Source organism: Podarcis muralis, chromosome 3 (assembly GCF_964188315.1).
Source record: "Podarcis muralis chromosome 3, rPodMur119.hap1.1, whole genome shotgun sequence".
In the NCBI taxonomy this organism is placed as follows: Eukaryota; Metazoa; Chordata; class Lepidosauria; order Squamata; family Lacertidae; genus Podarcis; species Podarcis muralis.
Window position 1 is genome coordinate 11,366,528 of NC_135657.1, and position 118,316 is coordinate 11,484,843.

At 45.8% G+C, this 118,316-nt stretch overlaps 1 protein-coding gene and 1 long non-coding RNA gene across 3 annotated transcripts; one reads left to right on the top strand and one right to left on the bottom strand.

Moving 5' to 3' along the window:
- Positions 1-13,685: 13,685 nt before the first annotated feature.
- Positions 13,686-14,098, bottom strand: LOC144327200 (large ribosomal subunit protein eL33). The gene has a single exon (XM_077925427.1). It carries the CDS (start codon positions 14,036-14,038, stop codon positions 13,706-13,708), a length of 333 nt encoding a protein of 110 aa, XP_077781553.1. The 5' UTR covers positions 14,039-14,098; the 3' UTR covers positions 13,686-13,705.
- Positions 14,099-20,457: 6,359 nt separating this feature from the next.
- On the top strand, positions 20,458-97,904 carry LOC114594891 (uncharacterized). 2 transcript variants are annotated; one of them, XR_003706108.2, is made up of 3 exons: positions 20,458-20,721; positions 76,823-76,963; positions 96,295-97,904. It is a non-coding gene; the product is annotated as an uncharacterized LOC114594891 (long non-coding RNA). The 2 variants fall into 2 exon arrangements; XR_003706107.2 differs by lacking the exon at positions 20,458-20,721 and adding an exon at positions 68,571-69,153.
- Positions 97,905-118,316: the final 20,412 nt, after the last annotated feature.

Sequence of the window (118,316 nt, forward strand, 5' to 3'; positions counted from 1 at the left end):
AATATTCTAAATCCGACTTACTTACAATTGAATCTTATTATAATCCTAGGCCTGTTTGGTACTTTCACGTGACTTCTAATTATTTATATTGCAATATTTAGTTAACTGATCCTTAAATTTCTTCCAGTCTTCTTGATATTCCTCTTCTTTCTGGTTGTGGATTCTTCCAGTCAGGTGGGCTAGCTCCAAAAAGTCCAACATCTTCATCTGCCATTCTTCCACCGCTGGAATTTCGTGGGATTTCCAATTTTTGGCTAACAGCAGTCTTGCCACTGTGGTGGCATACAAAAATCGTCTAACATCATTTTTGGGCAATTCAGTTCCTATTATTCCAAGTAGAAAGGCCTCAGGTTTCTTAGTAAATGTATTTTTCAACATTTTTTTCAATTCATTATAAATCTTTTCCCAGAAGTCTTTCACCTTGGGATACGTCCACCACATATGAAAAAAGGTACCTTCCTTTTCTCTACATTTTCAACATATATTATCATTCATGTGGTAAATCTTTGCCAATTTTACTGGGGTTAAGTACCATCCATACATCATTTTCACTATGTTTTCTTTTAATACAGTACATGCAGTAAACTTAACCCCTTTCTTCCATAACCTTTCCCAATCTTCCAACATTATATTGTGTCCAACATCTTTTTTGCCTGTTTTCTTGCTGCATTTGGTAGATCCCCCATAAAGCACGCACTATTTTCATTTCCTTATTTAGTTCCCCTGCTTAATTTGTCACTGTAACCAGAGCGATATCTTTTCCCAAAGATCCTTAATGGTTTCATAAAGAGCCGAGCTTGGAGATCAATTGCACAATGCCTATTAAGTATGGAGGATAGGATTTGAATAGGGACATGGAAACGAAGCCTTCGTGTCAAAGGACTGAAGGCTGTTGCTTTCATCCAGGGTGACACCCAGAACAATAATTACTTCCACCAAGCTGTACAATGGAGGAGTTAAAATATCAAGAGTGGAAAAACCTGGGTTTGGTGTTTTTTTGCAAAGGACCATGTGGCCCACAGAAAGCGTATTCCGTGCAAAGATGAGCATAAAGAGTCACAAAGTTTTAATTACTAATGCCTGCAAACTTAATATGAAGGGAGGGGATTGGTTTCAAGTTTTCTCTTGGGTTGAGGTTGCTCTCTTTGTTATAAACAGGAGGCTGGGGAGGGGGTCACTGTGAACAATTCAAGGGAATTATTCCATGTTATTTTAGCGTTCAGACAGGATGGTGAATCTGTGGATGTCCAGATATCGTTCGACTCCGTTTCCCATCACTCCCATCCAGCGTGGCCAACAGTCAAGGATGATAGGATTTGTAGTGCGGCAGCATCTGGAATTTAGCCGTCCCCGGCATATGGTATACATCTCACAGCCCAAAGAAAGATACATTAGGTATGCTCAAGGAAGGGGGTGGCGCTGTGGTCTAAACCACTGAGCCTCTTGGGCTTGCTGATCAGAAGGTCAGCGGTTCAAATCCCCGCGACGGAGTGAGCTCCTGTTGCTCTGTCCCAGCTCCTGCCAACCTAGCAGTTTGAAAGTACACCAGTGCAAGTAGATAAATAGGTGCCACTGTGGCAGGAAGGTAAATGGCAACACCAAAATTTGCCCAGTAACCCAACCGCCCAATCACTGCCGATGGTCATCCATACTAACCCGCCCAGCAACAGAGGGGTGGCCTGTCAGACCCCACTGCAACACATGCTCTCTATGAAAGAGAACACACTTTGCAAAAAAAGACAAATCAGCAGCACCTATCCCACAATAAACATCCACCTGGAAGCATTTTGACATTATTGATTAGTGTATTCTCTACTTAAAGAATAAATAGAATGATATGCAATAAACATAGCCTGGCACCAAATGTCCATCTGTTTACAAACTGAAATGCATAATAAACACCTCCGTTTATTATTTTTCTCTCTGTTTCTTATTTTTCCAATCTTAAATTCATTTCTACATCTATTTTTTTAAGTCCTCAAGAGAATTCATTGGTATTTTATTGATCATTTTTCCTTATACATTTTTTGTGCGCAATTTTGCCTAATACATTACATTGCGCGGACAAGCGGAGTCCCCCAGACCCCGGGCGCCCCCCCCCCGTCATGTGGAATAACGACTCAAGACAATGCGCTAAGAGATTAAATTGGCCACAACTTTATTATATTTCAGATGTGGGTAGACCTTGGCTCAGGCATTGGGCGTTATCCCTCCCCAGTCCCCGGCCGGGGACCTAGGGAACATCAGGGTTATCCTGGGGGGGGGCTGGCTCTGGAGAACATATGTTCAAGCAGAGATAGCCACCCCCGTTACGCCACCGTCGCAGGGGAGAGCAATGACGACCTCTCGGCGTACGGTCAAAGCCTCCCCTCAGAAACCCCTTTAACGGGGAACCCTAGTATCGCCACTGCAAAGAGGAAGATAGACTAAAGGATTCCGCCCAAGGCCCATTACCGCCAAAGTTGTGACGTTTTGCTACGGTAAAGGCAAAACCTGCCAATGCAAGGGAATTCCTTTCCGGCCCTTCAACAGCGACCTTGAGGTAGCAGCGCCTGCATACCTGTAAGAAAAGTTAACCTGCAAAATAAGACTTAACTGAGGGTGGGTAGAGTGGGAGAAGCTCTGGAGCCAAGTGAGGATTCCCAGGTAAGATCCTCCCTCTGTTGTGTGGGCAGGTAGTCCCTCCCCCACCTGGCCTGGTCTCCTTGGCAACGCTTCCCCCAGGCGGGATTGGGCAACTGGCTGAGGTAGGCGGAGACCTCCAGGTATCCCACCTGGGGGAAGGCGGAGCCAAGCCTGTGCTGATGGAGCCGCTCTAGATCCAGGGGCTGCGCGCATCCACGCAAAGGGGATCCCCCGTTTTATGCGGGGCGCGGTCATTCTATTTCCCCATATATTTTCTAATGTTCTTTCAGCTAATATATACATTTCTATGTGCAGTCTCCTGTAATTTACACATTTGGGGGACACATGATTTGGCTGGAGAACTGCAGCCCAAAATTCAGTAGAAGTGTGGATTTGCGCATTATTTGGGGCAGCATGAATTAGCTAGATTTGCATTAAAAGATGAACGAAACTGAATTCCTCCCCATGTCCCTACGGTTGATACATAGGTTTGGAACTGAAATTAAGAATGCCTTGTTGATACCTACATCCATATACCGCTAAAATGCAAGAAAACTATTCCACAATAGCCATTTTTCCAGATATTCCCGGGCCACACAAAAATCACCTATTGATAAAATGCCTTTTAAAAAAACACCTTTCCACGTGACACTGAAACAGCTCTAAGAATACCACCAATAATAAAGGTTGGCTCCAGAGAGAATATAAGGTCATCTGGAGAGAATCTATATAGGGTGCTTCTGTGGTTATTACCTTGAGACTCAAATAAATGTCACTGCATGATGGCAGCTGAACACTTGAGAGCTTTTCAAACAAAACAAAAAAAGTCAACACCCATTTGCAGCAAAACGTGGTGTCAGAATACCAGCTGTCTGGCTGCCGAGGGCCTAATATTAGCAGCAGCGCAATTTTTTGCTTTCCGTCGAATTTTGCTTTCTTGCCCAAAGTATCGTTGATTGAATGCAAGGCAGTTCCACAGTTCTCATGGTGGAGAGCCTAAGAATATAAGACGTGCACAGGCACAGATGAAAATCTAAGGTGTTTCGAGACTTTCGATGCCCTGTTCACACCATCAAGCAATTTTATTCTACTCTTCTTCCTTGGAGGTTGGGCGGCCGGCCGTCTTGGATGCTTTAACTGAGATTCCTGCATTGCAGAGGGTTGGACTAGATGACCCCCTGGGTCCCTTCAAACTCTGCAGTTCTATGATTTGCTGATTCTACTTGGCAGGAGAGTCAACTTGGGCCCCATGACGGCACATTGCAGCGTCTCACAAGGCCTCGGACATGACTTCTGGTGCTTCTCGAGGCACTGGAAGTTGTGTCGGGGGTCCTGTGGTGTGGGTACTGAGCACCCACAACCATTTTTTTCTGGGTGCTCAGGCACCCAGAGCCCCCCCCCCCCAAAAAAAAAATTGATGCCACTGCATGATGAAGCACTTCCTATTTTCTGTCCTGAGTCTTCCAACATCCAGCCTTATGCAAGAGGGAGAGAGAGATAAAACTGTCCACTCTCTCTGCACATTGCACTACAGTGGTACCTTGGGTTAAGTACTTAATTCATTCCGGAGGTCCGTTCTTAACCTGAAACTGTTCTTAACCTGAAGCACCACTTTAGCTAATGGGGCCTGCCACTGCCGCCGCGCCGCCGGAGCCCGATTTCTGTTGTCATCTTGAAGCAAAGTTCTTAACCTGAAGCACTATTTCTGGCTTAGTGGAGTGTGTAACCTGACGCGTATGTAACCTGAAGCGTATGTAACCCAAGGTACAACTGTATTTCACAGACCTTTTCTCCAAACTAAAAATCCACAAATGCTGTTACCTTTCCTCATAGCAGAATCATTTTGGTGGCCCTTTCCTGAAACTTTCCCAGTTTGAAAATATGCTATTTTTCCCAGGGCTTTTCTTCAGCCGGGACTTGACGGAACCGAATTCCCACATCTCTCGGATGGGGGCCATTGCCATTCTAAGAGAACAAGGGAGGTGTTCAGGTTGAGTTCCAGCACCTCTTTTTCTAGAAAAACAGCACTGTTTTTTTCACAGCTGCTGTGCACTAGGTACATTTTTTAGCTGATTTCGAAGAAAGTTTATTAAATGTAAATAACAAAACTGAACAAAAACAAGTTGTTTTGTGTAAATGAGTCACAAGCATAGTTTTATGGCATGATATGGAATATGTAAGATCACTTTTGCCGTACAGTGGTACCTCAGGTTACATACGCTTCAGGTTACATACGCTTCAGGTTACACACTCCACTAACCCAGAAATAGTGCTTCAGGTTAAGAACTTTGCTTCAGGATGAGAACAGAAATTGGGCTCCGGCGGCGCAGCAGCAGCAGGAGGCCCCATTAGCTGAAGTGGTGCTTCAGGTTAAGAACAGTTTCAGGTTAAGTACGGATCTCCGGAATGAATTAATTACTTAACCTGAGGTACCACTGTAAAGGTAAAGGTAAAGGTACCCCTGCCCATACGGGCCAGTCTTGACAGACTCTAGGGTAGTGCGCTCATCTCACTTAAGAGGCCGGGGGCCAGCGCTGTCCGGAGACACTTCTGGGTCACGTGGCCAGCGTGACAAGCTGCATCTGGCGAGCCAGCGCAGCACACGGAACGCCGTTTACCTTCCCGCCAGTAAGCGGTCCCTATTTATCTACTTGCACCCGGGGGTGCTTTCGAACTGCTAGGTTGGCAGGCGCTGGGACCGAACGACGGGAGCGCACCCCGCCGCGGGGATTCGAACCGCCAACCATGCGATTAGCAAGTCCTAGGCGCTGAGGTTTTACCCACAGCGCCACCCACGTCACGAGGTACCACTGTACTTAGCTTTAAATATAATAAACTTGTTATAAGTTGTATAAAAAGTTCATGGTGGTTCCAGATATGCCTGTTTTCTGATTTAGAAGAAGGTCTACACTTGGTATTTGGGGGGGAAACTTGTATAAATGATTTGTTTCTAACAAAAGAAGATTAAAATCACACTGGCACTTACACAATTGTGTCCAGGCTCCAGAAATTCAGCTATCCTCTTACAGTACAATTTTTTAATGTCATTTTCACAAATGGACACAGCTGTGCACACTTCCCCCAGTAGATGCACGTTGTACACGTTGCTTGACTGGTGAACTACATTGCAAAATTCAGAGAAGTGCAACTTTTGAAGGATGGCTGTGTCTCGGCCCATTTTGGAAAGTGCAAATTATTATGAGCGACCTTTAATTGCAAACCATTATGGAAATTTTCCCCATCCTTTGTATCTATATAGATCCTCGGATGGGACTCATTCTTCCACCCCTCCATCTAGGCCAGCGGTTCTCAACCTGTGAATCCCCAGAAGTTGTTGTTGAACTACAACTCCCATCACCCCTAGGTAGCAAGGCCAGAGCTCAGGGATGATGGGAGTTGTAGTCCAACAACATCTGGGGACCCACAGGCTGAGAACCGCTGAGCTAGGCTGTGGTAAATTCTTGTGTCACAGCAGCAGTCAGCATTTCAGAAGACAAGACGGAGGAGGAGGAGAGGATAGAGGGTGAAGAAAGAGCTGTGAGTGGAGTGGGCTCCTTGACCCATCCTCTGGACACCCTGGAAAACTCCAGAAACCTGCTACTCCTGCAACTGAGTGTGGAGAGTGTCGCTGAATGGGACACAGCTATGGGCAGCCTGAGGGTGTACCATCTACCTTGGGCCTGCTGCATTTGGTAGATCCCCCATAAAGCACGCACTATTTTCATTTCCTTATTTAGTTCCCCTGCTTAATTTGTGGATCGAGGGCCCGACCCCCGCTATGTGAAATAAACACACAAGGACACATGATATAAGGTTAATGGGCAAGAAAAGGCCACAACTTTATTGATTACAGTAGTGAAAAGGTATTGGCTTAGGCATTGGATGACTATAGGAGGTGGGTTTATTCAACAGTAGGTGGAGCCTGTTGATGCCAATCCAACTATAGGCTCACCCCTGATGTCACCGAGGGTCGTGCCATGGCCTCCCGCCAAGCAGGCATCGGACGGAATACACGACCGCCAGATTCCTTTAACGGAATAACCCACGGTAGATAGCATAGGCGATGGCCACACCTAGCCCTTGACACACATGAATCCAATGCCTAACCTACCCACCAATACCACAAAAGTTGTGACAATTGCTACGAGGTAGGCGAAAAAACCAAAAAGCCTAATGCCAAATGGAAAAATTCCTACCAGGCCCCCCAGACAACCGGGGCGACCAACCTAAGGTCCATAGCAAGGCCAAAAAACCTAGACCCTGAGCTAAATGGGAGTGGAGGGTGGGTGACGACGACGACTGAGGAGGAGGCGGAGCTGGAGCCGCAGCATTAAGCTGCTAAACACGCCCCCCGGAGACACCTGGTTGGCTGCCTCCGGTGGGCGTGGGCGCCAGCCAGGTGAGGAGGGGCAGGGGCTAAGGCCCCCGGACAGGGGCGGAGCTCGGGCTCCCGCCCACAACCACTCCCCTCTCTTCCAGGGAGGAGAGTCTTTGTCACTATAACCAGAGCGATATCTTTTCCCACAGCCATCCTTCAAAATTTGCACTTCAAGAGTCTCCTCCAGCACCAATAATTCAAAAGCATCAATTCTTCGGCGATCAGCCTTCTTTATGGTCCAGCTCTCACTTCCATACATCACTACTGGGAAAACCACGGCTTTAACTATACGGACCTTTGTTGGCAAGGTGACGTCTCTACTTCTCAAGATGCTGTCTAGGCCTGTCATTGCCCTTCTCCCAAGAAGCAGGCGTCTTTTAATTTCATGACTGCTGTCACCATCTGCAGTGATCATGGAGCCCAAGAAAGTAAAATCTCTCACTGCCTTCATTTCTTCCCCTTCTATTTGCCAGGAGGTGATGGGACCAGTGGCCATGATCTTCGTTTTTTTGATGTTGAGCTTCAGACCATATTTTGCGCTCTCCTCTTTCACCCTCATTAAAAGGTTCTTTAATTCCTCCTCACTTTCTGCCATCAAGGTTGTGTCATCTGCATATCTAAGACAGGTACATAGATGTACACTATTATTATCCTCATCTTTTTTTCCCCTCTACTGAATTCCTCTGCTAATCTTAGGAGCCCTTTTTTTTTTTTTTTTTTTTTTTGCTAATTCTCTCATTTCCCCCTCTTTGCATAAGGTGCCTGCTCCTATTTTCACCTGCATCATCACAAAACACCAGCACACAATTGTTGTTTATTGCCTCCGCTCTTGCCTCGTGCCATTTTAAATGAATGCAGCTGTTGCGACTCTTCCATCGCCCTTGGGGAACTGGTCCACAGTGTAATATATCCCACTGTCCTTTCTCTCCACATCCTTCCACCCAAATTTCTCCTCCTTATTATACTCTTTTATCACCCCGGCTAATTTCTTTTCTTGTTTGTGCCACCTTTCCTGCTTCTCTTTCAACTGTTGTTGTTTTTCCTGAGACAGACAGTAAATGCAAAGAGATGAGGGTTTGCGAAACATTATAGGATTCAAAAGGGCAGATTTCACATATTCCTCTACATCCGTAATTGCTTTCTTACAAGTGATCTGCTCTTTTACAGATGGACACTTTGCACCCCTGTTTTAAAACGCAGCCATGAGCTAAGACGCTTTTTGATAGATTGTATTTAATCAGGCCATGCAAAAGCGGAGAGGAGGGCAGGAACTGGGGGGGGGGGGGGAGAGAATTCAAAGATGTTTTGGAACAACTCATGTGTGATTTATCACAACCTTCTCCGGCTGTGCGAAGAACCAGGCTTTTTCTTCTTCTTCTTGAAAGCAAAAACACTTGAGTTGAAACAGTTCAATCTGGCTGGTTGTATCATCCCTGCAGCTGTGGCATCCCTGAGCTCTTAAATAAAATATTAGGGTGTGTTTTCATTGTTCGTTGGCTGTCATCGGCCCATCCTTCAGCTGACCGGGGTTAAAGGCTATGTAGATTAGCAGGGCAGCTGTTTAGCAATTGTCACAGTTCCTTGGTAACCCATGGACCAGCTACATCCGTAGGTAGAGATCCTGGTTGCTAAGTGATCAATTCAAGTAAAATAACCTCCTCCTTTTCAGCACAAGTCTTGACTCCAATGGCCCTTTTAAGACTTTTAGGACAGAATGCAAAACAATTTCTTGGGATATTTTGCTGCTAATATCACAATGGGGAGAATTGTGCAGGCAGCAGCAAACACATGATTCCAACTTTTCTTATTTGTTGCAAGGTGGGATTGAGATTAGGTAAATTAATCCTTCCCTGGCTCATTACCCTGAGACCTGTTCTTTCCATACTTCTAAGAAGTTTCCCGGGGGAAGTTAGTGTCAGGAGCTCAGCCTACACTCGAGTAGGACCCTGGTAGAGACACATGCCCGACTGGCATGTTCTCTCCCTCCTGGTCGATCGTTTGGGAGCTTCAAAAGCTTTCTTCTGCCCGAACATCACAGCAACCGATGCCAACAGACATCGGCACACTTAGGGATCCCCAGAGTCTTCGCAGTTGCATAGCAGACCTCAGCAACTCAGCATTTTGGCTGATCTACTTTATTTACATATAAACACACACGGAGCACTGCAACATGGCTCCCTCTCTCTCTAGCATCAGACAGCAAAGAAAATGAACAAAGGACAATAGTCCCACTTCACGGAACACAGTAACACAAACATCCTGTCTCCGTCACTTCCCAGTCTGTGGAGTCAAAACATATACTGTCACGTGAGAGACAACAATCCCATGACTGCAGTCATAGAGCAGGAATTCTAACAGTTAGTGGTGGGATGAAAAGACTTGGGGTGGGGGGGATAGTGGATGTGGAAAAGTGCCTTCCCTTCCTGCCTCCACATCTCCATAACTCAGCAATGGAGAATCTGCTCTGCATGCAGAACGTCCCAGCTTCAGTCTCCAGGTAGGGTTGAAATTATGGAGAGCCTTTGCCAGTCAGGGTTTCCCAAACTTGGGTCTACAGCTGTTGCTGGACTACAACTCCCATCATCCCCAGCTAGCAGGACCAATGGTCAGGGTTGATGGGAACTGTAATCCAAAAGCAGCTGGAGATCCAAATTTGGGAAACCCTGTTGTAGACATTGCGGAGGAAGCGGGGCCAATGGTCTGGCTCAGACTAAGGCAGCTTCCAATATTCCCCTATAAATCTTTCCCCTCCTGCCATTACTGCCTCTTTGCATGATAAACCCAAGTTTAGATTCCTTTTGCGGCCAGGATAAATGTCAGAGTGCAGTGAGTTTGCCTTTACAGTGTTCCAATTTATTCCAATTTGCTTCCAATCAGCAGATTGCATCCTGGAACATGCCTTGCTGAGTGCATGCATGAAATCTCTAGCTTGGTTTCTTCATCCACTTGTGCAGTCTTCAGTCATTCTCCTTGCATATATGTTCATACCCTCTAACATTTTCATCTCCAAAATCGGGGCATTAGGAAGGACACGTGCCTTCCGGCCAGATGCTCTGGCAATTGTCAGCAGGGTGTCGCAGAGCACTGGATCAGAAGGCACGTGCCAGAGCGCTGGAACAAAAACCGGGACATTCTGGGATCCAAGCAGAAGCCGGAATAGACTTCTGTGATCCAGGAGGTCCTGCTTAAAACAGGGCACTTGGGGGATATGCTATGTATAGAGAAGCAGGCAGCAGGATAATGCCACTGGGCCCATTCTTGCTGTCCATGGAGGCGCAGGTCAATTCTGTGTCCAGGGCAGCTGTTTACCAGCTCCATCTGGTAGGCAGGCTGAGACCCTACCTGCCCACGGACTGTCTCTCCAGAGTGGTGCGTGCTCTGGTTATCTCCCGCTTGGACTACTGCAATGCGCTCTATGTGGGGTTACCTTTGAAGGTGACCTGGAAGCTACAACTAATCCAGAATGCGGCAGCTAGACTGGTGACTGGGAGCGGCCACGGAGACCACATAACACCGGTCTTGAAAGACCTACATTGGCTCCCAGCACATTTCCAAGCACAATTCAAAGTGTTGGTGCTGACCTTGAAAGCCGTAAACGGCCTCGGTCCAGTATATCTGAAGGAGCATCTCCACCCCAATCGTTCTACAAGGACACTGAGGTCCAGCGCCGAGGGCCTTCTGGCGGTTCCCTCACTGCGAGAAGCCAAGTTACAGGGAACCAGGCAGAGGGCCTTCTTGTTAGTGGCACCCGCCCTGTGGAACGCCCTCCCACCAGATGTCAAAGAGAACAACAACTGCCAGACTTTTAGAAGACATCTGAAGGCAGCCCTGTTTAGGGAAGCTTTTAACGTTTGATGTATTACGGTAGTTTAATATTTTGTTGGAAGCTGCCCAGAGTGGTTGGGGAAGCCCAGCCAGATGGGCGGGGTATAAATAATAAATTATTATTATTATTATTATTATTATTATTATTATTATTATTATTGCAATACCATGTGCTTTGCAGGCTCCACCTTCGACTTTTGCATGTGTAGGTTGTCTGCAAAAGGACTACTACTCTGTCTCTACACCCAAAGGGGAGTCTCAGTCACCGGCGGAGAGCATTACCTATGAGGCAGGGGCAACATTGTGGGCCTACTCTTCATTCCCATTATGTTCATTGTTGGCATCAAATATTATATACAGACAGGTCAGCCTTTTCTCTTACTGAGGACCGTTCCAGAAAATGGATGCTACGACAGAGAAGGCCCCGTCCGGCACCCTCTCTAATGCCGACTGCAGCTCAAAGGCAGAACATGCAAAACAGATTATCCAGATGATCTCAATGAAGGGAGAGTTTGCATCTTTGAGAAAGCACTTCGGAGGACAGGAGTTTGCAAAGGGAGTGAGCTGAAGCGAGAGCAATTGCTTCCCAAGACATCAACAGCGGCAAAGTCATTCCTCCCCCAAAGTCTAGGGGAAATTCTGTGCTTTGGTTAGAGACGTCCCAGATGTCTTTGTGACAACTGCTTACTAAGCTCATCACCGAAGCTCTCTCTAACCTTGACGGCCTTGCAGAGGTCACTCTGCCACAGCTATGAACTCCCCTTCAGCCATCTCCCTGCCCCCACCTCCTCCCACTATATTTAGATCTCTAGGATCCTGCTCTCAGCTCAGCAGAATTGGTGCAGGTTGCGGTTGTTTTATGCATGGTTCTGCTCAAGACGTTTGACAGATGCCAGCCAATATGGCAAAGCGCATGGATGACTAAGTTCTGCATTCAGGGAGGCCACTGGATTCTCCAGACAGTCCTAGACTGTGGGCTGGGTGTATACTTTGTGACACAAATTGCCTTCCTGCACATCGGGCAGAAGACAGCTCTGGAGCTCTCCTCCCTGACTTGCTAGATTTCCATGTGCAGCAAATTTTGGAGATGGAGGAGCATGACAACATGTGCTGTGACATGGTGCTTTTTTATTCTTACCCTTATTTTTCGCTCCATAGGACGCACCTAGTTTTCAGAGGAGGAAAACAAGAAAAAAAAATATTCTGAATGAAACTGTGGATGTATGATTTTTGTGGTTCATGCTGTGGCCACAGACATGATATGTGATTTGACAGTGAGTTTGGGGTAGCCCAATGCAAAAATCCTGAGAATCCATGTGGATCCGTGCTTTGTAACCATGTTTTTGCGCCATTGCGGCCCCACGAAACAGTGGATGTGTGATTTTGGTGTGTGCAGGCTATAGCCATGGACATGCTATGTGATCTGATGGTGAATTTGGGGTGACCCAATGCAAAAATCCTGAGGATCCATGTGCTTTTACCTCCCCCATCCCAGACAGCCTCCTTTATCGCTAGCATCCCTTATCTCCCTCCTGATCGCTTGCCGATCAGCTGCTCAGCGGCTTCGTTTCAACTCCCCCTTCCCTTTTGTTTGCCTTAGTGTCTTTTCCTTAGCTGGAGCAGTTTTTTGCTCCTCCTTTTCTTCTAATTTCTCTCCCCATTGCTTGTTTTAGTATTCCTGTCTCCTCTCCTTGCATGTTCGCTGTCTTTACCTCCCCCAGTCCCCTGGCAGCCTCCTTTACCAGCAGCCTTATCTCCCTCCCGATCGCTTGCCGATCAGCTGCTCAGCGGCTTCATTTCAACACCCCCTTCCCTCTTTCTAAAAAAAAAGAAAGCACAATCTGCTTTTCACCCCTGGGCAATTCGGCTCCAGGGACCATGCATTCACTCCATAAGCTGCACAGACATTTCCCCTTACTTTTTCGGAGGAAAAAGTTGCATCTTATGGAGCAAAAAATACGGTATTTCTTTCCTTCTTTGAATGGTTGAAATGGGTATCAGAGAGGAGCCAGCTATTCCAAACCTTCCAAGTGTCCCTATTTTCCAGGGACAGTCCTGGATTTACAGAAGCTGTCCTGGTTTCTGATTAGGACATCCCTATTTTCATCAGAGAAATGTTGGTGGATATGGAGTTATGCGACCCCCGAGACAAGGAAATAAGTGACTATGCCACCTTTAGAAGACATCTGCAGGCAGCCCTGTACAGTGGTACCTCTGGTTATGTACTTAATTCATTCTGGAGGTCCATTCTTAACCTGAAACTGTTCTTAACCTGAAGCACCACTTTAGGTAATGGGGCCTCCTGCTGCTGCCACACCGCCAGAACACGATTTCTGTTCTTATCCTGAAGCAAAGTTCTTAACCCGGGGTACTATTTCTGGGTTAGTGGAGTCTGTAACCTGAAGCGTATGTAACCAGAACCACTGTATAAGGAAGTTTTTTTAAAAAAATGTTTAATGTTTTATTATGCTTTTATACATGTTGGAAGCCACCCAGATTTGCTGGGACAAACCCAGTCAGATGGGTGGGGTATAAATTGCTGCTGCTGCTGCTGCTGCTGCTACTGTTGTTGTTGAATGGGATGTCCCTATTTTCATTGGAGAAATGTTGGAGGGTATGCTATTCCCTTTGACGTGAATGCAACATCTCAGAAGGTACATGAGAGCTGGATAGTTTGACAGTGACCCTCCCACCAAGGCTGCATCTACACAGCTATAAAAAAACACTCTGGAAATGCTCTGGAAAAAAACATTTTTAAAGCTCACAATGGAAAATTTCATAGGGTTCCGATTTCAGCTCTACAGAGCCATCTAGTGTCACAGTGTTTTTTTTTTTTTTTTTTTTTTTTACAGTCTTAATTTTATTTTCACTCTAAATTTAGACTCTAGATGGATACAGCATCACTCGGATCCTGTGTCCAATGGCTTTGGCAGGTAGGTTGGAGCGGAACTTTGCCCGCACCATGCCGCTGCTTCCATGGGCACGGGTCACCTTTCCCCAGATCACTCTGGTCCTGTTGGGTTTGCCGCCAGGAGTCACGGTGTTGTTTTTTGCTTTGTACACATAGGCGCATTTCTTGCCCAAATAGAATTCTGTCTCATTACGGGAATAAACTCCCTCAATTTTCAGAAGAGCTGTGTGCTCTCTCTGGTTTCGAAGACCTCGCTTGTAGCCAGCAAAAGTGGCCTTGGACCACAACCTGCCAGTCATGGTGTCGTCTTGAAGTCCTGTTCCCAGCAGGCCCAGGCCGGCCCGCCGGCCCTCGCGGCGCCCGCCCGCCTCTGGAGCCGCTTCTCCGCCGCCCTCCGCCGCCTCGCCCGCCCCCAGAGCCCCTTCCCCGCCTAGTGTCACAGTGTTATAACACATTTATAATGTTTTGTTTTGGTTTTTTAACTAATGTAGCTGGGTCCCTATTATGATGTTGTAGTTAAGAGCGCTATACTATGGTCAGGGAGACTGAACTCCAAAGCCTTGGTTTGCCATAAAATGCAGGTCACATCCACGCTGTGTATTTAAAACACTTCTTTGCCACTTCTATATGTAAAGCTACAGCACCTCCCAGAAATGTTTTCATACCATTGGTGAAAACTGGCCAGGTGATTGGCTACTTCTTGGCTACCCATTTTCACATGTGCAATTTTCCATAAGCTAAAAGCTACTTCCAGATTGTCGCTACTCTTCCAATGAGATTCATTTGCACACTGGCACATTCAGGTTGCACAATTAAAGTGGATTTCATGCTCTTGCCCAACAGGCCCACTTTAGGGGGGGGGCTGAATCAGATTGTGTTTGCAGTGAGGAAAGTGATGGGAAAGCACTCAAAAGTGTGAGATAAGGACTGCTTGATCCAACATCATATAACCTCCCAACAAACCAGTCAGAATGAAGGCTCAATAAGCAGGACATTGTATCACTTCCCTCCCTGCAAATTTGTTCCAAACATGTACAGATGAATGCTGAAAAAAGAGGTCCTCTAGAAGCACTTTAGGAAGCAAATTCTGGAGACTCTCCTATAGTAGTTTGTTGTTGTTTAGTCATTTAGTCATGTCCTACTCTTCGTGACCCCATGGACCAGAGCACACCAAGCACTCCTGTCTTCCACTGCCTACCGCAGTTTGGTCAAACTCATGCTGGTAGCTTCAAGAACACTGTCCAACCATCTCGTCCTCTGTCGTCCCCTTCTCCTTGTGCCCTCCATCTTTCCCAGCATCAGGGTCTTTTCCATGGAGTCTTCTCTTCTCATGAGGTGGCCAAAGTATTGGAGCCTCAGCTTCACGATCTGTCCTTCCAGGGAGCACTCAGGGCTGATTTCCTTCAGAATGGATAGGTTTGATCTTCTTGCAGTCCATGGGACTCTCAAGAGTTTCCTCCAGCACCAGAATTCAAAAGCATCAATTGTTCGGCGATCAGCCTTCTTTATGTTCCAGCTCTCACTTCAATACATCACTACTGGAAAAACCATAGTTTTTACTATATGGACCTTTGTTGGCAAGGTGGTGTCTCTACGTTTTAAGATGCTGTAGTATAGTGCTTTATAGTATATAAAGTAGTAGTATATATAGCAGTATATATAGTATAGTATAGTATAGTATAGTATAGTATAGTATAGTATAGTATAGTATAGTATAGTATAGTATATATAGTAGTAGTGCTTTATATTTGAAATGCAGGACCTCATTAGTACCTGGAACTCCATGCACCCAAGAAGAGGCTTTTGCAATGACCCCATGGAGAGTCCAAAAGTGCAGGCACACCCCCAAAGAGCAATTATACTCAGTTTATTAAGATGAGCCTGAGTGCAATCCTATGCATCTACTCTCCACTGAACTTTGTGGTGCTTCTGACTGCATAGCTTCAACTTTCAAATCACATGGAGCTTTAACGGAAGATCTACATCCGGTTGACTTTTAGCTTTCAATTAGAAATCCACACCACCTTGCAAAGAAGTGTTACAATTTTAACTGCAGGCATGAAGCTGCAACCCCATCAAAGGAAAGAAAAAGACGTACCCAACCTCTAGCAAATTATTTTCCTTCTTCTCTGGCTTCCGCTATAACAAGCAAACCTGTAAACCTCATTGTTTACAGCAAACCTGTAAACCTCATTGTTTACAGCAAACCTGTAAACCTCATTGTGTGGACAGGCGGAGTCCCCCAAACCCTGGGCGGCCCCCGTGTGGAATAATGACTCAAGACAATGTGCTATGGGATTAAAATTGGCCACATCTTTATTATGTTTCAGATGTGGGTAGACCTTGGCTCAGGCATTGGGCGTTTATCCCTCCCTCTGGAGAACACATGTTCAAGAAGAGAGAGCCCACCACTGTTACGACGCCGTCACAGGGGAGAGCAATGACAACCTCTAGGCGTACGGCCAAAGCCTCCCCTCAAAACCCCTTTGATGGGGAACCCTGGTATCGGTGCCGCAAAGAGGAGGGGGGCGTGGGTCACCGCTACACGCCCACCCTATTTAGGGAAGATAGACTAAAGGATTCCGCCTGACAATTCCCAGGTAAGATCCTCCCCCTATTGTGTGGGCAGGTGGTCCCTCCCCCTACCTGGCCTGATCCCCTTGGCAACGCCTCCCCAGGCGGGATTGGGCAACTGGCTGAGGTAGGCGGAGACCTCCAGGTATCCCACCTGGGGAATGCGAAGCCCAGCCTTTGCTAATGGTGCCGCCTTGGGTCCAGGGGGCTGCGCGTGACCATGCAAAGGGCGCCCCCCCATTTAATGTGGGGAGCGGTCATTGTCACCTCATTTGTTTGCCAGAGCAAGGAGGACTCACGAATTATCCCATTGCTCTGATAGATGACATCATTGATCCTGCTTGGGGGGGGGGGGGATACCGAAGCTGTGCTCCCCTGCATTCCTCCTGTACTACACAATTTGTGACACACACACACAAAATAGCAAATAGTTATAAACTGCTGGCACAAGGAGAAAATCATGTCCTTGATTTGAGTTACTGTGCAGTTTTATGACAATTGAATGGGGTCTGACCTTCATGATAGTTCTGAAAGGGGGGATAGCGTACCTGCCACCCCAAAGCATGGAGCGTTACCGAAGGAAGTACAAACTCGTCTCCAACATGTCTATGATGTATGCCAGGGAAGGGCTGTGCAGCTCAGTGAGTAGAGCACCAGCTTTGCATGCAAAAGGGGAGGTTCACCAGGAGCCTTCATTATATATCCCTCCCCATCCCCTTTATATGAAGATTACCCGCTCTGGGATCCCACAGCTAATTCTCCCCTGGTCTCCTCGCTGGCTCAAATAGGACTAATTTAGCCAGCTAGCCCTGGTGATCATCTAATGTTTATTGGATGGATTTTCCCCCTAAATTGATTTTTGAATTCTGAATTTATTGTTATTCACGTTTTATACTGTATTTTATGCTGTTTTTTGTTGCATCAATTAAGTGTTTTGAATTTGTTGTTAGCCGCCCTGAGCCCAGTTTTCTGAACCGGGAAGGGCAGGGTATAAATAAAAAATTATTTATTATTTATTTATATATTTTAGGTGCCAGGTGAGAACATTCCTCTTCAGCCAGACCTTTGGCAGATTAATATTCTACAGCCTTTTAAATGTGTCTGTGAGAAGGGGAGAGGTTATTGTTTTGTTGTTTTCTTTTAGTTGTTTACTTGTGTTTTTACTTTGCATTTTATTCCGCGAACCGCCCTGAGGTCTTACAATGAAGGGCGGTATATAAATTTAATTCTAAAAAATAAATAAAATAAAAGGCCCTGGTTCAATTTTCAGTATCTCTGGGTAGGGCAAGGAATGTTCCCTGCCTGAAATCCTGGGCAGCCACTGTCATTGAGTGACACTGAGCAGAGAAATGAATGTGATTCTTTGTACAGGAGGCTAGTTTATTCACACACACACACACACACACACAGAGAGAGAGAGAGAGAGAGAGAGAGAGAGAGAGAGAGAGAGAGAGAGATGTCCCTCTCCAAGAGGCATTAACAGACTCCAAGGACACATTCCAGCCAGGCAAAAACACTCAGGGAGGGTGCAGAGCAGGACTGTGTCAGGGGTGTGACTTGGGGGGGAATCCCACAAGTCAGGTAGAGGGTGTTGGAAAATGCCCTGGGGGTGCCTGCAAGCCCCCTGAAATCTGAGCGTCCTCTGGTACGCGCAGCTCTGGAAAAGGCATCTCCCTTCTCTTCCAGTGCGCTTCTAGCGACATATAACAGATGGTATATGCACACTAAGCTTCTGGCATAACACAGCAAGAAGCGTGAGACATCGCAGAGCTAATCTACTATTTACAGTGGTACCTCTGGATGCGAACGGGATCTGTTCCGGAGCCCCGTTCGCATCCTGAAGCGAATGCAACCCGCATCCCCGAGTCTGCATGTGCGCGAGTTGCGATTCGCCGCTTCAGCGCATGTGCATGACATCATTTTGAGCATCTGCGTATGCGCAAATGGTGAAACCCGGAAGTAACAGCTCCGTTACTTCCGGGTCACTGCGGAGCATAACCTGAAAACGCTCAACCTGAAGCACAATTAACCCGAGGTATGACTGTATTTACACACTATGTACAGACAAAAGAATAATGGCGTCTATTCTCTCCAGCTCCGAGAGAACAACAGGCACAAGTAAAAGTGACAGTACATTACAAAGTACAGTGGTAGCTCGGGTTAAGAACTTAATTCGTTCTGGAGGTCTGTTCTTAACCTGAAACTGTTCTTAACCTGAGGTACCACTTTAGCTAATGGGGCCTCCCACTGCCGTACAATTTCTGTTCTCATCCTGAGGCAACGTTCTTAACCCGAGGTCCTATTTCTGGGTTAGCGGAGTCTGTAACCTGAAGTGTCTGTAACCTGAAGCATCTGTAACCTGAGGTACCACTGTACATACAGCGGAAGAGATAAGACTGTCTTCTGTTTCCCACACTGTTCTCAGGCATGGGATTTACACCAACCACAACTGCATCATCGGAGGCATGAAATACTAACAGGGGGACCTCGTAGGTTCCCCCATCCCTGTACTAACTAAAGATGCTAGGATTGAACCTGGGACCTTCTGCACTCCAAGCATGTGTCCTACCATCAAGCTACGGCCCCTCACACAGCAAGACAGGTCATAGATAACACAGCCTAAGCAGAATTCTGTGCGGTGTTCTGGTGAAGGGAGGAAAGCAGAAGATCAAGGAATTTCACCTGAGTCAGCGAGCCTAGTTAGGCTCGAGTGGCGGTATAGGCATTGCGTATGCCTTGGCGGGGAGCTTGTGGCCTTTGCCTGCCCCTCCAAAGGTAGGGTATCCCTTTAGAGGGATCCGGGAGGAGCTGCTTTCATGCAGATCCCCAGGCGTTGACACTTGGCGTCACTTCCGGCAGGCAGACCGGAAGTTAATGGTTGCCCAACGCCTATACCAAAAACCTTACATCTGACATCAATAAAGTTGTGGCCTCATTTGGTCCAATCTAAGTTGCTGTGTCCATCATTCGTAACCACTCGGGGAAGGTCAGGGGTGCAGTGTCTGCGCATGCAAATGGAAGAAAACAGAAGATCAAGGCCAGGGGGTCAGCAAACTTTTTCAGCAGGGGGCCGGTCCACTGTCCCTCAGACCTTGTGGGGGGCTGGACTATATTGGGGGGGATGAACAAATCCTATGCCCCACAAATAACCCAGAGATGCATTTTAAAGAAAAGGACACATTCTACTCATGTAAAAACACGCTGATTCCCAGACCGTCCGCAGGCCGGATTGAGAAGGCGATTGGGCCACATCTGGAGGTTCCTGAATCTGCACATAATAATATGTAGAAACAGCCCTTTGTCGAGTTAAATGGGTGCTCCATTTTGACCACAGCTATCCCATGAGCCAAGATTTGCTGCCTGGGATCATTTGACAAAAGAGGCCAGGAGCTGAGCCTTTCATGGGTCTGCCACTTCCCTCTTTTCCACTCAGAACGACCAGTGAGACTGAGTTCAGAACGTGGCATTGTCAGGCAGCAAGTTCCCCCACCTTCCAAATGTTGCTGCCGGCCGAGCAACTCGCAGCAAGGCAACATGCTGCCACGTGATGAATTTCAGAAACGCTGTAGATGAGAAGACTGACTCCGACCTGCTGCTTTCACGGCCACTGCAAACATCTAATTACCACCCAAAGTTTAAACTCTCCCCATTGAGTTCTTGCTTCCCAGCTGAAACATTTCAGGCTACTGACTTCCCGGCTTGCAATCACACCCAAATTGTGTTCTTTAACCTTTTGCATTTTGGAAGTGGGAGGGGGGACGACTGATTGATCCCGCCGTGCTCATACCTGAAGCTGATCGTTTCCTTTCATTCTCAAAAACGTGTGTGGTGCAAATTGTACATTTTTTTCAGAGTTGGGAGTTTGTTTGCCCAGGGTGGTGATGGTGTGGAATTAACAGAAAGGCATCTTGCGTTATGTACGTACGCTGGCGTGCATCTGTGTGCGCGAGCCCAAACGTATAGTGTATGTGTGTATCTTTGTGTATACCAGCTCAGAAAAACCATAGGTCCTGCAGTGATGAGGGAACGGGAAAAATCAATACTTGCCATGTAGCATGTAACCAATAGAATAAGGGGAATGATTTATGGATGGAAGGATGCAGTCAGAATCATCTGGGGCCTTGTACCGAGAGGGAGAGGGAGAGAGGAAGGTGGGGGTGAGCCGGACTGCAGTGATTATTCCTACTGTATGGCCAGCGCTCTCTCTCTCTTTCTTGCTTTTGCTCTCTCTTTTCTGCAGCAATAACCCCTTTTCTCAAAGCACTGCGGGACATAAGCAAAAGACCAGCAACGTGTGGCATCTACCAGCTTTTATTGCCGGGGCTCAAGGATGACGCTATGTCTCAGGTACACTTCGAAAGAAAAAGAGAACGATGGACTCTCCAGAGCACGCTCAGTCTTCTCCCAGGTACGTCCGCTCTTAACGTTTGGCATATCGGATGGGCTTTGCGTGGCTAAGATTAAAGAGACCCGGTTTATTGTTGTTGTAGTAGTTGTTGTTGTTATCATTCTTATTATTGGGTCATTTCAATATTACAAGACGCCCAAAAAATTAACCACCAAAAAAACCGTGGAGACATATCAATGGAAACTCCTGCATGCTAAGATGAGTTTCTGCTGGGCTGTTTAAAAAATAAATAAATTAGATCACCAGGAGAGGCAGCAATGTATTATTTAATGACTGCTATGGTAACTTTGAGCAAGGCAGCGCTATTGTCAGTTCCTGAAAACAAACAAACCAGGGAAGAAGGGTCTCTGGAAGATACGGCTAGGATGAAGGCTTGGCAAAGTGAAGCTCTCTTTCAACTGTGTCTCTCTGGTGCCACCTGAGTGCATGCATTTACTCAGGAGTAAGTCTCGTTGGTGGCAGCAGAACTTGCTTGCGAGTAAGTCTGTTGGCTAGGATCGGCGCCGTAGGTTTGGATCTGGGACTTGCTTCGTAAAAGATTGTTATAACTGTGGTGCGTGTGGCAAAAGAGCCTGAACGGTTATCATTTGGTCAATGCCAAACTGTTTTGTTTTGTTTTCAGTGCGTTCTGTCTATAATACACATATATATTACACACACACATACACACACACACATATTGCTGAGAATGGAATACTCGGGTCATGTTTACAGCCATAGAGTTTGTCGCAAAGTAAGGTCAGAAGTGTGATTTAGACATTTACAAACAACTTACTACAGTACTGGCCTCTTCCCCCTTTCTCCTCTCAAACCTCTGTACAATATTCAAAACCAAGTCTTGCCAGTCATTTACCGGCCACGATATTACTGTGAGGTTGCTGTGAAAATTCCCACAGAACAATGGGAGCGACCCTGTCTCAATAGTCCTGTCCAAGTCATTTGTGAATGTGTCAAAATAGGTCGAAACAGTGAATTTCAGCTATACAATTCTATAATAATATGTAACTTTTATTGACAGCAGGGCACTGTTTAGCCACTTACGTATGAAAGCTCACAAGTAAACTTTCTGATTAATTTGCCCACGTGTGATTTAAAGATGAGGTCACATTTATTATTATTATTATTATTATTATTATTATTATTATTATTATTATTATTTGGTTTTCTGCTGAACAGGCCAAACAGCAGCACGGTAACATTATGCTGTGTTGTTATTCTGCTTTTTTCCCTCTACTTCCTCATTATTAAAAATATAATCTATACAGTTTGCGTTCCACTATGGAAGAACAGATGGACATATGGATTTATATCAAGCAATCACAAATATATATTGTGTATCTGACAGTCTGTCTGTCTAGATCCACACCTATCTCAGCCAATTGCGTTCAACAGTAGTCCTACCTGGAGTAGACCCATTGAAGTTAATGGGCGCGACTAATTTAGATTAATTCATTTCAATGAATGGAAGATGGAAGGGGAGTCCTCCACGCTGCAACATCTTGTTGCAGGTCTCCAGCAGCAAAAATCAGGTGGCTGAGCGGCTAGTCAAAAGTAAGGTAGTGACTTCTGCATACTTTGGGGGGGGGGAATCCCTAGGAATGCAAAATATGTGCTAGTAAATTAAAAAGAAATGTATTTTAAACCCCACCACTGTCCCAAAATGATCTGACAAGGACCTGTCAGCTTTTCCAGGCATGTGGACTGCTGAGGTGTCACTCAAAAAGGTGGGAGAAAGTAAAGTGAGAGAGAAAGGAACCACCAACCCGCTCTATCGGAATAAAATGCTTAGGTCCGGGGCTGGCAGGAGAGTGAGGAGAGGAGAAAAACTTTTCTCTGTTTCCCGTCTTGAAACTCCACCCGCCCCAAAGCACAAAGGCTCCTGCTCCAACCTGTTAGATACACCATCACATTTCACTGCTGGTCTTCACTAGTACAGTGGTACCTCTGGTTACAAACTTAATTTGTTCCGGAGGTCCGTTCTTAACCTGAAACTGTTCTTAACCTGAGGTACCACTTTAGCTAATGGGGCCGCCGCGTGATTTCTGTTCTCATCCTGAAGCAAAGTTCTTAACCCAAGGTACTATTTCGGGGTTAGCGGAGTCTTTAACCTGAAGCGTCTATAACCTGAAGCGTCTGTAACCCGAGGTACCACTGTACAGCACTGAAACTTTATATAGCTCATTCCATATGTTTCCACATATGCGTTTCATGCATTGGTAAGACTGTTATTTTCTGTATTATTATTTTTTAATGGATAATTTAGGCTCATAATAATAATAATAATAATAATAATAATAGTATGTATGTATGTATGTATTTATACCCCACCCAGCTTCCAGCAAAATATTAAAATACAATAATTCATCAAAAAATTTAAAAGTTTTCCTAAACAAGGCTACCTTCAGATGTCTTCTAAAAGTCAGATAGTTGTTTATTTCCTTGACATCTGACGGGACAGCGTTCCACAGGGTGGGTGCCACTACTGAGAAGGCCCGCTGCCCGGTTCCCTGTAACCTCATTTCTCGCAAAAGGCCCTTGGCACTGGACCTCAGTGTCCGGGCTGGATGATGGGGGTGGAGATGCTCCTTCAGGTATACTGGACCAAAACCGTTTAGGGCTTTAAAGGTCAGCACCAACACTTTGCTCTGCCACTGAGCTACAGGGGGTTTAGCTGTGAGTTGACATGTTAAGGATTGTGTTGTCAGATTCTTGTTTCAGTGTCCCCGTTTTGTGGAGTTTGCTGTTTTCCTATTAAGGCTATCGTAATATCATGAATGGGGACGCGGGTTGCGCTGTGGGTTAAATCACAGAGCCTAGGACTTGCCAATCAGGAGGTTGGCGGTTCGAACCCCCGTGACGGGGTGAGCTCCCGTTGTTTGGACCCAGCTCCTGCCAACCTAGCAGTTCAAAACCACGTCAAAGTGCAAGTAGATAAATAGGTACCCCTCCGGCGGGAAGGTAAATGGCATTTCTGTGCGCTGCTCTGGTTCGCCAGAAGCGGCTTAGTCATGCTGGCCACATGACCCGGAAGCTGTACGCCGGCTCCCTCGGCCAATAAAGCGAGATGAGCGCTGCGACCCCAGAGTCTAATGGTCAGGGGTCCCTTTACCTTTAACAACACGAATCATATTATTCATATTTCAAAGAAAACGCATCATTTTCTTATCTTATTGTTGTTGTTATCATTCACTTCATTCTTCTACCGCTTTATATTTTTAAAAAATCTCATAGTGGTTTACAACCTACATTGAAGCATCAGATAAAACATTCCAAGAGGGGGGTCAGTTCAAAAAGCTGTATAGATATCACGCTGACCACAAAAAAATGAGCTAGCTTGTTCAGGTGGTAATAAAAATAAAAATAAATTTATTATTTATTCCCCAGCCACTCTAGGCGGCTTCCAACAAAATATTAAAATACAGTAATGAATCAAACATTAAAAGCTTCCCTAAACAGGGCTGCCTTCAGATGTCTTCTAAAAGTCTGGTAGTTGTTTTTCTCTTTGACATCTGGTGGGAGGGCGTTCCACAGGGCGGGTGCCACTACCGAGAAGGCCCTCTGCCTGGTTCCCTGTAACTTGGTTTCTCGCAGCGAGGGAACCGCCAGAAGGCCCTCGGCGCTGGACCTCAGTTTCTGGGCAGAACGATGGGCGTGGAGACGCTCCTTCAGGTATACTGGGCCGAGGCCATTTAGGGCTTTAAAGGTCAGCACCAACACTTTGGGTTCTCCCCGCAGTTCAGAGATCTTCCCCTTTCCTTCTTCTGCAGACACCCCATGATCTGCTACTAGGTGGAAGTGTTCGAGGAGGGCCAGCCAAAAGCACCAACCTCTGGGTCAAGGCAGCTCAAGTCATTTTGCCGCCTGACGCAAAGATAGCGCCTTCATTCCATTCCATGTACAGAACCTGAATGTACTGGCTGTTGAATCTTACTTCAACACTGGTGATGGGATGGCATCCTCCACAGCACCTGAGGAGCATTAGGCTACCCCACGAGGTGAGGGGCAAGCTGTGTGGCCACTGCCTCACCCTGCCCAATGGCAGGGATGGCTCTGTCTTTTTCTTTTTTCTTTTTTTAGAAGATATTTATTAAGGTTTTTTTTAAAAAAAGGTTTATATAAAATAGAAAAAACAGAAAACATAAAAAAACAAAAATGCAAACATATAAAACACATACAACATGTATAATTTCAAACCCTTATATTTGTAAAAACCTACTTTCCCGACCTCCTCGTACCTCCCCTTTCTGTATTCCAATCTCAAATTAATTCAATTCAGCAAATCCCTCCCCTAATTTCTATTTAATTTTTGACCCTTCTTTTCTTAATTTCATAATCATTACAGCTGAAAACCACTTAATTTCTAAATCAACATCGTTCTAACATTCAATAATTTTACAATGTTTCTTAAGATAGTCCTGGGACGGCTCTGTCTTCAAGTAATGTCAAACCCTGACTGTTTTCATCACATTTCTTAGAATGTTTCTTCTCTGTTTCTGGAACGAATGAATTTTACACAGAGAGGATCCAATACGCTTACCTTGGGAGTAAAAAGAAAGGCATGTTGAGAATGAGAAAGAAGGGGGGGAGAGAGACCCATAGCATTTTTTTGATATCATAATTGTTAAGAGTATTTCTCAGTGCCAGCAAATATAATCAAAGCCTGTTGTTGGTATTAGTATTTTCGTGGTGGCTTACGGCCAGCTTTAGTGATCTCACTCTTGTTTTCCTCTTTCCCTGTGAAACGGAGTTTCATTTAAGTTTCATCTAATGGATGGGAAACCAAGCAAGCCTTGCTGGTCCCAATTAAGACTTTAAAAAATCATGGCGTGCAAAGTGCATGTGCTTTAACTGGAGACTCAGCTACATTAGTAAAGAAAAAGCATTTTATAAAAGCGACACCAGATGGCGCTTTGGAGTCCCGTCTCTTGCCAACATGATTTCCCATACTAAAGTTTGCAACGCGTTTTCCTGAAATGCATTTTTTTGGTGTCTCAATTCAGCCTGTGTCAGAGAGGAGACTATTTTGACGTGTGTGTGTGTGTGTGTTTATTTAGTACAGTGGTACAGTGGATTTTGGTCATACATTGGTACCTCGGTTCTCAAACTTAATCCATTCCGGAAGTCCGTTCCAAAACCAAAGCGTTCCAAAACCAAGGCGCGCTTTCCCATAGAAAGTAGTGCAAAATGGATTAACTGATTCCAGACTTTTAAAAACAACCCCTAAAACAGCAATTTAACATGAATTTTACTATCAGACGAGACCATTGATCCATAAAATGAAAGCAATAATCAATGTACCGCTCTAGAAAATAAATAAGACAGTATTGTAGATGATTAAAACTAAAATTAAGAAAATTCTTTTCTTACCTGCACTGATGATAGTCATTGTTTGGATGCGGGGGGGGGGGGGGCTTTTATCCATTTCAATCAGGATCTGAACTGGGTTCCACACAGTCACAAAAAACAAATTAACGGAAAAAGCCTCAAAAACAAAAATGCAAAATAAATAGCAAAGACAAAAACGCCAAACTTAATCCGTTCCGGAAGTCTGTTTGACTTCTGAAATGTTTGAAAACCAAGGCGCAGCTTCTGATTGCGGCAGGCGCCCCAGAAACAATAGCTGACAGCCGCTTCAGACGTTCAGCTTCCGAAAAATATTCAAACATTGGAACACTCTCTTCTGGGTTTTCGGCGTTTGGGTACCAAGGCGTTTGTGATCCAAGGTACCACTCTACACTGATATCTTGCCATTCCTTTTAGGAGCTGAAGTGGCATGCATTATTCTCCCCTCCTGCTTTTATCTTCACAACAACCCTGTGATGTAGCTTAGTCAGTGAGAATAAGAGAGAGATACTGGTCCACAGCCATTCAGTGAGCGTCATCACTGAGGGAGGATTTGAATTCGGGTCTCCCAGCCGCTAGGCCAACACTCTCACCATTCTTGTGTTGTTTTTCTTAGCAGGCAATTTGTCGTGAAGCAAGGGTGGTGCTCTCCCCTCACCCTTTATTTTCTTTTTAAACTGCAACATCTCAGGTGTAGGTTTACCTAGGTAAAGGTAAAGGTACCCTTGACCGTTAGGTCCAGTCCGTGGCCGACTCTGGGGTTGCAGCGCTCATCTCGCTTTATTGGCCGAGGGAGCCGGCGTACAGCTTCCGGGTCATGTGGCCAGCATGACTAAGCCGCTTCTGGTGAACCAGAGCAGCGCACGGAAACGCCGTTTACCTTCCTGCCAGAGCGGTACCTATTTATCTACTTGCACTTTGACGTGCTTTCGAACTGGTAGGTTGGCAGGAGCAGGGACCGAGCAATGGGAGCTCACCCCGTTGCGGGGATTCGAACTGCTGACCTTCTGATCGGCAAGTCCTAGGCTCTGTGGTTTAACCCACAGCGCCACCCGCGTCCCTATAATAGAAAAGTAGAGAAACCCAAACTGAAAAATGCATTGTTGTTTTACAATCAAGAGGTGTAAGATTTTTTTTGAGATAAAATAATAAATCCATGCCTACTTGAGTTTAATGAAACCAGGATCACATTGTCGGAATTTTTAGCCTTGAAGTTTGGAGTTCTTTTGTCTTAGAAAAAATAATAATCCAGATTGAGACCTTATCCGGACTTTTACGGCATGTTTCTAGGCACAGATCTGTGCTTTAAAGCACTCCGTCTGAGCACTTTTTCTCTCCAGCGCTTTCTCCGTGAAAAACCCACTTTTTAGTGCTGAATCACTTACCTGGTTTGCTTGGTTGGTTTTAACACAGGCAAGCATTCGCTAATGGCATCTCTCTCCCTGTGCCTTGTAGTAGTGCAGACTGCCAAACCTGTTGCACTAAAATGGGTGAAGCAAAGTTGCTACGCTTGTTCTTTAAAGAAAAGGAATGTTGTTGTTTTTTAGTTGAGAAGTAGCAAAGGATGCTTAACCCCTTTCCTACTGAATGCTTCACTGCTCTGATCCCCACACACAACACAACTGCTTCTCCTCTCCATGAGGTTCAAGGTGTGTGTTTGTGATCTGTAATCTTGCAGAAGCAAAAAGAGATGGACATAATTTGGAGTGGAAAACAGCAAGGCAAGGGTTAAGCACCCCTCCCTAGGCTGCTTTTCTCCCGAGAAAGGTTAGATTCAGAAGAATATTTTTTCCCCTATTATGTTTTACAGTGGTACCTCGGGTTAAGTACTTAATTCGTTCCGTTCTTAACCTGAAACTGTTCTTAACCTGAAGCACCACTTTAGCTAATGGGACTTCCCACTGCTGCTGCACCACCGGAGCATGATTTCCGTTCTCATCCTGAAGCAAAGTTCTTAACCCGAGGTAATATTTCTGGGTTAGCGGAGTCTGTAACCTGAAGCATATGTAACCTGAAGCGTATGTAACCCGAGGTACCACTGTATTTTAATATTATTGGTGTTGGCCACCCTGAGCCTGGCTCTGGCCAGGGAGGGCGGGGTATATATATAAAAAAAAATTATTATTATTATTATTATTATTATTATTATTATTATTATTATTTCAAAGTCTAACATGCACTTTACCCCTCAAGGAATAAATGTTAAGTACCATTGACATTACAACTACTTATTAGTAATTATTAGTATCAAACCAGCATCAGCGCATAACACATTATCCTATGTTATAAAAGAGAAAAATGTAGATCTTAACACTTTGCAGTCAAAAGCGGAATTGCACATGCTGGGGCGGGGACAAAAAAGTAAAGATGAAACCATTCATCCAGTTTTCATTGTCATGAGTGCAGCAGATTTTCAGATCTCAAAACCTCTGGTGCAGAGGGCCTCAAGGTGAGCTTGGCATACCGTATTTTTCTGTCCATAGGGCGCCCCCTTATATAAGACGCACACCCCTATTTTGAGGGACTCAATTTTAGGAAAATGAGGGGAGATGGCCCAAAGTTGTTGAGCTTCTCCCTAGATCGTTTCCCACACGCGGCGGCATCGGGGGAATTTGCACTGAGAGACAGTGTGGTGTAGTGGTTAAGAGCGCTAGACTCGTAATCTGGTGAACCGGGTTCGCGTCTCCGCTCCTCCACATGCAGCTGCTGGGTGACCTTGGGCCAGTCACACTTCTCTGAAGTCTCTCAGCCTCACTCACCTCACAGAGTGTTTGTTGTGGGGGAGGAAGGGAAAGGAGAATGTTAGCCGCTTTGAGACTCCTGAAGGGGAGTGAAAGGCGGGATATCAAATCCAAACTCTTCTTCTTCTTCCTGCCAACGAGCTGGCTGGCGGCACACCGCTTCTCCCCCCGTGTATTGAAAGAACCCAGTTTTTTTATGTGGTTTTTGACATCTGGTGGGAGGGCGTTCCACAGGGCAGGTGCCACTACCAAGAAGGCCCTCTGCCTGGTTCCCTGTAAACTCACTTCTTGCAGTGAGGTAACCGCCAGAAGGTTCTCAGCGCTGGACCTCAGTGTCCGGGCAGAACAATGGGGTGGAGACGCTCCTTCAGGTATACAGGACTGAGGCCATTTAGGGCTTTAAAGGTCAGCACCAACACTTTGAATTGTGCTCGGAAACATACTGTAGGGTGTCCAAAGTTGTGGGGAGGACGGGGGGGGGGGGTTCATTCAAATTGGCACACATTCAGCTCCCCAATTTTCCCAGCTCCTTGAGTGGGGAATTCTTCTTTGCTCTCTTCTTAAAAGCAAGCCATTATCAATCCATTTGTATTATGCAAAGGTAAAGGTACCCCTGACCATTAGGTCCAGTTGCAGACGATTCTGGGGTTGCGCTCATCTTTCTTTATAGGCCGAGGGAGCCGGCGTTTGTCCGCAGACAGCTTTCCGGATCATGTGGCCAGCATGACTAAGCCGCTTCTGGTGAAACCAGAGCAGCGCACGGAAACGCCGTTTACCTTCCCACTGGAGTGGTACCTATTTATCTACTTGCACTTTGACGTGTTTTCGAACTGCTAGGTGAGCAGGAGCTGGGACCAAACAACGGGAGCTCACCCTGTCACGGGGATTCAAACCGCCGACCTTCCGATCGGCAAGCCCTAGGCTCCGTGGTTTAGACCACAGCGCCACCCACAAACTTGGGTGCAAAGTAATTGCTAGTGGGCTGTTAACGGCTCATTTTGCTGGTTGGCCGGAAATGTTCAGCCCAGTCATTTTATCCCAAGCAAGCCACCCCAGAAATCTTAAAGCCCTCCCCTCCTTTTGCTCCCTCGATTATCCTTCAGCCATTTCCTGGCACCCCCCATTTTTCACCTCTCCTCTTCCCTTCTATTCTCCCGATATGAAAGATAAAGCAATGTATGGATTCAAACAGTTGTGCAGGCACCACCCAATAAACCACTACTAATTGTAATGGATTTTTGTTGTTTGTTTCTTCTTCCGACGAGATTTCCATGGTAACATTTCCACATCCTATTGTCATGTTGGGTGGGGGGGCAGAGCACAGGCGGTGTTCGCTCTCTGAGAGGGTTAACTGTGGGGCAGCAAAGGGCAGGCGATTGGTCAGCCTTTTATTTTCTCTGGTCCTTCAGCAAAGGTTAGTTGAGGTCACCAAAAGCCAAAGGGTAATTACTTTTTCTCTACAGGGTTAAAGTCGCGCAGATTGCAATTGGGACAACTGTATGGATGACCTTCGGTTCTCTCTCTCTCTCTCTCTCTCGCTATCTTTAATTTTCATTATTTATTTCCTTCTTTCTTTTTTTAACCAAGAGCAAATAGCAATAAGTGTGGCAGGCAGGATAAAGAAGCTGGAGAGAGAGAGAGAGAGAGAGAGAGAGAGAGAGAGAGAGAGAGAGAGAGAGAGAGATGATAGATAGAGATAGATAGATAGATGATAGATAGATAGATAGATAGATAGATAGATAGATAGATAGATAGATAGATAGAGATAGATAGATGATAGATAGATAGATAGATAGATAGATAGATAGATAGATAGATAGATAGATTAGATAGATGATAGATAGATAGATAGATAGATAGATAGATAGATAGATAGATAGATAGATAGATAGATGATAGATAGATAGATAGATATTTGCAAGTTAGGCCATAGCATGCTTTTTCAGTACGCTATAATCTACTAACAGCCCTGTTTGGTGGAAATTTTTAATGTTTGAAGTGTTATCATGTTTTTAATAGTCTATTGCTCTATGCGGGGCTGCCCTTGAAGCTGTCCCAGAAACTCCAGCGGGTGCAGAATGCTGCAGCGAGGCTCCTCACGGGGTCTTTGCCATGGGAGCATATTCACCCAGTGCTTTTCCAGCTACACTGGCTCCCGGTGGAGTACAGGGTCAGATTTAAGGTGCTGCTTTTGACCTTTAAAGCCCTATACGGCCTAGGACCCTCGTACCTACGGGACCGCCTCTCCCATATGCCCCACGGAGAGCCTCAAGGTCCATAAATAGCAACACCCTAGTGGTCCCGGGCCCTAAGGAAGTTAGATTAGCTTCAACCAGAGCCAGGGCCTTTTCAACACTGGCTCCGGCCTGGTGGAACGCTCTGTCTCATGAGACCAGGGCCCTGCGGGATAGGATTTCTTTCCTCAGGGCCTGTAAGACAGAGTTGTTCCGCCTGGCCTTTGGCTTGGAGCCAATTTGATTCCCTCCCTCCCTCTCTTTCTTTTTTCTTTTCCTTCTCCTCCTGCAATGAGGCTAAATTTTAACATTTTAATGTTCCATTATTTTAATGTTGTATTTTATTTTTGTTTTTAAGTTGTAATCATTCTTCTTGTTTTTATTATTGCTTGTGAGCCGCTCTGAGCCCGGTCTTGGCTGGGGAGGGCAGGGTATAAATAAAAAATTATTATTATTATTATTATTATTGGGAGCCGCCCAGAGTGGGAAACCCAGCCAGATGGGTGGGGTATAAATAATTTGTTGTTGTTGTTGCTACTGTTGTTGTTGTTGTTGTTGTGATGTCTACAAAGAAGAAGGGGTCAGTTCAGCAAACCTAGCTGGAAAAGGTTGAAGTGCAATTTAATACCAAAAACCAAACAAAAAGCACAAACAATTTGCTTCATTTATATTGTTATTTTAAAAGGAGCTGTTTTATTGCTCTATTGCATCACCTAATTGAATCACCATAAGCTGTATTCACTTGGTGACATCCGCACCAATCATGTAAAGCCATGATACCGCTTTAAACAGTCATGGCTTCCCCCAATGAATCTTGGGAAGGGTAGTTTGCTAAGGGGGCTGAGAGTTGTGAGGAGGCCCCTATTCCCCACACAGTGCTGTATTTTCCCAGGGGAAGAAGGATCAACCCTTGAACCAGGCGGTCAGGCTGGTGAGCGATATTTGGCAATCTCCCCCCCCAAAGCTAAACTATGGGCAACCCCCCAAAAAAAGCTCAGTAACTTTAGGCAATCCTCCCCCCAAAAAGCTCAACAACTCTGGGCAATCTCCCCCCATTTTCTTAATTTGAAGTCTCCCAAAATAGGACTCATTTTATACACAGAAAAATACGGTATGGCTTTTCTCGTGTTCCCTGATGTAAATCACAGATATAGGTATTCCAAAGCTTTGAAGGAGACAAATGCCTCCTCTGAGAAAGAGGCTCAGATTCTTTCGATATATATATATATATATATATATATATATACACACACACACACACACACACATTTTTATTAGTTTTTAATATATTAATTAACATTCATACAACAAAACTTCTCATCTTATACAATATTTTTTGGACTTCCGTCAACACCTTTGATGATTTCCCGTTCTTTATCACTTATTATGCATTTCTTAATTTCATATTACCTTTAATTATCAACAACTAATAATTCTCCTCATTGTCTTTTTTGCAATATTTCAAATAATTCACCTTACAAAACTTCTTGCACACCTACTAGCGTGATCTGTGCATCACAATTACTTTTCAAATTTCCTCCAGTCTTCTGCGAATCTCTGGTCCCGCAGGTTTCGATTTCTTCCTGTTAGTTTATCTAATTCTGCATAGTGCATTAGTTTCATCCTCCATTCTTTTTTCGTCGGTAATGGGGGCTCAGCCTCAGGGTATTGCAGCTCACTTGTCTAGGCAAACTCCCCCAGCCTCAGTACATGAAATCTGGGGTTCATGGAATCATAGAACTGTATTGATGCTTTTGAATTATGGTGCTGGAGGAGACCCTTGAGAGTCCCATGGACTGCAAGAAGATCAAATCTATGCATTCTGAAGGAAATCAGCCCTGAGTGCTCACTGGAAGGACAGATCCTGAAGCTGAGGCTCCAATACTTTGGCCACCTCATGAGAAGAGAAGACTCCCCTCCATGGCAAAGCTCATAGCTTCTCTGAGTTATTCAAGCCCCTTCGCCACGGCAAGGCAGTGATCCACGAAGGGGACAAAGGTCCTTGCCAACCTTGCCAACAAAGGTCCGTATAGTTAAAGCTATGGTTTTCCCAGTATTGATGTATGGAAGTGAGAGCTGGACCATAAAGAAGGCTGATCGCCGAAGAATGGATGCTTTTGAATTATAGTGCTGGAGGAGACTCTTGAGAGTCCCATGGACTGCAAGAAGATCAAACCTCTCCATTCTTAAGGAAATCAGCCCTGGGTGCTCACTGGAAGGACAGATCCTGAAGCTGAGGCTCCAATACTTTGGCCACCTCATGAGAAGAGAAGACCCCCTGGAAAAGACCCTGATGTTGGGAAAGATGGAGGGCACAAGGAGAAGGGGACGACAGAGGACGAGATGGTTGGATAATGTTCTCGAAGCTACCAGCATGAGTTTGACCAAACTGTGGGAGGCAGTGGAAGACAGAAGTGCCTGGTGTGCTCTGGTCCATGGGGTCATGAAGAGTCGGACGCAACTAAACAACAACAACAACAGAGTTGTAAGGGACCCCAGGAGTCATCCAGTCTAACCCCCCACAATGCAGGAATCTCAGCTAAGGCATCCATGACAGTTCAAGACCCTGCATCCTTAACCGAGGCAGCACTATGCAGGCACAATAATTAAACACCTGCTGGACCTCCCACCCTGAACATCCAAAACGGAGGGCCGCCCAAAGGCAAAATGGATCACACATGACTGTCTTGTAGTTGCTGCTCCTAATTCATATTTACAGCCTTGGTGTTGGCCAATGACTGCAGCCGATGTAAAGGTCAAATGGTGGTTGCTGGAAGTAGCCTCTGTGCGTCTGTGCGCACACACACGCAAGCTTGAAAATCGCAATTCAGCACCCCGATGGATGGGCTGCTAGCTTCAACAGATCCTCGGACTCAGCAAAAGTTATAAATACTGATAAAGGCAGCAAATGGAAGATATAGCATGCAATCAATTTCGCTTGCTCTAGATGGGAGAATAATGCATCACTTATAGACTTGGACGTATAGAGCGTTGCATGTAAATTATTGAGTAACTTCCCTGCCATTTTCCCTACAAGAACAGGCAGTGCGGCAGGAAGAAATTATCAGCACATTGGCCTTGGCTCACGAGAAAGCCATCTGCTATATCCACATCCCTCTGGGGTGCTGCCAGTGGCCTAGAGACTTCAAAGAAGCGTTGTCCTGTAGGGTTCCTGTGTCCCAGGTAGAGCATTAAATGGTGCCCCATTGCACCCCAAAAGCACTGTAACTTCTAGCTACCCCTATTTAGCAAGAACAACCACCGGAATATCGGGTGCTGACTTACACTGAGGCAGACCATTGGTCAGTCTAGTCAATTGGTCAGTCTCCAGGGTCTTAGAAGGGTGTTTATTCTCAGTTCTAACTTCTGCATGCAAAGCAGATGTTCTACCACTGAGCTATAGCCCTTCCTCAGAGCCTCAGTCCCTGCTTAATCTCTGCATTACACAGTTTTTTTGTGATTGGCTTTTGTTCGTGTGGGTCACTGAGACCTCCCGTGGTGCAATGGGTCAGAGCGTCTGGCTGTTAATTGAAATGTTGGTGGCTGGAGCCAAGCCGGGGATGGCTGTGGGCAAGATTCCTGCACTGCAAGGGGGTCCATAAAAAACAGCTAACATTCAAAATTTGCACTTCTCCAAATTTTGCAATGCTGTTCTCCCACCAGGTAATGTGTACAAAATACATATGCTACATTAAAATGCATATATGTGTGAAAAGAAGATACCAAAATTCATTATATGAAGGGAAATGGTTTTGCAACAATGTACACGTTGAACAAAATTGCATTAAAAAAATGGTAAATTAACACTCAAGTGCTGATGGATTTTCACGAGGACCTTCTTTTTTTTAAAAATGACCAACTGATGTAGGAATCTGGAGAACTGAAAACTGGAAGGATGAGAAACTAAGAGGAGCTGAAATGAACAAATTTGCCCATCTCACAAGAACTCACTAGATCTCATGTAGACCCTGCTGCTCAAGTGTAACCAATGTCCAGCCTAGGTGGAATCAGTTTGGAAACTTTTTCTCTGTGAAACTGCAATTACATCGCTCACCACATGGGGCAGTGGTGGCACCTCATCAAGAAGTTGCAGAGATGCACCTGGCCACAAGGGGCAGTGGTCAGTAGTTCCTGGCACTTTGGCATGAAACAAGAAGGACTTGACTCTTCCTTCCATCCTATCAGAAATGTAGTAAACATCTAAAAACTTGACTATCTTGTCCTTTGCTTTGGTCCAGCCCAGGGCCGGATTCAGGTTTGATGAGGCCCTAAGCTCCTGAAGGTAATGGGGCCCTTTATTTGTCAACAACAAATTGCCACTGTTGTTTGTGTTGAATATATGCGATATGGTAATTTATGGACCTAATAGGGATCTAAAGCCATTTGCACATCACAAAAAATGTATTTTATCAAAGTAATTTTGAACTGAAATACAATTAAGAAGTATATCAACAGTGAAATAATTATTAAGCTCTAACTTAAAATGATTTTTTATTCATAACAAACTTAATAATGCAAACACATTGGCATTTGGCAATAACAAAAGGACCTTGAGCAAACCAGTGATATACCTGAAGGAGCATCTCCACCCCCATCGTTCTGCCTGGACACTGAGATCCAGCGCCAAGGGCCTTCTGGCAGTTCCCTCCCTACAAGAAGCCAAGTTACAGGAAACCAGGCAGAGGGCCTTCTCGGTAGTGGCACCCACCCTGTGGAACGCCCTCCCATCAGATGTCAAAGAGATAAACAACTACCTCACATTTAGAAGATATCTGAAGGCAGCCCTGTTCAGGGAAGTTTGTAATGTGTGACATTTTAATGTATTTTTAATCTTCGTTGGAAGGTACAAATAATAAATTATTATTATATTATATTATATTATATTATATTATATTATATTATTATATTATTATTATTCTTGCCAAGAAGAGGTGGCAAGAATACACAGAGGAATTATACCAGAACGATATGGATGGCTCGTACACCCCAGGTAGTGTGGTTGCTGACCTTGAGCCAGACATCCTGGAAAGTGAAGTCAAATGGGCCTTAGAAAGCACTGCAAATAACAAGGCCAGTGGAAGTGATGGTATTCCAGCTAAACTATTTAAAATTTTAAAAGATGGTGCTGTTAAGGTGCTACACTCAATATGCCAGCAAATTTGGAAAACTCAGCAGTGGCCAGAAGATTGGAGAAGATCAGTCTACATCCCAATCCCAAAGAAGGGCAGTGCCAAAGAATGCTCCAACTACCGCACAATTGCACTCATTTCACACGCTAGCAAGGTTATGCTTAAAATTCTACAAGGAAGGTTCAAGCACTATGTGGATCGAGAACTCCCAGAAGTGCAAGCTGGATTTAGAAGAGGCAGAGGAACCAGAGACCAAATTGCAAACATGCGCTGGATTATGGAGAAAGCTAGAGAGTTCCAGAAAGACATCTACTTCTGCTTCATTGACTATGCAAAGGCCTTTGACTGTGTCGACCACAGCAAACTATGGCAAGTTCTTAAAGAAATGGGAGTGCCTGATCACCTCATCTGTCTCCTGAGAAATCTCTATGTGGGACAAGAAGCTACAGTTAGAACTGGATATGGATCAACTGATTGGTTCAAAATTGGGAAAGGAGTACGACAAGGCTGTATATTGTCTCCCTGCTTATTTAATTTATATGCAGAATACATCGTGCGAAAGGCTGGGCTGGATGAATCTCAAACTGGAATTAAGATTGCCGGAAGAAATATCAACAACCTCAGATATGCAGATGACACAACCTTGATGGCAGAAAGTGAGGAGGAATTAAAGAACCTTTTAATGAGGGTGAAAGAGGAGAGCGCAAAATATGGTCTGAAGCTCAACATCAAAAAAACGAAGATCATGGCCACTGGTCCCATCACCTCCTGGCAAATAGAAGGGGAAGAAATGGAGGCAGTGAGAGATTTTACTTTCTTGGGCTCCATGATCACTGCAGATGGTGACAGAAGCCACGAAATTAAAAGACGCCTGCTTCTTGGGAGAAGGGCAATGACAGGCCTAGACAGCATCTTGAGAAGTAGAGACGTCACCTTGCCAACAAAGGTCCGTATAGTTAAAGCCATGGTTTTCCCAGTAGTGATGTATGGAAGTGAGAGCTGGACCATAAAGAAGGCTGATCGCCGAAGAATTGATGCTTTTGAATTATGGTGCTGGAGAAGACTCTTGAGAGTCCCATGGACTGCAAGAAGATCAAACGCATCCATTCTCAAGGAAATCAGCCCTGAGTGCTCACTGGAAGGACAGATCGTGAAGCTGAGGCTCCAGTACTTTGGCCACCTCATGAGAAGAGAAGACTCCCTGGAGAAGACACTGATGCTGGGAAAGATGGAGGGCACAAGGAGAAGGGGGCAACAGAGGACGAGATGGTTGGATAGTGTTTTCGAGGTTACCAGCATGAGTTTGACCAAACTGCGGGAGGTAGTGGAGGACAGAGGTGCCTGGCGTGCTCTGGTCCATGGGGTCACGAAGAGTCGGAGACGACTAAACGACTAAACAACAACAACAGGGAGCTGGCCAGCAGGCAGGGCCCATTACTTACATCATAGGAGCCTACACAACACAAAACACTGTTGCTGTATGTAGGTTTTATATTTGTTTTTTATCTTATGTTTTGGAAATGTACATTAGGTTTTTTTTCCTTTAATTTTTTTGGGGGGCCGCTCCCCCAAGAGAGTGGGGCCCTAAGCTATAGCTTGTTTAGCTTATACAGTGGCACCTCGGGTTACATACGCTTCAGGTTACGTACGCTTCATGCTAACCCAGAAATATTACCTCGGGTTAAGAACCTTGCCTCAGGATGAGAACAGAAATCGTGCTCTGTTGGAGCGGCGGCAGCAGGAGGCCCCATTAGCTTAAGTGGTGCTTCAGGTTAAGAACAGTTTCGGGTTAAGAACGGACCTCCGGAACAAATTTAGTACTTAAACCGAGGTACCACTGTATGTAAATCCGGCACTGGTCCAGCCCTGGTCAAGATTCAGATCTGAAGAGATTGCTTTAAACCCCATGCTCAACCATCATATTTTGACTGGCACCCGCTTATAAATCACTCTCCATCCGATCATCAACATTATGATTCCTTTCTGTCCTTACTAAGGAGAAGATGGGCTGTTCTTGATTACACCTAACTTTCATGCAGTTTCCAACGAGCAATGTTGCAACACCCCATTACCTAAATGGACACAGGTGCTAATATGAGGCTTCAGGCAATAAATAACTTCTGGATTTTTTTCTGTAAATACCTAACCAGTAAGATGCCCTTCATAAGCTGTAAGGCTGAGCCACAAATTCTCACTTGAGAACATTCAGCTCAACAGTTGAATGCTCAACAGCTCAACACTTGTGGACATTCAGGGAGGTGAAAAACTGGATTGGGAGAGAGAGATTTTGGAGGGTTGTTTGAAAGGTTTTTGGGGTGGGCTTACTGGTTAGGAGTTCAGGAATTAACAGTTCCATTCTGCTTTCTTTTTTACATTTTTGGAAGCTTTAGCAGTGATAGAGCTACTCTCAGAAGTAGTTTGTTTGTTTGTTTATCCATAATCCCATAATATTATGCCATGATGTAGCACCTTTCCAGTGGCATTGTGATGATGCTCATGGTGTCAGCTGCCAACTTAACCCACAATGCCCCTGTAATGAATACCCTAAGAACGCTCCACAGACCACACCCAGCAAAAAAGTATTGTTGTCGAGGAAAAAATATGTATAAAAGGAGAATTCCCTGGTTGTCAGGATCCAGGTTTGGGGCAAGTACTCTTTAATGAGAAAACTCCAGCAGAGATTTGAAATCATAAAATATGCAGCAATGTGGAAATAAAGCCTGTTAGACCTTTAAAATATACCCTTCTAAGTTCCTTCCAAAGTTCCCCTCTTCCCCTATAATAGAAAAAGACTTTACGTGTGGTACGTTACGAATTGGTTTACTTACAAACTGTTCAAAGGTCAGGTTCGTGTGTATTTCTATACATCATTCAGAAAGCACAGGCAGTAAAACTTGGCAGTTATAGTGATGAAAGTTCCTAAATTATGGGCATAGGAATTATTGTTTTGGGGTTTGTAAGACCCATGCAGCTCACATGCGGAGCTGCTCTGATCGACTGGATGGGGAAGAAAGACTTGATTGAGCAAAGCCTGACAGGACAGCTTACTCTATGGTCTTAACCCCTTCATGCATTAATAACATGTTGCTTATTCAAGGTTGGTTATCCCACAACAAGCACCAGTCTGGAGGGGCCCAAGTGTGCCTGCCGATTCAAGTGTAGCGTTCACATACCTTAGCCTTAGACACAAATGGGCTGGTTTTCTTGGGAAGTGCATGTAGACTCGCTAAGGCACATGTAGGACACAGGAAAGCAGCATTCTCATGGACCATCTCACATCTATTTTGGCTCTCAGGCAATTCCACGTGCCGCTTTTCATGAAGCAAAAGGAAATGCCCTCATGTAGTGTTGTGAGTCTCCACCATTCATGACCAGCAGGAACTTCAACTGGTTGTGGTTTTCTACTTGAACTGAAAGACTCACACAGGTGCCCAGTCTGGAATGGTGCCTTCCTGTTATCAGTGTGGAACATTCATCACTCTGGGAATACAGGCACCTGTGCTCCACACCTGCAATGATTCTACTCTCAAAAAAATGACCCCGTTGCAAATGTCAACACCGAACACACACCAAATACTCACCGAATATTTGTTATCAGCCCAGGCACCTTCAGAGCAGCTGTTGAACATCTGGCTGACAAGCAGCTGTTAAATTTAGCCTTGACACACATCAGTCCCAGGGGATTTGGTCAGAAGGCACATCAATCAAGCACATTTCTGAAGCTAAGCAGACCTGGGTCTGGAAAGGACCTGGATAGGTGACCACCTAGGAACCACGCGTAGGCTGCAGTGGGTTCCATGATGGAAGAAAGACATGGTATTTTGTGGAAGAAAATAAATTAATAAATACACTTGTGGAAGAGCTTCCAAGATTTTGTTGTTGTTTAGCCGTTTAGTCGTGTCCGACTCTTCGTGACCCCATGGACCAGAGCACGCCAGGCACTCCTGTCTTCCACTGCCTCCCACAGTTTGGTCAAACTCATGTTAGTAGCTTTCTTGAACACTGTCCACCCATCTTGTCCTCTGTCATCCCCTTTTCCTTGTGCCCTCAATCTTTCCCAACATCAGGGTCTTTTCCAGGGAGTCTTCTCTTCTCATGAGGTGGCCAAAGTATTGGAGCCTCAGCTTCAGGATCTGTCCTTCCAGTGAGCACTCAGGGTTGATTTCCTTCAGAATGGAGAGCACCATAATTCAAAAGCATCAATTATTCGGTGATCAGCCTTCTTTATGGTCCAGCTCTCACTTCCATACACTACTACTGGGAAAACCATAGCTTTAACAATACAAGGTTGTTGGCAAGGTGACGTCTCTACTTCTCAAGATGCTGTCTAGGTTTGTCATTGCTTTTCTCCCAAGAAGCAGGCGTCTTTTAATTTTGTGGCTGCTGTCACCATCTGCAGTGATCATGGAACCCAAGAAATGGAAGTGCCTTGTGGGACAAGAAGCTTCCAAGATAGAGGGTGCAAATTCCTGGCATGGTTGGAACCAAGTTATGACCAAATGATGCTTAAGAAACTCTGGGTTGTTTCTAGTGAAGTGGTCCCATTCACGCAGAGACTTCCACTTTCCCTTTCGGCACCCTGTGCACCTCTCAAAACTGTCCTGGGTTTCCACCCAACCCTGAGGCAGGGAGAAGAGAAAAGGCAAGTAAGAGGAACGACAGACGTTTATAAAACTAAGGGTGTCATGGAGAAAGTGGAAACAGAGAAGAACACTAGAACTTGTGGACATCTGATGCAGAAGATTCAGAAAGGACAAAAGAAAGTACTTTTTCATGTAGCAGCACAGTTAAACTGTGGAACTTGCTTCCACTGGAGGCAGTGATGCTGCCGATTTGGATGGTTTAAAAAGAGGATTGTACAAATTCATGTTGTTGCTGCTGGCGTCCATCTGTCTTCAAGAGTAAAGTCAAACCATTGGGAAGTTACAGCACCTGCTGTGGCAGTAGAGACGAGTACAGGAGAGACATGTTTCATTGCAGGTGGGGCCGATGAAGGCTTCCAGTTTTGCTGCTGCAGATGTACCATGGCATTTCTTCCCTCATGCAGCCATGAGAGAAATTCATGTAGGAGAAGGCTATGAGTGGCTACCAGCCATGATGGCTATGCCTCCACGGTTAGATGCAAAAATGCTTCTGCAAATCACTTGCTGGAAATCACAGAAGGAAAGAATCATAGAGTTTGAAGGGACCGTGGGAGACATCTAGTACAATGCCCTGAATTGCAGGAATCTTTTGCCCAACATGGGCCTCGAACCCACATCCATGAGATTAGGAGTCGCATGCTCTACCAACTGAGGTATCCCAAGACTTCCCTCGTAACATCATCATCATCATCATAAATTTTTATTTATACCCCGCCCTTCCCGGTTCAAAAACCGGGCTCAGGGCGTCTTACAACAAATTTAAAATACGGTACTTTAAAACACTTAATTATTTTTTATTTTTTTAAAAAAAGATTTTTATTAAAGTTTTCAAAATGTTACAAAAAGAAAAAAAGAAAAAATACAAAGTAAAAACAGTTAAAAACAATTCAATCTTTCCGTATCTTATCTTTCATTTGCTTGTTCCCCAGACCTCCTCACACCTCCCTTTTTTGTATCCAGTTCAATTAGTTGGTTCAGCAAATCCTTTCCCTCTTTGTTTTTATCCTAATCTTTAATCTTAATATATTATAACTTTAGATTATCACCTGTTAACAATCCATTTTTGCACATTTTTATAACATTACTGCTAAAAACCACTTAACTTCAATCCAACATCATTCTAACATTCATTAATTTTACAATATTTCTGTAGATAGTCTTTAAATTTCTTCCAATCTTCTTCCACCGACTCTTCTCCCTGGTCTCGGATTCTGCCTGTCATTTCTGCCAGTTCCATATAGTCCATCACCTTCATCTGCCATTCTTCCAGGGTGGGTAGATCTTGTGTCTTCCAATACTTTGCGATAAGTATTCTTGCTGCTGTTGTGGCATACATAAAGAAAGTTCTATCCTTCTTTGGCACCAATTGGCCGACCATGCCCAGGAGAAAGGCCTCTGGTTTCTTCAGGAAGGTATATTTAAATACCTTTTTCATTTCATTGTATATCATCTCCCAGAAAGCCTAAAACACTTAATTATAAAAGCAGCATAAAATACAGTATAAAAACATGAATAACAATAAAAAATCAATTAGATAATCCCCAGGGGTAGCTGGCTGAATTGGTCCTACTTGGGCCAGCGAGGAGGCCAGGGGAGAATTAGCTGTGGGGTCTCAGAGTGGGTGATCTTCATAAAAGGGGAGGGGGAGGGAAGAGAAGGGAAATAAAAGATCAGGCTGGGTTCAAATTAAAAGGCCAGGCGGAATAGCTCTGTCTTACAGGCCCGGCGGAAGGAAGTTAAATCCTGAAGGGCCCTAGTCTCGTGGGACAGAGCATTCCACCAGGTCGGAGCCATCACTGAAAAGGCCCTGGCGGAGGATAGTCTGACTTGCTTAGGGCCCGGGACCTCTAAACTATGGTTATTCATGGACCTTAAGGTCCTCTGTGGGGCATACCAGGAGAGGCGGTCCCTTAACATGAGTACTCATATGCTCGGGACCTGCTTACAGGTTGCGCACAGACATTTGGGTTGCGTGGCGAGTTCCTGTCCCCCCCAGTGGAAATAAAGACACATGACACAATTATTAAGGTTAATGAGCTAAATAAGGCCACAACTTTATTGGTTACAGGAATGAGCAGTAGTGGCTTAGGCATTGGTCCTAATCGACTATATCCAGCTTCAGCCCATCCGCTTGAAGTCTGGGAAGGGTTAACCACCAGTAGGGGGAGTCCTGCTGATGACATCAACTAGGAACTCCCCCAGGGTCACCGCTCGGGGGCATGCCTTAGGCCCTCACCTCCATAGGCTTCGGACAGGGCCACGCCCCCCGGAATCCTTTACCGAACTACCCTTCAATATGTGGGGCAGATGATGGCGCTTCCTCCCCTCTTCCATCTACATAACAATATCAATACCAATGCCTAACCGCCAGTACTAAGAAAGTTGTGACAATTTGCTACGAGGTAGGCGAAAACCAAGTGGCTGGTGCCAATTTGCCAAGTGGAAAAATTCCTACCAGGCCCCTCAACGGCAACCAACTGAGGTCCATAGCAAGGTCAAAGACGGAAAAACCTTAAAGGGCGGGAGGGTGGGAAACAGGAACAGCTGATAGGCGGGGAAAGAGGGAGATCCCTAGCCACGCCTGCGTTAAATAGGACAGGCCACACCCCCAGAGCTAGCCGATTGGCTGGCCAGGGTGTGACACGGCCAGGGATTCCCCCGATCGTGCGGGAGCTGGACTCCAGCAACTGTGCGCATGGTGGGGCTGTGACGCCCGCAATCCCACCTCCTCTGCAGGGCGGAAGTGGCTTTGTGAGAACAGGATGCTAGACTAAATGAGCCATTGGCGTGATCCAGCAAGCTCTTCTCGTGTTCTTAAGAGAAGGAGAAGTTTCATTGCGCATGCCGAAGTCCTTGCGCAGACACAACCACTTTCCAATAAATTCATTGCTGAATTCTGATATGCTTCAGACAGAATCAAGGAGAGTAATCTCCTCATCTCATCCTGCGTGTGCTCAGTGCTATCCCTTCTCCCTTTCTCGTTGCAGTCTAAGCCCCATTTGTCACACGAACGTGGCCCGAACATCTTTCCATTGGGGCATAGCAACCCTAGGAATTGATCTCTCTCTCTCCCTCCCTCTCTCTCTTCCCCACCCCCACCCCTCCTCTTCCCCAGCAGCCGCCCTGTCCCCAAACCGCCACGCAAACCACAGGATGTGGATCGATATACCTTCAATTGGAATAATTGTTTTCCTTTGTAAGGCCTCCCTTCCTCCTAGCCCTGAATGGAGAACTGTGTGATTGACCTCCAGAAAAACAGCAGATGTGACTAAAGCCGAGCGCCTCTGGCCTAATCACTCAAAAGCTTGGACCTTGGAAAATAACCGGGGAGAATACTCTGAGCAAGGGCTGGCGAGCTGTGGGAAAGAAACAGCAGGACAAGCTTTCAAAGAGCAACTCTTTCCGATAAGATGCGCGCACACACACAAAAAGCCTCCAGACTTCCCAAAATTGGCTGTTCTTTTTTATATTATTGCATGCGCATGTAATATATAATAATAATAATTTATTATTTATACCCCGCCCATCTGGCTGAGTTTCCCCAGCCACTCTGGGCAGCTCCCAATCAAGTATTAAAAACAATACAGCGTTAAATGTTAAAAACGTCCCTGAACAGGGCTGCCTTCAAATGTCTTTTAAAGATAGGATAGCTACTTATTTCCTTCACATCTGGTGGGAGGGCGTTCCACAGGGTGGGCGCCACTACCGAGAAGGCTCTCTGTCTGGTTCCCTGTAACCTTACTTCTCGCAATGAGGGAACCGCCAGAAGGCCCTCGGCGCTGGATCTCAGTGTCAGGGCTGAACGATGGGGGTGGAGACGCTCCTTCAGGTATACAGGACCAAGGCTGTTTAGGGCTTTAAAGGTCAGCACCAACACTTTGAATTGTGCTCGGAAACATACTGGGAGACAATGCAGATCTCTCAGGACCGGTGTTATGTGTTCCCGGCGGCCACTCCCAGTCACCAGTCTAGCTGCCGCATTCTGGATTAATTGCAGTTTCTGGGACACCTTCAAAGGTAGCCCCACATAGAGCGCGTTGCAGTAGTCCAAGTGGGAGATAACTAGAGCATGCACCACTCTGGTGAGACAGTCTGCGGGCAGGTAGGGTATATAATAAAAAAAACGAAAAGGCCTACCTGGAGATGCCGGCATAGAACCTGGGACCTTGCGCATGTCAAACAGATGCACTACCACTGAGCTACAGCCCTTCACCCACCAAAACATTGCAATATATGTAGCTGACTTATACTGAATCAGACAATTGATCCATTTAGCTCAGTATGGCTTGCAATGCCTGGTGGCAGCTCTACAAGTTTTTCAGAGTAATTGTTGCCTCGTTCCATTTAGATTTTGGGGTTCTTCCTTAAGATTCTTCACGGGTTTGGGGTGAGATGGACTTTTCTGTCTGCTAGTGTGCAAGGGACATGGACCAAGTCCAGACAATTTTGCCCATCCCTAGTTGTAATAATAATAATAATAATAATAATAATAATAATAATAATAATTTATTATTTATACCCCGCCCATCTGGCTGGGCCTCCCCAGCCACTCTGGGCGGCTTCCATAAAAACCACAAATACAGTAAAATGTAAAACAATATGTGTATGTGGAGTATGTAAATGAAAATCAATAAAGAATATTATAAAAGAAAAGAAAGTTGTACACCTCCTGCCAACCTAGCAGTTTGAAAGCACATCAAAGTGCAAGTAGATAAATAGGTACCGCTCCAGTGGGAAGGTAAATGGCGTTTCCATGCACTGCTCTGGTTCGCCAGAAGCGGCTTAGTCATGCTGGCCACATGACCTGGAAGCTGTATGCCGGCTCCCTCGGCCTGTAAAGCGAGATGAGCACTGCAACCCCAGAGACGGCCACGACTGGACCTAATGGTCAGGGGTCCCTTTACCCTTTACCTTTAGTTGTACACCAGGCTTCTAGAGCCATGGAAAAGATGACCGATCTATCTTCTGCGTGACAACCCTTCAGATATTTGAAGACTACTGTCACATTACGTTCTTCACCTTCTCTTCCCCAGGTGAAAGATACCAGTACCTAGCTCTTTTCTTTTCTTTTCTTTTCTAATATTCTTTATTGATTTTCATTTACATACTCCACATACACATATTGTTTTACATTTTACATTTATATTTGCTCCTAAGAGCCGACTTCCTTCCTTCCTTCTTCTGGCTTTTTATATCACATCTAAATTTTTCACATTGTCTTCATCCGTTTTGTATATTATTGTTCTTCTTTCGTATTTGTCCATAGAGTGTCTATAGCCAAATACAGTGGTGCCCCGCAAGACGAATGCCTCGCAAGACGGAAAACCCGCTAGATGAAAGGGTTTTCCGGTTTGGAGGTGCTTCGCAAAACGAATTTCCCTATGGGCTTGCTTCGCAAGACGAAAATGTCTTGCGAGTCTTGCCATTCCCCCCCCCCGCTTTTTTCCCTTTTTTTCTAAGCCGCTAAGCCGCTAATAGCCTTTTAGCAGCTCAGCCGCTAAGCCTTTAATAGCTGCTAAGCCGCTAAGCCGCTAATAGCGCTAATCCGCTAAGCCGCTAATGGGGTTGCTTCGCAAGACGAAAAAACCGCTAGACGAAGAGAATCGCGGAACGGATTCTTTTCGTCTTGCGAGGCACCACTGTAAATCCTCCTGTATATACAATTCTTATTGTCTGTCTGTATTGATTCACAACTACCATTGGTTAGATTAATCACATTATACATTTTACTTTTTGTTATTTTCTTTATCCAGAATTTTTCTTTGTGTTTCACATTATGAGGTTTATTTCGGTTCTACTGGTTTCACTATTTCACCTTATCCTTCCTATATATGACATAAATTTTTCCCATTCTTTTTGAAATGTTTTAATAATAATAAATTATAATAAATTTTATTTATATCCTGCCCTCCCCAGCCGAAGCCGGGCTCAGGGCGGCTAACAACACTAAAACAGTGCAACATTATAAAAACATTATAAAAATTAATTAAAATACAAATTGATGGCAACCATAAACTAAAGTTTTGTAAAGATTGCCAAAGGAGGGAGTCAGGCTGCGCCCTGACCAGAGGCCTGGTGGAACAGCTCTGTCTTGCAGGCCCTGCGGAAAGATGTCAAGTCCTGCAGGGCCCTTGTCTCTTGCGACAGAGCGTTCCACCAGTTGCCCTGTTGTTGAATTTTCCCTGTTAATCTAGCTATTTCTGCATATTCCATTGCCTTCTGTCACCATTCTCCTACCGTTGGTAATTGCTGTTGTTTCAAAACCTGGGCAGGTTTAGCCCATACCTAGCTCTTTCAATCGTTCCTCTTGCCATCTTAGCATCCTAGTTACCTCCCTGTAAACCCAGTAGGTCAATATCCTTAAAATGTGGAGCCCAGAATGGGGGACAGTAAGCCAACTGTGGTCTCACCACCTCAGAACAGAAATAATTGTTACTTCCTGTGAGCTGGACTCTGCCAGTATACTGTAGAATTAAGCTTCCAGATCAAATATAAATGAAACAGGTTCATTTTCCCACACACACAATAGCAGAACACAAACGCAATAAATCGATTTTTTAAAAATATAATAAATATTGCACCAAATTCTCCTTCTCTCCGTGTTTATCAATACATCTACTGACTGGAAATAGATTCCTCTTCCAGCTTATTTGCAAAAAAGAGAGAGAGACAGAAATACTTCAGTTTGCTTTTATCAAAAGAATATGTGTTCAGCACGCGACGGACATTAGACCTAACCCTTGGGTTTTCAGTCTTTTATGTCTAGCAATTAACAGCCAAACACCTTGTCATAAACATTTTAAAAGGTCAAAGAGATTGCAACAGTTTGGCTAAAGAGATAAATGGTCAAATAAAACATCAAATTGTTAATTCCCAGGTGACAAAAAGCGACGTAGACCTGATCAATAAGGAGGCCCAAAGCATTCTGGGGAAGAGGGAAGGGTCAGCCTTGAAGTGTTAATAACTTGTTCACATTATTTTCCTCCAGTTTATCATGTGACATAGCAGGTCGCCAAGCCGTTTTAGCAGCAAGTCAGTATTAGCAGTCAAGCAAGCAAGGGAGGATTTAGAGAAATTGCTAACGTTTAAAAGGAGGGGGAAAGGACAGGTAAGTCACTATCCTTGCTAAATCTGCGTTGTTAGCCAAGCCGGGCAAATGTTTCTCAGGGTATCCTTTACATCTTGAGTCGGGTGCTTTATGCTTTCATCAAAGATTGGAAAATCTCTCCCTTTTTTCCCTCAAACCGTAATTTTAATTGCAAGACAGATTTTCGTTGTCGGTTTCTTTGTGCACATACTGAAAAAACAAGAGGCACCCTGTGCCTTTTTTAGCAAAGGTTCTCCAGTCATCGGACTCATTAGTTCATAAAGGTAAAACTTGTGCCATAAAAATTAGAAGGTTATTGGACAGCGTCACACAGTTATTTGTGTGTGCAATATATGTTTGTGGGGGAATGTATCTATAGTCAGAGAGAGAGAGAGAGAGAGAGAGAGAGAGAGAGAGAGAGAGAGAGATGTTTTTATATATCTTACTGACATCAACTTTACAGTGGTACCTCGGGTTAAGAACTTAATTCGTTCCGGAGGTCCATTCTTAACCTGAAACTGTTCTTAACCTAAAGCACCACTTTAGCTAATGGGGCCTCCCACTGCCGCACGATTTCTGTTCCCATCCTGAAGGAAAGTTCTTAACCCGAGGTACTATTTCTGGGTTAGCGGAGTCTGTAACCTGAAGCGTCTGTAACCTGAAGCGTTTGTAACCCGAGGTACCACTGTATTGCTGATTAGCTCCGCATAAATTCTAAATGCCAAATTCCTTCCAAATAATACTGACAGCATTGTTTTGAACTCTGCTGGAAATAACCATCTAGGCCAAAGCTCATACTATAAATGCCATATTTTAAATATCCCTAGTTATAGTTTTGGATGTTTGTATGTGATGCCAATAAAAGGTTTGATGATGGTGATGATAGTTATCATTGATGGCCCACAATTTCTGGCAGCTGTCCCTGGAAAATCTCAATCCATGTTCCGTCTCTGATTTGGCTTTTTCTGTAAGGACCAAAGCCGGGTGGTAGAGTTGATGCCTTGCATGCAAGAATGGTCCGATCCCATTCGAACTCCTGTTAAAGAAAAGGATGTGGGGCATAGCTGTCAACCGTCCCTTATTTGGCGGGAAACTCCCTTATCCCAGCGCCGTGTCCCACTGCTGTCCCTTATTGATTATGTCCCTTAAATTTCCCGGGTTTCATGCAGAAGGGAAGCAGCGGCTTGGGGTCCTCCGACGCGAGAGAGAGTGTGCGCACGAGCTGCCGTGTCTCCGTCTCTCCCCTTTCCCCCTTGGTAACATTGTGAGGAGACGTGTGGCGGTGGGCAGGCAGGCAGGCAGCCCCTCTCTTGCGAGACTTCCGCCATGCTGCCAGGGGAAGCCAGAGGCGTAGGGTCATCTAGTCCAACCCCCTGCAAAGCACAGTCAATCACAGCAAAAGCAGCATGGCTCCATCAGTGCTGGATTTATGTATAAGCTAAGCAAAATCCCTTATTTTGGCTGCTGATCCCTTATTTTCGAGGCTGCTGGTCCCTTATTTTCAAATCTGTAAGTTGACAGCTATGATGTGGGGAGACCCTGTGGCTTTCCAAATGTTGCTCAACTACAATGCCCATCATCGCTGACCATTGGCCAGGCTGCCTAGGGCTGATAGGAGCTGGAGTTCAGTAACATCTGGAAGGCCACAGATCCTTGAGTAAAAAAAGGATGTTGCATCTGGTGGCGATGGGAACTACTTCCCTGCGTAAGACCCTGGAAAGATGTTGCCAGTCAGAGTTCGCCGTGATGATCTGAATGGACAAATAGCCTGGTTCAGTGTAAGGCAGATTCCTATCGTGGGAAATATTATTACCAGTGTGTGCTAGCATGTGCAGTTAGAGTTAAAATCTGAGTAGGTAGCCAGTAGAGATGCTCAAGATTTGGCGCACATGTTTAATAATAATAATAATTTTTATTATTTATATCCCGCCCAACTGGTTGGGTTTCCCCAGCCACTCTGGGCTGCTGCCAGCAGAATATTAAAATACAATAATTCATAAAATATTAAAAGCTTCCCTAAGTGAACCAACCTAATTTGTGTTTCCAGGGTTGGTAATACATCTTTCCGTTTCCCCACATCTAGAGTTTTGTAGTACAATTCTTTACTTAAAATATATTTTTTTAAAGTAGCAAAATGCGTATTTCAGCCTCAAATGTTAACAGAAATGTGTGTTTCTCGGGAAAGCGAGAGGGGGTAAAATGTGTGTTTGCAGAAAAATGCATTTAAAAACTGGGCGGCATTTTGTGAACTTTTAAAACCAAAGCCACAGATCGATGTAGAAATAGGATAGAAAGGATTTCGGAATGAACACTTGTGAAACTGGCACTAAGTGAAACTTAGCGGGCAGTTGTATTTTGGCATGCAGGCATTTATCTCCCACTCTTATCTAAAAATACAGAAGCACGCTTATGGAGTAGCGGCTCTCGGATTCCCTTCCATCTCCAATAAGTAGATGGCCCACTCTATTATTATCCTCACATATTTATTTATTTTATAAAATTATTTATATACCACTCGCGTAAAATATCAGGGCAGTGACATCGTTTAGAAAACCATTAAAAGCAATATAAATCATTTAATTGACCGACTAGCTGAGGACATTAATTTTAAACATCGCCATGGACCGTTGCCAGCATAAAGAAGTCTTCAAGAGACCCCTGAAAGTGAAAAGAAGAAAAAAAAACAAGTACGCTTGCCAAATAATAATAGTATTACTTTTTATTAAATGCAATGCACGACCTACAGAAAAATCCTGGAGCAGCTCACAGCAATAACAAAAGGCTATATCTAAAATACACTGAAACTTCACCAAGAAAAAAAATCAATTGCAAAAACTCCCATCGAGCAAAGTGCATCGACTGCATGAATTCTACACAAATTCCCTGGAAGAGTAAAAATGTTGTCATCTGGTGCTGGAAAAAATGTCAGTGTTGGCGTCCAGCGAGGTCCCTTGGGTGCAAGTAAGGAGCTACCACTGAAAAGGCCCGTCTTCTCACTGCCACCCTCCGGACATCTCTTGGAGGTGACACCCAAAGAAGGGCCTTGCATGATGACTGTAAGGGTCTGGATAGCCTTCATAGCTGTCAACCGTCCCTTATTTGGTGGGAAAGTTCCTTATCCCAGTGCTGTGTCCCGCTGCTGTCCCTTATTGATGATGTCCCTTAAATTTCCTGGGTTTCAAAGGAAGCAGCTCCTCTCCCTCCCTCCCTCCCTGCTGGCCAGGGAGGAGGGAGGCTCCAACTGTGTTGCTTGACTGCGTTGCTCACCCAATAAGGAGTCTAAGAACGACTAGGTGTTGGAGCTTGCATGCCTTGTGCCGATCAAATCAGCCGAGTTGCCTGGAAATTCGCCTTTGCTCAGCGCTTCCCAGCGGAGAGGTGACAGTGGTTTTCCTTGCTGCATCCCCTTTGCTGGGTTGCTGCGCTGTGGGAACCACCGCTTGAGGCTTCATTTGGCTGCTGGCTGGGCTTTCTGCCTTTGGCTCGGGGGGGGTGGGGGCTCAGAAGTCGAACATACCTGTGCTCTGAAAATCCCTTATTTTGGCTGCTGATCCTTTATTTCCGAGGCTGCTGGTCCCTTATTTTCAAATCTGTAAGTTGACAGCTATGATAGCCTTGTATGAGGAAAAGGTGTCCACAAGGTTTTCAGAGTCTTGAGCTTTATAGGTCAAAAACAGGTCTTTGGCTTGGGCTGCACACAGGCAGCAAAATGAAGATGTGTGGTGTTGAAATAGTAGATTTGACTAGATCAGAATGGAAGTGAAGTGGTTTTTTCAGGCTCCCCCGTGTTATTTTTTTAAAAAATCCTGCTATTAGGTAAATAAAATCCAAGCGCAACAGGCAAAACATTGACTAGAATACTCTTCCCTGATGTGCTACCTTTCTATTTGCAGGGAATTTTTACATAGGGCAGCATTCAAAAGTGATATCCCCACGCCCTGCAGCTTGAAGTGGTACAGTCCATTATACGAACATCACGTGGCAAGTGGCTGTTGTGCCGTAACAAGTGTAGCCCGATCCAGTCACGATTTTTGGCATCTTTTAATATATTTTATCAGTGAACTCAGTTCGCTGAGGACTGGTCCTTGTGTAGCCCAAACAGTGCTCTCCGGTGTCCGTACAGGAGGAGGCGGTCTTAGCAGGCTTGGAGGAACCCAAAGTTTTGCAGAAATGCATGTTAAAACTTTTTTTAAATAGCCCTGAAGAGAAATAGAGTTTGTTTGTTTATTTAGTGGAATAATGAAGTACAGTGGTACCTCGGGTTAAGTACTTAATTCGTTCTGGAGGTCTGTTCTTAACCTGAAACTGTTCTTAACCTGAAGCACCACTTTAGCTAATGGGGCCTCCCGCTGCTGCTGCCGCGCCGCCGGAACACAATTTCTGTTCTTATCCTGAAGCAAAGTTCTTAACCTGAAGCACTATTTGTGGGTTAGCAGAGTCTGTAACCTGAAGCATATGTAACCTGAAGCGTATGTAACCCAAGGTTCCACTGTACAAGTTCTCGTAAATCCATATATAAAAAGGACTGCTTTATCAAGCAGGATTTGCCCCTCTCCCCCCCCCCTCTTGAAATTGGCTTGGGGGGGTCGGGAGGAACCCAGATCAGTTTTTAATGTCCGATGCTGTATTGTTTTTAATATTCAGTTGGAAGCTACCCAGAGTGGCTGGGGAAACCCAGCCAGATGGGCAGGGTATAAATAATAAATTATTATTATTAATTATTATTATTATTATTAGGGGGAGAAGGAAGGAATTGTTCTCCTTGGCAAACCAAAATGCTCACCCTAATGGATGGATCGATCACCTTAGCATGATGTTGAATTCCTCCCGTGATATTTTCCTATCTGGATTACAAACTTGTTGTTGTTGTTGTTGTTGTTAATTAAATTTATATACTGTCCTTCATCTGAAGATCTCAGGGTGGTTCACAAGACAGGATAACCTCACATAAACACTAATAATTGATGGTTGGCTTATATTAACGATATTTTTACACGTGATTTGTTTTTAACTACCGTATTTTTTGCTCTGTAAGACTCACTTTTTCCCTCCTAAAAAGTAAGGGGAAATGTGTGTGCGTCTTATGGAGCGAATGCAGGATGCGCAGCTATCCCAGAAGCCAGAACAGCAAGAGGGATTGATTGCTGCTTTCGCTGCGCAGCGATCCCTCTTGCTGTTCTGGCTTCTGGGATTCAGAATATATTTTTTCTTGTTTTCCTCCTCCAAAAACTAGCTGCGTCTTATGGTCTGGTGCATCTTATAGAGCGAAAAATACGGTACTTTATGCAAGCTATACAAAGAAGTAATGTAAAAAGAAGTTGCTGCCTAAAGTACTATGGGTGGGATTGCAGCAACTGGTCTTTAGACGCATTACTGCCTCCAACTGTGGAAGCAGAACAGAGTCATCCTGTTTAGGAGCTTTCTCCTCCATGAATTTGCCTTATTATTATTATTATTATTACTATTATTATTATTATTTAGTATTTATACCCCACCCATCTGGCTGGGTTTCCCCAGCCACTCTGGGCGGCTTCCAACCGAACATTAAAAACAATACAGCGTCAGACATTAAAAACTTCCCTAAACAGCTGTCTTTTAAAAGAAAAAATAGTTTTTCTATTGCCTTAAGTCTTTCCTTTTATTCATCCTGCACCTTTCAACATCCCTCTTTATAAAATGGCCGTGAGCTCTAGCATTAGCGGAGAGGGAGCGAAAAACAAGGGTGCCTCTAATTTCATCTGTGAAAAGTTGGAAAGGGCTGGAATTGTCCCCCCCCCCCCTTTCATTAAGAAAAACCGTGCCCTCGTATTATCCGCTCCACGCCCTCCGAATCGATAAAGTGCAAATGAAAGTTAAACTGGAGAGTTTTCACTCCGTTTGTCGACAGACGCGACGGATGGAAACAAAAGCGAGAGAGGAATGATTCAGCCAGACCGTGCTTCGCTGCTCTCTCCTTCATAAGGGGAGGGAAGTTATGGATTGGGGGGGGGACCTGCCCTCCCCTCCCTACAGTTGTTGAACTACAACCCCCATCATAAAGTGGACCCAAATTGGGTCAAAAAAGCAAGATTTTTAATAATACTGAAATAAAATAAATAACCCAGGTTCCAGGGATATGATAAGGAAGGCTAGATAATGAATAGAATAGAATAGAATAGAATAGAATAGAATAGAATAGAATTGAATTGAATTTATTATTTATACCCCACCCATCTGGCTGGGTTTCCCCAGCCACTCTGGGCAGCTTCCAACAAAGTATTAAAATACAGTGGTCTGTTAAACATTAAAAGCTTCCCTAAAGAGGGCTGCCTTCAGATGTCTTCTAAAAGTCTGGTAGTTGTTTTTCTCTTTGACATCTGGTGGGAGGGCGTTCTCCAGGGCGGGTGCCACTACCAAGAAGGCCCTCTGCCTGGTTCCCTGTAACTTGGCTTCTCGCAGCGAGGGAACCGCCAGAAGGCCCTCAGCGCTGGACCTCAGTGTCCGGGCAGAACGATGGGGGTGGAGACGCTTCTTCAGGTATACTGGACCGAGGCCGTTTAGGGCTTTAAAGGTCAGCACCAACACTTTGAATTGTGCTCGGAAACGTACTAGGAGCCAATGTAGGTCTTTCAAGACTGGTGTTATGTGGTCTTCCAGTCACCAGTCTAGCTGCTGCATTCTGGATTAGTTGTAGTTTCCAGGTCACCTTCAAATGTAGCCCCACGTAGAGCGCATTGCAATAGTCCTAGTCCAAGCAGGAGATAACTGTCCAAAATGACTCCCAGGCTGCGCACCTGGTCTTTCAGGGGCACAGTCACCCCATTCAGGACCAGGGAGTCCCCCACACCTGCCTGCCTTCTGTCCCCCCAAAACAGTATTTCTGTCTTGTCAGGATTCAACCTCAATCTGTTGGCCGCCATCCATCCTCCAACCGCCTCCAGACACTCACACAGGCCCTTCACCGCCTTCACTGGTTCACTAGATTCCCTGGTTGTGCAAAGAGACCCCAGAGAGACAAAGGAGTCTGCAGTCCGGCCAGTTATTACAGACTCTCCAAATGTCCCTATTTTCCAACGACAGTCCTGGATTTACAGAAGCTGTCCTGGATTCTGATCTGATCCCAGAATGTCCCGCCTTTCCTTAGGACGCCCCTAATTTCATCAGAGAAATGTGGGAAGATATGGAGTTATGCGATCCCCGAGTGAAATATACTCAGAGTCCTGTAGTGATTTCATGCTCTTTATCGCAGCTTGTAAAACAGTGATTGAATTGTCCCCCAAACCTCCGGCTTTTATATACATTATTTACACAATGGGTCCCGTCTGATTGGCTGATTCTGCTTCCCTCCTGGAGACTGATTGGTCTTTTCATGCAGGCCAATCAGTTGTTGCATTCTACCATCCTACCAGCCTAATAGGCTGATTAACTTCTTCCTGGAGCCTGATTGGTCTTCTCCTGCAAGCCAATCAGTTGTTGCATTCTAGGATCCTACTTGCCTATTGTTCTAGGATCCAAGATTAGTACATAACACCGAGCCAATGAGATAAGCAACTATACAGCCTTTAGAAGATATCTCAAGGCAGCCCTGCATAGTTTTGCTACGTTTTTTGTTGGCGGCCACCCAGAGTGGCTGGGGCAATGCAGTCAGGTGGGAGGGATATAAATAAAGTTATTATTAATACAGTCATACCTCGGGATAAATGTGCTTCAAGTTAAGCATTTTCGGGTTGCTCTCCGCGGCGACCCGGAAATAACGGAGCGCGTTACTTCCGGGTTTCGCCGTGCGCGAATGCGCAGACGGTCAGAATTACATCACACGCATGCGCAGAAGCCGTGAAACGTGATCCGCGCATGCGCAGACGCGGGTTACATTCGCTTCAGGATGCAAACGGGGCTCTGGAATGGATCCCGTTTGCATCCCGAGGTACCACTGTAATAATAATATTGTTGAATAGGGTGTCCCTATTTTCATCAGCGAAATGTTGGAGGGTATGTTATTATGCATTTGGCGACATGCGATGTGAGCACCCTGTTTTCAGCTCCTGCAAGCCAAGGCATCCTCCAACTCTAAAATACTGATTCTAGCACATCCTTGCACACCCAGGCAGGCAGCATAAGCAGGACGTTATTTATCAAGAGCCTAATGAGCTGCCACACAGGACTAGCGGGCCTGATTCTGCTTGGCAGGTTCCATGTTGTGGAAGCCCTGTCTGCTCTAGCCCTTCCGATGGACTGGGAGCCAAGCCCTGTTGTTGCCTTCTGCATAATAATAATAATAATAATAATAGTAATAATTATTTATACCCCGCCCTCCCCAGCCAGAGCCGGGCTCAGGGCAGCTAACACCAGTAAAATTACAGTAAAAACATAATAGGAAAAGAAGAAGAAAAAACAATTTAAAATACAGGTTCAAAAGCAATTTAAAATGCTGCCTCATTTTAAAAGTAGCCCATAGATCAAAACCATAAGGGAGGGGGGAACATAAGGGTCAGACTGAATCCAAACCAACAGCTTTGTCTTGCAGGCCCTGCGGAAAGTTGTCAAGTCCCGCAGGGCCCTAGTCTCTTGTGACAGAGCGTTCCACCAAGTTGGGGCCAGTACTGAAAAGGCCCTGGCCCTAGTTGAGATTAAATATTGGATCAGGTTTTTACTATGCAGGTACATTGGCTTGGCTGTGCTCTGGATCAAGCCAGTAACTGGGGAGTGGGAGAGGTGCAAAGGTACACATCCTTCCTCTGTCTGAAACCTTAAACCATTAAAAAATAATAATCAGGGCCCCTTTCCTGCCTGAACCTCCAAGAGAAGGAGCCCCCTTCTTCCATTCTTTTCTCTCTTTTTTAATAACAATACGTGACCATTTAGCCTTCCTGAACAGCAAAGAACAAGCCGGCCGCTGTTCACAAGCCAGGGCCTTTTATGATACAGAGATCAAAAGCAGTAACATGATGAGTTAATTGCGATGGAACTTATCTCATCATCATAATTTAACTGCAGAGGCCCAAGAGAAAGAAACGAGAGTTTGGGGCTCCAAACCAAATAGCAGAACGCACCTGGTGGCCTTTCAGCGACAAGGAAATGGAAGGGTACTTTGAGCCCCTCTTCAGGCGTTATTAAAGGGAAAGGATTTCGAGCTGAGAACGATGCGCCCTGATGTGTGTGTCCCCCCCGCACACCCAGGTTTTCCACATTCAGCAACAAGGTCTATAGGAGACTTGCAAGCATGATTCTTAAGGGCTCTTGGTCATGGAGCTTGCAGGTGCTTTTATCCCAGAATTGTAGAAGTGGAAGGGACCCCGGGGTCATCTAGTCCAACCCCCTGCAGTCCAGAAATCACAGCTGACATCTGTTTAAAAACCTTCAGGTAGGGTAAACGTAAAGGGACCCCTGACCATTAGGTCCAGTCGTGACCGACTCTGGGGTTGCGGCGCTCATCTCGCTTTATTGGCCGAGGGAGCCAGTGTACAGCTTCCGGGTCATATGGCCAGCATGACTAAGCCGCTTCTGGCAAACCAGAGTAGCGCACGGAAACACTGTTTACCTTCCCACCGGAGAGGTACCTATTTATCTACTTGCACTTTCATGTGCTTTCGAACTGCTAGGTTGGCAGGAGCAGGGACCGAGCAACGGGAGCTCACCCTGTCGCGGGGATTCGAACCGCCGACCTTCTGATCAGCAAGTCCTAGGCTCTGTGGTTTAACCCACAGCGCCACCCACGTCCCCCCAAGGTAGGGTAGCAGCTGGCAAACCAGCCAATGCCGGTAAAGTTGACCAACCCAACTCTGAGACCAATCTGGATTCTACTCAAGTACAGTACATGTTCACCCATAAGCCAAAACTCGTGTATCAAATATGGACAGTTTGTGTGTGTGTGTGTGTGTGTGTGTGTGTGTGTGTGTGTGTGTGTGTATTGATCAGCCCCGAATGAACTCTCGAAAGGTCAGCCATTTTATCCACCCCAAATTGAATGTCTGCCATTTGCATACAGCTGGAGGTCAGAGCTCGGTGCAAATTGCAGTTCTAATCATGTGTAAATCTAATTGCGCCATTCTTCTGTCATCGGCCTCATGTCATCTGGAAAAGAATTACAGTTTCCCATAAAGCATGCTGGGAAAAGGGCTACATATATAGTTCGAAAGGCTGGCCGGGATCCATTTTGTCAGCGGCGATAAATATCACAAAGCCAGTGGTTCTCCCTGACGGCGTCTGTCATAAAAATTCTGCTGACCAGTCCTTCATATCCTCTCCATCAGAACCTGTTAGCACCAACCTTGTGCAGATGTTCTAAATAATGACTCCGAAAAGGACAGTTGCAGACTTGGATCAGGTTCAAAAAAAGCCAAGCATGATCAAGGAGCTAGAACAACTCTCTTATGAGGAAAGGTTACACCTGGAGCTTTTTCTTTCAGGGGGGAAAAATGCAAATAAGTGTGTAAAATTATGTGTGGAGAAAGTGGATAGGATCATAGAATCGTGGAGTTGGAAGAGACTACGAGGGTCTTATAGTGCAGTCTTTCCCAACCGGTGTAAGCGGGTGGTGCTGTGGTCTAAACCACTGAGCCTCTTGGGCTTGCTGATCAGAAGGTCAGTGCAGTAGTACCTCTGGATGCGAACAGGATCTGTTCCGGAGCCCCGTTCGCATCCTGAAGCGAACGTAACACGCATCTGTGTGTACACGGGTCGTGTTTCGCCGCTTCCGCGCATGCGTGTGACGTCATTTTGAGCATCTGCGCATGAGCAAGCGGCAAAACCTGGAATTAACGCTTTCCGTTACTTCCGGGTCGCCGCGAGGTATGACTGTAGTTCGAATCTGAGCGATGGAGTGAGCTGTTGCGCCAGAAGCGGTTTAGTCCTGCTGGCCACATGACCCGGAAAGCTGTATGTGGACAAACGCCGTCTCCCTCAGCCTGAAAGCGAGATGAGCGCCGCAACCCCATAGTCGCCTTTGACTGGACTTAACCATCCAGGGGTCCTTTACCTTTTACCTTACAGGTGAAAATCATGTAAATGGGTGGCCACAGCACGAGGCTTGGGGGCCACCGTGGGATGTGAAAAGTGAAGAAAAAAGATATTTAAAAAAACAAAATCCTGATAGGGTGGCTATCCGCTTGGCCAATCGCAAGAAGGTAAGGGAGCAGCCCATCAGGGCCTAGAGCTCAATAATAATAATAATAATAATAATAATAATAAATTTTATTTATACCCTACCCTCCCCAGCCAAGACCAGGCTCAGGGTGGCTAACACCAGGTATAAAAACAATTGATTAAAATGCAACTTAAAAACAAGATTGAAATACAACATTAAAATGCAGCCTCATTTCCGTAGAAACTCAAATCAAAAACTTTTGGGGAATGAAAACGTCAAATCTTCACCAAGGCCATATTTGCCCCACGTGTTTTCTTGGAGCAGTCCTGGTTGGTTTCTGGCGGGAGAGAGCGATCGCTGAGGTTCCCGATTTGAGCACTAGAGCCCACGATCCAGAACCCCCAGGTCAAGTAAGTGCGGTGGCAAAGGGTAGGGCTGGGCAAACTGGAGCTGCTTGTTGCTGCCGCCAGGGCTGCACCCAGCGGCAGCCTGGGCCTGACTCTCCAAGGTGCAGGGTGCAATCCACCCCAGTGCCTAGCGGATCAGGGCCTTTGAATGTTGCCAAGGGGCGCAGGGCCCGTCGGCAGTGTCGGCCCAGTTCTGCAAGGTGCAGGGTGAAATCTACTCCAGAACCTAGCGGATTGGGTATGTCTGGTGCTGCTGACTTGCATCTAGTAAGTGTCTACTCAGAAGACAACCGCAATGAGTTCAGTGGGTCTTACTCCCAGGTAAGGGTGTGGGGAGCTATAGTTTTAATGTTTAATAGGTTATTGTATTTTAGTGTTTTGTTGGAAGCCTCACAGAGTGGATTGGGAAACCCAGCCAGATGGGCAGGGTATAAATAAAAAAATATTATTATAATTATTATAGTGTTTTACCTAGGCGGCCAGGGCTCCTCTGGATGACAAGATCTTTTTGCGCCAGGTCAGCTCTTTAAAATTCTCCCATATATACAGAACTCCCAGTGCGCCTCTTGGACTGTGTCTATAGGTTCCCCCCTCTGTGTCAAATAACTGGGGTCAAATAAGTGTTGTTTACTTCTTATAATACCTCCCTCAGGAGGTTGTGGACTCTCCTTTCTTGGAGGTTTTTAAGCAGAGGTTGGATGGCCATCTGTCATGGATGCTTTAGCTGAGTTTCCTACATTGCAGGGGGTTGGACTAGATGACCCTTGGGTCCCTTCCAGCTCTGTGATTCTATGTTTTTCTGCTTCAACAATATTTCATAATGTCCCTATCATTTTATGTAATTGTATTTCCTATAAATTATAAAAATTATAAATACATTGGTATCTCTGGTTGCGAACGGGATCCGTTCCGGAGGCCCCTTTTGCAACCTAAAAAGAGTGCAACCTGAAGCACTGTATTCTGCTCTGGTCAGACCTCACCTGGAGTACTGTGTCCAGTTCTGGGCACCACAGTTCAAGAAGGACACTGACAAACTGGAACGTGTCCAGAGGAGGGCAACCAAAATGGTCAAAGGCCTGGAAACGATGCCTTATGAGGAACGGCTAAGGGAGCTGGGCATGTTTAGCCTGGAGAAGAGGAGGTTAAGGGGTGATATGATAGCCATGTTCAAATATATAAAAGGATGTCACATAGAGGAGGGAGAAAGGTTGTTTTCTGCTGCTCCAGAGAAGTGGACACGGAGCAATGGATCCAAACTACAAGAAAGAAGATTCCACCTAAACATTAGGAAGAACTTCCTGACAGTAAGAGCTGTTCGACAGTGGAATTTGCTGCCAAGGAGTGTGGTGGAGTCTCCTTCTTTGGAGGTCTTTAAGCAGAGGCTTGACAACCATATGTCAGGAGTGCTCTGATGGTGTTTCCTGCTTGGCAGGGGGTTGGACTCAATGGCCCTTGTGGTCTATTCCAACTCTATGATTCTATGATTCTATGATCTGCGCAGGTGCACGGTGCGATTTGGCACTTCTGCGCATGTGCAAGCGGCAAAACCCGGAAGCAAACCTTTCTGGTACTTCCGGGTCGCCACGGGACGCAACCTCAAAAGACGGAACATGAAGCAAACATAACATGAGGTATGACTGTAAAACATGTTCTATTTACACACACACACACACACAAAAAAAATACAGTGGTACCTCGGGTTAAGAACTTAATGCATTCTGGAAGTCCGTTCTTAAGCTGAAACTGTTCTTAACCTGAGGTACCACTTTAGCTAATAGGGCCTCCTGCTGCCGCCATGCCACTGTTGTGTGATTTCTGTTCTCATTCTGAAGCAAAGTTCTTAACCCGAGGCACTATTTCTGGGTTAGCAGAGTCTTTAACCTGAAGCGTCTGTAACCCGAGGTACCACTGTAGCTACCTTTCTACCAGTAGAACGGGGGTGGGGCATGGGTGTAGCCAGGATTTTTGTTCGGGGGGCAGGCTTTTGTTGGGGGGGCAGAACTTCAGATTTGTATTGATTTTAATTTATTGGGGGGGGGGGAATTCCCCTCCTGCCCCGCCTTGGCTACATCCACAGGAAGGAATCAAGGTCAGAAGGGGCCACGGTCGGGGAAAAGGCTGGGAAACACTGATCTAGTCCCTGCAATGCTGGAATCTCTTTGCCCAACACAGGACTTGAACCCACAACCCTGGGATTAAGAGCCTCATGCTCTGCTAACTGAGCTATGCGTTTCCTATTGGAGCAAAGAGGCGGCGTCTGTATGATACATGGTTTCTTTACATATAATGCAGCCTGGACCTAGATGGAGAGAGCATTCACATCCCAAGAAGATCCTGTTCCTTCCATTGCTGCAGCTTCGGTGTCCAAGAGACCCCAAACATCATGTCTGAGCCTCTTATCTGTAGCATAAGACAAGCTGCCTGCCTCGTGCGCTGGCCCCCTCCTCCAAAAAGAGATTTTTTTCCTGGTCGCTTTTCTTCATTGCCCACTGCAGTTCTGCCCCTCCCTCCTGGAAATCTGAGCTTTTGTCTCTGCTAACTATCTCTCACCTCAGGGAGGAGCTTTGCCCATTTTCTGTCCAGCCCAGAGACTCTGCTAATGGCCTTTGTCATTCTGGTGTTTCCCATGCAAAGGTTCTTCAGCCAGGCTTTTTCCTGGACACTGGTTTAAACTCCAGTCCCCACTCAGGAATTTAAGGGTTTGCTTGATGAATTCAAATATTTTAGGGGAGTCGTGCCCCCCCCCATAAAACTTATACCCTTGTGCAAATTAATTGAAACAAAGCATGTTTTCTATCTTACTCGTAATCCTGTACTCAAAACAAACACGAAAAGTCAGTTGATCATTATGGTGTCGGAAGCCTGCAGCCAATAGAAGGAATGATGCGCTCGCCACAATATACTGAGGTTCCACGAAAGAGAGTTATTCCAGGGCTGGGAAAGAGGTATCCTGACAGTACTGGGATATTGCAGCAGAACCTAGCCCCCTGTCACACATCGAAAGTGGTGAAGAAATTTGAAATATACTCAGAGTCGCAAAGTGATTTCATGCTCTTTATTCAGCTCATAGTGGTGAGGAGGAATGAATGAATGTCCCCCTCAGAGTATCTGCTTTATATACATTATTTACACAATGGGCTGCACATGATTGGCTAATTCCGGAATTCTACTGTAAGCCAATCAGGTTGTGGATTCACTTCTATCTGGAGCATGATTGGGTGGTTCCTGCCAACCAATCATACTGCTGCATTGTTCTAGGACCAATCAGACTGCTGCCTTTTGGATCCTATTGTTCTAGGACCAATCAGACTGCTGCAGTTTGGATCCTATTCAACTCAGTACATAACAAAATTCATGACAGAGAGCAAATGCAGGTACTTGATTGGTCAGGGAATTCCCTGGACGTAAATCCCATTCCCGTCCATTTTAGTTCACTGATGCCCAGGATGTCAATATTTATTCTTGCCATCTCATTTTTGACCACCTCCAACTTACCCAGGTTCATGGTTCTTACATTCCAGGTTCCTATGCAATATTTTTCTTTACAGCATTGGACTTTCCTTTCGCTTCAGACCAAAATATGGTCTGAAGCTCAACATCAAAAAAACAAAGATCATAGCCACTGGTCCCATCACCTCCTGGCAAACAGAAGGGGAAGAAATGGAGGCAGTGAGAGATTTTACTTTCTTGGCCTCCATGATCACTGCAGATGGTGACAACAGTCACAAAATTAAAAGACGCCTGCTTCTTGGGAGAAGGGCAATGACAGGCCTAGACAGCATCTTGAGACGTCACCTTGCCAACAAAGGTCTGTATAGTTAAAGCTATGGTTTTCCCAGGAGTGATGTATGGAAGTGAGAGCTGGACCATAAAGAAGGCTGATCGCCGAAGAATTGATGCTTTTGAATTATGGTGCTGGAGAAGACTCTTGAGAGTCCCATGGACTGCAAGAAGATCAAACACATCCATTCTTAAGGAAATCAGCCCTGAGTGCTCACTGGAAGGACAGATCCTGAAGCTAAGGCTCCAGTACTTTGGCCACCTCATGAGAAGAGAAGACTCCCTGGAGAAGACACTGATGCTGGGAAAGATGGAGGGCACAAGGAGAAGGGGGCGACAGAGGACGAGATGGTTGGATAGTGTTTTCGAGGTTACCAGCATGAGTTTGACCAAACTGCGGGAGGTAGTGGAGGACAGAGGTACCTGGCGTGCTCTGGTCCATGGGGTCACGAAGAGTCGGACATGACTAAACGACTAAACAACAACAACAACATAATCCCATTGAGAATTTGTGGGCTATATGCAAAAGTCGCCTCCGTGCTGTAGACTATACGACTATGGAGAAGCTCATTCAAGCGCTGATTCAGATGTGGTACAGGGATCCGAAAATCAACAGTGACTGTTCGAAACTATAGTGGTACCTCAGGTTACAGACAATTCAGGTTACATACGCTTCAGGTTGCAGACTCCGCTAACCCAGAAATAGTACCTCAGGTTAAGAACTTTGCTTCAGGATGACAACAGAAATCGTGCTCCGGCGGCACAGCAGCACCAGGAAGCCCCATTAGCTAAATTGGTGCTTCAGGTTAAGAACAGTTTCAGGTTAAGAACGGACCCCCAGAACAAATTAAGTACTTAACCCGAGGTACCACTGTAGTAGACTCCACACCAAACCGTGTTCAAATGCTGCTTAAAAATAGCGGAGGTCATATCCGTTAATAATGTACGTACAGTCATACCTCATGTTACGTCCGCTTCATGTTATGTTCTTTCAGGATACGTCCCACGGTGACCCGGTAGCACCGGAAAGGGTTACTTCCGGGTTTTGCCGCTCGCGCATGCGCAGACACGTAAAATGACATCCTGCGCATGCGCAGAAATGGCAAATTGCAACCTGCACGTGCACAGACGCGGGTTGCGTTCTTTTCATGTTGCGAACGGGCCTCCGGAACGGATCCCATCTGCAACCAGAGGTACCACTGTATATGTGAGTTTTGTACAATAAACTACATTGTTTGTTTCAATTAATTTGCACTGTAGTGTATAACAACATATTCCATTAAAAGCTTTGCAAGCTGGAGAGAAGCATCATTCAGTTCTATCAAGTCTCTCTGAATGAGGTATCTGCCTCGCTCAAGTCTATGTGAAAGATATATACAAAGAGTCTAACCTTCTTCCGAGTTCTGATTCTGGAAAGAGCCAGAGAACAACTGGTGCGAAAGTGAACAGCTACCCATTAGTTAAGCAACGGCCACACTCAGCGCCTGCCTTGATCCATTATGAGCCTCCCAGGGCCCCCTTGGCAGTCCGTCGCTAACAGCCCCGAAGCAGCAGGAATGTGGAAGGAACAGGTGCTGGGGCTTGCCACAGCTGGGACCCACGCTGCGCAAAGAGAATAAGTGGTGCTACTGCTGTTTCTCCAGCAGCCTTGAATGAAGCCACCTACCTGAAGACGCTTAATTGTTTGACTCGCCTATAGATTTTCTTTTAAATGCCGGGTGCTGGCAACGTTTAACTCCTTCGGCTGCTGTCGACGGGTCCCTGGTGTCGTCGCCTTTCCCTAGCATTGTTTAAGGTCTCTGGTCTCTGTAATATGGAGACCTGTGTACGAATGCAGACTGTCAGGTGTGCGTGCAGGAGCCAGGCCCTGTGACCAATAAGGCTCTGCAGGACTGGGGCCTTCCTAAGTTTGTTCGGAAGAGGCAAGGCGCGGCCGCACAGGTGAGGCTGATTGGTAACTCACAAGAGACGGGAAGGGATATAAGGTCAGCATTTTCCCTTCAGCTCTTTGCCACAGCAACACTTTCCCTGCCTTGCATCTGACTCCTTGCTCCTCGAACCCCTGACTTCGTGACTTCTTGCTCCTTGATCCTCGGACCCCTGACTTCGTGACTCCTTGCTCCTTGATCCTCGGACCCCTGACTTCGTGACTTCTTGCTCCTTGATCCTCGGACCCCTGACTTTGTGACTCCTTGCTTCTTGATCCTCGGACCCCTGACTTTGTGACTCCTTGCTTCCTGACCCTTGGACCCTTGGCTTCCTGGCTTCTGGACTCCCGTTCCTGCTCCCACCCTGCCATCTTGCCCCCAGTCCCAACATCCTCAGCTGGGACTTCGATCGCCCGTGAACCGGACCATGACACAGACCCTCCAAGTGTCCCTATGTTCCAAGGACAGCCCTGGATTTACAGAAGCCATTCTGGTTTCTGATTTGATCCCAGAATATCCCGCTTTTCCTTAGGATATCCCTATTTTCATTGGAGAGATGTTGGAGGGTATGGAGTTTCTGCCACCTGAGCCATCGGAAGGCAGCATTGCATAGACTGTATATCGTCTCTTGGGCTGCAACCACCAATTCCTGTTCAGCCTCTCTCTCTCTTTCTCTTTGGCTGGTTGAAGTCTTCCCATCTCCCCAATGAGGCACTGCTCTACAGGAGGGGTGGCAGATATAGCCAAAAGATCTGCTTCTTGGACTTTGATATCTAGAGCCGCAAGGGGAGGCCCTCCCTCCTCCATCCCTCGGTTGCCAACTTTCCTCTCCCATCCCCCCCAGTCTGTTCCTTCTCCTTCTTTCTCCTCTTCCATCTGGGGCCACCAAACCATGCCAGATCCTAATGGAGGCCAGGGGCCCATGACAGCAGTTGCACATCATCTGGGAGCTCTGCTGTTAATGTAGCAAACATACTGTGCATGGAATCTGTGGTTCTGTGAAGATTCACAACCTTAAAATGAAAAAAAAGGAAATTCCACCCACAGTACATTCACAGCTTATCAGCAGAGTTGCCAGAATATCAACAAGTGGTACAAAAGGTAAAAGAATGAACAGGTGAGAGGTGCAGGTATGCTACTTTTCAAAAACATATTGCAAACGCCAAAACCTGAAAAAGCTGTGTATTAATAAGAAGGGTATTAATTCTTATTTTATTGAATTATGTAAAAAAACACAAAAAGGCATGCAATTGCAATGTGAAAGCATAATTGTTTTAACTGTTGAACAAGATAAACAGAACAATTTTTGCTATTCACTATTACGAAGTGAATTTCTCACACTGGTATCAGCAAAGAACTTTGCATTTGCAGTGATAGTCTCCGCGAGCGGCCTAGGAACGTTCTGGGTCTTCAGTTCCTTTTAAGACTTTTAAACAGTGTGCTGTTTTCTCAAATATCGCCAGATTCCAGACATTGTTACACCACGAAGAAGACAACTGCAAATTGTCAAATGCCTTCCGTTTTTCAGAAATGGGCATTTGAGCAGCTACCAGTAGCCTCCTTAAGCGTTCCTGGGAATGAATATAAAAATAAAAAGAAGGGGATTGTTGCTTTGTTTTTCTGACCCTTCAATTTAGATATAAAAAACTTATACTGTAATGACGACCCATGAAGATACTATGGCCATGCTAAATTCACTGTTGTCCTACCAGGCACACTAACTCTAGGGGACGGAGGTGTCATCAGTCCCCTCAAAATTCCTTAGCGGGTGACTCAGCCCCCCAATGTTGAGGGAACAGAGGAGGCCGAGTGTGTTGAAGCCACAGCCATTGAAGCTGCACAGCGGTGGACAAGGCCTTCTCCTGAGGATGCGCCTCATCCCAACAATGTGTCATGCGTCACATGTGTGTTGTCACAGGCACACGTTGTGCCACGGCCCCTCAGTTTTCAGCCCAAGGCATCATCTCTGTGTCCTACTTTTCTGGGCCAACTGAGGTGGCAAATGGATGGACTTGTCTTTAAGTTTACAGGCTCAGTATGAGCAAAATAGAGCCCTTCAGACTCAAGTCTTCCATTTCTGAATGAGCTGAACCCCATCTAAAAGTAGGGATAAACTTTTGGGGAAGTTCCAAAAATTTCACTGTGCGTTTCGGAAGGAACTAAAGCAGATGAGGGCCTGTGGCCTTCCAGAAGCTGTTGGACTTCCAACTCCCATCTGCACCAGCCAGCATGGCCAATGGTCAGCGCCAATGGGATTTGTAGTCCGGCAACACTTGGAGGGCCAGAAGTTCGTGTAACAATGACAAAGCCACTTCTGACCTCAGGAGGAGGTGGTGTTGCAGGCTTATGCCCCCAACACCCATGCGGAGGCTGGCTTTCAGCCCCATGTGATCAGGGAAATCCTCGGGCCGCGTCATCCCCTGGCCAGCCAATCGGCTGGCTCAGGGGGTGTGGCCTGTCTCATTTAAGGCAAGCGTGGCCCGGGATCTCCCTCTTTGGCCGCTCAACTGTTTAGGTTTCCCACCCGCCCGCCCTTCAAGGTTTCCTTTCTGACCTTGCTATGGACCTCGTTTGGTCGCCGTTAAGGGGCCTGGTAGGAATTTTTTCCACTTGGCAAATTGGCACTGGCCATTTGGTTTTTCGCCTACCTCGTAGCAAATCGTCACAACTTCCTTGGTTTTGGCAGTTAGGCATTGGTAGGGGTATTGTTATGTAGATGTGTTGGCGGGGAGCGCCATCACCTCCCCCAAATATTGAAGTGTAGTCCGGTAAAAGATTCGGGGGGGCGTGGCCCCATCCGAAGCCTATGGAGGTCAGGGCCTAAAGTGCGCCCCCGAGCGGTGACCCCGGGGGAGTCCCTAGTTGATGTGCGTCAGCAGGGCTCCCCCTGTTGGTGTTAACCCTTCCCGGTCTTCAAGCAAACAGGCTGAAGCCGGATAGTTGGTTAGGACCAATGCCTAAGCCAATACCACTCTTTACCTGTAACCAATAAAGTTGTGGCCAATTTTAGCCCATTAACCTAAATACTTGTGTCACGTTTTGTTATTTCCTACTGGTGGGAGGCGGGAACTCGCCACGCAACAAGAAAAAGTATACCTGTTATGGTTAGTTGAAATAAAACATTCAAACAGTACCTTTCCCCCCATCAAAGCTTCTTCTGAATGAATGGTTCCAACCTTTCCTTGAATAAGATAGCAGGGGACTCTCTTTCCGCTTCACACAGACCCTCCGAGTTAAAAGACTGGTTCTCTTCAGAGAATACTCTCTCCTGTTTTCTTTGTAGTGTTTTGGGAATTTGCACACTCACTGCTGCTCGGAGTCAGTCTGCAAACTTCCGCTAACAATGCAATCGAGTAACTTCCATTCCCTGCCTTCTTTTTAGCAGATTGTAGAATAATTTAATAATAATAACAGTAATAATAATAATAAACGGGGCGAGGAGAGGAGGGGGAAGACCCTACAGCTTTGACAGATGGTACTCAGCGCTTGACTCCTGCTGAGCTCAGCAGGGCCGATGGTTTAGCACTGTCAAAAAGACTCTTGCCTATGAAGTAGATAACAAAGTGTGGGCTGCCAGCCTCCTTTCCTATAGAAAAGCTCGCTTGTTGTAACATGTTGCTCCTGGCTGGAGCTTAAAAAAAGAGAGAGACAGAAAACCTTCTGAAAGCTTTCGGCTGCCCTATGCGGTGGGCAGATGCTTTTGTGCTGGAGAAATTGGGAAGGGAAATCAAAGAAGCAGGAAGCGATGCGGCAGGGAGGGAACTTCGGAGGCCCAGGCGAGCTCCGGTGGCGAATTTGGAAGACTTCAAAGAGGATTCCAGCTCAAAGGGAAGACCTAGATATTGAATAGATGCTGTATAATGTCGGGGGGTTCTTTCCCTCCCCACCGTGGCCTTTGCCAAATGAGCTAATGCCAAAAAGCAAAGTGGACTTGGGCTATAAAATGCTGCTTTAGCAGAATTTTCGCTAGCGACCTCTTGGCTGCAAACCTGTTGCCATCCCGCCGTGTTCTCTGTCTCTTCAGACATGCCCCCCACCCGCCTGGCCAGATTGGGAGCATTGCAAACCATCCTTTCTGGTAAGCCTGAAATTATTATTTTTTATGGGGTGAGGTAGAAAGTTATGTTAACTGTGCAAGATGTAACCTTACCGCTCTGTTACAAACACCTGGATTTTCCTGTTGTGGAAGGAAGAGTGTTGGCCACACCCCCAAAAATGTATGTGTTACAGTGAATGTCCAAAATTAGGTGGGAGGCTGCACTGATAGGTGAATGTTGACAATCCCAGATTAATTTTGAGCCGACATGAAAATGGATAGAGATAGATGGAGACATGGTTGTATTTCAACTCTTGGAGAGTACACAAGTCAGCACTTGTCAGCTGTCACCAGTGTATCTGACTTTTTGGAGATTCACCTGGTTCACCCAGGATGGTCAACATTTGCAAACTGAATGCCGACCACCAAATTTTGGATACTCTCTTGGTGTAGTTATAAGGCAACCTGCTAAAGAACTGCCACCCGCTGGTGACATTCAAAATCCAGAGTTAATTCTATAATGTCACGCTGCTAAAAAGTTTCAACTTGGCTTCCTTTTTTGGCACGTAAGACGCAAGGGCATGTTGAAATCAACAGCGCGTACTCTTATGTAGGGTTGTTCAGGGTTGAAACGCCAAAAATATAGCACACTGCTCAATATGTCGATTCTCTTTATACTTCTCCATGGACATAATTTGCTTCAGAAAAATTAATGTGGCATTAATAACTGAAATATAATTTGTGGCGTAAGTTGAAAAGGTCCGGTCCCTGAGAATCTCTAGGTAAGAGATCTTAGCCGGCAGGTATATAAAGGAGGGGGTGAATAAGGTGGGAGTTGAATGGCAATGAAATGCAAAAATTAATCCTACACAGGTTTATTTTGCTATTACTTTAATATTTGCCTATTGTGTCTATAGAATTGTAAAGGGATGAGCGCACTCAGTGAAGAGCATTTGAGTACATGTAGTTTGCTTTTTGATTCTAAGGAGAGAAAAACATAGTATTTTGGCAGAAGCATATTCCATTTTCTGAGGGCCACTCCAGATATCCTTTTTTATTGTGTATTCATGATGACTTGTACTCATGGTGCTATCGGGGTGGTTATACAGAATCCCGCCTCCTATACTGCTTGCACCATCAAAACTTCCAAGACATGCTTCCTTTCCCATCTTTATATACCCCATAGCTTCTTGCTGAAATTCTTGAACATTTCATCCCACAAATGCACGGCGGAGGGGGGTAGTCCTGCTTTTGTTGCACTATAGTTCAAGAGCTGGGGTATGTGGGGGGTTAGGGGAGGGGTAATATCGCTGGTGAATGGACGCGGGTGGTGCTGTGGGTTAAACCACAGAGCCTAGGACTTGCCGATCAGAATCCCCGTGACGGGGTGAGCTCCCGTTGCTCAGTCGCTGCTCCTGCCCACCTAGCAGTTCAAAAGCACGTCAAAGTGCAAGTAGATAAATAGGTACCACTCTGGCAGGAAGGTAAACGGCGTTTCTGTGCGCTGCTTTGGCTCGCCAGAAGTGGCTTAGTCATGCTGGCCACATGATCCGGAAGCTGTACACTGGCTCCCTCGGCCAATAAAGGGAGATGAGTGCCACAACCCCAGAGTCAACCACGACTGGACCTAATGGTCAGGGGTCCCTTTACCTTTAATATTGCTGGTGGGGGACACGTCATGCTCATTCTGGAGTAGTTCGGTCCCCACCCGGCACTCAGCTCTCACCTGTGGCTCCTAGAAGTTGTCAGCATGTGACAACGGCTTCGACTGGCCGGCTAAAACAGGTGAAGATAACTCATGGATCTCAAACGTTCTGTGAGGTTGGGACTTCCTCTGCATGTGAAGACAGGCTCTGATGGATGGACTAGATGAGACCAATAGTGGGTCCAACGGTCGAGAAGGTGGTTTCTTCATGTGCTATAGAGGGAAAAGAGGGGCAGATGGGGCTCATCAAGCTGGGAAGGCAGCCCATCTAGGAGAAGGAAAACTCTGATCTCAAACCTCCACTGCCTTGCAGGATACCTTCAGGAGTAAAAAAAAGACCAATCTGGAGAGGCACTGAAGTAACATAAATGCAAGGGGTGGGAGGGACGTTTTTAGGGGACAGCAATGCTTCACCTGTGCTGTGTCTTTCCATTCTAACCCCCCAAATCTCCCTCTTTTTTGGGGGGGGGTAACTTTCTGCCATTTTGGCTTACTGCCTGGGGTGAAGACACTATTTACACCAGAGAGAAAACTGTCTGTGGGCTTTCCCTCAGTGGAAAACACAACCACTCTACCAAATTCACACATTTGTTTTCTGTTCTCCAGCCAGGTAATATTAATAATAATAATAACAACAACAACAACAACAACAACAACAACAACAACAACAACAACAACAACAACAATTTATTTATACCCCACCCATCTGGCTGGGCCTCCTCAGCCACTCTGGGCGGCTTCCACCAAAACACAGCCAGCCCAGCCACTCGGGGGGGGGGGGGGGCTTCCAACAAAATATTAAAATACAGTAATGCATCAAACATTAAAAGCTTCCCTAAACAGGGCTGCCTTCAGATGTCTTCTAAAAGTTTGGTAGTTATTTTTCTATTTGACATCTGGTGGGAGGGTGTTCCACAGGGCGGGTGCCACTACCGAGAAGGCCCTCTGCCTGATTCCCTGTAACTTGGCTTCTTGCGGTGAGGGAACTGCCAGAAGGCCCTCGGCGCTGGACAGAAATGAATGCGTGCTTTACTGGAAAATATCATGCACAAATGCATTGTGTTTGGGGAAGCTGGTTTGCAAAAGTGCTTCTTTTAGGAGAGATTGCATATGAAAATGTGTTTATTGGGAGAAATTCAGACAAAAACACTGATGATTTTCAGGAGGCCTTTTTTAAATCGTCACCGCAACCACCATTGCAAACTAATGTGGAAACGCTGACAGGCCTTTGCAGCTATTTGATTCTTATTTGGATCAGCCAGCCACCTTAAGGATCATCAGTAGTGTTTATATTTAATATTTATTAAATTGCGTTTTATGTTTTAACATTTTACGCCACCCTGATGTTTCATCCTACATTGGTACAGAAATGCTTTTTTAAAAAAAAAAATGCATAGAACTGAACTTAAGATTGCAAAAATGAGAAACCAAATACCGTATTTTTCGCTCTATAAGACGCAGCAGACCACAAGACGCACCCAGTTTTTGGAGGAGTAAAACAAGAAAAAAATAATTCTGAATCTCAGAAGCCAGAACAGCAAGAGGGATCACTGCACAGTGAAAGCAGCAATCCCTCTTGCAGTTCTGGCTTCTGAGATAGCTGTGCAGCCTGCATTCACTCCATAAGATGCACACGCATTTCCCCTTACTTTTTAGGAGAGAAAAAGTGAGTCTTATAGAGCAAAAAATACGGTAGATCTGCCCATCTCTAGGCACCTTTCGCTTCTGCTTGGGAGCTCATGAAATTGTTAACTCCATTATATTTTCTTTTTTAAAAAAAATCTGTGTGAGCCACTTTGATGACCCAGTGTGGAACTATTTCCACGAATAAAATAAATATGGCAATTGGTTGAGAGGGGAGCTATTCCCTCCTTAGGTGCAAACTGCCCTCTGCAGAGTTGGGAAGAGGCCCAACGCCAGAGTCTCTGTCTGCAGAAGCCCCAAATCTCCACCTCACCCCTTCTCTAGAGAAATCCCCCTCCTCTCCGCTCCAAGCTCCATCTCCTAGTGAAAGCACAACATGCTGGCAGGTGGCGTTTGGACCCAGGAAGCGAAATCTCTGGACCCTGAATCTCTTGCACCTGCCGTTCTGCGGCTGGGGTCTCTGGCTTTGTTGACTAGAAAAAGAAACAGGGCATCATGCCAGGAGCCTTCGTGTGCCTTCTGAGCCAGATCCCAGTTGCCAAGGGGCTTGGGGAAGACATCAAGAGAGAAGGGGGGGAAATAAAAAAATAAAAGTAAATCTTGTTTTTCCTTTTTCACAGAGAGTGGTGTGGGCAGATTGTATGTTAACAAGGAGAGGGAGGGTGTTCCCAATCCCATTTGGAGAAGGGCGGTAGCTCAGTGGCAAAGCATCTGCCTTGCGAAGCAGAAGGTGTCAAGTTTGATTCCTGTCATCTCCAGGTAGAGTTGGGAGAGAATCGCTGCCTGGAAACCCTGTTTGCCAGTCTGTCTTGGCAATACTGAGCTAGACCATCAGAAAGTGTTTATTTATCTGGCGGTGGCGGGGGACCGGACCCAGAATTAAATATAAATTACTAACAGATTCAAAAGAAGGAGGGGGATTTTCTCTGCCGGATTGGAAGATATATTTTGATGCCGCAGCCCTTTGTTGGGTTAAGGAATGGATAATGCTGATGTTCTTGATTTGGAGGGGTTCGACAATGTACAGTGGGACCTCTGGTTAAGTACTTGATTCGTTCCGGAGGTCCGTACTTAACCTAAAACTGTTCTTAACCTGAAGCACCACTTTAGCTAATGGGGCCTCCTGCTGCTGCTGCGCCGCCAGAGCACGATTTCTGTTCTCATCCTGAAGCAAAGTTCTTAACCCGAGGTACTATTTCTGGGTTAGCGGAGTCTGTAACCTGAAGCGTATGTAACCCGAGGTACCACTGTATTCGGTTGGCATGCTTATTTATGGTATGATAAGATAAAGGCTCATAAAGGCTTTAAAAACCAAATAATTAGAAAATATACAATGTTTGGATAAAATATAAAGATCTCTTAGAAAGGAAAACACCTAGGTGGCTTTCACCAATGGAAGCAAAGGCCCAGAAGAAGTTAAATATGGAGAGGACCTGGTTGAGATATTCTGATTTACTGTTGGAAGATAAGGAAGGATACAAATTAAGACCATTTGAGCAAATCAAAGATAAATTGGATTGGCTACATTATTATCGGATTAATGAATTGTTTAAACTTGACAAGAAAAATGGTTTTGTGTCAGAAAAAAACAAATTGGAAACGGAGTTGTTAGATACTAATGTTAAAAATTTATCAAAAATGTATAATTTGTTGTTGGAGTGGCACACAAAGGGGGCTGGATGTAGCCCAATCGCCTTCTCAATCCGACCCGTGGACAGTCCGGGAATCAGCATGTTTTCACATGAGTAGAATGGGTGCTTTTATTTAAAATGCATCTCTGGGTTATTTGTGGGGCATAGGAATTCATCCCCCCTCCCCCCCCCGAAAATATAGTCCGGCCCCCCACAAGATCTGAGGGACAGTGGACCGGCCCCCTGCTGAAAAAGTTTGGTGACCCCTGAGCTAGATGGATCAATGGTCTGACTTTGTATCAGGCAGCTTCCTATGCTCCCTTGTTCGGTAAATAGTCCGGGAGGGTTGGGTCTCATTAGAAAAAGGTCTCTTGATAGCTGGAAATCTCTCTGATTTTGAATGGGATACCCATCAATGTTTGGTGACACAGAGAGATGCCCAAATTGCTGTCTAAGTGGCCTGATCCATAGGGAAACTGACTACCAAAGATAGGCGATGGCCTGTACATTGTATTAATCGTGCGAAGAATTTGTTTTCTGCCTTATCTTTTTCTGCTATTGCATTTTTGGTATGATTGTTGTTGTTGTTTAGTCGTTTAGTCTTTCCTGACTCTTCGTGACCCCATGAACCAGAGCACGCCAGGCACTCCTGTCTTCCACTGCCTCCCCCAGTTTGGTCAAACTCATGCTGGTAGCTTCGAGAACACTGTCCAACCATCTTGTCCTCTGTCGTCCCCTTCTCCTTGTGCCCTCCATCTTTCCCAACATCAGGGTCTTTTCCAGGGAGTCTTCTCTTCTCATGAGGTGGCCAAAATATTGGAGCCTCAGCTTCAGGATCTGTCCTTCCAGTGAGCACTCAGGGCTGATTTCCTTCAGAATGGAGAGGTTTGATCTTCTTTCAGTCCATGGGACTCTCAAGAGTCTCCTCCAGCACCATAATTCAAAAGCATCCATTCTTCGGCGATCAGCCTTCTTTATGGTCCAGCTCTCACTTCCATACATCACTACTGGGAAAACCATAGCTTTAACAATACAGACCTTTGTTGGCAAGGTATGATTGTAGTGACTGCAATGCTTGGTCATTTTTAAGGTTATTGTTATTGAGCAGCTTTGAGCTCAACATTGCTGTTGGAAAAGCAGAATGGAAATATCAAAAGAGGGAAGTCGGTAGTCCCAGGGTTCCAGAGAGGCAGGAAGACAAAGTGAGACAAAATCAGCACCTTAGAGAGGAACTAATGCGTGGGTTTCAGGACCACAGATAGCAACTCGGCAGCAGAGGCAGAACATACAAGTTGTCTCAGCAATGCCCTTGAGCAGCTGGCAGATCTTAACAGCAGAGGTGGGGAACCACAGACCCCGGAGCCCAATGTGGCCCTCTAGCCTCTCTGGTACACTCCCTCTCACCAGGCTACACCAATCACTGGCCCTGCTTCTGACCCTGGGGCTTCCCTCCCACCCAGATGGAACGTGTCCTTGAGTTCAGATCATGTCTCTGCGAAAGGACAGAGGGGGTTGTGTGAGTGTATGAGTGTATGATGGAATTTCCGTTCATCGCTCCACCTACGGGTGCCTCCAGCCCCGCCTTGAAGAAGATAAGGATACAAGAATGAGATACATTATATATAAATATACAGATACAGATGAGATGGAGATATGGATATATAGTCATACCTCGGGTTACAGATGCTTCAGGTTGCGCGTTTTCGGGTAACGGACGTGCCAAAACCCGGAAGTACCGAAACATGTTACTTTTGGGTTTTGCCACTCGTGCATGTGCAGAAACACTAAATTGCGCTTTGCGCAGAAGTGCTGAATCGCAACCCACATGTGCGCAGATGCGGCGCTGCAGGTTGCAAATCTAAATAATACTAATACTAGATAACAAACAATGTCGTGAAGTGGTTAAATAGCCACTGAGTTGGGAGGTGTGGGGTCAAATCCACCCTTAGCAATAGATCCGCACGGATCACGTTCGCAACCCAAGCGTCCACTGTATAGATATATAGCTATATAGATACAGGTATACAACACATTTCAAATTAAAAAGTGGCTGTGCAGCACAGGAAGCTGCCTTAAACTGAGTCCGACCATTGATCCTCCTAGCTCAGTACTGTCTACACATGAGGTCCCCAATGTGGTGCCCTTAGACACCCCCTTGGTGCCTTTCAGTGCCCTCTGCCTTCCCATTAAAATTTTGGGAAGGTTTTTGTTTTCTTAATATATATGTATAGTTTGGCTAAGTGGCGCTGTGGGTTAAACCACAGAGCCTAGGACTTGTTGATCAGAAGCTCGCAGTTCAAATCCCCGTGACGGGGTGAGCTCCCGTTGCTTGGTCCCTGCTCCTGCCAAGCTAGCAGTTCAAAAGCACGTCAATGTGCGGGAAGGTAAACGGCGTTTCCGTGAGCTGCTCTGGTTTGCCAGAAGTGGCTTAGTCATGCTGGCCACATGACCTGGAAGCTGTACGCCGGCTCCCTTGGCCAATAAAGTGAGATGAGCACCACAACCCCAGAGTCAGCCACGACTGGACCTAATGGTCCTTTACCTTACTATAGTTTGGCTGAAGAGGTTGCCTCCTTGGGGGAGGCAAGGTGCCATGTTTTGTTTGCTTGGGGGAAATGAAGAAGCTTGCATATTGAGGACTGGGAATGAGGGCTCTTGCACTGATTGCAACTTGGGCACTGTTGTAAAACTGCTGCATTTTTATTTTATTTTTTTACTTGCTTGTTTCCAGGACTAATTCAAGAAGATGCAGCTTTTGACAGTCAAAGCCTGGAGCAGCCTGGATCTCAAGGAGAACTTTCTCTCCTATAATCTCCTGGGGCTTTTAGGATCTACAAGTGAGACCCTAATCTAAGTTCCTTCCTTTAGCAAGGTAATGTTATCATCTACCTGGGGCAAGACCTTACCTGTTGTGGCCCCAGAGTTGTGGAACGCTCTCCTCCGTGAGGTCTGTATTAATTCTTCCTTGGTAGACAGGGGGGAAATGTGGCTATTAATTTGGATGTTTGGGGATTAGTGGAGATACTTGTGTAATTAGAAATGTTCGTTTTGATTCCTTTAGCTGAGGTTGTGTTTTTTCTATTTCAAATGGATTGCTTTTATTTGCATTTTCAAACAGTAAAAAAAATTGTGAGCAGGTGCTCTTTTATTGAAAGATAGTGTAAATAAATAAATTCCTCAAGGCAGGAAACATGTTTTGTTGCTGTTTATATCACTCTTTATTTACAGAAATTGTACTGTATAATGTCTGGACGTTCTGTTTATTGAGCATTCATCCTTGATTTGCTTGCATAAAGCTTATGCCAGAGTCTAGATTATATCTGGTCTTTTTGAACATTTGTTTAGGGGGCAGTTATATGGCAAATAGGGACGCGGTTGGCACTGTGGGTTAAACCACAGAGCCTAGGACTTGCTGATCAGAAGGTTGGCGGTTCAAATCCCCGCAACGGGGTGAGCTCCCATTGCTCGGTCCCTGCTCCTGCCAACCTAGCAGTTCGAAAGCACATCAAAGTGCAAGTAGATAAATAGGTACCACTCCGGCGGGAAGGTAAACGGCGTTTCCGTGCGCAGCTCTGGTTTGCCAGAAGCGGCTTAGTCATGCTGGCCACATGACCCAGAAGCTGTACGCCGGCTCCCTCAGCCAATAAAGCGAGATGAGCGCTGCAACCCCAGAGTCGGCCATGACTGGACCTAATGGTCAGGGGTCCCTTTACCCTTATGGCAAATGAGCATTCATTCTCCATTCATCCTGATTTGCTTGCAAGAAGTTCATTCATCTTCTATATTATATTCATTCAGCCCATACATTTCTGTGCATCTTCCCCATCGCAAAACTCCCGGTTCTCCGTTAAAGTAGATCTATTGCAGCAGGGGAGTCCTTGAATCTAATTATACAAACTTATTGTTCCAGTATGTCCAGTCTGGAGACACTCTAGGTTTTTAAAAAATAATACGCAAGAACTTCCTGCTTCCATCTGCACCCCTATCTATATCCCTCCCATCAGAAATCCCTCATGTTGTGAAATTGTACCTGCTATCAAATAAGCAAGCAACCAAGCAGTTGTGCTCTTTCATTGCAATTTATAAGAGCAGGGGTCAACAAGCTTTTTCAGCAGGGGGCCGGTCCCTCAGACCTTGTGGGGGGCTGGACTATATTTTGGGGGGAAATATGAAGAAATTCCTATGCCCCACAAATAACCCAGAGATGCATTTTAAATAAAAGCACACATTCTACTCATGTAAAAACACCAGGTAGGCCCCACAAATAACCCAGATGCATTTTAAATAAAAGGACACATTCTACTCATGTAAAAACATACTGATTTAGAAGGCCATTGGGCCGGATCTGGCCCCCGGGCCTTAGTTTGCCTACCCATGTAAAAGAGGTTTGGATCCTGCCCCAATATACACATTATTTCTTGTAAGGCAGGCATGTCCAAAGTCCATTTCGGGGGCTTAATCGGTTTAATCCAGCCCCTGTGGCAGTTTATATCCTAAAAAAAAAACCCTCAACAACTTCAATCCTAAAAAAAAGCTCAACAATTATGGTTGGCCCTTTGGTCGGCCCTCATGGCCCTTCACTTCATCAAATCTGGCCCTCTTTGAAAAAAGTTTGGACACCGCTGTTGTAAGGTAAGGGAGAGAAGAGGCTAGGCGTGGCTCCAAGTGTAACTCCCCTTTTATACCGGGACAGAAAAAATTGTTGTGGCAGAAATGGCCCCTCAATATTCCACAGCCCACATGGTGGGAAGAGGCCAATGGGATCTATTACGCCCTCCAAAAAGCTCCACACACAAACACCGGGCACCCACAATGTTGGGTGCCCCCTCAGTGTACCTGCACCCCTCACTTTTAATAATAATATAGTCTGTATAGCCCACTCTTCACTGAATATTTCAGAGTGGAGAATATAGCAATGTGCAAAAAATACAGAATCAAAAAATAATAATTAAAAATTAAGTAAGGTAAAGGGACCCCTGACCATTAGGTCCAGTCGTGACCGACTCTGGGGTTGCGGCGCTCATCTCACTACCTAGCCGAGGGAGCCGGCGTGCAGCTTCCAGGTCATGTGGCCAGCATGACTAAGCCGCTTCTGGCAAACCAGAGCAGCGCACGGAAATGCCGTTTACCTTCCCGCCAGAGCAGTACCTATTTATCTACTTGCACTTTGATGTGCTTTCGAACTGCTAGCTTGGCAGGAGCAGGGACCGAGCAACGGGAGCTCACCTTGTCGTGGGGATTCGAACCGCCGACCTTCTGATCGGCAAGCCCTAGGCTCTGTGGTTTAACCCACAGCGCCACCCGCATCCCTTAAAATTAAGTACTCCAGCATAAATCAGAAGAAAAAAAATTAAACAGCTCCGAGAACAATCATTAGAATGTCCCTATAACCCAAAGGTCTGGGTAAGGAAAAGAGGGACACCCAACCAACTAAAACAACAAAAGGGCCTTATGAAAATGTCCAGTCCATCATAAGATCCCAGGATAGGTTGCAATCTTGTAAAATAGTAGAATTAAAACCAATTCAATGCGCGTGTCGGTGAATCACCACTTACAGACAGCAGGGGGAGTGCTACGCTCATTCCATTACTCTCTGAATTTTTCTCCTGCTGCTGCGCTGCCTTTCTTCGATTCTTCTATAATACGAGTGCAACTTTCCCAGAAAGAACTATGACAGCAACAAACAGCCCTCGCTGCTTGATTTTGAGGCCACAAAGTTTCCAGACAGGCTGTCCCCCTTCCCATTTCTGTTTTCCAAACGATATCCGACATTCCTGAGCTACTGGGCACGCTCAGTCCCCATCATTGGGCCATTCTGGGGGGTAGATTTTTAGTTTGCTTTGTACTTTGCAAGGCTTAGGATGCCTGCCACCTGCAGCATGCCAATACCTCCCTCCTGTTTCTTGGTAGGCTTCTTTGGTGCCATTCCTGTGGGCACTCACCCCCTGAATTTGCTATTGGGAGGAGAAATTATTGGCTGCTTCCATCAAGCATAGAATAGAATCATAGAGTTGGAATAGACCACAAGGGCCATCGAGTCCAACCCCCTGCCAAGCAGGAAACACCATCAGAGCACTCCTGACATATGGTTGTCAAGCCTCTGCTTAAAGACCTCCAAAGAAGGAGACTCCACCACACTCCTTGGCAGCAAATTCCATTGTCGAACAGCTCTTACTGTCAGGAAGTTCTTCCTAATGTTTAGGCGGAATCTTCTTTCTTGTAGTTTGGATCCATTGCTCCGTGTCCACTTCTCTGGAGCAGCAGAAAACAACCTTTCTCCCTCCTCTATATGACATCCTTTTATATATTTGAACATGGCTATCATATCACCCCTTAACCTCCTCTTCTCCAGGCTAAACATGCCAGCTCCCTTAGCCGTTCCTCATAAGGCATTGTTTTCAGGCCTTTGACCATTTTGGTTGCCCTCCTCTGGACACGTTCCAGTTTGTCAGTGTCCTTCTTGAACTGTGGTGCCCAGAACTGGACACAGTACTCCAGGTGAAGTCTGACCAGAGCAGAATACAGTGGCACTATTACTTCCCTTGCAATGGCAACGTTTTAGATTTTTCTATTGGGCTTAAAAAGGAAGAAGCAAAATACACCCAGCTTTTGCTATATTTATCAACTGGGGGTGGAGAGCCATAGCTTTGTAGCCTGCTTTGCATATAAATACCAGATTCAATCTCCTAAGAAATGCTTTGTTTGACGAAAGGAACAACCCTGGGGTGCTAGTGTCAGCCACAGTGGGTCCTCTGGGGCCTGTGGGCCCCAGCATTTGCACAACTTTGCTTAGTACTGATGCCCCCGCCCCCCCCCCTTCAGAGGTACAATGGTTGGCAATCAAAGACGGGGCCTTTTCGGTGGTGGCACCCTTGAGTTGTGCACTATTTGTTCCAAGGACATTTGGCTTGTTTTCCTTTTGGCATCAGGTAAAGACTCCTCCTCCCCCTCTCCTGGGCCTTTAAAGGTTCGTTTCAATTTTGCCTTTTCTGGTTTCAACCTTTATTGCTGCTTTTTAAATTTACGGGTTTGCTTTGGCTACTGTTTTTTGTGTGACTGAAAGGCTTGCTTTTTAATGTGAATTGTGTTGTGAAGCTTCCCCCCCCCCCCTTCTGTACAGCCCAGAGAGATGCCGTGAAAGTTTCAGCTGAAAGGCAGTTAGGAATCTTTCAAATACAATGGTACCTCGAGTTACAGACACTTCAGGTTACGGATGCTTCAGGTTACAGACTCCGCTAACCCATAAATAGTACCTCGGGTTAAGAACTTTGCTTTAGGATGAGAACAGAAATCGTGTGGCGGCGTGAGGCCCCATTAGCTAAAGTGGTGCTTCAGGTTAAGAACAGTTTCAGGTTAAGACCGGACCTCCAGAACAAATTAAGTTCTTAACCCGAGGTACCACTGTATATACATCCATACATAACTGGAAAACGATAGAAAAGAAAGTGGTATTCTATCAAAGGGAGGGATGCATTTGAATCAGAAAACTTGTGTGATCTCAACAGAAATGTTCACAGCCTACAGCTGCAATCCTACCTGTGAGTGATTCTCCTAAGTAGACATGCATGAGATTGCAATGTTCATATATCAAATTCTGGATATCAGTTTGCCCAGAAGTTCAGTTCTGTTGAAAAAGCCACAAACTATCCTAGTCTTATGCGTTGCAGAGGGTTGAACTAGATGACCCTTGGTGTCCCTTCCATTTGTACAATCCTATGATTCTACCCACCCACCCCCCAAATTTGATGATAGCGTCCTGGCAAATTGCACTGAATACTTTTTTTAATAATAATTTTTTAAAAAGCAAGCGAAAGAGCTCACGCTGTGCCTTGCATCTGCTGCCTAAATGAACTCTAATAAGATTTACTTAATCCACTTGAAAAGGGGGGAAATGCTGTTTTTGTCCCCCAATTTGTTGAAACATCTGAAAGTTCGCAAGGTTGCGACCCCTCTTTCGGAAAAGGGAATCCCCTGCCACCTGTAAATATCCTGGGGAAAACAGTTGGGAACAATGAAACACGTGCTGGTTAACTGTTGCCCAGGCAACGGTTACGGTTCATCCGTAGGGGGTCTCCGGCCCCACCAAGGCTTTGTCCGCAGGAGACGTGGGCCAGCTGTTGCCGAATAGCCATTGTGGAAGATCATTGTGAACTAATAGTCAGCCGCACAAATAGGCCCCTGTTCGTTCTCAATGGGTTTTGTCTTTTTCAAAGGGGGTGTTCTCTGCACCTCCCGCAGCAGATAACTCTCCAAGTTAGCATCGTGAAAACAGCCCTTTCCTTTAGATGCATAAATATCCCATTTATAATACAGTGGTTCTCGAACATTTTTTTTCTTCAGGCCACACTTTCAGAACAAAAAAATGGCTCTCGGATTTTTTTATTGACAAGAAATACGTTGGAAAACACGAGCAGGGTTGTCCTCGGAATCATTTGCTGACATTTTGAAAATATATCTATTCGTATTCCGCAAATGAAAAAAGAAAACAATTGTTTTGAGATTATATAATGCTACACTGAAATGATTAAATGTTCTTTGATTGTCCTTGCGTTTTCCTGCCATGCTGGTCATTCTCTCCTCCCCCACCAGTGTGGCACACCACAGCCTTTGAGAAGCACTGATTTAGTAGAATGGACAGCAGCTTAACATTGGTTACTTAGGGCCTTCTCATATAAAGGTTATGTCAGATGGCAATTGTGGTTGCTCATGAATAACCAGTCAGGACTCTGACGTGTCTTTTACAGGTTTTATTTAGGTGCAAAACTATTTACAGTGCAGAACCACAAGTTCATGTCTGCCTCAATCGCTAGCAGGATCTGGGAGTGGTCGTTTCCGGGTCCTCCCCCAACATAAGAGCTTAGTCACCCCCAGCCTTTTCCTTCCTTCTTTGCGTTTTACACCTCTGCACAAGGTGGGCAAGAAAAGAGGCATGCTTCCCTCCTGGCCAGCTTGACCAGGAGTGGTGCTGAGGCTCCCAGCAGCATCCTCTGGCCCTTTCCCCTCCCTTACCCCGGAGGTGTGGCTTTCCCCACCATCAGACTGACGAGGTGCGGCACTGGGGCTCCCAGCAGCATCTTCTGGTCCCTTCCCCTCTTCCCCGCTGGAGGTGTTGCTTTCCCCACCACAGGAATAGGAATTGCTTCGCAAGATTTTCAGAGGTTCCCTGTAACCCAACTGCCCCTCTGCCTCCCTTCCCTGTTCCGATGGCAGTCCCCTGACAGGTCAGATATAGCAGAAATATCCAACAGGATGGTGCAGAATGATCCTGGGTGAAAGAGTCAGAATAGTTGGAAATGCTGAGTCCCTGAAGCAAAAAACATTTTGCCATGGATATTGCAGCTCTCTGGTCTTCCCCACCTGCGTTCTTGGGGGTTGCATCTCTGCGGGTGGCCCAAACAGGCCATCTCAAGATCTCACGGGAGCCATTGAAGCAACAAGGCAGGACTCCCTGGTCCTGAGTAGGGTAACTGTGCCCCTGAAGGACCAGGTGCGCAGCCAGGTGAGTCATTTTGGACTCACAGCTGCCTGTGGAGGCGCAGGTCAATTCCGTGTCCACGGCAGCTGCTTATAAGCTCCATCTGGTGCACAGGCTGAGACCCTACCTGCCCGCAGACTGTCTCGCCAGAGTGGTGCATGCTCTGGTTATCTCCCGCTTGGACTACTGCAACACCCTGTACGTGGGGCTACCTTTGAAGGTGATCCAGAAACTACAACTGATCCACAATGCTGCAGCTAGACTGGTGGCTGGGAGTGGCCGCTGAGACCATATCACACCGGTCCTGAAAGACCTACATTGGCTCCCAGTCCGTTTCCGAGCACAATTGAAAGTCTTGGTGCTGACCTTTAAAGCCCTAAACAGTCTCAGCCTGGTATACCTGAAGGAGCATCTCCATCACTGTCGTCCAGGCCGGACAGCTCTGAGGGCCTTCTGGCAGTTCCCTCCCTGTGAAAAATAAGGTTGCAGGGAGCCAGGCAGAGGGCCTTCTCGGTAGTGGCGCCCTCCCTGTGGAACACCCTCCCATCAGATGTCAAGGAAATAAACAACGATCTGACTTTTAGAAGACATCTGAAGGCAGACCTGTTGAGGGAAGTTGTTAATGTTTGATGTTTTATTGAGTTTTTAATATTCTGTTGGGAGCCGCCCAGAGTGGCTGGAGAAACCCAGCCAGAGGGGCGGGCTATAAATAAATAGATGATGATGTATGAATAGAAGGACTGGCCTCGTGACCTCGCAAGCTTGGATCCAAGTCACAGACTGAGAAATCTCTGCAGGCAAATGTGATGGCATGACAGCGATCTCACAGCTACCTGTAGAGGTTCCGCGATCTGGAGGCCTTACAATCCCAGGGTGCACCTTGAGCATGTATTGCCAAAAGGGCTGATAAATTCACAGTTGCGCAGCAAACAATTCACTTACGTTGCTCTATTTTTGCTCTGTTAAACTGGGTTACTCTGGAAGAGGACCCCACTATGATAGCACCCACAGCCATAAAAGGCAGCCGGTATTAAGTAATTTTGGCAAGATTTATTATACAGGAGCAAGAACCTGACTTCTGGGATGTTTGCAGGTAGGATTTCCACCTTTTGGTATGGGCTGAAACTGTGTAATCTTAGCAGGACACACCAACTCTTAAGTGATGCATCTTCCATCATTTTGGTGGTAGAACATCTGCTTTGCATGGAAAAGGTCCTAAGTTCCATCCCCGGCATCTGAAGTCCTAGAGGATCACTGCAAGTCAACGTAGACAATACTGAGCTACATGGATCAGTGATCTGTCTCGGTTGTTGGCATCCATCTGTCTCGGGAGACAATGGAAGAGTATGCCCTCAAGAGTGAAGTCAAACTTTTTGAGAGTTGCATGGCGAGTTCCTGACCCGCCCCCAGGTCGAAATAATGACACAATTATTAAGATTAATGGGCTAAAAAAGGCCACAACTTTATCAGTTACAGGTGATGAGCGGTATTGGCTTAGGCATTGGTCCTAACCGACTATATCTGACTCCAGCCCGTCTGCTTGAAGTCCAGGAAGGGTTAATCACCAGCAGGGGGAGTCCTGCTGATGCACATCAACTAGGAACTCCCCCGGGGTCACCGATAGGGGGCGTGCCTTAGGCCCTCACCTCCCTAGGCTTCGGACAGGGCCACGCCCCCCAGAATCCATTAACGGACTACCCTTCAATATGCGGGGGAGGTGATGGCGCTACCTCCCCTCTTCCATCTACAGAACTATACCAATGCCTAACCGCCATTACCCAGAAAGTTGTGATGATTTGCTATGAGGTAGGCGAAAAACCAATTGGCCAATTTGCCAAGTGGAAAAATTCCTACCAGGCCCCTCAACGGCGATCAACCGAGGTGCATAGCAAGGTCAAAGAAAGAAAACCTTATAGGGCAGGAGGGTGGGAAAACAGGAACAGCTGGCGAGCGGACAGAGAGGGAGATCCCAGGCTGCGTCCTGCCTTTATAGGGCAGGCCACACTCCCGGACCAACCCGATTGGCCGGCTAGGGGGCGATGCAGCCAGGCACCCCCCAATCGCACGTGGAGGGACCGTGAAGCCTGCAACCCCACCTCCTCTGGAGGCAGAGAGGCAGAGATGAGTCCAGCTGGTGATGAAGCCAGGATATCTCCCCCTCCTGATGCAACAAGCTCTCCTCCTCCCTGGTCTCCCAGAACCAGAAGAGGGCCGAAAAGGGCAGAGCCACGGCAGACTGCATGCAGGCGCAGTCTCTGATCGCTAGGGGGAAAGCCATGAAGAGGAAGGGACTTTGATGGCTGCAGGGAGGCAAGGACTTTCAGTCTTGGCAACTGATTCATGGGGCCAGACCTACTCAGCCAAGTCTGTGAAGACTGTGTTTTTGCAAATAGCTTCTTGGGCTTGTTGATCAGAAGGTTGGCAGTTCGAATCCCCACGACGGGGCGAGCTCCCGTTGCTCTGTCCCAGCTCCTGCCAACCTAGCAGTTCAAAAGCACGCCAGAGCAAGTAGATAAATAGGTACCGCTGTGGCAGGAAGGTAAACAGCGTTTCCGTGCGCTCTGGTTTCTGCCACGGTGTCCCGTTGCGCCAGAAGCGGTTTAGTCATGCTGGCCACATGACCCGGAAGGCTGTCTGCAGACAAACGCCGGCTCCCTTGGCCTGAAAGCGAGAGGAGTGCCACAACCCCATAGTCGCCTTTGACTGGACTTAACCGTCCAGGGTCCTTTACCTTTACCTAGGCTGACACTCAGCCAAGTGTGTGAAGATTGTGTTTTTGCAAATAAAGAGTTAATTCCAACTTTGAAGATAGGACTTTCTGCTGGCTCACTCTTTGGCACCTAGCCTCCTTTATCTAGTGCTCTGACTAGAGTTGGGCAGCCTTCCCAAATGTGGCAGATTTTAGTGGCTACACCTTCTTGCTGTCAATCAGAATTCAGTAAGTCCAGTGGTGCCTGACAACAGAGACCTGGTCCCTCCAGAAGGGTCTTTGCTGAGGGCTTTCTCAAACATGGAGAGATGGACAAGTTATAAGAAGCTAAGGGCCTCTTCACATGGTTCTGGGATCTGACAGTGGGTTTCAAAATGCCTCCTTGAACCCTGCTGTTATTAAACTCCGACCGCAAAGTACGTCCTCCTTGAAGGCTACAAATGTTTAGCAGAAGGAGTTTATATGCTGTACAAGACACAGCTGTGCTCTGAAGTTGGCACGTAAGAATCTCTCCAGCTGTTAACCCTGAACTTCAACCTGGGGGGCAAAGAACATAAAAATAGGATTATTATTTTTTGTTTCCACGTCCTTCGTTTTACTACATCAACATGCCGCTTGTGGCCAAAGATCTTTTTTATGCCTTTTTAGCAACCTTGAGTAATATAAGGGAAACAGAATAGCTCAATGTCATAAGGAAGACTTGGCTTGGGAAATGTTTATCGCTTGTGGGATGTTTCTGTCTCCCGGAGCCAAAATCAGGGCATTCTTCTGTCGGATTTGCGATGCCAAACAAGGGACAGACAAATCTGTCAGTTTGTGCTTCTCTCTGTTTCTCATTTGTTTTTACTATCTCAAGTTCAATTTGCCCCCTTTTCTTTATTTTTAATGGGGGGTTTTTAGAAGTTTCCATAGAAACCACACACTTTTTATGCAGCTTTTTCAATTACACACATTTCAGCAAGGATTTTCCCCTTGATATAATATATATGTGTGTGTTCCTGTGCACACTTCCTTTGAACACCTACCATATTTATTTGGTGTAGGCAATTTTTGGCTGGAGAAGCGCATTGCAAAATTCAGGAGTGCGATTTCTGAAGGCTAACTGGGCTTTGGTTTGCATATCGGTGCAGGGAGTGCCAATTTGACAATGTGAACTGGACAAATTTTGCAGTCCTTGTAAAAAAGAAAAGAAAGAAAGTCAGCTTTGATGAACACTTTTACAGTCCAGAGCGATGCTCCTGTTCAGCATGCGCGAGCAGCAAACCCAGAAGTAACCCGTTCCGGTACGTCTGGGTTTGGCGCGGACGTCCGCCGAAGTGGACGCTGGACGGGACGAACTTATACGGAGGTACCACTGTAAATGGACAAAAGTACAAAGATTCATAAAATGCTTAGGGGTATGTGTACCCCCAGAAAAAAGCACTGATCATTATTATTCTAATCTGAATTTCAGCTACACATTCAAAACAGGGTGTGTGTGTGTGTGTGTGCGTGTGTGCATGTGTGTGTGAAGCAAACTTGAAAATTCATGATCATTTTTGAAACACGTCTCCTAAAATACATTGCCATAGGTTTGTAGGTGCTGGGATTTAAATTTATTTATTTTTATTTATTAAATTTGTATACCCTTCATCCGTAGATCTCAGGGCGGTTCACAACAAAGAATTTAAAAGTGTGTCCCTTGTGTGTTTGAGCTGAGCGCTAGCTGCTTCTCATCCTTTAATTAACATGTGTGAAAGACTTATTAACTTCTACACTGTGTACTAGACACCTTGCTAATCTCTTGAAATCAGCATGTGTTAGAAAGCAATGGAGTCAACTAATTGCCCTTTAAGGTGTTAGCCTGGAGTGATGGGTCATCCACACAGCAAGAGGATCTAAGGGAGAGGGACCTTTGCCTGTGTTAAAAGAGGCCAGCGCTTAGCTTAGCGAGGGGAGAGCAAACTGGGATGGGATTTGGAAAGCAAGGCAAGCCTAGGAGAAAAGCAGGACCCCCTTAAAATGCTGGTGCAGATTATCACGGCTGGCTCAGGTTGTATATATGCGTAAAGAAACCAATATCATAAAGACATCAGGGTCTTCACTGTGCTTCATTGTCCAAACAGAAACACAGACCCAGAGTTAAGCATACCTGGAACTCCCTGAAATCTCACATTGCTGTCAAGATTGGGACTGGTGTGTAAGGTAAAGGTAAAGGGACCCCTGACCGTTAGGTCCAGTCGTGACCGAGTCTGGGGTTGCGGCACTCATCTCTATTGGCCGAGGGAGCCGGCATACAGCTTCTGGATCATGTGGCCAGCATGACTAAGCCGCTTCTGGCGAACCAGAGCAGCGCACGGAAATGCCGTTTACCTTCCCACCGGAGCGGTACCTATTCATCTACTTGCACTTTGGCGTGCTTTCGAACTGCTAGGTTGGCAGGAGCAGGGACCGAGCAACGGGAGCTCACCCCGTCACGGGGATTCGAACCGCCAACCTTCTGATCGGCAAGTCCTAGGCTCTGTGGTTTAACCCACAGCACCACCCTGGGGCTGGTGTTTAGCAATATTTTTATATGCAATTTTCTCTAACATGAAACATTTTTGCGAATGTAATTTTTTAAATTAAATTTCCGAATTTTTTCAAATTGAATAATTACAGAACAATTTTGTTCCGGAGATTGATTTCCCACCCTCACCTCCGCAGCGTTTTTACTCAAACTCTTTTCGACTACGTTACAGAACTAACGTAGAACAATTTCGAAGGCCTGTATGTGCCAGTATAACACCCGTGCACCCAATATATGCATGAGGTTATTGCCCCAAATATTTGCATTTTAATGCAGATTAAATTTTGCATTGAAATGCTGAGGGGCCCCGAAGCTCAAGCTTCATCAGTTTTATGGTAGGTCCGCCCCTGGGTGCCAGTAAAACTGCCACAGAATTAATTTATTGCTGTGAGCATGTTGCAACGGGGAGGGGATTTGGTTTTCTGCCTCAATTAGCTTCGTCTCTAGGTCATTCCCCTCCTCTGTTGTGCTCCATTTCCTCCCCTGGCCCTCAAATCCAGATTCTCGGCCCTCTTCTGCATCGCAGGGTAATAGTAATTTGGGGTCAGCGGTAATAAAACATTGCAGCAACTACAGCTGTTGTTCTTTCCCTGTTTGTGTGTAAACCTCTTCCAAGACCACCAGCTCAACGTCTCCCTCACATTTCGCTGCATTCCTTATTACCCGAGATGAACTAAATAAGGCACTCAAGGGAACGAGCTCCTCTTTTCGCGGTTTTGCTGTTTCGCACGTGCCAAATACCACTGGACCAGAATGTAGCGCTGTGAAGGGAGATGCTTGACACTTGCAACACCCTCCAAACGCTTTGGCGCATCAGGCGACTCTTATTCAGATCAAATGACTATTCTTACTGATCCAGTCTCAGGGACAACAATGCTTTCAAATGTAAAGTCATACCTCTTGTTACGTTTGCTTCATGGTACTTTTTTCAGGTTGCGTCCCACGGTGACCCGGAAGTACCGGAAAGGGTTACTTCCGGGTTTCGCCACTCGCGCATGCGCAGAAGCGCAAAATGATGTCATGTGCATACGCAGAAGCGGCGAATCATGACCCGTGTGTGCACAGATGCACAGACACGGGTTGCATTCCTTCCAGGTTTGAACAGGGCTCCGGAACGGATCCCGTTCACAACCAGAGGTACCACTGTACTCCGATAAGAGATCAAGGAAACACCAAGGCAAAAATGTGTCCTACAACGGAAGAGCTCGGAACAACAACCACCCTGTAAATAAGTTTAGACCGAGAGATCATGACTGCATTTGCACATACCTCTGAGCCATGGTTGAACGTTATAAGGAGGCACCACAACAAAGGTAAAGGACCCCTGGACGGTTAAGTCTAGTCAAAGGCGAGTATGAGGTTGTGGTGCTCATCTCGCTATCAGGCCAAGGGAGCCGGCACATTATGTTATGTTCTTAAATACATGCAGTAAAATAAAACAAATTTTACCTTGATATTCTCTTTTTTTAAAAAAAAAATAATTATGCATCTCTTCGGGTGGTGGGGAAGGAGGGAACTGCGTCATAGTGCCCAACCACCTTAATCCAGCTCTTCCCTAATGCCATGTTAGCTGCCAGAGCTTTCGAACCTGGAACAAGGCGTTGTCGAAGTTGTGAGCAGAATTGTGGCCAGATTCCACAGATGGCTGTGAGCTGGTGTAATCTCAGCTGGCAACTGTGAGCAGTTAACGAACCCACTCACAGTGGTATCTGGGATTATGCTAAACACGGCAATTGCGTTGCTCTGGCGGATCGATCATGCGCCCACGGAAGATCACGGAGCCGGAGAAGATCCCTTTGCACGGAAAACAGCCGCTCTCAAACGCACAAGATCGGCGTTTGACTTCATTGACTTCTGCACATCATGAAGTGCCCTGTCTAAATTTGGGAACTCAATCCACTCTAGCAATATCTTGGAAATATATTCATCAGCTCAGTTCATGCATATGTAGTTGCAATTCATTTTCCCTCAACCCACAGAAAGCATGCTTCAAACTGATGCTTGGCTCTTTGTGGAAATGGATACAAAATGTATTTTTATTTTATGTTTGTGAATGATTGTCCAGTCTACAAACGTTTCGATAAGCCTATGGCTTTGTCTTCCGTTCTGTAAAGGGAGATCTCTTTGCCTCACCACACCACACACCCCAACAGCAAAATATTACTAGCAGTTCTACCACATTCTAAACAACTTTGTACAACCGTAGATATTATGGTTTTGTGTGCAGATAGCATCTCAAGATACCACAGGAGCCAGCGCTAAATCCTAAGCGGAAACAAATGCTCCCCAGATCTGAAAACCTTTCTCTCTTTCTGGGCTGTCAAATTTCAAGCATTCCATGAATTGGGAAGCAGCCCCTATGGACACTGTATATCATTTCCTGCCTTACGGGAAGCATCTCTTGAAATAATCTGAACATTTGCTGACTAACTTGTCCTAGATCAGGTCTTCCACCCACAGGCACTGAACTGAACTGATTCACCCCTCCGCATAGCTTGTAGAGGCAGAAATACTGTTCCAAAGGAAAAAATTAAGGAAGTGTTTTGAATCATAGAAGAGTTGGAAGCATCCACACAAGGATCATCTAGTCCAGGCATGTCCAACAGGTAGATCGTGATCTGCCGGTAGATCACCGGACGTCTGTGGTAGATCGTGGTAGATCGTGAGACGCTTAGTGATTCCAGCCCCCAAAGAAAGCTGTGCTGGTCCCGTGGGATAACCGTGAGGCGTGGTCCGAGTCCAGTCCGAGTTTGAGGGTGCAGTATTGAGGCCGTCCGTCAAAGCTGAAGCTGGGTTCAAGGCAGGGAGTCGGGCGAGGTCAGGTGCTCCGGCAGGACAGGGTGCAGGCAGGAACTGGCTACCAACAATGTTACTCTCGCAATTTGGGACTGGGGCTGGCTGGTTTTTATCTGCCCCGTGGCATAGGGCGGCCCTGATCCTCTGGTGACTCGCCTCTCCTGGCCTGGAGGCGAGCACTCCTCCTGCAGGAACTTAGTTCCCTTCGCCTCTCTGCCCTGAGCCTCTGCAGCTCAGGAGAGGCTGGAGGGTTACTGGACCCAGAGGCAACCTCCGCTTCCTCTGACGGGGCTGAGAGTGGAGCACCTGCAGGCAATAGGTCTTCCATCATCTCAGGAGCCAGAGCAGACTCAGCTGGTGCCTGCACCTGAGGATCCAGCACAGGTGAGGACCCTTCAGGCTCAGGCCCCAGCCCCGACTCAGCTGGTTCTGGAGGCGGGGAATCCTGTGCAGGCTGGGATTCCTCAGGTTCAGCCTCCGAGTCCAAATCCCAAGCCATCACAAAAGCTTTGGCTCCCCTAAAAAAAAGCTTAACAACTTCACCGGTCAATAACAATGGGTAAATCACAGCCAGTATTTTTATAATGTGAGTAGATTACAGTCTCTTTGGAGTTGGACGTGGCTGAATTCTAGTCCATCCCATGCAAAGCAGGAATCTTTCCCCCAACATGGTGTTCGAACCCACAGCCCTGAGATTAAGAGTCTCATGCTCTACCAACTGAGCTAGTAGGCGGTACTACCCCCTGGAAAGCAGTGGGATTACCTAGGGGGGGACTAAGAGGCAAGGTGCTGCTGGACTTTGAAAAGCTGATATCACTAGATCGAGGACATCAGTTCTGTTGAATTAATTAAACTAAATATTTTCCACTGCAATTTGAGTCAACATGCAATTGATTGTCACTGTTTCGAATTTTATCGTGCAGTTACCTTCCTTAGTGGGTCATGCAAACCGCTATTCTGAATAATGATTTTTTATAGGTTGGGGTAGCGGGCACTGGGGGTGAGTTTGTGGAACCAAGGGGGCCATGGCACAAAAATGCTTGGGACCCGCTGGTCTAATGCAATAATAATCAGTGTGTGAAGTAGGCTGTGAGAGTAAGGAGGAATCATGCATCCTTATGTTCCCCTACCCTCCAAAACAGGGGCTTGCAGAACAGGCTGGCTGCTGCCTGCTGGAACCCGTGGGGTGAAAAGCAGGGAGGTCAACAGTAGGTGGCGCCAGAGGCAATGACAGGTGTCACCTGCTTGGTCTAAATTCACCCTCATCTGTTCTGAGTTCTACCATGGCAACACATGAGGCTAAAGATTCTGCACAGTGGCAGAATCGTAGTCAACAAGGTTAATCCGAGGTGCCATTCAGCACTGGGTTTAGGGCGCCACAGGTGGTTTCCCCCGCACAGGGTGCCATGCCGAAGGTGCACACAATTGAGAAGGTCCATAATTGAGAAGATCCATTTGCAGGTGCCAGGTTTTGGCCTTGTTCAGGGCACCAAAGTCCGTCCCTGCACAATTATTGCTAATTGAAAAGTGACAGCGCCAACCCCTGGACTGGTTCGGGACTGACTGGTGTTGGTGGGGTGGCACCCTGTTCGTCCTCATGGACCACCCTTCACTTGCTGTGAGGGTGCACACCTGAGGGATGGGTGCTTCTCCAAAGAACTGCCCACCAAAAAACTGCCACCTCTTTCATCAATTTCACCTCCCTCTGCCACCTTTAGGCAGGCGCCCTTGCTGGATTGTTTTTAGACGTCTGCCAAAGGCCTTTTTATTTCAGCAAGCCCCTCCAGAGATAAAATTGGACAGTTTATTTATTTGTTTGCAAATCCGTGTAGCTTTATTGGCAAATGAGCATGCCGTATAGTGACGCTTAACAAGCAATCTCTTTCCTCAGATTCTAATCTGTGTCTCATCCTTGGTTATCTTGTGTGTGCGCATTCCTTGCTTTCTAATGGCTTTGTGGATTTGGGCTGCTTCTGTGTCAATAATTGTACTGTGTACATCGCCTGGAGGGTTTTATGATTGAGATATTATTAATTAAAGTCCCCTCCCCCCCAAAAAAGCCTTACATGGGACATGAGAATGGGGAGGCAGTGGTAGGAGGGCTATCACTTCCCTGCCAGAGAGAACAAGGGAGGAAAGACTGCATTTCCCAGGATGCCTTGGTGCGAACGTGACTCTTAATTCCATCCATTCCCCCCAAGGGCATGATGGGACATGTAGTCACCATTCATTCCCCAACTCTGCCAAATGAACTGGAACCCTCTCTGTTGCCTTCATCACCTCTGCAAGGAAAAGGTGAGACGTGATAGGACAGGTGACCAGGATAATGTTGAAGATGTTGAGCATACCATCCAACTTTTTCCCATGGTGAGTCATGTGATCCGCTCCACACTCTCAGCTCAGAAAAAGTGCTTTGGGGGTGAGATCTTGTGTAAAGGTAAAGGTAAAGGTACTCCTGCCCGTAGGGGCCAGTCGTGTCCGACTCTGGGGTTGTGCGCCCATCTCGCTTAAGAGGCCGGGGGCCAGCGCTGTCCGAAGACACTTCCGGGTCACGTGGCCTGCGTGACAAGCTGCATCTGGCGAGCCAGCGCAGCACACGGAAACGCCGTTTACCTTCCCGCTGGTAAGCGGTCCCTATTTATCTACTTGCACCCGGGGGTGCTTTCGAACTGCTAGGTTGGCAGGTGCTGGGACCGAGTAACGGGAGCGCACCCCGCCGCGGGGATTCGAACCGCCGACCTGATGATCGGCAAGTCCTAGGCGCTGAGGTTTTACCCACAGCGCCACCCGCATCCCAAGATCTTGTGAGGCGCCCCAAAAATGCTTTTCTCAGGGTGTGAGAGCACGCAAGATCTCGGCACCCAACTTGGTTGCCGCAATCTCACACAGAAAAATGGGCTGTCCTTTTCCCCCAGGGCACTTGGGAGGTATGTATAAAGGTAAAGGTAAAGGGACCCCTGACCATTAGGTCCAGTCATGACCAACTCTGGGGTTGGGCGCTCATCTCGCTTTATTGGCCGAGGGAGCCGACGTACAGCTTCCAGGTCATGTGGCCAGCATGACTAAGCTGCTTCTGGCGAACCAGAACAGTGCACGGAAACGCCATTTACCTTCCCGCCAGAGCAGTACCTATTTATCTACTTGCACTTTGACGTGCTTTCGAACTGCTAGGTTGGCAGGAGCAGGGACTGAGCAACAGGAGCTCACCCTGTTGTGGGGATTCAAACCGCCGACCTTCTGATCGGCAAGCCCTAGGCTCTGTGTTTTAACTGACAGCGCCACCCGCGTTATGTATAAAGGTAAAGGGACCCCTGACCGTTAGGTCCAATCACGGATGTCTCTGGGGTTGCGGTGCTCATCTCACTTTACTGGCAGAGGGAGCCGGCGTACAGCTTCCGGGTCATGTGGCCAGCAATCTCATGCAGAAATATTGAATGTCCTTTTCCCCCAGGGCACTTGGGAGGTATGTATATGTCAGGATTAACGGTAGGTCGAAGGAACATTGCACAGGATAGAACGGGGGGAAGTTGGAGGCCACAGTGCTTCTGAATACCAGTTGCTGAAATCCGCAGGAGGCGATAGCGGTCTTGTGTTCAAATCCTGACAGGAAGTTTCCCACAGGCATCTGGTCGGTCCCTGTGAGAATGGGATGCTGAACTAGACTGGTCATTGGCCTGATCCTGATTCTTACTTTCTGGAGCTAAAGGGCTTATTGCCTCCATACGTTTTTATCAACCAGAAACAACAGTGAGTGCAAAACAGCCGACCGCCACCTTCTTTAATGTAGTCGATAGTGAGTATTTCCGAAAGGGAAGCAGTCCTCCCAGCCTGGTGGACGAACAAGTGCCTGAACAACACACCCAATCAAATGGTAAATTGTGCACTGTGGCAGTAGTTTAAAACAAGTGGGAGCTGCAGCAAAATGTTGCTGCGTGCAATGCAGGGATTTCAGCCACTCCATTCCGTTCCCCCTTCTTTTTCAAGGTTTTTTGTCAGCATTCCATGACCATTGAACATACTCCCTGAGCTCCATGTCTCTTTGTGTTCCCCCCCCCCAAAAAAAAAACTTATTGCCCTTTCTGCAAAGATTGAGGTTCCCCTGAGTCTGGGCATGGGTGGTGGTGCTGTTATGGCAATGTAAGGAACAGCACTCACTGCCTGAACATTGGAAATAGAGCGATCTATCTTTCTTTCTTTCTTTCTTTCTTTCTTTCTCTCTCTCTCTCTCTCTCATACACAAGCACACACACACACACACACACACACAAACGTGTACCCTGCAGAGCTTTTGATGTCGCAGATACTGCATCAGGAACTGATTGGATAATAATCAGGCGCCATCAGTTCCTAATGCATTGCCTTCAGCATCTAAACGAGCATCAGCAAAATTCTCAAATTAACTGGTCCAGCTATAGTACAGTTGCCCCCACTTGGTGCTTTATTTTATTTTTTGTAAGCCGGTTCCAGAAAAAGGTCTGATGCCCCACCAGTATTTTGCTCAATGCAAAATGCCAAGCAAGTAAAGTACCTGTTTTCTGCTGCTTTCCTGGGCATTGGGTCCTTTGTGATACATCCTGTTTGCTGTTCGGAAATGATTGTTCAGGATCGTGGTGGCGGTAGGATCCCAGTACGCAATCCCATTGTTAATACTGTTTGTGCTTTCCAATCTTCCAGGGCGGCCATCTTGCTTCGTTTACAACCACTGCACCTCCCATCACTTCCAGACGAAGTCCTGTCACTTTTTATAAGACCGTCTTTCGCCATATGAACCTCCTTGGACTCTGAGGTCAACCTCTGAGGCCCTTCTTCGTGTGCCTCCTCCATGAGAGGTCCAGAAGGTGGCAACACAAGAACGGGGCCTTCTCTGCAGTGGCTCCCCATTTGAGGAATGCTCTCCCCAGGGAGGCTCACCTGGCCTCTTCATTGTACACCTTTAGGTGCCAGGCAAAAACCAGGCTTTGGGTTGATTGACATCTGATGCCCTTTTCTATGTGTTGTGGGAGGGGGAATTATTGTTTTGTTGTTGTTCGTATTTTTATATTGTAATTTTATTTTGCGGACCACCCTGAGGTCTACAGAGGAGGTGTGCAAATATTAGTATTATACCATAAAGTAGGGTTACCAAATCTGGGTTTTCCCAGGGAATTGTTCAGCAAAATGGCATCGGGGCAGGTTTTTGCTGAATCCACAAAATGTCTGGGGAAATCTGGACGTATGGAAATGTGGGCTCAACCACTTTGCTCAGATTTTCACTTTGGGGGGATATGGCAACCCTGCCACAAATGCTCCAGTTTATTTCTTAGTCACACTTTTGATGTGCTAAAGTGCAAGAGTGCCTCTCCAGACAGCAATAATGCAGTAACATTGGGGAAGGATGGCAAAAGAAGTAATAAGGCAGAATGATATGGTGATGGTCCAGTATAAGTACAGCTCGAATGCACCATTATTGTGTCAAAGAAATACTGCAGAATTTAGAATTTAGAATTTAAAGCACCTGGAGGGGTGCTTTAAATATATGGCATCTTACTTCTCATGAAAGGTCCCTTACCTTTCCCGCCCCGACCTGGCCACAGTGATCCATGCGACGGTCACCTCCAGGCTTGACTACTGTAATTCGCTCTACGTGGGGCTGCCCTTGAATCTGTCCCAGAAACTCCAGCGGGTGCAGAATGCTGCAGCGAGGCTCCTCACGGGGTCTCTGCCATGGGAGCATATTCACCCAGTGCTTTTCAAGCTGCACTGGCTCCCGGTGGAGTACAGGGTCAGATTTAAGGTGCTGCTTTTGACTTTTAAAGCCCTTCACGGCCTAGGACCCTCGTACCTACAGGACTGCCTCTCCCAGTATGCCCCATGGAGATCCTCAAGGTCCATAAATAGCAACACCCTAGTGGTCCCAGGCCCTAAGTAAGTTAGATTAGCTTCAACCAGAGCCAGGGCCTTTTCAACACTGGCTCCAACCTGGTGGAACGCTCTGCCTCATGAGACCAGGGCCCTGCGGGATCTGATTTCTTTCCGCAGGGCCTGTAAAACAGAGTTGTTCCGCCTGGCCTTTGGCTTGGAGCCAATTTGATTCCCTGCCCCTCTTTCTTTTTTCTTTTTCCTTTCTCCTGTGATGAGGCTGCATTTTAATATTTTAATGTTTCAATATTTTAATCTTGTATTTTAATCTTCTTTTTTAAGTTGTATTCATTCAACTTGTTTTTATTATTGCTTGTTAGCCGCCCTGAGCCCGGCCTTGGCTGGGGAGGGCGGGGTATAAATAAAAATTATTATTATTATTATTATTATGACACTTGTGGTATCATGTTGGGGCCTCCTTGATGTAGCCCTTCCACGTTCTGGGCTTCCAGAAGTCTTTTTTTTTTTTCAGATGCGCAATAAAAGAAGGCTGAATAAATGACAAAAAGCTCATTTGTTAACACTTTTGTTTTCCCGTCTTAAAGGGCCATCGGACAGAAATGCCTTTCTAAGCTTTATAAGGTGCCGACTGAAGATTGAGTTGGAGGCCACACGACATTGCCTCTCTCCGCTGACTGCCCATCGGATGTTATTTGCATGCTAGCATCATATTCCAGTAAGGGTATGAAATAAGTTACACCCAAGGAGTTTGCTCTTGGGACGCCCCATCCGAGATGCTTGCTGATGAGTAACTGGCCTTTTAAGGCCGGAGACCTCCCCTGTTGTGTTGAAGCTCTGTCCCATTTGGCCTTGGGTGGCTCTAAGGTTTGAGCAGATCCACAGCCCTGTCTTTAAACCTCTCTAATCCAATCCTTCCGGGAGCTGCAACTTATTGCCTAAACCAGAGTTGACCTACTCAGAAACGCATAGCTCAGGGCTGACTCACACAGGCTGCTCCGAGGGAGCTGTCACTCAAGGGCCTTTGCACCGTGTAATGCTTCTCATATGGCCGGAGACAAAAAATCCCTGGTCCTCAGCCTGAGATTGCATTCAGATCAATAGTCCTGAGCTCCACGGGCTGCATTCCTTCCTGGGAAAGCACCCAGGAGCCTCATGTCAGCAATGGGTGGGGTCTGGGGCAAAACAGTGAAAGGTCATGTTACCTTTGAACAAATGGGCTAGTTTCTACACTCATACACGAACCCTCTCTGTCCTTTGGCCAAGCGAGCAACAGGTACTATCACAGTTCAGAGACCGGTGTGATATTCAGAGCAGTGCTCCTCAAACTTGGGTCCCCGGCTGCTGTTGGACTACAACTCCCATCATCCCTTGGCCACTGGTCCTGCTAGCTAGAGATGATGGGAGTTGTGGTCCAACAGCAGCTGGAAGACCCAGGTTTGAAGAACACTGGTTGAGAGTCAGAAGGAGGGTGTGACACAAGGCTGGTAAGGGGCGTGGCATGGGGAGAGGGCATGTGACTCGGGAGTGGGTGTGGTCTGGAGAGGTGTCACCACAGGGGAAAAAGCTGGCCCTTTTTACATGAGGGGATAGGTCAGAACTCCATGTGGTGCTGGCTAGAGCAGGCATAGGCAAACTCGGCCCTCCAATGTTTTTTGGGACTACAACTCCCATCATCCCTAGCTAACGGGACCAGTGGTCAGGCATGATGTTCCCTGTAGTCTCAAAACATCTGGAGGGCCGGGTTTGCCTGTGCCTGGGCTAGAGGAACCTGCATGCAAAGACCAGGGAGAATGGCTGGACCCAAGCTTGCTGAAGTTATGAGGAGGCACCCTTGGGGCGTGATGCTCTGCCCTCCCTCCATCAAGGCTAAGTTGTATATATGTATAAATAAAACCATATATCTTAAAGACACTACAGTCTCCGCTATGCCTCATTTTAAAGGAACACAAGCCCTGGTTAAGTGCCAAGGCCCCTGGAATCTTGCTACCACTTGGCAGAGATTGGAGTGGCCTGTAACACACTTGAAAGGTGTGGGGGGGTGTTATTAAACTTGTTAGGGGGTGGTAGGGATGACAGGGAGTTGGGGAGAAGGAGGCGGTGCAAGCAATACTCTGCCTACATTGGCTTTTCCTCTCCCCAACCCTGATGCAAAACTTTAGGGTTGTGCAAGGCCATCAATCCTCTTTGGGGCATTGAGCGATCCAGCATGTATCAGGCCCCAGACCAGATCAATAGTGCCTTGCCCCCTCTTATTATTTATCCATAGGATTCTGCAGTAAGTCCTGTACTTAGGGGGGACTACACTATGTTCCCCTTCATGGATCACTGCCTTGCCGATCGTGGCCACTGGTCCCATCACCTCCGAGCAAATAGAAGGGGAAGAAATGAAGGCAGTGAGAGATTTTACTTTCTTGGTCTCCATGATCACTGCAGATGGTGACAGCAGCCACGAAATTAAAAGACACCTGCTTCTTGGGAGGAAAGCAATGACAAACCTAGACAGCATCTTATAAAGCAGAGACATCACCTTGCCAACAAAGGTCCGTATAGTTAAAGCCGTGGTTTTCCCAGTAGTGATGTATGGAAGTGAGAGCTGGACCAATAAAGAAGGCTGATCGCTGAAGAATTGATGCTTTTGAATTATGGTGCTGGAGGAGACTCTTGAGAGTCCCATGGACTGCAAGAAGATCAAACCTATCCATTCTTAAGGAAATCAGCCCTGAGTGCTCACTGGAAGGACAGATCCTGAAGCTGAGGCTCCAGTACTTTGGCCACCTCATGAGAAGTGAAGACTCCCTGGGAAAGACCCTGATGTTGGAAAGATGAAGGGCACAAGGAGAAGGGGACGACAGAGGACGAGATGGTTGGACAGTGTTCTCAAAGCTACCAGCATGAGTTTGACCAAACTGGGGGAGGCAGTGGAAGACAGGAGTGCCTGGCGTTCTCTGGTCCATGGGGTCATGAAGAGTCGGACACGACTAAACGACTAAACAACAACAACACTATGTTAGAACCTGGTCCTGTTAACATGGAGGAGGGGGGAAGTTCCCATCAGTAAATCAACTTAAACTTGGTTGATTAATCTATAGCTGAAACATATGGCCCTAATTCCCAAGTTTATCTCCCCATCCCCAACCATAAAAATACAGGACAAACAAATAGGACTTAACTTTCCATTATTTCTTTTCCTTTTTCTTGAAGTGAAAACATAAGGAAAATCTTATTCATCATTAATGATGACAAAATTAACTTTTAGCGTCATTCACATCAGTTCCAGATTTCAAACCACAAGAGACCATCATCCTCCCTCCTTCCAGCAAATTCCACCCAGTCACTAATTACGAAAGAGAGATAAAGTTTGCCAACAAAGAAATTAATGAAGAAGATTCATCGCTGCCAATTGACTTTACTACTAAGTTAATGGGGAAAATATGTTGCAAGGAGAGCCACCCAAAAGCAAAGAGAGATTGCCCATTTGCTCAGAGGCGTTTTATTCTAGAAGAAACATTTATGACATTGACCAGCTTAATCTAATTTTAAAGAGAGAGGAAGAGAGATGAATGATATGAATCAAACTCAACCCTTGCAAGACAAAATGCAGGGTGGTATCCTCTATGCAAAGCTGACTAGACCAGCAACTGAATCCCATTTTTAAAATTGGGATTTTTCAGTCCTCAGGTGTGACACCCAGCCTTAGGGACAAGTTGCCGCTTATTGTTAGAAAACCCGCAATTTCACATTTGCCTTCTTTAAAGAACACTTAGTTAGGTGACCTCTGGACCCAACGATGTGTTTGTTTTAAATATAGTGGTACCTCGGGTTACAGACGCTTCAGGTTACAGACACTTCAGGTTACAGACTCCGCTAACCCAGAAGTAGTACCTTGGGTTAAGAACTTTGCTTCAGGATGAGAAAAGGAATCGCGTGGCGGCGGCGTGAGGCCCCATTAGCTAAAGTGGTGCTTCAGGTTAAGAGCAGTTTCAGGAACGGGCCTCCAAAACGAATTAAGTTCTTAACCCGAGGTACCACTGTCAATAAGCCATAGAACTTGATCTCTTGTCTTCAAGAATACTTGCCTCCATTCCTCAAACGCCCTGCCTGAGAAAGCTAGTTCAGACACAGAGATCTGCTGTACAGTGGTACCTCGGGTTAAGAACTTAATTCATTCCAGAGGTCTGTTCTTAACCTGAAACTGTTTTTAACCTGAAGCACCGCTTTAGCTAATGGGGCCTCCCGCTGCCGCCACACCGCCGAAAATCGATTTCTGTTCTCATCCTGAAGCAAAGTTCTCAACCCGAGGTAATATTTCTGGGTTGGCGGAGTCTGTAACCTGAAGCATCTGTAACCTGAAGTGTATATAACCCGAGGTACTACTATATATATCTTCCACTATGTAGACAAAACAAAAACAAACAACAACCATTCAGCTCCTTTCCTCCTTCAGAATATATTTGACTCCCTTGTCACCCCAAGATCCAACCTCCTCTCTAGCCTGGCTCCAGCTTCTAATGCAATTAAATAATCTTTAAATGCAGGTCTGAAATGTTTTTAGTGACATGCTCCTTGAAGTGGGAAGGCAGATTACAATACATTGTGTGAGACGCTCTTTCACACATGCAGAAAGGCTCAGTTCTTATATGAAGACTACAGTCCTTATACACATTTAACTGGGACTATCACCTTGCCGACAAAGGTCTGTATACTTAAAGCTATGGTTTTCCCAGTAGTGATGTATGGAAGTGAGAGCTGGACCATAAAGAAGGCTGATCGCCGAAGAATTGATGCTTTTGAATTATGGTGCTGCAGGAGACTCTGCAAGAAGATCAAACCTCTCCATTCTGAAGGAAATCAGCCCTGAGTGCTCACTGGAAGGACAGATCGTGAAGCTGAGGCTTCAATACTTTGGCCACCTCCCTGGAAAAGACCCTGGAAAGAGACTCCCTGGAAAAGACTCCCTGGAAAAGACCCTGATGTTGGGAAAGATGGAGGGCACCAGGAGAAGGGGACAACAGAGAACGAGATGGTTGGACAGTGTTCTCGAAGCTACCAGCATGAGTTTGACCAAACTGCGGGAGGCAATGGAAGACAGAGGTGCTCTCGTCCATGGGGTCACGAAGAGTCGGACACGACTAAATGACTAAACAACAACAACAAGTCTTTAGCTGAGATTCCAGATTACCCTTGTGGTCCCTTCCAACTATACAATTCTATGATTCTAAGTCCTACTGAACTTAGGCTGTGTGTACACTGTACATTTGAAGCACATTTACGGCACATCACTTCCCCCAAAGAATCCTGGGAACTGTGGTTTGTTAAGTGTGCTGGGGAATGTAGCTCTGTCAGGAGATAAGCTACAGCTCTCTGGATTATGGCACGTACACAGCCTCAGTGGGAATTACTTCTGAGTAGGCAAGCACAGGGTTGTGCCGTAAATCTCCTGTTTCTGCGGGGTGTAATGTTCTTACTTTCCTGCGTTGTTAAATGGTCTCTGCTTCTTACAGTATTTTGATGCTTCATTGCTAACCTTTTTTCAAATGCGTGCTCACAACAGAAGATATAATACTGTGGTACCTCGGGTTACATACGCTTCAGGTTACATACACTTCAGGTTACAGACTCTGCTAACCCAGAAATAGTACCTAGGGTTAAGAACTTTGTTTCAGGATGAGAACAGAAATCGTGCTCCGGCGGCGTGGCGGCAGCAGGAGGCCCCATTAGCCAAAGTGGTGCTTCAGGTTAAGAACAGTTTCAGGTTAAGAACGGACCTCCGGAATGAATTAAGTACTTAACCCGAGGTACCACTGTACTTCTAAAGGGCTTCTTTGCTCCTCTCCATCGATATCATCCCCACCCCCCAGCCCAAGCGCGGCAAGAAATTCTGCCACTCCCAAGCAAATTTCATCCTGCTTTGCTCTAGGTGATCCTGAAATATTTAGTATTTCCCGGAACCTGAAACTTAAGACAAATTGCTGGCCTCAAAAGTCTCTTTGCCTTGCCAAGTTGGGAAGGATCCAGATTAGTTCCCTCCCCCTCTGCCCCCCCAATCACTTATCATACTAAGGTAAAGGTAAAGGTACCCCTGCCCGTACGGACCAGTCTTGACAGACTCTAGGGTTGTGCGCTCATCTCACTCTATAGGCCGGGGGCCAGCGCTGTCCGGAGACACTTCCGGGTCATGTGGCCAGCGTGACAAAGCTGCATCTGGCAAGCCAGCGCAGCACACGGAAACGCCGTTTACCTTCCCCCCAGTAAGCGGTCCCTATTTATCTACTTGCACCCGGAGGTGCTTTCGAACTGCTAGGTTGGCAGGCGCTGGGACCGAACAACGGGAGAGCACCCCGCCGCGGGGATTCGAACCGCCGACCATGCGATCGGCAAGTCCTAGGCGCTGAGGTTTTACCCACAGCGCCACCCGCGTCCCTTATCATACTAAACTTCCTGCTTAAACAAACTCAGCAGTAACAAATATAATGAAATTGCAGTTTCGTCAAGATGCACATGGCCCAGCCTGGCAAGTTGACACATGCATATATGACTGCCAAGCATTCCGTGGTATCCAGTTCCTAGTCTAAAACTTTGACTCCAATCAAATTCACAAGACGTCCACCGGCAGTTCATTTATTTTGTATTCCAAATCTACCTGCAATTCTCTAATCCTGTTCCATAGCCACTACCGTTTTCCCAAGGGCTTGGGACAAGTGTACGACAACCTCCGTGTAACCAATAAAATGAAGGATTCCTTAGATTAAATATATATATACATAGACGAGCCAGTTGCCAGAATTCCAGCTTTACACCAAAGAGCAGAGCCTGCGTTATGCAAATGAAGGGGTGGAGCTATGCAGAGAGAGGGTGGCTCAGCTCATCATGGCTTCCATTGAGTTCCATGTGACAAAAAACAAAGATAATAATATTAATAATAATAATAATAATAATAATAATAATAATAATAATAATAATAATAATTTATTTATACCCCACCCATCTGGCTGGGCTTCCCCAGCCACTCCGGGTGGCTTCAAACACAATATTAAAATACAGTAAATAGAGTAAAATGCGATGCCTGTAATACAGGCACTAAGTCTTTCCTCACTACTTACTGATTTACCCAATCTATGAGCCTTGTTCAAAGATTTAAATCTCCCAGCTGAGAGATTGATTATCTCATTATTTTTTTATTAGGAGAAAGGTCCTCCTTATACTTCTGAAAAAGTAACCTGTTTTGCCTTTAGACTACCAGTTTTAAGGAGAAAAGTTTGCTGGGATGATAAGTTAAATTCTTCAGCGGAGCAAACTGTTATCCAACAGAATGCCTGGTTTTCATAATTACTTTGCATAATGTGTTTTATTCTGTCGTATGTGTCTCGTTTTGTTTTGTAATGGCTTCAGCTACACAAAAATAAATAATATTGGAATCCCTGTTTGCAGTAGTATTTTTTCATAGAATCATAGTTAAAAGGTCCATATAGTTAAAGCTATGGTTTTTCCAGTAGTGATGTATGGAAGTGAGAGCTGGACAATAAAGAAGGCTGATCACCAAATAATTGATGCTTTTGAATTATGGTGCTGGAGGAGACTCTTGAGAGTCCCATGGACTGCAAGAAGATCAAACCTCTCCATTCTGAAGGAAATCAGCCCTGAGTGCTCACTGGAAGGACAGATCCTGAAGCTGAGGCTCCAATACTTTGGCCACCTCATGAGAAGAAAAGACTCCTTGGAAGAGACCCTGATGTTGGGAAAGATGGAGGGCACAAGGAGAAGGGGACGAAAGAGGACGAGATGGTTGGACAGTGTTCTCAAAGCTACCAGCATGAGTTTGAGCAAACTGCGGGAGGCAGTGGAAGACAGGAGTGGCTGGTGGGCTCTGGTCCAGGGGGTCACGAAGAGTCGGACACAACTAAACAACTAAACAGCAACAACAACATAGAATTGAAGAGTTGGAAGGGACTGCAAGGGTCATCAAGTCCAACTGCCTGCAATGCGGGAACCTCAACCACCTCTCAAAGCACTGGTTATAAAATCCAGGGTGAGTGAGATTGCCAAGGTGGGCTGGGGAATCACTGGAAAGGGATTCTAAAATAAGGGATTTCAAAACTATCAGCAGAACCATATGTAATATCTCTGTTTCTCCACAAGAGGGCAAATATAACAGGCGATTTCCTGTTTCCCTTGATCAATCACATGCAGAATCTCTGCAGTGAGTCCTTAAGGCAGTGGTTTTCTCTCCCCCCCCCACCCCAGTCCACACTTTTGGAATAAAAATTTGCTTGTGCCACATCATAGTTTTTATTGACAAAGAATGCCCAATGCTGCTACGTAAGAATGTGAATCATTCCCAAAATATAAACGAGCCTCTTACATATGTACAGTGGACGCTCGGGTTGCGAACGTGATCCGTGCGGGAGGCATGTTCGCAACCCGCAATGTTTGCAACCCGCAGCACTGCATCTGTGCATGTGCGGGTTGCGATTTGGCGCATCCGTGCATGCGCAAAGCGTGATTTTGCGCTTCTGCGCATGTGTGACCGCCGAAACCCGGAAGTAACCCGTTCTGGTGCTTCCAGGTTTCGGTGGGTCCATAACCCAAAAAAACGCAACCTGAAGCGTCTGTAACCTGAGGTATGGCTGTACCTGTATGCAAACTCAATGAAAAGTGTGAGCTTGCTTTTGCTGGGAAATCTCTCAAGGGTCTCCTCCAGCACCATAATTCAAAAGCATCAATTCTTCAGCCATCAGCCTTCTTTACATTTCGCCATACAGTTCAATAAAAAAAAGCTAATCTAAATAAACAAAAGAAAAGAAAGAAAAGGAACACAGAGAATACAGAGCCCTCTCTCAAAGGTAGAACTTAATCCTTGTCTCATGCAGAAAGAGGTTGACCCCACCGGTTAAAAGTGAGCATGGGGGCAACATGGAAGTTCCGCCTATGGCATGTTCTCTTTATGGTCCTATCCATACACAACACCTCATTAGCTGTCATAAAGTGTGGCTAGGATGGCTTTGGGTCCTCCAGACTGGGGGGAGAGGGAGGTTTGGAGGTGTGGTCTGCAACACATCTCAGATGCAATAATGGTGCTTTCGAACTGGGTTTTTACTGAGCCGTCCAGCCATCATTCTGCACTGTTAGTTGTTTTGCAATGCTTCCAAGCCCAAAAAGTTTGCAGGCTTAGACAGTATTGAAAGTGGAGCTGCGTAAGATGGAGGCCGAGAGTATCAGCATTGCTGTGTTTTGCATATGCATGGAGCCCCAGCTGAAAAACGTTGCTTTGGTTCTGATCCGTTATAGCTGCTCCTACATTCTTGCACTTTACTCTTCAACCAAGGCCAGATCTCCAAAATGCCATCTGTGGCAAACATCTGCCGGGAGGAATAACTTAGGCCTCGGCGCATCTTGTTGCAACGCACGAGGATCAGAGGCTACAGAGTCCTTCCACGTTACGATGACAAATTTTCCAAAGAAACAGCCCCCATCTTGGGCTTTTAAAGGTCAACATTCCAAAGCAGTTCCCTTCACAAACCACAGATCTATTTTAGCCGATATCCTCCTGGAAAGGAACCTCCTGTTTACAATCACTGCATGGATTTTCCTATCCCCTCATAGTCTATCTTAAGACCCCTGCTGCTTTTTGAGCAGTGATTCCTGCAGTACTGGACCAAGGCAACATTGTTTGCTTGCTTGGTTCCTTTCTTCTTCAGCCCTTCTCCAGCTGGGCAAATGATGTGACGGGTGTCTGTCAGCTTGAAAAAGTTCCCCACCACCACATGTGGCATTTGAGCCCAATGACGTCATCCATGTTCCTTCTATCATAAATGGATGTGCAGAGAAGAGGCTCCACTTGGTTTTGTGGAGGCAAAATCACCACCTTCCAATGGTCTTCAGCCATGGAGCTTTGTGGGGCACAAAATCATCCTTCAGCTTTGTCAGGATGAGTAAATCTGGTCAAAATTTTGGCAGGCCAACAGAGAGTCAATCGCTTTATGCTGGTGGAGAGATAACAATCTTTGCAGACTTCTGGAAAGTCAAAGATCACATCCACATCATTTGAAGCACATCACTTTCTCCCAAAGATTCCTGCTAACTGTACAGTGGTAGCTCGGGTTACATACGCTTCAGGTTATATACGCTTCAGGTTACAGACTCCACTAACCCAGAAATAGTGCTTCAGGTTAAGAACTTTGCTTCAGGATGAGAACAGAAGTCGTGCAGCGGCGGTGCAGCGGCAGCAGGAGGCTCCATTAGCTAAAGTGGTGCAGTTTCAGGTTAAGTACGGACCCCAGGAACGAATTAAGTACTTAACCTGAGGTACCACTGCAGTTTGTTAAGGGTGCTGGGAATTGTAGCTCTATAAGGGGCAAGCTACCGGGTGGCGCTGTGATCTAAACCACTGAGCCTCTTGGGCTTGCCAATCAGAAGGTCGGCGGTTCGAATCCCCGCGATGGGGTGAGCTCCCGTTGCTCGGTCCCTGCTCCTGCCAACCTAGCAGCTCAAAAGCACGTCAAAGTGCAAGTAGATAAATAGGTACCACTCTGGCGGGAAGGTAAACGGCATTTCCGTGCGCTGCTCTGGTTCGCCAGAAGTGGCTTAGTCATGCTGACCACATGACCCGGAAGCTGTACGCCGGCTCCCTCAGCCAATAAAGCGAGATGAGTGCCGCAACCCCAGAGTCGGCCATGACTGGACCTAATGGTCAGGGGTCCCTTTACCTTTACCTTTAAGGCAGCGGCCTATGTCCCTTCCTATTCACAGAACCCATGTACATTTTAATTAATTTATTTATTTTATTGCACTCTAGCCACAGGGCTTAACTAAGCACCCCAGGTATTGGGGGTGGGGATTGTTATCAAGTGTTCAGTGAGTGTTTTATAAGGATTTCAGAGTGGCAGGCTCATAGCTGAAGGGCAAAGAGCAGCTGATAGTTTTAAACTTTAATGTTCTGAAAGGGACAGGGTAGTCTATTAACCTGGGGTGCCAATTTGAATAAAATATTGGGGGGGGAGGTAAGCCCCACCCTGCATAATCAATCACATGATGTGGTGCTCACATACCATCTGAATGGCAATGTCCATCAATGGGGGGGGGGGAGTAGCAACCTCAAATATTTTATTGGGGGGCCGAAGATCCCTCAGTCCCTAGAAATTGGCTTCTATGCTCCATGTCCACAATCTCATGCCTTGAAGCCTGATGACTCCCAGCTAAGGACAGAGAAGAAATTAAATCTTGTTTGCATTTTAATGAGAAACTACATAGTTCACTCTGCTCGCACCAATACGCGAACCAAAACACACCTATCCTTCAAAATTCGAATTTCTCTGAATTTTGCAATGCAGTCCCAAACAATGTGTACAAAAATGCAGATTACAAGGGAAAGTGCACATGAAAATGCATATGTGACTGTATTGAATTTATTCCTCTATAAATAATATTTATATAACACTATTTATTCAAGGTCTCAGAGCGCTTTGCAACAGGTGCATAAAACTATAGGGGATATTGCTTGCAAAAATGTGTGTGTTAAGCAAAATTGCATACAGAGATGTGTTTCTTGGGAGAAATTTGCAGTAAAATACTGGTTAATTTTAATGAAGACACTTTTTTTAAAAAAGCAAAGTGCTGCAGCAGGGGGGAAGAAATGCATTTGTGATTTGAAAACTGAGGGGACCAAAACTGACAGATTTATCTCTGGAAGAATGGCAGATGAAGGTGATGGACTACATGGAACTGGCGGAAATGATTGGCAGGATCCGAGACCAGGGAGAAGAGTCAGTGGAAGAAGACTGGAAGAAATTTAAAGACTATCTACAGAGACATTGTAAAATTAATGAATGTTAGAATGATGTTGGATTGAAATTAAGTGGTTTCTAGCTGTAATGGTATAAAAGAATATGAAAAAATGGTTTTTTATAAGTAAAAATTCAAGGTTATAATAATTTAAGATTAAAGATCAGGGTAGAATAAAGAGGGAAAGAAACTGCTGAGCTAATAAATTGAATTGGAATACAAAAAAGGGAGGTACGAGGAGGTCCGAGAAACAAGTAAATGAAAAATAATGTGATGAAAACATTGATTGTTTTTAACTACTTTTATTTTGTACTTTTTCTTTTTTCTTTTTCTATTTTGTAATGTAAAAATCTTAATAAAAATTTTATTAAAAAAAACCTGACAGATTTATCCATCAGTACTCTTAGGAAACTGTGCTGAATTGTATTTGCATTTTTGTCTTCTCTGGCTTCCCCCCCCCCCCTTTTTTTTTTCTTTTTTCTTTTTTGAGCTTCCTAGGAACTTTGCTGACCTGCAAAACAGACCTCCTGACACAGATCACCCAGCATGTTTGTCCAATGTTCTGCCGATCAACCAGTGGGAAAATTCCCTTATTTTTTGCCTTATATTTTTTTTTTAACTTATTAACAATTTTTTCAATAGATAGTGAGCCAGGCACAGGAGGGGGAGCCCGTTTGGAACTATTAGCTGCGCATGGGTGCTAATCCCATTCCACTCCACGCGTTCCCTATTATGCAAGTACTCCCATGGAAGAAGGAACGTTTAATTCCCCAATCTGGACCTCTTCCAGGGCTTAATGGAAAAATATATTGTTGACATGCGAGCCTGTTATAAAAGGCATCGTTCCGTTCACATCCAAATTGTGTTCAGCTGAATTTCCCTCACACTTGGGGGATGTGGAAGTTTGCTCTCTCCCCTCCCTCTCCTCATCCCCCTTCTGTCTTTCTGCACTTTCTCTGGCCAAGGAAAAGCCAAGGGTGTAAGGAGTGTGTGTGTGTGTGTGTGTGTGTGTGTGTGTGTGTGTGTGTTTGTATATTCAAAGGTTCTTTCAGGAACATCCAGCACACAATAAAACAGTCCCTCAGCAGCTTCTCGCAGGACAGTCACAGAGTGTTGCGAAAGCTGATAATTGCTGATTCATGACAGATTGAGGAAAAACATCAGCTGAAGTAATCAGGTCAGGGCAATGGTGTTGACCACAGAGCTGGAAAGAGAAACAGCTTCTTCCCTGTGTCCCCAACCCCCAATTCCTTTCACTCACATTTTGCTCGCCACAATTATGTCCAAGCCCTGTCCTGCGAACACATTGTATGAGAAAGATGCTCGCTTGCTCAGAAGGATGCCAGGAGTCGTGTACTGATCAGTAAACAAAACATACCCTGCTTTAAAAATAGTACAGTGGTACCTCGGGTTAATCTGGGACGCGGGTGGCACTGTGGGTTAAACCACAGAGCCTAGGATTTGCCGATCAGAAGGTCGGCGGTTCGAATCCCCGCGACGGGGTGAGCTCCTGTTGCTCGGTCCCTGCTCCTGCCAACCTAGCAGTTCAAAAGCACCTCAAAGTGCAAGTAGATAAATAGGTACCACTCCGGTGGGAAGGTAAACGGCGTTTCCGTGCACTGCTCTGGTTCGCCAGAAGCGGCTTAGTCATGATGGCCACATGACCCAGAAGCTGTACGCCAGCTCCCTCGGCCAGTAAAGCGAGATGAGCGCCGCAACCCCAGAGTCAGCCACGACTGGACCTAATGGTCAGGGGTCCCTTTACCTTTACCTCAGGTTAAGAACTTAATTCATTCCGGAGGTCCGTTCTTAACCTGAAACTGTTCTTAACCTGAGGTACCACTTTAGCTAATGGGGCCTCCGGCTGCTGTCGCACCTCCGGAGCACAATTTCTGTTCTCATCCTGAAGCAAAGTTCTCAATCAAAGTTACAATTCCTGGGTTAGCGGAGCCTGTAACCTGAAGCGTCTGTAACCTGAAGCACCTGTAACTCGAGGTACCACTGTAATCAAAAAGCTCTTTTTATTTGAGATTGAAACTTTGAATGTAACAAGGTTGCCCCTCCCCGAAAAAAAGTTCCTTGTGTGCTCTCCTGTGACCCCCCAGGCATTGCCACCAGGTGACCAGGTGGAGAAACTTCATGAAAACCAATCATCTGTGGCTCAAAGAGGGAATAAAGAAGCCATATAGGGATATAAGGACAGGCTAGCAACCATTGGTTTTTATTAATGGCTGGTTTTATTAATTTAGGGCTGGTTTTATAGAATTGTAGAGTTGGAAGGGACCCCAAGGGTCATCCAGTCCAACCCCCGCAACGCAGGGATGGTTAGGGCCCAACCATAAAACTAGCCTTGCAAATGGGCCGATAGAAGTTCACCTGGCGCCTTCATTATACACCTTTAGGCGCTGGGCCAGAATGTTCCTTTTTAGGGCATGACCCCAGTTAAGCTTGCAAAAATCTATCATTTGCCCAATAATAAATGTTGGAAATGTAAAGAAACTGAAGGTACATTCTTTCACCTTTGGTGGACGTGCCCAAGGATTAAGGCTTTCTGGGAGATGATATATAATGAATTGAAAAAGGTATTTAAATATACCTTCCTGAAGAAACCAGAGGCCTTTCTCTTGGGCATAGTTGACCAATCGGTGTTAAAGAAGGATAGAACTTTCTTTATGTACGCTACAACAGCAGCAAGAATACTTATTGCAAAGTATTGGAAGACACAAGATTTACCCATTTGGAAGAATGGCAGATGAAGGTGATGGACTACATGGAATTGGCGGAAATGACTGGCAGAATCCGAGACCAGGGAGAAGAGTCGGTGGAAGAAGACTGGAAGAAGTTTAAAGATTATCTACAGAAATATTGTAAAATTAATGATGTTGGATTGAAATTAAGTGGTTTCTAGCTGTAATGGCATAAAAGAATATGAAAAAAAAAGATTTTCTATAAGTAAAAATTTAATATTAAAATAATTTAAGATTAAAGATCAGGGTAAAATTAAAGAGAGAAAGAAACTGCTGAACTAATAAATTGAATTGGAATACAAAAAAGGGAGGTATGAGGAGGTCCGGGAAACAAGTTAATGAAAAATAATGTGATGAAAAGATTGATTGTTTTTAATCATTTTTATTTTGTATTTTCTCTTTTTTCTTTTTCTATTTTGTAATGTAAAAACCCTAATAAAAATTTTATTAAAAAAACCAGAGTGTTCCTTTTTAACCAGGCCTTTGGTTGATCTTATTGACATCCAACACCCTTTTAGAATGTAGCTTTTGGGGGGTGGGGTTATTGGGTTACTGCTTTTGGTTTTATTTTATATGTTGTGGTCTTGTTGTGAAACTCCCTGAGACCTCCAGGTATGGGGCGGTGTATAAGTTGAAATAATAATAATAATAATAATAATAATAATAATAATAATGCAGTCATACCTCAGGTTACAGACTCTTCAGGTTGCGGTTTTTTTGGGTTACGGACCCGCTGAAACCCGGAAGTACCGGAACGGGTTACTTCCGGGTTTTGGGGGTCGCACATGCGCAGAAGCGCTAAATCACGCTTTGCACATGCGCAGAAGCACCGAATCGCAACCCGCGCATGCGCAAACACGCTGCTGCGGGTTGCGAATGCTGCGGGTTGTGAACGTGCATCCCACATGGATCACGTATGCAACCCAAGCATCCACTGTAATAATAATAATAATAATAATAATAATAATAATAATAATAATAATAATGTCACCCAATACGTTTTGTGGCTGCGGGGTGGGTTTGAACCCTGGTCTTCCAGGTCTTGAGTCCAACGCTCTAACCCAGGGGTTGTCCACCTGGTCCCTACCGCCCACTAGTGGGTGTTTCAGTATTCTAGGTGGGCAGTAGGCGCTTCTACAGCGCAAGCTGAACCCTCCGTCCATCGAGCACTGGTGGGCGGTAAGGAAATTTTACCATCAAGAAATATGCATTAGTGGGTGGTAGGTATAAAAAGGTTGACTACCCCTGCTCTAACCACTACACCACACTGGCAAAGCTAACACCCACACTAAATATACAGCCCAAAGAAATTATGCACATGTGCTTGGTTTGCATTGTCCCGAATGGTCACAAAATCAACTTTTTAGCAGCACAGAATAGACAAGACAGATAGCAAAGGGTCACACAGTCCTGTTTCTTCTTCTGAAGGGGGGCTGGTTGTAAGGTTTTTCTTAGTTTTCCTCTGCGCCCTTTCTTGCATCATTCTCCCAAACCGTTTGCAGTTTGGGGAACCTTCCAGGTTAATAGACTACCCTGTCCCTTTCGGAACATTAAAGTTTAAAACTTTCAGCAGCTCTTTGCCCTTCAGCTATGAGCCTGCCACTCTGAAATCCTTACAAAACACTCACTGAACACTTGATAACAATCCCCACCCCCAATGCCTGGGGTGCTCAGTGAAGCCCTGTGGCTAGAGTGCAATAAAATTAATTAATTAATTAAAATGTACATGGCTTCTGTGAATAGGAAGGGACAGCTGCCTGATGTTGAGCCAGACTCTTGGACTTGCCAGCTGAGTATTGTCAACACTGACTGGCAGCCGCTGTCCATCTCTCCCAGCCGCTGTCCATCTCTCTCACCCCATCGCGGGGATTCGAACCGCCGACCTTCTGATCGGCAAGTCCTAGGCTCTGTGGTTTAACCCACAGCGCCACCCACGCCCCTTTTGGTACCATTGGTCCATGCTTACTCCTGACAGGTCTCTCCAGTGTCTGGTTACTCACACATGAAAACAAAGACCACCTAGCAAAACTGACGGGAAGAGTTAGAGGAGTACTGAACCAGAAAATATTTGGAGAATGGAGAATATTTAAGGATTAGATAAGATCATATTGTACCAATCACACCATATTAGCACAACTTGAGTGATACTTGTAAACACAACAAATGCCGTTTGTGGAGTAGACGGGAACAATATTAAAGAATATAAAACTGTGCGAAAAAAACGACAGTAGAAACAGCACAATGAGAATGATTGGAAGACTCGTTTTGTCAGAAATCTTTTTTATTTAAGTGTTTAAGTATTAATTAGGAAGATTAAGTGTTTTTTTATGTACGTAAATCTGCTTTCTCTTCTTTCTTCTTTCTGTATTTTCTTTTCTTTTTTCTTAATTGTTTTTTCTTTAATTTTCTTTTTGTAGTATGATTGTGAATTCTTTGTAAATTCTTTGTATAAGTGTGTAATTTAAATTAATAAAGATTATTTAAAACAAAGACCACCACAGCCAACCACAAATGAACAACCGCATCCTAGGCCAACCCCAACCTCTCTCACCACCAAAGGAACACCAGTGAAGAGCAGAGAACCTGCCCTAGCAACGCTGACACAAAACCCAACATATAGTAAGTAAAATAGAAACATCGCCACCCGATAGAAACCCCATTCATCTTTTTTTTCCCTCCACATCTTTCCCCTTTTCTTCCTAATGTCTCGACAAATGAAACCGATTTGTTTTTAAAAATGTTACATGGGGGGGGGGGATAAAAGAGAGAGACATTGCACATACCTTTGTAAATCAAGAAAATCTTTAATAAAAATACATTTTTTAAAAAAAATCACATGGTGGTTTTAATTGCACCAATTCAATTGGCAAGCTTTAGGGTTACACAGAAGGCCTGGTGGGTTCTCCTTCCTTGGAGGTTTTTGTTTTTTTCCCCCTGGATCAAGTGACTTTTATTCTTTCAGTTCTCTTTTTTTTAAAAAAAATAAATTTTTATTAGTTTTCCATACAATTAAACATTTTTATCCAAATTTCAACAAATTGTCTCTTTTTGAACTTCCTTCAACGTCTCTGGAAATCATCCATATTTATGTCTTTAATACACATTCCCTTCATTCGTATTGCCATTAAAGTTCCCTTCTCCATCTATTTCATATTAACAACACTTCTCTGTTTTTACAGTGCCTCCTGAAATCCCACTAGCGTTGTATTCACATCACATACATTTTTCAGATAATCTACGAACTTTCCCCAGTCTTCGGTGAACTTTTGGTCTTTGGTGTATCTAATTTTCCCAGTTAGTTTGTCCAATTCCGCGTAATCTGTCAATTTCATTCTCCATTCTTCTATCGTCGGTATTTCCTCTTGTTTCCATTTCTGGGCCAACAGTATTCTGGCTGCCGTAACAGCATATAGGAAGAGTTTACAGTCTTTTCTTCTTATTTCCTTTCCTGTAAACCCTAAAAGAAAAGCCTCTGGTTTTTTTTACAAAAGTATATCTTAACATCTTTTTCATTTCATTATAAATGAAAGGCTTTTCACTTTCTTACATTCCCACCACACATAAAAGAATGTTCCTTCTTTTTCTTTACATTTCCAACATTTGTTGCACATCTTATACATCTCCTTCCTTGGAGGTTTTTAAGCAGAGCCTGGATGCCCATCTGTCACAGATGCTTTAGTTGAGGTTCCTGCATTGCTTGGTCTAGATGGCCTTTAGGGGTCCCTTCCAACTCTACAATTCTCTGATTCTGGTATTCTTCTTGGGACGGGGAACTGACATCTTCATCCTTCTAAAGCAGCAGCTCTCAACCTGTGGGTCCCCAGATGTTGTTGGACTACAACTCCCATCAGCCCTAGCTAGCAAGGCCAGAGCTCAGGGATGATGGGAGTTGTAGTCCAACAACATCTGGGGACCCTCAGGTTGAGAACCACTGTTCTAAAGCCTGCTCTCCTGCCAAGGCAGCTTGTTCAATGTCACCTGAACCCTAAAGGTGTTGACCTTTAAAGCCCTAAACAGCCTCGGCCCAGTAGACCTGAAGGAGTGTCTCCACCCCCATCGTTCTGCCCGGACGCTGAGATCCAGCGCCGAGGGCCTTCTGGTGGTTCCCTCATTGCAAGAAGCAAAGCTACAGGGAACCAGGCAGAGGGCCTTCTCGGTAGTGGCGCCTGCCCTGTGGAACGCCCTCCCATCAGATGTCAAAGAGATAAACAACTACCTGACATTCAGAAGACATCTTAAGGCAGCCCTGTTCAGGGAAGTTTTTAATGTGTGACATCTTAGTGTATTTTTGGTCTTTGTGGAAGCCGCCCAGAGTGGTTGGGGAAACCCAGCCAGATGGGCGGGGTACAAATAATAAATTATTATTATTATTATTATTATTATTATTATTATTATTATTGACCTCATGTCGTGCATTAGCACCGCTTTTGTTTCAACCCCCTTCAGGATGATTAATTCCAGCCCGGATATGATAAACGACTCCTTTGCGACTGCACATAACTTCGTTAACTCCTGTGCAGCACCCTCGTAAAGACCCGCGCATTAAATTCCTTCCCGGGAACATCAGAATTTCCTTTCGGGTCATTAATAATGGCAGATGAAACTCAGGCTGCCAGTGTTCTGAGCCAGGCTGCGCATCCTCAGCCAGTCTCAGATGTACGTGTCGCATTTCTGACATTTGCTTGCGGGAGGTGAATTGACAGAGGGAGGCAATTCCTCCCTACCGCCTTGCAGATATTCTCTCCGAGCAAAGATTGATAAGCGTGGCTGTGGCCCCACATTCTGAGAGGCTGGGAGAATCACTTCTACTGCTGGAGACTCCTGCCAGAAGATCACTCAGTGCTTTAAGGCCTTGCCAAGGATTGCAGATAACAGATGCATTTGGGAGAAGCGGCAGCTGGGAGGCCAAAGATGAAAAGTTATTTGCACACACTAGGCAGGTTTGGAATCAGGGGGTGGGAAGGGCCTCGGTCCTGTATACCTGAAGGAGCGTCTCCACCTCCATCGTTCAGATCCAGCACCGAGGGCCCTCATTGTGAGAAGTGAGGTTACAGGGAACCAGACAGAGGGCCTTCTCGGTAGTGGCGCCCGCCCTGTGGAACGCCCTCCCTTCAGATGTCAAAGAGATAAACAACTACCTGACATTCAGAAGACATCTTAAGACAGCCCTGTTGAGGGAAGTTTTTAATGTGTGACATTTTAGTGTATTTTTGGTCACTGTGGAAGCCGCCCAGAGTGGCTGGGGAAACCCAGCCAGGTGCACGGGGTACTAATAATAAATTATTATTATTATTATTATTATTATTATTATTATTATTATTATAGTTCAGGGGTAGAGCATCCGCTTTGCATGCAGAAGGTCCCGGGTTCAGTCCCTGGCATCTTCAGGTAAACTGGGAATGCTCCCCTCTCTGAAACCCTGTCGGGTGTCCATCAATATGCAGATGATACCCAGTTCTACCTCTCAAATCAGAACCAGTGAAGGCAGTGAAGGTCCTGTGTGAGTGTCTGGAGGCGGTTAGAAGATGGATGGCAGCTAACAGATTGAGGTTGAATCTTGACAAGACAGAAGTACAGTGGTACCTCGGGTTACAGAAGAAGAAGAAGGAGGAGGAGGAGGAGGAGGAGGAGGAGGAGGAGGAGGAGGAGGAGGAGGAGGTGGTATGATAGCTGAATAGGCATGCGGGCCCAAGTGTGTATCTGATCCGGATAGATGTCACCAAAATGAACAACTGAATCATCGTATATCAGGGTTTTGTTTGTTTGTTTGTTTTTACTTTAGCAGTGCTCCCTATACATATTTACTCAGAAGTAAATCCCACTTCCTTCCAAGCCAGCGCACATCCTAAGAAAATCTATACCCTTCTTCTAAAACTGCTGTGGTCACAATTCAGCCACAATTTCAAGCCCTGTTGATTCAAAGATAGAAATTTCAGCAAGTGCTGAAAACTCCCATTTGAAGGCCATCCAGCTTTTAAAAAGTGCTGTGTTTGCTGGATCATGCCCTCCACATTCTGCTCTGCTCACCTGATCAATTGCTACAGCATTTTATTCCTTACCATTTTTATATATTTTTTGCCATTTGTACCCAAACCCAAACTTTTTGCAAGTTTTACAAGCGTACATCGAACACTCCCTACTGATCTTCTACTGACTTGACCTTTTCGGTCAAGAACCTGATGTTGAAAGAGGGTGGAGAGGTCATATGGTGCAAATCCAGATTTGTTTTCTTTATTTTGCAATTTGTACTTCTTCTTTCTTGGAAAGGGGTAGGCGCTAGGCTACTGAAATGGTTCAGTTCCAGACCATTTT

Excerpts from the sequence above, each read along its gene's own strand:
- LOC144327200 (XM_077925427.1), bottom strand. The coding sequence starts at position 14,038 with ATGACTGGCAGGTTGTGGTCCAAGGCCACTTTTGCTGGCTACAAGCGA.